This window comes from Sceloporus occidentalis, unplaced genomic scaffold, assembly GCF_023333645.1.
Source record: "Sceloporus occidentalis isolate IW3139 unplaced genomic scaffold, rSceOcc1.0.p SCAF_318, whole genome shotgun sequence".
NCBI classification, from domain to species: domain Eukaryota; kingdom Metazoa; phylum Chordata; class Lepidosauria; order Squamata; family Phrynosomatidae; genus Sceloporus; species Sceloporus occidentalis.
The window spans coordinates 525,488-652,500 of NW_028317298.1; the positions used below are offsets into that span (position 1 = coordinate 525,488).

Sequence of the window (127,013 nt, forward strand, 5' to 3'; positions counted from 1 at the left end):
CTTTACCTGTATAGTTGGAGGGGGTTAATATTTGGCCAAAGAATATTAAAACAATTCTTCTATAAAGACAAAATATTTATATTCGTGTGCATTCTTCGTGCTCGTTCTTTTTCTTTGTTTTTTTTCCTTTCTTGGAAGTGGTTAATACGGGGTTAACGCGGTACGCAGCATCTTTGGTGCCAGGATTTTAAAGGTCCAATACAAGCAACTCTATTGGTCGCTGACAGCTGCCCTTCATTGGGTGAGGCCAGGGGAGCTCCCTGCCGCCGACCAATAGAGTCGCTTGCATCGACCTTTAATTCCTGGCGTCTAAACTTGGCCTGGGGAGGGAACAGGAGTTAAAGGTCTATAAGACCGACTCTATTGGTTGCCGTCAGGGGCCCATAGAGTCGCTCGCACGGAGTTTGACTCCCTGTGTAATCCTATGGATTCCCGCTCCCGTCAACCCCTGCAATGCTGCGTAGACAAGGTAGGCTAGGGGGGTCATTACTGTATACAGCGATGGGGGGTTACTTTATACAGCACTGGGGTATATTACTGTATATGGAACAGCAAGAAAAGCTAATGCGATGTATGTTTCCGCTACTAGATGGCAGCATAAGAAGTTAAGAACATGTAATGCAGCAGGCTGGCCTCGTATGGCGATTGTATTTGAATACAATGCGGAGCGCCTTTGTTTGATCCCGTAGTCTCTGGCGCCACCTCGTGTACACTGCTGGCATCATTTATTTTACTCTTACCCGCTATGCTCGGTTAATATTATCGATGATTTCAAATTCTGGGGTAATTGGTCTAACTGTATACAAGAGCAACATAATTCGGTTAAGTAGTATAGCAATAATGTCTTTGCAATACAAACATATCTATCATATGAGCATCGGCATTCGTGTAACATATTCAGTAGGAACGTATGAGAAAAAGTTTAGATTTTGAACGGTTTAAAATTAAAGGTTTCCGTGAAGCTGTTTCTCTATAAACTGCTTGGTTTTAATAGTTTTGCTGACATTGTGCCTCTTCTTGGTGCGATATTGAGGTGTCACCGCTAGGTGGCAGTATAATACTGCATAATATGCTCTACTGTAATGCTGTGTTAAGGCATCACCACTAGATGGCAGTATAATGCAGTGTAATATGTTCATCTTTGGTGATGGTAATGGTACTAATAAGAAAAAAAAATCCCCAATTGATTAAAAAAAAACTTTAATATGTTTTCTTAAATTTCCTCACCCCCTTAGTAAACATATAGCAACACACAGCCAATCAAATAGTTTCAACGATCACTAAAAGTAATGACGGAGAGGGGACCCTGCAGTGCACTATGGGATATGTGGTTGCTACTGGGGTCCACCTTGTCAACCACATGACACATAAATGGCTAACTCTGAAAGGGTTAAATCTGGATTTATCAGCTATCAGATATAATGCGATTATTATTATTATTTCATTTTATTTATATAGCGCCTGCAATTTCCTATTACAGTAAATGGGGAGTTTAATAATGACATTATAATTAACTATATACAAAATCAACCTAAAATAAAGGTACAGAAGGCGCAGAGGGCCCTGCCCACGGGAGCTTACAATCTATTAGTGGTCTGCAGGTGATGAGACGGAAGATGTTCTATTCAGGAGCTGGAATCATTATTAAATACGGAGCCGCGCATCCTCGCTGCGGGAAGAAAAACATTAAAAGTGTCATAAAAAAAATGTCAGCAACACGGAGTCTATACAGTGACCGGCGGAAAGATCCGGACAGAGCGAGGAAATGTTATATATATATATATACAGAGTAATACGAGGGATCATAGAATGGGCAGATCCACCCCTTATGCCCCATGAATCCACCCATAATTTATAGGGACGGGGTATATGGAGTAATAAGGGGGCTTACAGGCAGCGTTATATGGAGTAATAGGAGGGTTATAGGGAGTAATAGGAGGGTTTAGAAGATGGGTTATATGGAGTAACAGGACAGGCTATAGGAACAATTTAAGTGTGTGTGTTATATGAAGAGAGTGTTATATGAAGAGAGCGTTATATGAAGAGAGCGTTATATGAAGAGAGTGTTCTCTGAAGAGAGTGTTATATGAAGAGAGTGTTATATGAAGAGAGCCTTATATGAAGAGAGTGTTCTCTGAAGAGAGCGTTATATGAAGAGAGTGTTAAATGAAGAGAGTGTTATATGAAGAGAGTGTTCTTGGCGCCAGAGAGCGCTCACCTCTTCTTTCTCTTTCCCAGACTAAAATACCAAACACAGCGACTGTCACAAACAGGACCCCAGTAAGCGATAGAGCTATCACGGTGCCATTCGAGAGACCGCCAGTGACTGCGCCGTAAGAACTCCCCGTCAGGCGAGATTTCACTGAATGGAGACAAAATACGGGGCCGTCATTCACCACTACCGAAAGTCTTATAAAGTGAATTGATTGCAATTACACGTACTGCCACCGGGGGTCCGGTGTTACTAGGACTATAGGAATTATTTACACCCTGACTGGAACTTTTCTTTGATCCACGTGCAGGGTTTCTGTGCAGTTGGTTTTAGTGAAGGAGTGCAGGAAGGTTTCCGAAAGCACCTCCCTGTGATGACCATGTGGGAGCGGTAATGGAGGTCTGCGATGTCCCTGTGATTTTACAGCTCTTTTTATTTGCAAAAGCAGGACAGTGGGGCAGCTCCCGGGACTGTCTGACAAACACTGGGACACTTGGTTGGTATGAGTGCCTCGATCGTTATTATGTGATCTCTGGCTTACTCCATTGCGCTGTCAGTGGGGTTTTCAGGCTGCTGTGGGTCACCTCACAGGTGTAAATGTCTTCTGGCCCTGAGGTCACATCAACCAAAACCCGAGATAAGTACGTCCCATCGGTGAGAGGCAGCGTCAGCCTCGGCAGCTGCCGGTCGGGGACAGCCCGTCCGTTCCTGATCCACGTCATGGCGATGTCCCGAGGATAGTGGCCGTACGCCCTGCAGTCCAGGGCCACAGTGCTGTTGGAGATAATCTCAGACACGATTACCATCGGCTCGGCTGCGTGGAAACAGAGAGATTATGTTCCTTTGCCCCCCGGCAACACATACACTTTTTTGGGGGGGACAACTATGTCACAGACAAGCTGTTTGGGGGCACTGACAACCTGTTTGGTGGCAAAGATGGCAGAGACAGGCTGTTTTAGGGCACTGACAAGCTGATTGGGGAGATAGATGGCACAGACAGGCTGTTTGGGAGCAAAGATGGGACAGGCATGCTGTTTGGGGGCAAAGATGGCAGAAACATGCTTTTTGGGGGCAAAGGTGGCATTCACAACTGTTTGGGGACATATGTGGCACTGCTAGACACATCGGTGTAGTGCCACACTGGGGCCCTGTGGTTTCTTGTTATGCCCCTGATGCACATCCATAATCACACACATTCCTGCTCACACACTTACACATATACATGCATGCTCTTACATACATACAGACAGACAGACATACACACATACTCCCTCTCTTACCCGCTCTCACCATTTTGTGCCAATGGGAAGAGAAGTGCTCGGCCACCCCCGGGTACCGTACACAAGCCTATCGCCCACATAATGTTCTTTCACCTTTGCGATGGACAGAGGCGTTGGCGTAGGTCAGTAAGAAGCGAATGTCCTTCCCGCAGGTAACATCGAGCGCTTCCTTCCTCCTCTGGTTTAACGTTCTGTTTGAGTTCAGAGCCTCCAGCATTTTGCGGACGGCCCCCACCTCTATTTCTGACGAAAAGGTTCCGGATTCCGTGTCAAACCTCAGAATCTCGATCCCCGACAAAGCAATCTGAAAAAACCCTTCCACGGATCCATTGGCGAAGGCCGTGCAGCCGTGTATGTACTGAACGGTGGCATTCCCTGCTGAGATGGAGTGGAAGGGAGTTTTACTTTACTGAGGGTGATAGATAAGTGGAAAAGCCTCCCAGAAGAAGTGGTAGAGGTTAGTACAGTACATGTAATGATAGTATTTGTCGCCCCCTAGTGGCTCTCTTGTGAACTGAAACTATGTCAAATTTTTAACTTTCTATTGGGAGAAATCCGTGTGAAATTTGTCTCTTCCACCCAACTATCACGTGAAAAACGCAGTGATAATGCGGTAGATAAGTGGAACGGCCTCCCAGTGGAAGTGGAAGAGGCTGTCTGTGTGTATGTCACTGATTGTGGGTGCGTTAGTGCGTATGTAGATATCTATTAGTATTATTATTAATTATAATTATTATTATAATTATTATTATATTTTATTTATTATCTAATTATAATAATTATAATATTTATTTATAATTATATTATAACTACATTATAATAATTTATAATATATTACAAATATATTATAATAATTATATTTATAATAATTATAATTAATTATAATAATATTATTATAATTATTATAAATATATATAATTATTATTATTATGAATATTCTGACTGCGTGTGTAAATATGTTTGTATGTTAATGTCGGTTTAACTATGTGTTTGTGTGCATGTCACTGTGTGTTTGGGGGTCCCCCGGCATCTTTGCGCCAGATGCGCCAAATGGGGCTAATCTGAAGTTGTATGTCTCTTTTTAGAGTTATAACATTGCAGTTGACCCCTCTAGCGAATAACAGGTTGTCTCAAATAGGATGCTTTGACCCCCTACATTGGCCGAAATGAATCATCTGTGGCTACCAGCAGTCGGTAAGCACTAGCCAACATGGCCAAGGTCTCCCGAGCGTCGCGTAGATTCTTCTTACCCGGTGAGATGGCCTTCATTTGTTCCTGGTGCTTCTGGAGTTCGGTGTTAAGGTTGTACCAGATCTTGGGAGTTGCCATTTTCCGCCTCCACGGGGCGAGGGGCGACAGCCACCGGCTGCTGCTGTCGTACCAATAAAAGGGGATGTCGTTCAGGTAGGAGTCAGCGAAGAATTCCGGCTTTGAGGCCTCCAGGTACGTGTGATGATAGGTGAGGGTGTAGGATTCTGGGGGCAGCGGAGATACCGAATGACTACATGCTGGCCGGGGGTGCCCACCGCCCTGTGATAAACGCAGATACCAACAAATGTACCCCAAGGTCGGACCCTACATCCCGGGGGGGGGATAGAGAGATTCGGAAGGTCACAGTCTAGAGATGGCTCCATGTTCTACTCTGATAGATCTGAACGTTCCAAGCGACGTTCTTTTATCTGGGGATCTGAGCTCCATGCAGATGACTTCATTAGACGTAGGATATGGAGTCAACCCTAGACTCCGTGACCCTAAGATGCCGAGATTGTCTTGAAAACATCCTTGTTTTATTGATTATGGAAAAGTGTCTTTTTTTCCCCAGATTTCTCCCTCCATATCCAACCAGGCCCCCTCCCCCCAAGCAATATCTCACCCGATAGACACGCGTGGATGATGGCGCTCAGGAGAAGTATAGAGAGCGTCATGGTGTCCGTATCTACCGTTTGAGGTCCTTCTGGAAGCTGGCGAGTCGAGACGGGGTGTGGATGCTGGAAATGTGACGGGAACTTTATTATACGACGTTATGAAATAATCTCGGGGCAGCCGGGGGATTAATTTGTGATTCATTTGTGGTTTGGAATGGATTGGGCATGGAGATGGAGGTTGCGCAAGCGGCGAGGCCGGGACACTCGCGTTACCCAATACGTGGAACAAAAGCGAATAACGATATAAATTTGAAGTAACGGGAAAATATTGAATATCCTACAAACAAAAAAAAAACGAAGGAGCGATGTGGTGATATAGGGCTATATTCACTAAACGGGTGAGATTGAACGTATTGTACAGGGAGGAAGAATATGACGGACAAAAGCGGGACAGTTGGGAGGTATATGAATATCAAACCTGAATCAGTTCTCTGCCTCCCTGACCTATCACAGGGCCCTTCATTGGCCCACACGGCCCACCGCACAGGACCTGCGGGCTTTGGGAGCAGATGGCCCCTTTGGCCTAAATGGGCTAAATGGGCTTCGTCTGGACTTTAGGTCCTGGTGGCCCCTTTCTGGGACCTTCTTGCCTAAATGGCCCTACTGAGAACACGGGGCAGGGGGGCAGGAGGAGCTCGGGGCACGCTGGTAACCGGAGCCTATGGTGGGACCGGGCAGGGGGACCCTATCTTTAGGTGTGTACCGGGCCCTAATATTTCTGATTGTGGCCCCAAATAATGATTGTCTTATAAAACCACATGTGCACTGACAGCAATGAACTCCAGGAACGTGATTTAACACAGGTGTGATCCTCCTATTCATGACGCAGGAAGCTCCTATTACTGGGTCTGTTGTCTGCCGAGACTCCCAGGGATATGAATAACAGACCGCCGAGGCCAAAAGGACTGCATTTTCCGGATTATATTTTTACAATACGGAGCCGGGCGTGTGGATTACAGTTCTGGGGATCAAATAACATTAATCCTACGCTGTAATAGTTAACACTTTAGCTGCGTTATATCACACCATTACTCCGAGCCGCCGTCCGTCCAAAAACTTCCCAGACATCAATTACTCATCTACAAAATTATCAAGTTGATCATTTCTGCTGGGAACACTTAAATGTCACATGATGCAAATGCAGGCCCCTGATTGGCTGTTGTAAAAAAAACTGATAAAAGCCTCTTAAAAAAAAAAGTACCTGTGTTGTTTCATGTGAAGCGGAATAAATAAAATTACAGATATGCTAAAATCTATTTACTTAACCCATTAGGGAACACAACTTATGTTTGTCTTAAGAGGAATAGCACCTTAAAAGGGGTTAATCCTGCGTGGAGTAATGTGACACACCATAAAGGGTTAAAGCGAGCGTCCCATGTAATAATACCTAACTAATTGGAGTTTTGCAACCCAAAAAAATATATATATAATTTTTATATTTGTGTTTTACACATATTGGGGTTTTTTTTTTAATAACTCCTGTAAAAAGAAAAAAAAATACATTACTTTAAAATAAAGTAAAGTTTATTTTATTTATAAGTTTGCAACTTAGAAATGTGTCAAAGAAAATAATATACAGATATAATTGAATAAAAAATGTTTATGGAAACATTATTATTGTTTTTTTTTGCATGGTGTATTAACAGGAAATATCGTTTTTCATATATATATATATATATAAAATCTAAATAAATTAAATTTAAAAAAAACATTGCGCCCAACGTGGGGCTCGAACCCACGACCCTGAGATTAAGAGTCTCATGCTCTACCGACTGAGCTAGCCGGGCTTGCGGACTCCGTAGCAGCACAAGCAGCATCTATGCGCGGCCGTGTGACGTTTTTAGTAGGCTCAATTTAATGTAACTTGTATTATAGGGGTTTTCAGTTTGCCGCTGCCGGTAAACTGAAAACACGGTAATCAGTTAAGTTTTCCCCTATTGTATTGGTTTCGTCCGTAAAAAAACCATCAGTTTAGCGTCCACACCCCCCTAGGCACCGTCTCCGCTATGTGACGTCGCGCCTTATAGGCGTGGCCTCGGGTATCCCTGAGGAGGCCGGATCCCCGTACTCGAGTGAAGTCGCTGCCCGGAGATGTCGGCTGAAGCCCAAACGCCCTCGCTAGGCCCCTCGCTCCTGGCCTGTATCTCTCTAGCAGCGGTGTCTTTGGTGTGCTTCGTGGCTGGATTCGGAACGGGCGCGGAGTTCGTTCGCTTTCTGTCATTCGGGGCGATATTTAAGAACATCAGCGGGGATACAGGTGGGATGAGTAAAGATGGCGGCGGGGTGGGTGCCTGGTAAAGTGGCGGGAAGACAGGTAGCTTGCGGAGAGCAAAATAAACGGAAATAATAATAATAATAAAAACGAGGTGATTTTGTATATCACGAGTAATTCTGGTGCACAATGGTAAATGTGGCACGGTTACCATAGCAACCAACGGAAAGTTCCTGCTGGTTCCTAAGCATTTACCGTTTTGCTGCAGAATTGCGCAATCCCCCAGATTTTACACAGCCCCCCCACACACAATAATGGGGGGTGCCCCCTGTGACAGGTGAAGGGTCCCATAACTAAATGCACCAGGGATCGGCGCCCAGATCTGGCGGGGGGTCTGCATTTAATTTTAATGAGTTACCCCTGTAGGGTTTAGGGTGACCTCGTCGGCCATGTTTTCCAGGACACACAAGTTTTACATATTGCCCAGATAAAGTGCTGCCCTGCAGCATGGAGTATGTATAACTGACTGGTTGCCTTCCATGAGTTTATGCATCCCACATACTGCAGGGCAGCAAGTGGCGATGCCATGTAACACACGTGTATAGCTGTAATGCGGGGCAATGTATCGGGATCTAACTCTCTCTCTCTCTCTCTCTCTCTCTCTCTTTATAGCGGCCGAGCCCCCCTTATCGTGGGGCGATGCGGTGGGGGACGCCACCATCCTGCGCTCTCTCGGGATAGACGCCGCTGTGCTCTTCCTGTTCGTGCTGCAGCACAGCGTTATGGCCTGCTCTGCAGTCAAAGGGACGGTGACGTGGATATTTGGTGTCCTGCAGCGCTCCATCTATATCCTCTGCACCGCCGTCTCCCTCCAGGTACAGCCCCGGCCGTGGGATTTATGGGTGCGCGAATGGGGATTTATGGGTGCGTAAATGAGACCGCTCTCCTCCTCACCATCTCTGGATTAAAGATTGAGGCGTGTGTCCTGGAAGCCTCCTTTGGTGTGGTGGTTCAGATACTGTTCTGTGCTCTAGTGTTTATTGCAGGACGCTTTCCTTACTATGTGCTTATTCCTCCACTTCGCCCAGGTCCTGATAAGGTACTGGCAGCCATGCCCACGTGGCCCGTTCTTGTGGAGCGTGTCTTCTGCTCCATGGACTGCGTGGCTTCCTCTGCTCTGCGTGCTTCTCCACACCATATCCTGGCTCCTTATATTTAGCGTTCTGCTGATCTTTGACTACGCGGAGCTCATGGGCTTAAAACAGGTGAGTGTTTAACCCCAGAGGTGCCAGCCTGGGGGTACGTCGGGCCTTAACGGTTTGGTCGATGTCCTCATACGGCTTGGTGTTGTAGTACGTTCAGGTGCCACAGGGTGTCGCTGTTGCCGCGTTACAGCTCGTATGTCATTGGCGTCCTTTCTTTCTTTCCAGGTTTACTACCACTGCTTTGGGATGGGCGACCCTCTGTCTCACAAGTCCCCCCGCGTGGCCCGCCTGTACGCCCATCTCAGACACCCCATCTACCTGGAGCTGCTCGTCATCCTGTGGGCCGTGCCCTCGCTCCCCCCGGATCGCCTGCTCCTCTCTTCTTTCCTCACGCTTTACGTCTCTCTGGTTCATCGCCTGGACGTGCAGGACTATACCTACCTGCGCTCCCAGCTGGAGAAGAAGTTTATGCTGTTCTCCCGCGAGGAGGCCGGCGGCGACAGGTGGGGAGCGTCCAAAAAGGACTGAAAACCAAATGGAATGAAATGAGAGGGAATAACGAAGTGTGAAGAGAAGACATGGGAGGTTAATGAGCGCGCTGGGAGTAAGAGAATATTGGGTTAAGGAAATGTAGGGATTGGGTGCGAATCTATATGTGGCTTGGCACTTTTATTTCCAAATCTCCCGAATGTTTTTATGGGAAGTTTTTAAGGAGATCCCTGGAAGGTTTTGTCGCTCCCGAGGTTATGTGATTGGTTGCTCCTAACGGGCGGACTCCAAGCCGTGAATGTATTCCGGAGCCTTCGTGTGATGACCCGGCTGCCCGGCGTATTAATCCGGATTGAAATGCATTGCTTGGCACGGTTCCTGTGGCAGTCCCGCTGAGGGTGCTGGGAGTGCCGCCTATTCACTAGTGTAGTGTTAATGGTGTATTCTATAGTCTAATTCATTGAAGGCTCACCCTGGTTCTCAGTTCAAGTAGTCCTATTACGCCAGCTTTCAAGGAGACCCCTGCCTGAGCACAGGTGAATCGTGTCTGGCTGGGACAGCAGATTTCCCCCGCAGGGCGCTCCTCGACTCGGAGCTTGTGAGTCGGGAACCACTGATAAGTGTTACTTAATGTAATGTTCCAATTAACCCTTTATCGCTGGCTTTAATGCGCTGTATGGGAGCCTATAGGTAATGCTATGCATGGCTCGTGTCCCTGGAAAAAGCATGGCCGAAGCATAGAAAGGGTTAAACGCTTTTAATTGTTTTTATTGACCAAAAAAACCCCATTCCATGACCTTTTACTGAGAGAAGCATCTTTTTAACCTTTAGACCTGTTTCTCCTGGTATTTTTCTCTCGCCCCCCCCCCCCCCCCGGGGCAAACACGGATTTATTGGTGAGCAGAGGCTCGGGGCGACGGACGGAGCCGCAGCTCGGGGGGAATCTGGGGATTTTTAATCCGCGTGGATCTTCCGCGTGACTCAAATTCCTCCAAACTTCCAGCGTTTTTTATGCTTATTTTATGTAACATTTTAAAGCGTGTATATTTTAATAAAAAAAATACATAAAAACGTGAGTGTCGGTGTGAGGCGCTAGCGGCGTGTGAAGCGGTTATGACCCCGAGTGCCACATCCGCCTGCAACGCAGGGATTTCCTGTATTGCGTGTGACCCTTTGTATGAATGATGCTCTGCTTGATCTATACATTGTGCTGGCCAAAACTCTATATAGGAAATTATGCCTAAAGGAAGCATATGGTTCCCCTCCCCCCCCAGTGATAGGGCAGCCGTATTATTGGGTTGAATGGCTGAGCAGCGCATGGATAGACCAGAAATCTGCTCCGTGATGCAGCCGTGGTTTGTACACGGACTGTCACGGCACGCTAATGACTTTTACCGCTCTCGAAAATGTTTCCGTTTGATATCCGCATAGTTGGGTGCACTTTAAAAGCTCAGATGCTTAGATAGAATGTAAGGAAGTGTTAGTTGAACTGAAATTGGTGGTAGATAAATGGAGCAGCCCCCCAGCAGAGGTGGTAGAGGGTAATACAGTGAGGGTATTAAACATGCATGGGATAGGCATACGGCTCCTAAATCCAAGACAAGACCAACGACTGATTAAGGTTTGTAAAACTTCCTACAGTTTGTTTCTAAATAGTTTTTTTATGTTTAACAAGATTACGATTAAACGGCTTACTGCGACGCTTCCCCGAGATAATCACTTTATAGTAAATGAAATCAATCCTGGATGCACTCCCCGCCCGTCCGTCTCACACCTGGAACGCTTTTCTATTGTGTTGTAAATTGCCTTAACGTAGTAAAATCTCATACGGCCCCCGTCTAGTCGCCCGTTTCTCCTGCTGTAAAGACTCAAACCTTAATCAGTCGTTGGTCTCGTCTTAGATTCCGGAGCCGTATGCCGATCCCATGCATGTTTAATACCCTCACTGTATTACCCTCTACCACCTCTGCTGGGAGGCTGCGCCACATTCTTGGTTGAGTAACTGGCATCTGATTATTTCAAGTATCGAGATCTTTGCAAACTAAGTATTTTTTTTAAAATGTATATATTAATTTATATATAAAGGAACATAAGGATCGATCCAAAGGGTGGATGGGAGAAATATATGTTATAACACTCGTGCATATAACACCCCATTTATTATTATTTTAAGCATATTAATTGGGATTTATTACCCCAAACATGCATTTCCTAAACACAGCCGCGCTAAGTAAATATATTCTTTGGATTAATCTGCTTTGCTGTCCTCGTCTGTACCCCTGCGGGGTGTCTGCATTGTTTCCAGACACACATTTCTTTATTACAGCCGCCATCGCGCCCTCGGAATCGAATTAAACCGGCGCGTTCGATAAGTAAACGCACTTTAATTACGTTCACGTCCCTGACTTTCCCTGCTCGGGCCTTTTAGGTCCAAATCTTTCAGTGTATTTTTTGTTAGTTTGCTTCCCCTGGTTCTTTAAAAAAAAAAAAAAAAAGAAAAAAAAAAAGTGAAGTTTTATTAGTTATTGAGGGGGTGGTAAATATGTGGAACAGCCTCCCAGCACAAGAGGTAGAGGCTCATACAGCGAGGGGATTTAAACAAGCATGGGATAGGCATACGGCTCCTGAAATGAGACAAAGTCTTTGCAGCAGGGAAAATGGGCACTAGATGGGGGCCGAATGGGGCCGGAATCCCCTGTCACACACAGCGCAGCGCTGGAGTCCTGTGAATTGACTGGGTTTTGGTTGATGTAGGTGTATTTTTTTTTTACCGTCTAGCACTTTTCTGTGTGTAGCAAACCCCCCCCCCCAGCACCGGAATGGTTAATCCCGCCGTAGGTAAGAAGCGATTGTGAAAGAAGTGACTCTGCAGGCCGGGTCTGTTCCTCAAACAGCGGAGCGTCACGTGGCCCTTCCGTGGGCGCTGCAGACCGGCGCGTGATACTAAGAACTGTTATTCCGCGTTTTACATGGTCAGGCAGGGGCACTTTTATCTTAAGGGGGGGCAGGGCCTCGGAATCATAGAATTTGCCAGCAGGTCGGCCCTATTCGGCCCCCGTCTAGTCCACTAGCTTTTCTTGCTGTAAAGACTCAAGTGTTAATCAGTCGTTCGTCTCGTCTTAGATTCAGGAGCCGTATGTCTATCCCATGCATGTTTAATCCCCTCACTGTATTACCCTCTACCACTTCTGCTGGGAAGCTGTTCCACATATCTACCATCTTATGAAATGTTTAAAACGTATTGTTTGCGAGTTACGTAACCGAGAAATGTATTTAGAGGAAGAATAATGGGGGTTTATTTGCCCCGTATAATTTATAAAAGCCCTTCCTTGCTGTTTCTATACAGATTATTGGGGCTTTTTAGGGCGTAGAACCCTGCGATCCCCTCATACCCAGCAAACATTGACCTCCTAGAAAAGAGGGGCGTCGGGAATTGGATATCAAGAAGTCACAATGTCACATAAAAAGCCTTGGTAGAGAAATTCTGAACATCTCCAACTATACCCCTACCTCACCTAAACTGCCACATGGGGCAAGTTCCTGGTGAGACGATGGCCAACGACACTCCACGTTTACCCGATATGCCGCTCCAGCGGTGTGTGGCCAAGTATTTTCATATTGTTAAAGTGCCAGGGGCCCCTAGTCACCCCCAGTCTGACACCGGCCCCTACAACCAACGTTTCGCCTATTAAGCCCTTTAACGCGTCCTGGGAATCATCAGTGGCACATGGACCATACCATTAGGAAGCCGTGTTAGGGGTCAAGCGGTCCTTTTTTATCATAGCCAACTGCTCAACCGACCAAAAGAAGATTTGTTTTTCTTAAATCAGCCAAATTCCAGGCCTCATCCAGAGAACGCGGCGCGCCGATTTACCGCCCCGGAGGAAGATCCGCTTCACAATGAGCAGAATTTCCGGCGATGGAAAAAGCAGACATAAGAATAAAGAGAGAGGAGAGAATGGACTTATTGTCGCAGCCGATGTGCCCTCAGCATCGCGTTATTAGACGGTCTAAAGAGGCGTCTCCACGAAGGGCGCCGTGCGTCATACTTTTGGGAAGAGTAAAAAGGGGACTTTTGTGTCTCGTATTATTATTTCCCGTCGGCTTGCGAGATAATTCTCTGATCCCATTTTTACTGAACTACAGAATTATTTATTTATTAGAAAAGACAGAAAAGAGAGTCTTTTATTCCAGACTACATCAGAACCAGGGGGTCACCATCCATGTTCTTCCTGGGCTGGCAGGTTGGAAGTGTTGCCCCTTTTTCCTCCCCTGATGCCCCTCTTTTCTAGGAGCTCGGAATGTTTGCTGGGTATGAGGGGATCGCGGGGTTCTACAGCCTTAAAAGCCCCGATAATGTGTATAGAAACCGCAGGAAATGGCTTTATAAATTAAACGGGGTGAATCCATTAATTCTGTAAAACGTATAACTCTTTAAATGAGCCGACCCAGATGAGTTGTTAACCCTTTAATAGTCTGAATTACTATGTCTCATTGCCTCTGCTGGGAGGCCATGCTATGACTCCACTGCAGTTGTTTTCTAGTACTTTTTCACACCATAATCCGATATCCTTATATTTTTCTGCTGGAAATTCCTTAAAGTGCTTCTGACTTCTTCTGGCCGGGGGGGCAAGTAGAGCTGAGTGGCCCCCAGGCCCTTGCTGCCCCCCAGTAGCATACACACTCGTATATACACACACATTCACTATAACGCATCCACACACTTGCACTTACTCACACACTCTGACACTAAAACACCCCATCACCCCCCACACGCCTCATACCCCACACATAACACGCTTACCGCGCATGCAACCTTTCAGCCGCACTATTACCACGGGGGTCACGTAACTTGCCCCCTCCTGGCTCTGTGATCGGGCCGGTCCAAGTCGGACCCAGCGGGCCGTAACATTCTTTAATATTACTGTCAAGTTATATATTAATTGTTCATCTTCACTGTCCCCCTATTGTTACAGCGCTACCTCACCTGCAGGCGCTATATAAATAAAAGTCATTGTTTGTGGTCTGACACTTCTGCTTTTTAACTGATTAGCTGTAAATAAATCTATAATGTGTCGGGTTACAGAAAGCACCGGAACATTTCGATACCATGTTTCCAAACCCCGTTCCTCTTGTGTCACTGTAATAATGTAAATAGTGGCTTCCCGTGAGGGCTGCTGCTGACTCACCAGGAGCAGGCATGGACGGCTCACACGGGGAGACGCCAATCAAAGCAGAGCGACGGAGCACAGAGCTTGCAGTCAACCGCAGAGGAAGTATGTCGCAAGCATGACATCACAGCCAGAGCCACACCCACTCCCACAGCTACCTTATACAAGTTTTTTATGGTGACCTCTATTATATTTTATTGATTTATATAGCGCCATCATATTCCGCAGCGCTGTACAACGAGATACCTTTGACTGCACAAAAGCTCCTGGTCACAAGGTGTATATATATATATAATGTTTTATATTGAAGATTTAAATAAAATTGACGTACATTTTCATGTACTATATTGCACTAATATATATATATATATGTTAGTTTAGTAGCAAAGTCATATATATATATATATATATATATATATATATATATATATATATACACACACATTACATTTATCTATATAGCGCCAGCAGATTCTGTAGGGGTATAGTGAGAATATTAAACAGACTATTTAACATATATTATTTATATTTTTTAATAATAATATTAGTACTGAGGGATATATTTATATATATATATATATATATATATATATATATATTATATAATATTCACCATGAATGTGTTTTATTAAGGAAATCCAGTGTCGTCATTATATGGAAAAAAACAAATACATCTAATTTAAAGCAGGACGCGGTTTTTGCCCTTTAAATATTTAGCGGTGAAACATTTTAACGTTTCCGGAGTCCGATAAATAAATAATAGTTTCCTTTGGTGAGGGACGCATTTAGGAAGTATTTCAAGTGCGGCTTTTGGAGTCATTTCTTTTTTTCCAGCTTTGGAATGCGGCTTTGTGATTTTTGGAAGCATTGAGAGCGCCCCCCCTGTGTTCTGGCAGAGATGGGGTTAATAGGGCTGTGATACCCCCTCCCCCTTTCTCAGCATTATGCAGAATAGTGACCTCCCCCCCCCACTGCTCCTGGAGGCTGATTCAATCCCTTCTGCCCACACACCCTTCTCTGTCTTACTCTCTGGAAATCCCTTTATTCACCCCCTGAAGGAAGATCAGCTCCTTTCACTGCAAAAAAAAGGACATTTTGGGTTTCCTTTAACACAAAAACCATAATTTTCAGAGTCTGCGGTGCGTGGAATGCTTTGGAAAGGAAGCTAGATCTAAAGGGTTAATGGGACAGTTTGAAAAGGAAGACATGTCTTAAGGGTTAATGGAAATGGACAAATACTCGTCAGATGCCCCATCTCCTTACACTTGCCCCTGTGGTTTGGCAAGTTGATGCTTGGGGCAGAGCGGATACCAGAAGGAATCCCTGGCTTGATTGGGTTTGGACAGAAGGGTAAGTGGCACTGTGTGCACTGTCGGCGTGTGTTACTGTATCACTATGGGCAGTGTGATAATACAATTATTATTACTATTAATACGGCGCCAACAATTTCCGCAGCGCTTCTTATAGTGCATATATTCTTACGAAACTAGAACCGACACACTGAAGAGGAACTGATACATTGGTATATATACAGTGTGTGTATGCGTTACTGTATCACTATGGGCAGTATGATGAGAGCACTATATACAGTGTGTGTATGCGTTACTGTATCACTATGGGCAGTATGATGAGAGCACTATATACAGTGTGTGTATGTGTTACTGTATCACTATGGGCAGTATGGTGATAGCACTATATACAGTGTGTGTATGTGTTACTGTATCACTATGGGCAGTATGGTGAGAGCACTATATACAGTGTGTGTATGCGTTACTGTATCACTATGGGCAGTATGATGAGAGCACTATATACAGTGTGTGTATGTGTTACTGTATCACTATGGGCAGTATGATGAGAGCACTATATACAGTGTGTGTATGCGTTACTGTATCACTATGGGCAGTATGGTGATAGCACTATATACAGTGTGTGTGTTACTGTATCACTATGGGCAGTATGATGAGAGCACTATATACAGTGTGTGTATGCGTTACTGTATCACTATGGATAGTATGGTAATAGCACTATATACAGTGTGTGTATGTCTTACTGTATCACTATGGGCAGTATGGTGAGAGCACTATATACAGTGTGTGTATGCGTTACTGTATCACTATGGGCAGTATGATGAGAGCACTATATACAGTGTGTGTATGTGTTACTGTATCACTATGGGCAGTATGATGAGAGCACTATATACAGTGTGTGTATGTGTTACTGTATCACTATGGGCAGTATGGTGATAGCACTATATACAGTGTGTGTATGTGTTACTGTATCACTATGGGCAGTATGGTGAGAGCACTATATACAGTGTGTGTATGTGTTACTGTATCACTATGGGCAGTATGGTAATAGCACTATATACAGTGTGTGTATGTGTTACTGTATCACTATGGGCCGTATGGTGAGAGCACTATATACAGTGTGTGTATGCGTTACTGTATCACTATGGATAGTATGGTAATAGTGTGTGTATGCGTTACTGTATCACTATGGATAGTATGGTAATAGCACTATATACAGTGTGTGTATGTCTTACTGTATCACTATGGGCAGTATGGTGAGAGCACTATATACAGTGTGTGTATGCGTTACTGTATCACCATGGGCAGTATGGTGATAGCACTATACACAGTGTGTGTGTTACTGTATCACTATGGATAGTATGGTGATAGCACTATATACAGTGTGTGTATGTGTTACTGTATCACTATGGGCAGTATGATAGCACTATATACAGTGTGTGTATGCGTTACTGTATCACTATGGGCAGTATGGTGATAGCACTATATACAGTGTGTGTGTTACTGTATCACTATGGGCAGTATGGTGAGAGCACTATATACAGTGTGTGTATGCGTTAGTGTATCGCTATGGGCAGTATGGTAATAGCACTATATACAGTGTGTGTATGCGTTAGTGTATCGCTATGGGCAGTATGGTGAGAGCACTATATACAGTGTGTGTATCTCTTACTGTATCACTATGGGCAGTATGGTGAGAGCACTATATACAGTGTGTGTATGCGTTACTGTATCACTATGGGCAGTATGATGAGAGCACTATATACAGTGTGTGTATGTGTTACTGTATCACTATGGGCAGTATGATGAGAGCACTATATACAGTGTGTGTATGTGTTACTGTATCACTATGGGCAGTATGGTGATAGCACTATATACAGTGTGTGTATGTGTTACTGTATCACTATGGGCAGTATGGTGAGAGCACTATATACAGTGTGTGTATGTGTTACTGTATCACTATGGGCAGTATGGTGATAGCACTATATACAGTGTGTGTATGCGTTACTGTATCACTATGGGCCGTATGGTGAGAGCACTATATACAGTGTGTGTATGCGTTACTGTATCACTATGGATAGTATGGTAATAGTGTGTGTATGCGTTACTGTATCACTATGGATAGTATGGTAATAGCACTATATACAGTGTGTGTATGTCTTACTGTATCACTATGGGCAGTATGGTGAGAGCACTATATACAGTGTGTGTATGCGTTACTGTATCACCATGGGCAGTATGGTGATAGCACTATACACAGTGTGTGTGTTACTGTATCACTATGGATAGTATGGTGATAGCACTATATACAGTGTGTGTATGTGTTACTGTATCACTATGGGCAGTATGATAGCACTATATACAGTGTGTGTATGCGTTACTGTATCACTATGGGCAGTATGGTGATAGCACTATATACAGTGTGTGTGTTACTGTATCACTATGGGCAGTATGGTGAGAGCACTATATACAGTGTGTGTATGCGTTAGTGTATCGCTATGGGCAGTATGGTAATAGCACTATATACAGTGTGTGTATGCGTTAGTGTATCGCTATGGGCAGTATGGTGAGAGCACTATATACAGTGTGTGTATCTCTTACTGTATCACTATGGGCAGTATGGTGAGAGCACTATATACAGTGTGTGTATGCGTTACTGTATCACTATGGGCAGTATGATGAGAGCACTATATACAGTGTGTGTATGTGTTACTGTATCACTATGGGCAGTATGATGAGAGCACTATATACAGTGTGTGTATGTGTTACTGTATCACTATGGGCAGTATGGTGATAGCACTATATACAGTGTGTGTATGTGTTACTGTATCACTATGGGCAGTATGGTGAGAGCACTATATACAGTGTGTGTATGTGTTACTGTATCACTATGGGCAGTATGGTGATAGCACTATATACAGTGTGTGTATGCGTTACTGTATCACTATGGGCCGTATGGTGAGAGCACTATATACAGTGTGTGTATGCGTTACTGTATCACTATGGATAGTATGGTAATAGTGTGTGTATGCGTTACTGTATCACTATGGATAGTATGGTAATAGCACTATATACAGTGTGTGTATGTCTTACTGTATCACTATGGGCAGTATGGTGAGAGCACTATATACAGTGTGTGTATGCGTTACTGTATCACCATGGGCAGTATGGTGATAGCACTATACACAGTGTGTGTGTTACTGTATCACTATGGATAGTATGGTGATAGCACTATATACAGTGTGTGTATGTGTTACTGTATCACTATGGGCAGTATGATAGCACTATATACAGTGTGTGTATGCGTTACTGTATCACTATGGGCAGTATGGTGAGAGCACTATATACAGTGTGTGTATGCGTTAGTGTATCGCTATGGGCAGTATGGTAATAGCACTATATACAGTGTGTGTATGCGTTAGTGTATCGCTATGGGCAGTATGGTGAGAGCACTATATACAGTGTGTGTATGTGTTACTGTATCGCTATGGGCAGTATGGTGAGAGCACTATATACAGTGTGTGTAGGTGTTACTGTATCACTATGGATAGTATGGTAATAGCACTATATACAGTGTGTGTATGTGTTACTGTATCACTATGGGCAGTATGGTGATAGCACTATATACAGTGTGTGTATGTGTTACTGTATCGCTATGGGCAGTATGGTGAGAGCACTATATACAGTGTGTGTAGGTGTTACTGTATCACTATGGATAGTATGGTGATAGCACTATATACAGTGTGTGTATGTGTTACTGTATCACTATGGATAGTATGGTAATAGCACTATATACAGTGTGTGTATGCGTTACTGTATCACTATGGGCAGTATGGTGAGAGCACTATACACAGTGTGTGTGTTACTGTATCACTATGGGCAGTATGGTGATAGCACTATATACAGTGTGTGTGTGTGTTACTATATCACTATGGGCAGTATGGTGATAGCACTATATACAGTGTGTGTATGCGTTACTGTATCACTATGGGCAGTATGGTGAGAGCACTATATACAGTGTGTGTATGCGTTACTGTATCACTATGGGCAGTATGGTGAGAGCACTATATACAGTGTGTGTGTGTGTTGCTGTATCACTATGGGCAGTCTGTGCCTGTGAATACGGTGTATACATTAGTATGGAGTATGGTTATTGGCTGATATACTGTATACCCAGCCTGAGTTATCCAATTGATTGTAAGCTCCCAGGAGCAGGACCCTCTTCTCCTACCGAACCGACATGTCTTTACGTGTGCGAATGTGTCATTTTTATTTGTCCTTGTTAAATATTTGCACTGTCCCAAATTGTATCAGCGCCATGGAATCTGCTGGCGCTATATAAACATAATGTGAGTATCTCCAGCCTCGTGGACACCGGTGGGATTATATGGTCGCCGTGGTCCTCTGATGAAGGATCTCAGACAGCCTGTGATACGGTATCCATACTGCATGCTGGGGAATGTGCCTGGGGCTGATAGCCAGACAGCGGCAGGACGTGGCCCTTTGTGTCTCTGCCTGGCTATACGCTGCGTATATATATATATATTATATATATATATATTTATTATCTATATAGTTCTCTTTATACATAAACTGCCCTCGTTCATGAGTCTGCATGGCGGGCTCCGCATGTATCCATAATGCCACGGGGTTTGGTGTGTATGATGAGGCATGGATACAAACCGGTATATTGTTACGATATATCCCATTGTACTGCGCTACGGAATACGATGGCGCTATATAAAGCAATAAATAATAATATATTTAACGGCTGTCTAGTATAAACCCGTATCTACACACACGCATTGTTTTGCCTTAGGTTACTTGTACCCCCCTCCCCTTCTCCCTCCGGGAATTCCCCACCATCTATGTATATATATATATAGCTTCCTGCAGTCTATAGAACGGTCTGTGATCACGACATATAACTGTCTCTATATATAACTCCGCAGTCTGTGTCTCTCTCTGTTTAGACAGCTGCTCCAATCAGCTCCTTTGTCTCGTCTCATTGTCTTTGTCCAGGTCTGATTTTATTCCCCCCCTGTTCCTTGCCGTCTACCTCTCGGCGTGACTGTGTCCATCTGTGCCCGCGCTCTCGCTCTGATTTTTGAGCTGTCTGTCATAGCGTGTCCTGTTCCTCTCGATTGATCTACCTCTCGGTATGTATCCTATCATTTACACCCTTATTCCATCTCTCTCTGCCGCGTCCATCATTCCTTCGCGATCTGTCATTCCTGCACTGTCTTAACCTGTCTCCACACGTCTTCCAGTGACTGTTTGCCGATGAATGAGAAATACCCAAAGAGATTCATTTCACCCTGGGACATTTAAATTTTAAAGGGCGCTCCACACCTTCAGCAGCTATGCATAGCTTCATGTCCGACCAGATTTTTGCTGTTTGACGGGGGCTGCCCCAACTACTCCTCGGAGTCTGTAATCCTTCCCGGAGTTTAGACTTCTACTAATTACCTTTTATTAAGCTTTGGGCTTCACCGAGCAAAATTACATTTAAGCACCGAGCCCGCGTCCGTCCCGTGATGGGGGGATGTGGACAGTAGGCTGTCATTGTCAGAAGATTGCCCTGGAACTCATTATTATTATTATTATTTGTTTTATATAGCATAAGCATAAACTGTCAGCCCGATGCGATGTCTTATAGGTGCACTATTTGTGTATCATTCTAATTACAGAATTTCACAATTAAAGTGAATATGTAAGATGTCGATACCCAAAGCCCCCCCTTTTTTAACCATTTCTTCTTTTTTCCTACCGGCATCCACTTCTCTTTTTTTCCTGTATTGTCGGTTCTATAATTGCCTTTTTTTACTTTAAATGACCAAACTCTCCCCTTCCAGGCACTACTGTTCTCACTTCGTATTTTATTTCCAAATGTCCTCCCCTACCACCTTACACTTTCTCTTATCTCTTACCCATCATACTCATTAAGTTTACTTCCGTCTCCTGAGTTTGGTGGTATCTCCTTTCGCTCACCTCGGTTCTTACTTTTTTGTACTTGGTTGATTATATCAGTCGGTAATGTTTTCTTCATCTCGTTCTTCTACCAGGTGTCCCGAGAAACTGCTAGATTTCATATGAGAACATCCAACATGCCTCCTGGGAAGACCTCAAAGTTCTAAAAAGGATTGGTTTGGTGAGAGTGACCACCACGGCTTTGGCTGAAAAATTCATTTCCAAAGATGATGGAGGTTCCTGACTGGAAGTTTCATCTGTTGGAGAGGAGAAGACGGGATGAAGAAGGGGCAAAGAAAAGAGAGAGGGAAGAAGAGGATCGTCTTGCAAAAATGCCTCAATGGAAAAGAGAGATCATCTTGCGTAGAAAAGCCAAAGCTGAGGCGTCCATGGCGGACAACAGACTTGAGGTGGAAGAAGGAGAGCATGAGGAGAAAGAAAAGGTGGATATTGGTGAAAAGGAAGAAATAGAGCCCAGGGTATTAATGGAGAAGATTGGACCTGTCCAACAGAATCCATTTATCCAGCTGGAGAAGCAGAGGAGAATGCCAGAACTTAACTATACTAGACCAAAGCCATCCCCAGAGCCTACGGGTTTACGCTCCCCCAGAGTGGATGACATGGCCAGGGAGTCACATCCGACAAACATGGAGGAAGAGCAAAGGACGCCGCTTGAGGACCCATCACCTCTGAACGAGGAGAGGAAAGGGAGAGTAAGCAGACTACTGAGTCGATTTGGACGTTCTTGGGTTGAGGGCGACAATTCAGGGCCAGCGGTTTCACTCGTCAACGGGGAGGGAGAAGTGACAACTAAGGCACCATGTCCATTGTTGAAGGCAGCTGAGCATGATATCAAAGCCCCATCATCTTTTGCTGAACCTGCTCCGCCTTCTCCTTCCTGCCTTCGAGCTGTCACGGGAAACCAGACTTTAACTCAGGAAACCACTCTCTCCTCCCTCACCCCCTCATCCTCTTCCCCTTCCTGCGCTGACTCTGAGCCAGCTGTACATTCACCCTCTGTGGCCTTAGCGGCCATGAGCGGGCTCAGCGTAAGGCCTAGCATGGCTGAAGAGACCAGGTCCTTCCCTTTTCAACTCCGACCGGCCTCACCAGCCTCTCAGAGACCTCTGAAACAGTCAGCCCAGACTTCTCCTCCGCTTGCTAGGCCTGAGGTCTCCAAAAATGGCACAGGGCGAACAGAGGAAGATGGAGTAGGAGGGCCAGCCATATCCAAGACCACCAGTCTTTCACAGGGCAATAAAATGGGGATGATGGGAGAAAGTCAGGCCATGCAGAGAAGGAAAGGCAATACCATTACAGTAAACCCACGCAAGATAAATGTCTGCGAGAATGGCGTTGTTGCCACCGAGTCTAAGTCTCTCCCACTTAAGAATGAATCTGGCAAGAAACGCTACCCAACAGTTGACGAGATCAAGGTGATAGGGGGCTACCAAGCGTTGTCCAAGTCTTGCCTCGCAAAGCACAGCCGGGATAGAAAGAAGGTAAGGCCTCCATTTCTTTTTCTCGACATTTGCCTCGAAATAGTGCCTGGGCTTTCTTGATATTTGGCTTGGAAGTCGTTCTTGAGATCTTTAGATGGAAGCGGTGTAAACGCTCTCTCAAATTGTCTCCATTTTTCATCTTTCTGGTCATAGCAGAATTGAACATGTCGTCTCCTTGATATATCTATATACAGTATGAGGGGCAGACTCAGAATGAGCTTCACCTGTAAGAAGGTCCAAGTTGGCCCTGTATAATGCTAATGTAATTTAACTCTGCATTACGTAGGGTCTGCTCAGACTTTCCAGCAGAAGAAACTCTCTGAGGGTGACCCCTTAAAATGCGTAACGAAAGGAGTTGAATTGCTCGACCCTCCTGTAAGCTCTTACTTTAGTAGAGAGCTCCCTCTAATTCTACTCTTCCTTAACCCTTCCTTCCCTTCCAGTGTTCCTCTCTATTATTTTTTTATCACTTTCTTACACCAATACCAACAGAATATTTAGCACTAGTCATTAATGATTAACAGAACTGGCTTCTTCTGGCCTCTCTCTTTATCTTCTAAAGTTTGTGTAGAGGAGGTTCTTTTTTTTTTGGTTCCTTGACTTGTGATTTGACTACAATTCCTATTAAAAAAAAATTCCCCCGACGCTTGTGGCCACCACTAAAGAATTGTCCACCTCAAGGTGTTTTCTCTGTCTACAGTTCCGAAAAGCCCTCAGGTATTTGGAACTTTGGGGACAAACAAAAAACACCCAGCGCTCTGTTTTAAGTTCCTCGTTCCTCGTTCTGTCTCTCTTGCCCCCTCACCCCGTCCACATATCTCTCATACGGAGAATGTCGTTATGTTTCAATGGAATGTGACTGATAAGAGGAGACTGTGGCCCAGGGCTCCGAGGAATGTTCCTGTAATGAGCTTTCTCAACGGGGAAGGACTAATTTTAAGGTTTTTGGAGCAGATCCTACAAGCCAACCTTCATTATGGTCTCCTGCTTTAAAGAGAAGGGCGTTTCTAGAGCCCCCGGGGGGCTATAACGTGAGGGTTAACCAGTAAACCCCAACCGTAGAAGGCTTGAAACAGCTGTTTTTGTACAAAAAAAAAAAAGAGTTATTCCCAGAAAAGCAGCCGGTCCTCTGTGTTCCTCCCAGCTCTATGATCAAAAATACAGGAAGTTTGTGCTGTACACAGGAAGATGAATTTATTACATGACTGTATATGGACAGTAAGTCGCTCCAGAAGGAAGCCGTGACGTCGATCTTTAAAGGGGGCAAATATGTCATTCGCTTCAAACTTGTGTGTTGTCCCCATGGTGGGGAGTCTTCTGCAGAATCCCCCATATATGCATTTTGCCCCCCCCTCCGTTCTTTTCCCATGCTCTCCTCCGGTGGGCTCCAGGGCTGGCTCGGGGAGCCCTGTCTAATGACCCCTGTACGGCGAAACGCGCTGGGGTATCGGTTGTGTATATATTTTTTTAACATTGTGTTATATATGAATTATATTTATCATTTATACATGATATAACGCCTATCACACCAGTTGCCCGAATGACCCCTGTGTGCATGCGCGGAAAGAAGCAGTGCTTCTCCCGGCGTTCTCTGGGCCGGACCCGGAGAGCTCCCAGGTATGGGGCATTCGATTATTCCTCCCCATTGACTCATCTCACCCCTTTTGTTACGTTGCTGACTGCTCATTGGTTCACCGGGACATTTAAAGGGCCCTCAGCTCACATAGGCCTTAACGTGCACATGGCAGCTGGCGTGTCCCTTTAAACGTAAAGCTGCGCCAGCAGCAGTTCCCACCACACCCCCAGAATTCTGCTGGGAGGCAATTCCATGCATCCAACACCCTTTTTCTTAAAATAAATGTCCTAATAGTTCCCTGAAAGCTCTCCACCCCAGCGCCTGGGCGTATCGTCTCCTTCAAGACAACTTACTTTCCAGCTGCAGCTTCTCCTTCACTAAAATATTTCTTCTTTCATGTAGGTTAAATGATGCATATTAAAGTACTTTAATCAGTAAACACTAAGCGTCGACCACTTGACCTTATCTTGTAAGAAGGATTTTTACTTTTTTTTTTTTACTCTACTAAAAGGTGGTAGATAGGTGGAGCAGCCTCCCAGCAGAGGTGGTAGAGGGTAATACAGTGAGGGGATTAAACATGCATGGGACAGACATACGGCTCCTGAATCTAAGGCGAGACCAACGACTGATTAAGGTTTGAGTCTTTACAGCAGGAGAAACGGGCGACTAGACGGGGGCCGAATGGGGGCCGATATGCCGATTTTTTTTTTCCCCATGTTAACTATTCGTTGTCCAGGGCCGGCTAGCAGGTAAATGCACATGCCCAGAGAGGGGTTAGACTGACGGGGTCACCATCGGTGCAGCAAATAGCTAGAATTGGCCGGAGATGCGCGATGGAGACGCCGGGCCGGCAGGCTTCACGCCGAGATCTTTCACTCGCAGGAAACGGATGATATGACTCATAATCTAAGAAAAAAGGAGCCAGCGAGTGGGGAGGAGAGCACACTGCAGGGAGAGAGACTGGCCATGGAGAGGAGAGAGAAGTGGGGAGGATGAGAGCGGGCGAGACTGCCGGAGGAAAGAGACAGCTGAGGGTGGAGATGGTTAAAGCAGATCTGGAGCTTTTCCCAACTTTAACAAAACCTATGCAATGGGATATATAAATATATATAATATAATATAATATTTATATATAGTTCATTGGAACACTATATATATATATATATATATATGTATGTACGCTGCGTAAATTGTTGGCGCTATATAAATAAAAGATAATATATATAAATAACATATAAATTATATATATTTTTGAGGAACGCAACCAAGTAAACCCCAAATCAACTCCGCAAACTGACGATTTAGTTAATATGCGTAAAATCTTAATGTAAAACTTATACTGATGTTATATGTTCGTATTAAATATCGTGGGCCGTCAGGTTTTTTGTTTCCCTTTTTCTTGTTAAAATAGTCCAGCAGTTACCGCGAGAAGTAAAGGATCCAGTTTCATTTATGGCTGTATTGTGATTGTACAGCGCTACGGAATATGATGGCTCTATATATAAAAAAATGAAAAAGCTGGATAAAATGTATCGAGTTCTATAACATTCTATAAACGATTGTATCTTAGAATCCGGAGCTGTCACGGAAGCGTTGCTTGGACGTTGCCGGTGGCTTTATCTCTCCTCCTTTTTAATTTAACTTCCCTCCTGTACTTTGCTAAATCCCCTTAAATGGTGGGAATTTAGGTGACTTTATCATTAGAAATCACTGATCGGGAGAGGGTGGAGGAGACGGCTAAGGAACGGGGTGGGGGAGACATCTTCATAGAGCGAGACAGCCGAGGCTGCTAAGGAACGGGGTGGCGGAGAGACATCTTCATAGAGCGAGACAGCCAAGGCTGCTAAGGAACGGGGCGGGGGGAGAGACATCTTCATAGAGCGAGACAGCCAAGGCTGCTAAGGAACGGGGCGGGGGGAGAGAAATCTTCATAGAGCGAGACAGCCGAGGCTGCTAAGGAACGGGGTGGGGGAGAGACATCTTCATAGAGCGAGACTGTTGGGGCTGCTAAGGAACGGGGTGGGGGAGACATCTTCATAGAGCGAGACAGCCGAGGCTGCTAAGGAACAGGGCGGGGGGAGAGACATCTTCATAGAGCGAGACAGCCGAGGCTGCTAAGGAACGGGGTGGGGGAGAGACATCTTCATAGAGCGAGACAGCCAAGGCTGCTAAGAAACGGGGTGGGGGAGACATCTTCATAGAGCGAGACAGCCAAGGCTGCTAGGGAACGGGGCGGGGGGAGAGACATCTTCATAGAGCGAGACAGCCGAGGCTGCTAAGGAACGGGGTGGGGGAGACATCTTCATAGAGCGAGACAGCCAAGGCTGCTAGGGAACGGGGTGGGGGAGAGACAGCTGGGGCTGGAGACAGACTGGGGTTAAAATATGGACAGCTGAAGGGGAAAGGGATGGATAAGAGGAGTCACTGGAAGGGAAGGGTCGTTAAAGGAGGGCAGGCACTGGGGGGGCATATCTGGGGTCATAAGAAGCAGGGGGCAGCTGGCCAAGACTGTGGGGGATGGGAGGAGAAGGTCAGAGGAGTCCCCGGAGCAGACATTACTAATTAATGGAAAATGCAAAAAAAAAATCAAACTGGGGAGGAAGAGCCGGAGGGCCGAGAGTGGAGGGAACAGCGCAGGTTTAACAGAGTGGGGTGTAATTATTAGCGGGTCTGAGAGTCCAGCGATGGCGGTAATTGGATAGTGAGGAGTGCAGATTGCGCTGCTGGTCGGAGGGTCTCTGCATGCCGCCCCCAGTACCCCCGATTCCCCTCTAATGCGGGGTCTGTCGTTTTTTTTCGGATCTCACGGTAGACGAGCCCTCAAAGTGCTTTGCGGATTAAATGATCGACATCAATAAATCCTGTCCTCGGGCTCTGCGTGTTTATTCCTCCCCATTAAGTTATCTCTCCGCTGTTGCCGAATTGCTGATTGCTGGTGATTGGCTTCCGGCAGCCTTTATAAGAATGGGAGAGATTTAGGAAACAAAATCAAATAATCCCGGATCTCCCAGAGGTAGTCCCGTTACACTAAAACATGTGGCAGGGCTGGCCACGCGGGACTTACCCTCAGGTGTGATGGGTGCGCCGCGCATGCTCACTCCCAACACACTCCTGGTGGTGTCAGATAATTCAGATCCTTTCCTTATTTCCAGCGATTCTCCTTCTGTGTTTTTCCTCCCCCATCACGGGCCACCTTCTCCCCTCGCTTGGGGGGGGGGGCATATGCCTTCGCAGCCTCTCCTTTATAACCCTTAATAGCCACAATCCGGTTACGGGTCCAGCTAATGGCATTAGCAGTGATTACCCCTGTTAACCCCTCACTGTCTGATCTGCTGAGTCCTCTTCCCTCTGATACATTGGCTGCGTATTCTCCGTATGCTTTAATTACATTGAGGCCGGAAGGATTGCCCCTGTAGGGTATTTATGGGTTAATGCATTTACCGGTATATATGCGTCTTGTGGATGAAGCGCCGGTGATTAAACTGTTTCAGTATACGATTAGCGTCTTAACTCTCGGACCTCTTCTGTCCAGCTGAGCATCTCCTTCCCCGAGTGTGAGCTGGAGAGCACGTACGAGTACCCGTCAGAGAGCTCCCTCATGGCTGAGTTTGGACCCCCCGATGAGACGGAGCCCTTGATGCCCCCTCCGCAACCCGAAGAGGATGAAGAAGAAGACAGTATTTTACTCGGGGGCATCATGAGGAGGAAAGCCCTCATCGTCGGTGAGTGTCCATCACTTGGCCATCGTTTGTATCTCTCCATCATCCACTCCACCGACTTTCCATCACCGAGTCCTCTACACCCATCTCCTCCTCCTTCCCTTCTCCATGCTCCTAGTCGGCTTCTTTCCTCGCTTTCCATCACTACCATCCTTCTGACACTCAGACCCACCGGCTTTCCGCCCGGCTCTCTTCTCTCCTGATCCATCACCGATCGTTTACTGGGCTCTCAGTTGACCCATCACTACTATATCGACCCATCACACCTTCTCTCATCCCGTCCTTCCACACCTTTTCTCTACGCGTTCTATTTCCACCACCCTCCTACTCATCCTCCGTCACTCGCTCCCTTCTTCATCTTCCTCTGATGGTGTTTTCTCCTCTACCCCCCCCACCACCACATCTTACCACCATCTTTCTTGGGTTTTTCCCCCAAAAGCCCTTAAATAACTCTTCTTTTTTTCTAATTACAGATGAATCCTGTAAGCGCTGAAGAACAGAAGTCCCGGATCACGTTATGGGTACAGAGCACCGAGCACCTGCGGATCAAGTTACCTTTCCAGACGGAGCGCCTGGTTCAAATAACCAAACATAAGGGCTTGCCGGTGCACCACTGGTTTATTCCAAAGCGGAAGAGTAACCAGCGGGGGCCGAAATCTAACCTATTAACTGCTGAAGCACCTGGACCTAATATCTGGGGGGGGGGGCTTTTCCGTGGAACTTACCGGCAGAAGTACTAAATGCTCGTCGCCGGACCCCCTTATCAATCGGGATAGATTCGGCTTCATACTGGGGCGAGCGCCACCCGCTGGTTAAACCATGGAACTAGTTAACGCTGGCCGCTCCTCTCGTTTAGACACAAGAACTAGTTAGTGGAAAGAAAACTAGTCCTTCGATGCGTTCTCTACGAATTCCCGCAAATACGTTGCCTTTTTTTAATTCACATTTTTAACATTACAGGAGAAATTTTACGCAAATTCCAAGAAATTAGTTGGTTTTAGAACCAAGCTGACAAGTTTCACCCGTCCGTAACGTCCGCCGGCTGACGTGATTACTTTATTATCACCGGTTTGGTGCTTTCTACCACCAAACCCGCCCGTTTTTAGCTCGTTTTATGACGTTTTACTAACTAGTTCCCAAAACCAGTATAACTTACTTAGCCAAACCCGCTAGATATCATGTTTTAAATAGTTTTCCAAAGAGCTAATCCTTCATTATCTCGTCTTGCGTCCTATACTGCCGTTGGTAATATTACTTCTTTTAAATTCTTTAAAAAAAAACCAAAAACATGAAATCTTTCCATTAAAAAATACCACTGATTTTTTTTTTTTTTATATATATATATATATATATATATATAAATTTTTTTATTTTTTTTGTAATTAAAAATAAAAGCCAATGAACAAACGCCAGCCGAAGCTCACACAGCTTAGTCCTCGTTAGTATTACTAACGGTATTCTTCCAAACCGTGTGTTTTTGCTACTTTTAATACTTTTTGTATTTTTTTATAAAGTTGGTTTTATTTGTCGTAAGAAAAAAACAAAAAAAAGTTTTTTTTGTTTGTTTTTTTTTAAAAAAGTGATTATCTTCGGTAGTGAAAAGAATATTCAATTCTTTGATGCCAAATTTTTTATTATTAATATTTTATTATTAATATTACCCTCCCCCCCCCCCGTTATCTGGGGCAGATAAACCTTTTTCGAGCATTTTGCACTTATTTTTGTAATTTTCTTTTTATAATATGTGTTTAATTTGTTTAATGGATGCGTGGCTGAGAAGCGAGATAAATATTCGGGTTGGAATGTACGCTTTTGGAATGTATGTGCTGTAAATATAGCAGTGCCGAGTATGACCGCTCCGCCGTTTAATGGCTGATAGGATTGTGTAGATACTCTGCGTCGCTGTAGACCGCCGCGCGTGTGATGTTGTGTGCGGCTACTGTGTGTTGTCGCACGAAGCATGCTTTACTGGGTGTATAGGTAGCTATTCGTGTTATTGTATGTATAGCAATGCCGAGTATAAAGGCACAGTGCTGTGTATAGTAATGCGCGGTCATACTCTATACTGCTGTGCGGTACCGCATCTCACCCCAGTTGTATATCGTGATCTTTGTGCGTCCTTTCAGTAACGTGGCTGATGGGCGAGCGCCGCTTTCATGGGGGCCAAAAACAGGACCATCGATCTCGACACCAGTATCAGGGATGATGGGAGTCGTAGTCCGCTTTTAGTGCTCTGCATCTAGGGGGTCCTGGCGCCTTAACTGAATGTAAACCGCCAGTGGATTCATCTTTTAACAGATTTCAAGCAGGCTGTCCTAAAGTCGGCTCCTGTACTGTAGGGGTACAAATGTTCTTAAGGCACCTGTTATTAAATCCAAACTCTCCCCTCTCCATCTGAAGAAGAGACCTCTGAGGCCTCGAAAGCTTATGAAACTTTACATCTTTTCCTATGCTGGCCCAATAAAAGTTATCAACTCCGGCTACCACCTGCCTTAATAAAAGTGTCTCTTTCCTGCCCCGACAGCTAAAATGACCTGGCCATTAACCCCTTTAAAGACAACTGGCTGTCCTTAAATGCATTGTGAGCCCGTACATGTACGGGCTTTGGCACGAAGGGGTTAAATCAGTATTCTTGGCTTGCGTGTGATTTGTTCTTCTAGACCAACGCTCTGTAAATGTATATAAAACCCACCCGCGTGTGCGAGACGCCCGGCCCCTCCGTACGTTACCGGCCATCTCTGGTGTTGTTTTTATTTTTTATTTACAATTTAAATTTACAATGGTTTTTTTTTTAATAAAGAAGTAAACTATTTCTTTTTTTGGTTATTTTGTTTCAATGTTCAATGATTTTGTTCATTTCTTAGCTCGGGGTCTTCATCCAGCGCCTTCAGAGGAACCCCTTCCAATCGCAAACACAATTAAAGCTGCCGTTCCACTGAATTGTCTAACAAAAAAAAGCAGCATAAGAAAGACTTCTATTTTATAATAATAATAAATAATAATACAAAATAATTAATAATAATAAGCCTGTCGTACAAGGCAGAGTTTCCTATGTTTGTTGAGCGAATTTTTCACCCAAGGTGTCCAAAAAGTAGCGTTTTTTTTTAAATTATTATTAATAATGATAAATTGGCGTCAATGAAATATTAAGGGGCGCGATGTGATTTATGATAGAAGCCGCTCCGTGGCTACAAGATCACAGATACTGCTCTCCAAACCTCTTCTAACATCTTAACGGACGAGAAGACGCTCCAGAGACCCCCGGCTTTCTCTTTATTTATTATAAACTGTTCTAGTCCTAATTCTCCCAAAAGTGACTCACAGCAGACGCACTGGCTTGGGCCGGCCGCAGACTGGAACATCCTGGAAAGTATGACATCATCGTTATAAACTGTACTTTATAGAACGAAAACGATCACGCCGATTATGGGCTTTTGTCGATGAATACGACTCTTTGGCCTGGAGACCGATGTGACGCGATACGTCATCTGAAGCATTGAAATCCAACACCGGTTAGGAGGGTTCTGATCGTACCTGGGAACCCCCCGGGGGGGGCGCCCCCCCGCCACCATTTAAACTAGAAAGGTCCCAGGCATGGTTATGATGCAAGATGACATCACATAATAAAAATATAATATCATATAATAATATATAATTAATATATTTATAATATATATATATATTTGATGTGCCCCAAATCTGCAAAGTGAGTAAAATACAGCAATATATCGTTATTACAGTAAAACAAACATCTGGTTACAAATAGAAGGAAATAAAAATACTTTGCAGATAAAAGCAGTGTTGGCAGCTGAGCTCTGCGGGTTGTTAATTCTCCAATATAGCCGAGCAGATTAAAGGGACCGTTTATTGTCCCCTCTACAGAACAACGCGGAATAAAGTACTCCGAGTAACCCCAACCCTCCGAGATTACTTTAACAAGTAAAAATATATATATATAAAAAAGAAACAGAGGACCCCATCGCTCTAAGAATGAAGCCGTCCATCAGCGGCAGGAAAGCGCTCTCATTGAGATCAATTGGAGCACTTTCTGCGCACGCCGACGGACTCACGATGTCGGGATGTAAGTACATCAGCAAAGAAAGTGCTCAGCCGAACACATACCCCGCACGACCCTGGGGAGCAGGGCAAATGCACATGGGGGGGATTCTGCAGGACCCTCTGTGCATTTGCAAGGGGGGGCACCATGAAAATGTAAAGGGACCGCGCGGCATTTGATGGCTAGAATGTCCATTTGAACAACTTAACATTAAAATGATATCCCCCCCCCCCCGAGCTGCACTTCAGAACGCGGTGCCGTCCCCGCTGATACCCCGTTATTACAGCGCGCTTCACGTATAAACGCCAGAGGAGCTTTAACGCGACAATTACTCATGAGCTTTGCTTTCTTCTATTAAATAAATCAGCTGCTTTATAGACTGGATCGTCCAGATACATACAGTATATATATATATATACATACATACAGTGTATATATATATACATACATACAGTGTATATATATATACATACATACAGTGTATATATATATACATACATACATACAGTGTATATATATATACATACATACAGTGTATATATATACATACATACAGTGTATATATATACATACATACAGTGTATATATATATACATACATACAGTGTATATATATACATACATACAGTATATATATATACATACATACAGTGTATATATATACATACATACAGTATATATATATACATACATACAGTGTATATATATATATACACATTCTGAACACTTCCCCTTCCCCACGCCTGAACAGCTGCTGTGGCTCTTGTACCCCCCAACCCCTCCTAGATGGTAAGCTCCTTAGAGCAGGGCCCTTGTCCTGTTACGCTAGGCACCACTTGTTACGTTCACCTGTTGTACAGCGCTATGGAATATGATGGCGCTATATAAATCCGTAAATACTAATAGTCACACAGACAAAAGTATACAATTTGTTTGGGTTACATTACAAAAGGTGACCTCTGCCCCATAGAGCTTGCAGTCTTTTTAATTGACAATTTTATATTAAATTTTTTAACATTTATATTTAAAAAAAAAAGCCCCAGGGATATATATATATATATATATAAAGCGTGTCCTACTCTAATAAACTGTATTTTAGCGCCGCGTAACCATGGCAGCCCCCAGCAACCACATGAACCCAGCTAAACCCCACGACACCGCTGGAAAGCGCGCCCGAGTCGTTGCTGGAACGCACAGTGCGTCTCAGAGTCCGGAAGTGGTGCACAAGTACTCCGTGTGATGTCGTCACTGTGCGACTCGATCGTATCGTTCTCATGCTCGGGGGTGAGATTGTGGAGCGAGAATTAAACAGGCGGATCGCGTAGCCGGTAAAGTCCCGTCTTAGCTGTTAGTTATTATTATTGATATTATTATTACTGGCCGCAGGGCACTGGTTTGGAGCCCACCGTATGCTTCATACACGTTTAGAGCCTGTGATTTGGGGTCCTAGACGTGGCTGCACTTTTAACACACAGGGGGATGTGGAGACATATCGCCATGGAGATTTCTGTAATCATAGTTGGTTAGGTGGAGATTGCCTGCCTGTCTGTCTGTCTGCCTGACTGCCTGACTGCCTGTCTGCCTGCCTGCCTGTCTGCCTGCCTGTCTGTCTGTCTGTCTGTCTGTCTGTCTGTCTGTCTGTCTGCCTGTCTGTCTGCCTGTCTGTCTGTCTGCCTGCCTGTCTGCCTGTCTGCCTGCCTGTCTGTCTGCCTGCCTGCCTGTCTGTCTGTCTGCCTGCCTGCCTGCCCGCCCGCCCGCCTGTCTGTCTGCCTGCCTGCCTGCCTGTCTGCCTGTCTGTCTGCTAAGGTAAATCACAGGATCCAGGCAGCCCACACTGCTTCTGGTGCTAGTATGGCCGCTACTGTGCGGATAATATTTGGCTCAAAAAGCCTTATAAATTGTACATTTATGATTTATTTTTATGTTTCACGGGGCTACGCTCCCCATGATCCTCTGCTATTTGAGCTGAAGTGAGCTGAAAGCCTCTTAACGGTCGGGACCCGGCACCTGATTGTGTCACGTATGACGCGGTGCGCAACGTAATCACCTCAATATTTATGCAGAATATGATGTCAGATGTCGTTATGCAACTTTTCCAACTTCAAGTAACTAAAGCCTACTTAGCGCACATTGCTTGGTACCCTACTGTCAGTATAAATATTTATTAAACAAAAGGGTGCGTGTTCCCCTTTAAGGAGTATGTAAGGATCTTATGGATACGGCAGTGTAATGTTCTAATAACCTTATGTAATTGTCTCTCCTTCACCCGTCTGCCTTATCGGCCCCCGGCAGGTGTGTGACCCCAGAAAGCAGGAATTAAGTGAAGTTCACCATCCACGATGGACCCGTTGGAGTCCTGGGTGAAGGACCAGCTCCACGAGGTGCTGGGCATGAGCGATCGCCACGTGGCTCAGTTTCTGGTGGGGATTGCGAAACGGAGCACGAGTTCTTCTGACCTTCTCAGCCGGCTTAGTGACACCGGAGCCATCGACGTGACGGAGAAAGTGAAGAGATTTGTGGATGAACTTTGGGTAAAGGTGAGAGATTTGTGTATCTAAACTGCGTCGTCGTGTAAAGGATTTATCTTGGACCTCGGTGTCCTGAAATTTTGCGTTTACTTTCCTCTTAGCCGTAAAAAAATAAATGAAAAAATATATTGATCTGGAAGATCAAAGAGACTCCGACGGTGCAATATCTCAGCAAAGGGGTAAAAATGAGGGTAAAAATACACTTCTAACAAATTTTGGGACCATTTGGATTTTCGTTTATTGATCAGCTGTGCGTAGCATTCGGTTTTTATTTCCATTTTTTTCCCCCTCTTACTTTATCGCTTTTGCTGCTTTCTTCAGATGCCGCGCAAGATCCTCGTCGAACGCTCGGCCCGAGCTGCGGAAAGAGAGGCGATAGCCATGCAGGAAAAGAATAAATCTTACACGCTGCTGGATGATAGCGAAGAAGAGGTAGAAGCAGGAGGGAAAACGGATGAGAAGAAGAAGAGGAAGAAAAATCTGAGGAAGAGGAGGAAAGAGGAGTCTTCTGACAGCGAGAGTGACAAAGCACAGTGAGTATAACGCATGCACAGTATGAGACCCTCTGGAATATGTACGCGCATGTTCAGAGATCCTACAGATTACACACAGGATGCACTAATGGGAAATGGGAATGGATCCGGTTCTTATTAAATGCTCTGAAGCATGGGTTTGTTCGCCCCGCCGTCCATAAAGAGCGTTGTCACCATCATCGTGTGTGACGGAGACACAGCGGACAGGACATCTTGTTTCCGTCGATCTCATCTGTTTCTGCGTTTCTGTAGGTCGGGGAAGGTGCCGTCCCCTCGCAGCGCGTCAGACGATGACGAAGAAAGAGAGGAGCAGGCCCGCTTGAAGGATCTGGAGGAAAGGGACGCGTTCGCAGAACGAGTAAAGAAGAGAGATAAAGAAAAGACGAGGAATATTGTGGAGAGATCCGACAAAAAGGTTAGCTGGACCTCCCGTGTAAATGGGGGGGGGGGGTGAGATATTAAAGGGGGGGGTGATACCTCTTTTTTTCCTGGGACTTGCTACATTTTCTAGATCTCCTATGTCTGCTATATGAAAACATACAAAGTCCGGCCAAGGGAATTGGCCAGGCGCATTCGGAAAATCGTACAAAGTGCATAGAACCTGGAACGGCACTTAGGGATTTGTAATGACCTCTAACGACAACCCGTTGTCCTTAAGGAGGTTTAAACAGATTAACGACGATGCGTTGTGAGCCTGTTGTCGTGAAGGGGTTAAAAGCAACATGCAGATCTGCCAGGCCAGTGTAAATATGATGGTTGGATTAGCCGGATAGAAAGTTCTGGTTACCTCTCCAGCTGGAACAGACGTTTGCATTGTGTGTGTGTGTGTGTGTGTGTGCGTGCGTGTGCGTGTGTGCGTGTTACACAGGGACTTAACACGCTCCTGATAAATAATGGAGCATGCTGTATAAATAGTTACACGTTATCATATAAATATTTACAGGCGTATGAAGAGGCGCAGAAGAGACTCAAAGTGGCCGAGGATGACCGTAAAAAGATGGTTTGTATATTGTCCTTTTTTCTTCTTTATTTGGTGGTTTTCCTGCTAATACCGCATTGTAGTAAAACGATATAAATATATGAATGAAATCATGAAATAAAGTATACCTCTCACCGAGTGACAACAGCAGTAAACCTTTAACGACCGTAATCGGTTAATTTGGGTTGAAATAAATAGATAGAGAAGCGCGGGACTAACCTGTAAGAAATGTGATGTCCCGGAGGGACTGACCCCAAATGCCGCGTTTATAAAGCAGTTTATACATACTCGTCGCCATTGGCCGCAGCGCGTTCCCGGTTAACCCCTGTCATTCCGTAAGGTACCAGAACTTCGTAAGAAGTCCCGGAGGGAATACCTGGGAAAGCGGCAGAAAGAAAAGCTGGAGGATCTGGAGGCCGAGATAGCGGACGACGAGTATCTGTTCGCCGAGCCCGAACTGACCGAGGCGGAGCGCAAGGAGCTGGCGTACAAGCGCAGCGTCCGGGATCTGGCAAAGGAGTACAAGAAAGCCGGGGAGAAGGAGAAGATGGAAAAGCACGATCGCTACTTTATACCGGAGGAAAACAGGAGCAAGGTACGGGACGTTAACAAATGGGACGCGCCGCCAGATCTCTCTCTGCTGTCTTTTATTTTTATTTTATTTTTTATATATATTTGCAGAGGCTTCAAAAGTAAGTAGAAAAAAAGGCAGAAATATATGAATTAAACTAATATTTGATTAGCGGGACACTCCGGCCACCGAGTCTCTTTGAGTCGTCCTGATGTCCCCTAGAAAATACCCATTTTTTGTCGGTCGGGCCGTAAACGGTCCCTTTAACGACGGCTTTCTCTTTATTTTTGTATTATGGATTGTAAGCTCTCTTGACCAGGGCCCAATGTTATGCGATGGACTACTTGTTATATCATGTAACAGAACATATCCTATAGTTATATCATCTGCAGGGGGGTGCTATATCAATCAATAAATTGCTTGTGTGAATACATTTATTACATCCCGCTGTTATATTAACGTTAATGCTAATGTCAAGCTCACGGCTTAGTTAACGGAGCCCTTTGGGTCTGTTGCATCCCATCGGGGGGGGGGGGGGGGGTTGCCGTACTGGTTCATTTAATAATTTATTGTTTAGGAGCAGATATATAACTGTCATTATCGGTGCGTTGGCTTTACCTAAACGAATATTTTGCGGCTGCGCAGAAAATCCCAGACCGATACGAGGAACCGGTGTCTGAGGAGAAGTTCGCCCCTCGGGAGGAACAGAGGCGCTGGGAAGAGGAACATATCGGAGCGGCTTCTATGAAGTTCGGAGCCAAAGACGCTCACAGACGCGGGCCAAAGGAATACGACTTTGTGATGGAGGAAGAAGAAGTCATACAATTCGTCAGCTCCACTCAAATGAAAGGGACGGTGGACAAGGTGAGCAGCCAAAGTATCTAAAATCGCAAGCCGCCCCGTGAAAGTATTTTATGGAAAGTGGCTACATGAGAATAGGTGGAACGTGAAAGTATTAAGGGGTCGTATGGACCGGCATGTTTAGGGTGCATGACCAGCTCTTTATGGCTTTGAGCATTGACTATAAAAAGGATATGTGGAAAAATATGGTGCATTGGAGACGTGCGAGACGTGATGTACGCTGGAAGATGGCGTCTTGTACGTTGATTACTAGTCTGTGATGCGCCACGTGAGTCCGTATTTAATTTAATACCGGGATTAATATTTCTCTGTAAGGAAGAAGAGGAGGCCAACGCGCTGTCCGAGGCAGAGAGGAAGAAGATGTCCATGCAAGAGGTCCGCCGCAGCCTCCCAGTCTTCCCGTACCGCTCTGATCTCCTCCAAGCCATTTCAGAGCACCAGATTCTCATCATTGAGGGAGAAACGGGATCCGGGAAGACCACCCAGATCCCGCAGTACCTACATGAAGAGGTGGGTATCCTAATAAGCCCCCGACCACCCTTACACGGAGATACTTCCAATGTATTTTATCTCTTGGAGGCATTTTCTGACCGCCACGGATGAATGCGACGTCCGTGTGATCGCAAAATGTGCCTGTATAGTTGTACCTTTAGTCTAATACCTAACTTACCCTGACCCTCCTCTCTCCCCCCCCCCGCGTAGGGTTACACTCGCAATGGAATGAAGATCGGGTGCACTCAGCCTCGTAGAGTGGCTGCAATGAGTGTGGCAGCCCGAGTCTCCCAGGAGATGTCTGTCAAACTGGGCAATGAGGTAATTCAGATCGTCCAAGGCATGCGAGTGCAGCCCCGTATGTAAATGAGCCGTACGAACGGAGAACAAAATGGTTCCTGCATATCCTAAAACGGTGGCCTGTTTGCAGCCCTCGGGGGCCGGATTTGTGCCCCTCTTATATGCACAACTTGTTTCAGTTGCCAATAAGAAGAGTTTAGGGGGTCATTAAAATACATTATTCTGCGACTCGAGGTTCTTAGGTTGTATGTTAAAGGCAGTTAAAATAATAACGTTTCCCTTTTTCTTTATTCCGTCCGTCTCCCCCCCATCCCCCCCATCTCATGTTCACAATTTCTTTTCCTCAGGTCGGATACAGCATTCGCTTTGAGGACTGCACGTCGGAGCGAACCGTATTAAAGTACATGACGGACGGGATGTTACTGAGAGAATTTCTCACCGAGCCCGATCTGGCCGGCTACAGGTATTTATCAATCAATATCGGTTTAAAAAATACTTGAAATGGTTGCCGCCGTTAAAAATGTATCCTTTTCGTCAGCTCGACGTTTATCCGATTCTTTCCGTTTCCGTCCTCCCTTTCTCAGCGTAGTCATAATTGACGAAGCCCACGAAAGGACCCTCCACACCGACGTGCTCTTCGGTCTCATAAAGGACATAGCCCGCTTCCGGCCGGATCTCAAGGTTCTGGTCTCCAGCGCCACCCTCAACACAGAGAAGTTCTCGGCCTTTTTCGACGACGCTCCCATCTTCCGAATCCCCGGCCGCCGGTACCCGGTGGACATCTATTACACCAAGGTACCCTCGTTTCCGGGCTGTTTCGGGGTCCGCGTCTGGTGTGCGAGGCTCCCAAAATAATGTTTGTTGCATTTGAGGGAAAAGGGGAGTTTAGCGGCTCTCACGTAGAGTTGAAAGTTTGAAAAAGTTTTATTATCTACTGAATAAGCTGTACTTTTTATTTCAAGCATTTTATAGACACCGCATATTTAACAAAATTATTATTACATTCATGAAACTGCTCCACTCGGCGTTTTTTTTTTTTTTTGTAAATTTCTTAAAAATGTCGATGCGATGCTTCTCTTCGTATCGGTTAAATGCCGAGCGCGGGGAGGACGTTCAGGATTCGGCCGATTTTAAAGTCCCCCTTTTAATTTTGTGTCCTGTAGGCTCCCGAGGCAGATTACCTGGAGGCCTGCGTTGTCTCCGTGTTGCAGATTCACGTGACGCAGCCCCCGGGAGACATCCTGGTGTTTCTCACCGGACAGGTATGTGATCCCGTTATTATCGCGTGTATCCGCACACGCTATATATATATATATATATATATATATATATATATATATAGCCAGCCGCTATCCCAATGAGCACGGAATAGCTGCTATGCTATGAGAAAAGTGCCATGTGTGGTCTGGATAGTAAACAAATGATGTCATTACAATAAAGAAGATGTCATGTCTGTCGGCGGGGGTTCTTTAATCGCAGATGGCTACAGTGCGGTCTGTCGATGGTATATGTAGCCTGTATATATGTAGGATGTTATTCTCCCCAGGGGGGGGTGTATGTTGAGCGCAACATTTGCTCTCTTTGTGTCCAAGGAGAAATCCGATTGCCTTTTGGAGTCGAGAAGGAATTTTTCCCCCTGATGGCAGAATTCACAGTAGCTTAATTAGGGTTTTTTGCTTTCTTTTGGATGAAGAGTTCGGTAGAAGGGTGGAACCTGATGGACTTAGGTCTTTTTTTTAACCTTATGTACTATGTAACTGTGTGTCTTGCAGGAGGAGATCGAAGCCTGCTGTGAAATGATACAGGAGCGCTGCCGCCGGCTGGGCTCCAAGATTGCCGAGATGTTGGTGTTGCCCATTTATGCCAATTTGCCATCCGACATGCAGGCCAAGATCTTCGACCCTACGCCGCCCGGAGCGAGGAAGGTATATATTGTATATTGACCTATAAGTCTGCCTAGGGTGACCCAGACCTTCACGGGGAGCAGACGTATGTCCAGTTGGAGAGAATCGCTGCCTCCTGTGACAGATCTCCACCGTGGACTCCTCGGTCCCGATACGTTGGCTGCTTTGGCCTTTTCCGTCCTTATGCCGAGAGCCCAACGTTACAAGCCTTGTCCGTCTCCTTCAGGTCGTCATCGCCACTAATATCGCCGAAACCTCGCTGACCATCGACGGCATCATCTACGTGATCGACCCTGGCTTCTGCAAGCAGAAAAGTTACAATGCCCGTTCGGGAATGGAGTCTCTCATTGTGACTCCCTGCTCAAAGGTGATGCGTTTCAATCCGTGCCCCCCCCCCTTCTGCACGTCGGTCTCCGTCTCCCCAGTGTGAAAATAATTGGCATATGTATAAATCCTGAGTATATGTTACAAGGGTTATCTCTTCCTTAGACTATAACCTTGTCGGTTTTCCCAATAATAAGTGGGTCCTTGTATATGTATATATATATATATATTCAATTCTCTCTCTTAAGGCATCGGCGAATCAGAGGACGGGAAGGGCTGGCCGCGTGGCCGCGGGGAAGTGCTTCAGACTGTATACCGCCTGGGCATACAAAAATGAAATGGAGGATACGACGGTGCCGGAGATCCAGAGGACTAACCTCGGCAACGTGGTGCTGCTGCTCAAAAGTTTGGGTAAAGCAGCCAAGCCCTCGTTTCTTGCTCTCCTCGTTCTCTATCCGTTTCCTCTCCTGCCTTCCGCTTCTCCCTTTTTCATCCTCTTCCAATTTGTTCTGCCTCTGATCTGCCTCCCGTGTTCCCCTCGACAGGTATTAACGACCTCATCCATTTTGATTTCATGGACCCCCCGCCACATGAGACGCTGGTTCTCGCTCTGGAGCAGCTCTATGCGCTGGGGGCTCTCAACCACCTGGGAGAACTGACCAAGGTAAGCGAGAAGAAGAAGAAGGAGAATTTCTGAGCGTTTCGGGAACGTAGAAATATCCTCTCTTTCTTTCTCTCTCTCTCTCAGTTGGGCAGAAGGATGGCTGAGCTCCCGGTGGATCCCATGTTATCCAAGATGATTCTGGCATCTGAGAAGTGAGTTTCTTCGTCTGTCTGCTTCTTCTTTTATGTCTCGTCGCGAAGCGAAAAACGTAACTTTGTGTCCTTTCTCCCTCCTCCTCGCCAGGTACGGCTGCTCCGAACAAATCCTCACCATCGCCGCCATGCTGTCCGTAAACAACACCATCTTTTACCGCCCCAAAGACAAGGTGGTCCATGCGGACACGGCCCGGGCCAACTTCACGGTGCCCGGCGGGGATCACATGGTCCTCCTTAATGTATATACACAGGTATGTGTGTTCACGGGGGGGGGGGGGGGGGGGCTGCATGTGTAAGGGATATATGAATCATGAATTTGCGTATTAATCCTGATGAAGAATATTTGCCCATCTTTCTTACCCATTCCTTATCGCCTCCGCTTCCTAAATGTACGCCGCGTTTAATGTTATTCCTCCCAGTGGGTCGAGACGGGTCACTCGCTCCAGTGGTGCTATGAGAATTTCATCCAGGCCCGTTCTCTCCGCCGAGCCAGGGACGTCCGGGAGCAGCTGGAGGGGCTGATGGGGCGGATTGAGATCGAGCTGACGTCGTGCGAGGGGGATAACACGCCGGTCCGCAAGGTACGCTCCGGCATTATCTGTCATTCGATCACCGTGGCTCCTCTTCCTCCCCTGCACCGCTTTACTCTGTCTCATCTCACCTCGTGCCAGGCGATCACGGCCGGATACTTCTATCACACTGCCCGGCTTACCCGCTCCGGGTATAAGACGGTGAAGCAGCAACAAAGCGTCTATATCCACCCCAACAGCAGTCTCCACGAGGAGCAGCCGCGCTGGGTCATCTACCACGAACTGGTGTTCACCACCAAGGAGTTCATGAGACAGGTTAGAACACGTCGGGGCCTGATGGGCAGTAGACTTCCATTAGTCAGCGTGTTCAGTTGGGTGATTAAGACTGAGCCGTTCTATTGTTTACCACAGGCAGTATGATTCGCAGTCGGGTGTTTGTCTAGTAGTTTGGGCTGAAACACACAAATTGCTAATATGTATCTGCCTGCTATTGCGCAACCTGGAGTCTACAACTATAATTCGCTAACCGCGTGAACCCAGTAAAGGAGAAAAGCTCTCCATGTTTTAATGAGCTCATAATGAAAGGGATTTTTCAGATAATAGAGATCGACAGCACGTGGCTGCTGGAAGTGGCTCCGCATTACTACAAATCCCGGGAGCTGGAAGACCCCACCAGCAAGAAGATGCCGAGAAAAGCCGGGAAGACTCGGGAGGAGCTCGGCTGACGGTACGTCGGGTACGGGAGGCACGTTTTTAATAATCTAGTCCCTGTGGCTACAAGTACAAATGTCCTAGGGGCCATGGCTAAAATATCCCTCAATGGGGGAGCAGGGGGGGGGGGGGGCACAAATACCTCATTCTGATCTCTTGGTTGATAAATATTGTTTATTTTGGTGGGTTGTTTTTTTTGCCCCCACAGGTCAGTCCGGATGACCCTGATGAAAGACCTGCCAGGCTGCTTATTAGAAATATAATTTACACGCCTTGTACATCTTTTGTATATAAAGATTTTTTTCAATTTTGTGTATATTTGGTGAACTGCCCCTTATTTCACTGGATCTGGTCGTTTTTAAACGTTAACTGCTTATGATGGGAGTTGTAGTCCCACTGCAGGATTTGGCACTTTAATGGGGTGGGGTGGGCGAGTTATGTTTTTGTATCCCCAGATTTTGCCCCAATCCGTGGATTAGAAACACAGAATTTGCCAGCCCATCAGTCGCCCGTTTCTCCTGCTGTAAAGACCCGGACATTAATCAGTCGTTGGTCTCGTCTTAGATTCAGGAGCCGTATGTTTAATCCCCTCACTATTCTTTTTACTCTCAGTTAAGTTTCGCTGCCCCGGCTCATGTATTTCCCAAAATACAGTGAGAGAACCAAAGCTTTGTCTGTAAATATCAGTTTATTCAGTATCTGGAACAGCATCCACCCCCAGCCGCTTTACTTCTGTCCCACCATCTCTTTAAGGTACGGCTTGTACAGCTTCTTTAACCGAGCCATCTCCCTGGCTGGTGGTTCCTGCCATTCGTACCAGGAGTACCAAGGGCCAGCTGGGGCTGGAGGAGTGGGGGTAACTGCACCATGGGTATTAACGAAGTCTTGATGGCAGATGTCTATGTGGGGTGTGATTACGGGAAGGAAACCTAAAACAATGACAGAATAGCTTGATGAAAACAGAACATTCACACTGACTGCATCCACCGTGTCACAAGTCTCAGCATCTCTTTATTCACTATATTACAAGGTAATTTATACATACGGGTTAAAGAATGTATATTAAATCAGTAGAAGAACTTTAATATCCAAACTTCATTAGAGGGCCTAATGCATTGGACAGTAAAAAAGGCGTATCCACTAAGGTTTATTTCTTCTACACGGGGAAGTACATTTTTATCCAAGTGGAACAGCATCTTTAATAGTATGGACCGTACTGCGAACAGCTTTAAAGCGTACCCTGTTTTCCTGCATAGAAATCCTGTTTGATTAAAGGTTTATCACTACATTAACTATGTATATTTAAGCTGAGTGTTTGGCCCCTGTCTGCTTAATAGTTTGTATAATGGGGGGGGGGGACCCATAGCTCACCTTGATCCTGCGCCTCTGTAACAGCTTTCACAAGCATCTTCTGCTGCTTCCTACACACACCTACAAGGTGACAATCAGAAGAGGGGTGAACCTGGTCTTCGCACAGCGAGAAGCGTGTACCTTACACGGCTGGATGACCGACACGTGGGGGCATTAACCTGCTCCCCGTCATTTTAAACCGCAGAGATCGTTGGGACATCGTAAACAGACGCGTACCTGTTTTTGTGGGATCGTACACTGTTCCACTGTGCGGACATATAAACTGCTGCAGCAACTTCACATTCTGCGGGGAGGAAAAAAAAAATGACATTCAACCAATATGTGCAAATCGGGTCCCTGCTGACATAGTCATAACATATATACAGTAGTTATACTGTATTTGCCATTAGATGTATAGGATCAGAGTTATATATATATATATATATATATATATATATATTATATAAAAACACACACTCACCCTGTAGTCCAGACCAAGCTTCTGGTCCCTACAGATCGGACACGGGTTTCCACAGGCCTTGCCACCTCTCTGTAAGAAAATAAACAGAATTGCGTGTTACGTGTTACTGAACTGATCTTAATCCTCAGATGCAACTCCTATCCACAGAGCTGTCCTACTGTACCCACTACTCCTCCGTCAATAACATCGGCCCCTGGGTGCCGGTAACCAGGAGGCTACCGCGGCTCATTTACTGTTGTTATAACCCTCATTACCCCCACCCCACTCACAATACACATCTTGCGGGTTTTCTGGGGTGGAATGGGCCCTTTGTGGTTGCGCCTGTAATCCGCCCAGACAGGTTTGCTGCCATAACGTTGCAAGTACTCTGAGTGAAGAAGAAAAACAGTATTAAGGAGAGAAAAACTCAATAATAAAAGATCCCGGCATTCATAAACATAAAGAATAATCAACATGATATGGCAGAAGGATCAACATGACATATCGGTGTGTGGGGAGTCGCAGCACATCACTGCAGGACAAGGACCCCCATTAAACAGCCTGCGTATGACTTGGGGTCGGTTTTAAAGATGAGTTTAAGGGAGACTCGGATTTGAGGCACTTTCGAGTTAGTTTGGAAACACCGTAACCGATAATCACAGATCTTCCCTCTGTATGTGGCCTGAACGAGTAGTAAGAGGTGGGAAGACAGGCGGTCCAATGCATCGCTAGAAAGGGGTTAATCCTTACCTTCGCTGCTGAGGTACTCCCACGGCTGATCTTTATACCGGGAGGCAGCATCGAAGGGATCGGGGTCCGTGGTGAGCAGGCGAGCGCCCGCAGGCAGCGGGAACGCAGGGACCTGGGGAAACAAGTTTAAATCCTGGTTCTTATCTCTTAAACTCAAAGCCGTGTTACCCAAAGGATTGCAGGAATTGTCGTCGCTGATTCATTTTGAGATAATGTATAACCTCCTTTTACACTGAAGCTGATCTGCCTCTACATAACATTCAATCAGTAATCCAACCGATAATTATTATTTTATATAGCGCCATCAGATTCCACAGCGCTGTACAAAGGGCAGACAGGGCATCCGTAGTATATAACATAAGATGATTACACAGAAACAACAACAGCTGAAGAGGGCCCGGCGCAGATGAGCTTACAATCGAGAGATCTGACTGCTTTTACAGGGCAAATTCGGTTATTCTATAACAGAAGCTCTTTGGGGTTAACCCTCCATGATGCACAGGGAAGTTATTTTTCTTGGTTACAAGTGAACGATGAAATAATGGAAGCATAGCATTAAATGGCTTGTTGCCCGTCAGGCTACATGTATTCTATATGTAGCATGTAGTACAAATACATACATACATATATAATTTCCTAAAAGTATAAGGTCACGCTGTTCGCCAACATGTATTTGTACGCCGGGGTCTTCTCAAGCTTTATTAACACTGAGCTCCCCCACCGTCTCGCTTTCTGACCCTAAAACTGCCCTCTATATTTCCTTCACATCTATTTACCTTCCCCCATAGAGCTCCCCTTATCCCGGTCACGATCAACCTGCCAAAGGAGGACGCCATGCTGGTAGAAGAATCTGCAGGAAGATGCAAGCTATACGCCTGACGAGAACGCCTCTGCAACCAATCAAAAATTTTCATTTGTTTTTTTTTTATTCATGAAACTTTATGTACACTGACACAAATCACACTTCTCGCCGCCGAAAGTTACACCGCACGACAGGAAGGGGCGCAAATAGTTTGGTAATTGCGAAAAACCTTAAACCCCACACCCAGTTCCGAGAATTCATACACGTAAACGGGGCTCGGTATTACAAAGAACAGCCACGCCCATTTAATGGCTTATGCTACACATTAACAGCCGATTCTGTCATTTCCAATTAAGTGATTGGTGCTTTTTTACAGGCATAGGTACATTGATCTTAACTGTAAGCAGCTACGCCTTACATGTAAACGCCTAAACCACCCTTTTATGACACGCTTAGAGACGCTGTTTGCTTATTTTTTCAATAAAGTTTATTCAAAAACGGATCTTTATTGCTGATGCGGATGTTCATAACGTTTTTTTCCCTATAGCAGAGCAAAAATAGATAAAACACGCCTTTTATCCATTCGCTACTTTACAAGTCAATATTATCTAATAAGAAAAACAGGAAAAAAATAGTTGGGGCGATTAAAAGTTAAGTGTGGGCAGGGCGTGACGCACACTACGTCATTACGCACGCCCCAAATTTTGCTGCGTAACGGTCGAGGAGGTAGGCTGTGGGGTGTTTTTTCTTTCTGTCTTCAAGGCACAGCGAACGTGGATATTTCGGTTGCATATTGGAAATAAACACCTCATCCGGTTGGCCGTTCGTTTTATGTCTTTATAAAGAGGAAAACAAAACTTCACGGATAATTCTTTGCCAAAAAGTACGCCGAAGGGCGGGTGCGAGCCGGACCCTTTAGTCTCATGCTCGACGCCCATTGGCTGCTGGCTTCGACGTCACTGGTTACTAACCGTTTCCTGTTATCTGCTCGCACTTTCGTCCAATCGGCGCCTCCATTTTCGTTCTCGCGCTTCCTCTGCCCCTTTTGTGACGTAAGGGATTCTTTATAAGATTGAGCGCCTCGCGCGTCCGCCATTCCAGGCGTCGTCGTAAGGTATGTAGCCGGAGTTTGTTCGTTTATGCTTGTTGCTTCCCCTCCCCCCTTTCTTTATGCCCCCCGCCATTATGCCCTCGTTGACCGCGTTTCCCCTTTCTGTTGTTCGCCGTGTCCTATTAGTATTTTTATACTTAATGTTCGTAATTTTGTTTTCTCTCCTCAGGTCTCTAACCTCTATGATTTTCTTCGGCTCCAACGTCGCCTCGATTATTGGACAATAGTTAAGATTGTAATAATCTGACGTCCTGAAGCTTTGCGCCTTTTTTTTGGGAGGAAACTGAAGATCAAAATTACACAAAGAAGCCTCTTCCTACACCTTCAATACGTTTTCTCCCTGTAGTATTTTTTTCCCTCCCATTATATATCACACGATTCTCTCTGAAGCAACTTAGAGGGGTTTGATCCTTAAGTCCCATTAACTGGTGGTAACAAACTCCATCTTCCTCATCTTATACCTGACCGTTCCTCAGCCCTGAAGGACTCCTTGCTATAGTCCTCTGAGACGGGGTCCATTGGACGGTTTCCACCATTAACTAACGTTGGCTCTTTTATCATGGTAGCCACAGCCTTTTTTGTGTGGTCGTAGAGCTGTCCATCATTGAGGATCTATATACCCCCCATCTGCCCCTCTTTTGTTTTATTTTTTCTTCCAATTTTTAGCCCATTACCTACGTAAAGACGCGCTGAAGGAGAATTTTGGATAGTAAGTGTTGCCTTTTGAACCGACTTTGGAAAACATATATATTTTTTTTTTTCTCCCTGACAACCCTCTCCCTCTCATTAAAAAACCCTCATTGGGTTCTGCTAAATTCAGACTTCCACGAAAGATTTTTACAGTATTTTTAGTCAATATCCGTCGCCTCGGACTATAGGTATAACAAAATCATTAGTTTTGTGACAATCATAATGAAATCAAGGGCAAGACTAAAAGCTGCAGAGAAATAATTACCTTTTCCCCCCCAAAAAAACATAATTTTGGCATGTGTTCTATACCCACAGATAAGAGACAGATACGTGGCCGGCGTATCCGGTGGTCTGTGAAGGGGATCTGCCGGGATCCGCTTATCAGATCACATTAAACCGACCTGGTGTCGGTGAATTTTGGCTCGCGAGAGATGGCTATAACCTATAGATTTTGGGGATATAGGAAAATGAGCTCCCATACCAGAGATGGCGTTGGAGCTTTTTCGCGATAAAAGCCAATCGGTCAATCTCTGTGTGGGAGACGACAATCCTATTAAAAAAAAAAAAAAGGTAATCTGGTGGATGAACTGAGGCTTTTCCGGGGCTGCAATTTGATTTTTATATACAGGATACGGCCTATAGATGAGAACCATGAGCAATCTGTACATAAAGATTGCAGGGAGAAAAGGTGCAGAATCTACAGCGAGACTATGAATAACCGAGACTGGCAGAAGTATATTCTGGGCGATCAGGAGGAAGTATTCTGTGGTAAGGGCAGCAGAGACGATCAGGGAGGATTCTAGTCTCTGGCAAATTTTATTTTTTTTTATTATAGTTTTTTTTTTAAATATATCTGGCAATTTTTATTTTTTTTTTGAATTCCCTCAGCTGCAATTTCTCTACGTCTCCATTACTGTAGTAATTGTCATTTTTAGTCTCCTCGAGGAATTAATTGTTTACCCAGCAGCAGGCTTTTGTGTATATTCTTTTCATTTCTGGCAGAAAATGCCTCGGAGGATTGCATGCAATCTATCAATAAAGATTGCCTTCTTTGTGGCCGGTATTACCAGCGAAAGAGCTTAAAATCTGTGGCAAAAAGCTTGATCCAGATAGTGTTATAATACATATTTTTTATATATATAGTTTAACTGAATATTGTAACATATGTTTATACATGTTTTCTTTCACAGTAAGTTACATTTTCTATGTGCTTGGCATTTCATAATTCCCATTTTGTCTTTATATTGCCACTACACATTTTATATTTTTTTAATATATTTTCCCCATAAAATAGTTACCTGTAAGTTGATGTGTGTGTGTCTGTATGTTGTGCGAATGGCATTGCTAGTGGTGTTATTTCATACATTTATGTGTTTTTCACCCCAGGATGCGCACTGAAGGAACTGTTTTAATTCCTATTACATTTCCATGCAGTCTCTTCATATAAACGCATGTGTTGATCAGCTCTTCAAAATGGCCGCCTCGCTTGTTGTTTTCCTTTAGCACATTGCAGCACCAAAATGGCTTCTTTTACTCCTCCTTCTTTGTTTTCAGTGAGCGACTGCGTGGGGCGGACGTATTAAAGCGCAGCTCGTGCTGACACCCTCCTCTCTTCCTACGTCTGCCTTTACAGCTCGGCTGTTCTGGGAGAGACGGGGAGGGATTACAGGCGATGCCATGCAAGCAATGGTTTTCTGGAAGCCTTTTCCACCTCCACCCAGTGCTTGATTCATGCGCTAGTCATTCGTGGCCCCTGAACAACTGCAGTTACTGCACGCTCGCCACTAAAGCTGTAGTTCGGGGGGGAGGGGTTATTTTATTTTTTTCCCCCCTAAGCAAATTTTTTTTTTTTTCTAATTTAAGATTTTTTTTTTTGCTTTTTTTTTTCTAAGCAAATATTTTTATTTATTTTTTCCAGAAATTTGTTTCTAAACAAATAATGCGGCTGCTCAGAAAACATAAACGCCATTTTAGGAAGAATATTGAATTTTTAGTCGATCTGTTCTAATAGTATATTTTTACACGTGCGAATATAAAATGTCAATGAGAAACTAGATTTAAACAGCCCCTAATATTCACTATTTTAAAAACACGACTTCTCGTTGACATTATTTTAATATTTATTCCAGATGAAATTCTAATTCAGGTGTTTCTGTTTTGGGGTAAAGTTACTACTTTGTCTCATTTTGTATCTACGTAGATACATTTATTTGTAATATTTACTATTTATATATATTTTTATATATATATAGATATATATTTAGCTATTCTGAGCAAGCTTCTTGTTCTCACTTTAAAATATATGTTTGTGTATACCTATCTATATTATATATATATATATATATATATATATATATATATATATATATAAATAAACTAAATGATGGAAAACAGCCCCGAAAAGGTGGCGTTATATATATCAGCCCTACTTTCTAACTTTTATATTTGGACACGAGCCTTACACTACTTAACTTTATTAACCGTTTCATGCCGTTACATTACTTTGCATTTTAAAGCCCCTTTTGGAATTTGATTTTTTATCGGGCTTTTTATTTATTTATTTTTTTAATATATTTTCAGACATAAAGCATTTTTTGTTTGAGCGCAGCTTATCAAAAGTGATTATTTTTGGAATGTTTTTTTTTTTTTAACCAGATTAAAAGATTTAAATTTTTTTTTTTTAAATGACTTTTAATGTGTTTTATATACTCGATAATATAAGACATGAGGCATTTTCCATTTAAGCGCAGCTTATCAAGTGCTTTTTGTTACAATGATTTCTGATGTATTTTATATACATGATACATATTTTATATACATGATAGTTAGTGTTTGTGAGATGACCCAGTCGTCTAGTCGGGGGCCACCGCTTCGTATTCCTTGTTGACTCTGAAAGTCAATGGTACTCTTAGAACAAGAGTTCTGCTGTCTCCAAGGGCCCGGTTCCTGATAGCACGTGCTTGAGCGTGGTAAGCGATCTCTCACATCTCTATACGAGTAGATCACTATATATATATTTATATATATCTATATGTGTATATGTATATATATCTATATGTGTGTATATATATATAGTAAGGACAGACATCTCATCCCGCTTGTATACTGTAAATACACCTCATTCGGGTTCTGTATCTGTATGCATGTTAATGTTGCTACACGTAACCGCTTAATGCATGCCAGGTCGAGTGTGTTGCGTGTGCGCGAGTGATTCCTGGTACATCTGATCCCCGTGCCGTGTGAGTGTCTACATACATGTGAACATAAAAATGCTCGTTTACCAGTTTGATTGAAATATTGTAACGGGGGGGGGGGGGGGCATCTGAGTTTCTATTTAGAAATTTCTGTAAAATCTTTTTTTTTTTTTCTCATTTTAAAACCAAAGGGATCACATTTTTAGTTGTATTGAATATTTAGCGTAGCTTGCCTTGTGTTTTTTTATTCTTAGGTCTTGGGTGCCTCGAGTTAGTTCAGTATTTATTATTTATTTATTACGTTTCTGGAGCTCAAGCAGTTAATGAATTCACGTGTAAGGAAGCCGGCGTGTAAGTAGCTTGGCGTTATTTGTACGGGTTAGATACATGTAGTCGCTGTAGAGTTAATGTTGCATTAGAAATGTGTGTAATTTATAGAAGTATTCAGTAGTCTGAGACGCTGGCTGCTCGCCTGCGCTCCGGCCGTGTAAGCAGCATTTCCTCCTCAGTGACAGCGGCTGAGGATCCTTCTCCACGCCATACAAACGGCTTCTGGCTGGAGGGGGTGGAGGGGCTTCTGTTCCTTCTGTGTCTCGTCCTCCTGAGTGCTTCCTCTGCTCATCAGGATGACTTTAACACCTTTATGTTCACGATCTGTTGTATGGAAAACTTGCCAAAGTAATGCTGGGGGAATAAGGGCGACGACCTTCCTCTCACGGTTTTTTTTTTTTTTTTTTCCTCAAATCATGATTTCCTTAAAAAAAACACAAAACCTCTGCAGCTTTATGATTCGATTGTCACACAACTCTTGATGGGTTACTGGGTAGAAAAGCAGGCCGCCAAGCGATGAACGGTGTCTTATATATAACCGGAGACCGTCTACTAAACAAAGCTAGTGCCCTCCTAATTCATACTTCGGTTGACCGGGATACACGCAGGACCCTCTGATTAACACTTCGGCTGACCCGGTCCCGTTGGGATAAATGCAGGCTCTTCTGATTAATACTTCGGTTGACCGGTCCCGTTGGGATACACGCAGGACCCTCTGATTAATACTTCGGTTGACCGGTCCCGTTGGGATACACGCAGGACCCTCTGATTAATACTTCGGTTGACCGGTCCCGTTGGGATACACGCAGGACCCTCTGATTAATACTTCGGTTGACCGGTCCCGTTGGGATACACGCAGGACCCTCTGATTACATCAAACAGACCCAAAACTACCGTATATTCCCACGAGCCTACACTGATATCTTATATGCGAATAAATACCCCAAATATTTGATGATTTAATTCATGTGTGGGTAATTCCCGCACCTGCCTTGTGTGTGTGTGTGTGTATTTATATATATATATTGTGACATATATATATATAGATCACATCTACATCATGTTTCTAAGCATTCTCCCCTTTTTCTTCTGTAATTATCCCTTTTTTTAATGTTTCCCCCTCTTTCTGTATCTATTCCTCTTTAATTAACCGATCTTTAATTGCTCTCCCAGGTCCGTGCTATGATGGGGTCGGGACCTATAGATCCCCACGAGCTCCTGAAAGGACTGGATTGTTTTTTGGGACAAGATGGGGAAGTGAAGGCCCCTGAAGGAATGGCAAAGATTTTCACGTAGGTGTCCTGGCTGCGGCCCGTGTTTACCGCCCTGTGAATGTTGTGTATCGTACGCCCCTGATGTGCGGCTAACCTTTATTTTACCTTTTTTAATCCAGTTTAATGAAGGAGTCTCGGAAGATGGTCAGCCGCTGTATTTACTTGAACATTGTGCTGCAAACAAATGCACCCGAAGTTCTTTCCAAGTGAGTTCTAATCAAACAAAGTGGGTTCTAACGAGTCTCTGGGTTTCTGCATTATTTGTATCTTGTTATTACTATTATTATATTATGTGATCACCCCCCAACTCTCATCCCTGTTGTCTAATGTTACCGTTGCTGGGCAGCCCCTGTTACCCGTCTTCTTTGTAGTCATCCTCTGTCTTCTTCATATTACATGCAGTTCCTCCGAGGAAGACATTTAACCCACCGGCGTTTACATTTATTACCATGCACATGTATGACTCTTTACATATATTGGAACCGGCAAAAATCCATTTTTTTACCCCGTTTTCTAGATTTATCCGGGTCGGAGGTTACAAGCTGCTGAACAGTTGGCTGACGTACGCCCGAACAAATAACAACAGCCCTCTGCTGCATCAGATTCTCCTAACGCTCCGGCACCTGCCGCTGACCGTGGACCACCTCAAACAGGTGACTTTCGTGCTCGCATCTCCATTTGGAGGCAACAACTCTATGCGGTTGTGTGTCGTGAATAAAACAATAGCACTTGGTCTAATTTATATCGTTCCTTCCAGAATAACACAGCCAAGCTTGTGAAGCAGCTCAGCAAATCTAGTGAGGATGAAGGTAAGATACATAAAAACAGATATAAAGTTTCTCCGTCCCTCTTCCATGTTTGATATATACTCCTTCCTTCATGATTGTAAGCTTGCGAGCCGAGCCTCTCCGCCTAATGTATCGGTTTGTCTTAGTCTGTCTGTTAGAGAAATGCTTATGTTATCGTGAATATTATTGCTGACGGGAACATTAAAGCAGGAAATTCCGTCTATGCTTTTATTGAAATTGTGCCAAGAGGCGATTGCTGCCTGAAGTAGACCAATCAGAATATATTGCTAAGAATAGATAGATCCTATATGAACCATGTATTCTAAACATGTATTCAGACAACGCTTCGATGTATGTTTGTTGCCTGCCTTGTCTCGATTATGCACATGATCTGAATAAAGAAATCTTTCTGAGGAGAATTCGACCATTAAGTCAACCGACACTGTCAATTCTCGTCTTATCAGACCCCTTAAATATATGGATTGTATTAAGCGCTGCATACATTGTTGGCGCTATGTAAATAAAAGATATTTCTCTTACAGAACTTCGGAAGCTCGCCGGTGTTTTGGTCAGTGAGTGGATGGCGGTGATCAGAACTCAGAGCAACCTGATCCCTCCCGGTAAGGAGATTAACCCTTTAATGACTCCCCGCGTTATGTGCCTCGACGGACGGGAGAACCGATTTATAACCACTCTGGGCCCAGGGGCTGATGGGAAGATTCTTAAACTGTTCTTCAAATATAAAAACTTCCATCTCCTACTTCTGCAGACAAGGACAAGAAAAAGAAGAGAGATGAGCCCAAGGGCCGGTCACCTGTCCCTGACAAGTCCCCTGAGGCCAAAACCGAAGCAAGAGCAGAGGAGCCAGGAGATAAAAAGCGGGAGAAACCGAAGGCTCCTCGCACGACGGCGCCCAGCCACGCCAAGTTCAGGTCCACTGGTGAGTGAAGTAGGACAGACGAAGAAGCGCGGATCATTAATGTCGCCTCTATCTCTTTAATCTTAACTCTAACGTGATTCCTCCCTCCTAGGTCTTGAGGTTGAAGCTCCATCGCTTGCCCCGGCCAAGAAACCCCCGGTCGTTCCTGTTATATCCGACAAGTACTTGAAGCCGGTCCCTGTGAAGAGGCAAGGGTAAGAATCTAGTCCTTTATCTTGAATCCAGTCCGCACCGTCACTTTCTTGTTAATTGGCGATAATTAGAGCTGGTTTAATGCCGGCTCCATACGGGCCCAGAAGTGGAACATATTCCCAGGATTCCTTACAGCGTAAATAACCTTTGCTTACCCCTCTCCGCAGATCTCTTCCAACGCCTTCCGATGCTCCTCCTGCGGAGAAAAAATACAAGCCTCTCAACACCACTCCGAACGCTACCAAAGAGATCAAAGTCAAAATTATTCCCGCCCAGCGTGAGTACCTCTTAGATGTATAGATGTTATAGAGCCCCGTAAGCTTCGTTTGCTTATCTGTAAAGCCCGTATCGCACTAAAGCTCATTTTATCGGCTATAAACGAGCCATTTTCAGTAAATCTACGCCATCGTATTGTGAATGTGCAGTTCTGGGTTATTCACCTTCTTATTCTCTGCCCTTTTCTCTGCAGCTATGGAGAGTTTGGGCTTTTTAGATGCGCTGAATTCTGCCCCTATTGCTGGAATGAAGATTAAGAAGAAGAAGAAAGCGGTTTCTCCAACCAGTAATAAGGTGAGAGATGTGGATTTAAAGTGTATTTTGAGTACCTTCTCGCCTGCACTTTATTTTATTTATTTTATTATTATTATTGTGCACTAAAAGTGTCAATTCTCTCGCTGCAGTCAAGTCCATTCGACAGCAAGTGCCCCGGCGACACCAACAGCATCAACAAACCCTCCTCGCCGGATCCAGAACCCGCGGTGGAATCGATGGATGTGGACCGACCGGGGACGCCGGTACCGGCTGTTGAGCTTCCAGAACCCATGGAAAGTAAGTCATCCGCTCCGTCCATACTGCGTCTGTCTGTCACGTTTTAACGGGTCGCTGCGTTGCTTGAAGGGGGAACTTATCCCTTTATTGCTCTTTTTGTTAAATATATTTTTGTTGTACTTCCTATAACTGTTAACTCTTTCTTCCCTGCAGCCTCCGCCACTCCTCTCGCATCTGCCGATGCCAAACCAGCGGAAGGAGAGGCCTCGCAGCTCACGAAGAAAGGAAAGAAGAAGAAAACGGTCAGCTGGCAAGATGAAAGCCGTCTGAGGGAGTACTTCTACTTCGAGCTGGATGAGACCGAGAGAGGTGAGTGCTGCCGTCGGCCTGTCCCCCCCCCCCCGCGCCATAAGCATCCTCCTACACATTGGGCTATGGGTATTAAAGTCGAAACCAGTTTAATGCTAAGCATCTGCTATGTGTTTCCCTCTCTTTCACAGTCAATGTAAACAAGATTAAGGACTTTGGTGAAGCGGCAAAGCAAGAAATGCTCAAGGATCGTCAGGCCTTCCAGACGGCCCGGCGCCTGAGTCACGATGCTATGGAGGAGACCATCCCCTGGGTCCTGCCGCGACCCATCAGCCTTCCTGGGGCCCTGGTGCAAATCGGCAGCAACAGCACCGAGAAGCACACCCAGGCTGAGAGGGAGATGGGGATTCTGCAGGAGATCTTTCTGTCCAAGGAGAGGTGAGGGGCGCCTGCGCTTCCAGCCCAATGTCTCCCTTTGTAAACAGCGGGTTTTTATTCTTTTTTGTAGTTGGAATATTCTTCTAATGCATTCCTTATTGTTTCAGCGTTCCTGACACTCCCCACGAACCTGATCCTGAACCGTATGAACCATCACCTCCTAAACTTATACCGCTGGATGAGGTACGGGGCAGCCTGGGGGATATGCGTGATTCCTATATGTGAAATCCAATATAAGGAAAATATATATATCCAGATAATGTGTGTGTTATATATGTCTGTGTGTGTGCCTGGTATATGTATACGTGTGTTATATATATATGTATGTGTGTGCGTGGTACATGTGTGTGTGTTATAGGGTCTGAAAGGGTTTCCCAGTAGGCATAGCGTCAGCGTGAGGAGACCCATGGTGTTTTTGGGGTAATATGCCCTGTGCAGGGAGGTTTATTCTGATTTCAAGCAGATAACATCTCTTGGCACAATTTCAAGAAAAGCATAAAAATATCCGACTAGACGTTTCCTGCTTTTCTTGTCAGCAGGAATATTTTTGATAACATAAGCATTTTTCTAACGCTACCGTCATCTTATTCTAGGATTGTTCTATGGATGATGGTGTTTATCCTGAACCTTTGGACCAGAGCGGGGCTTCTCAGTCACCAGACATGGCAGGCGGTGCAAAGCTGCCCCCTGTCCTCGCTAACCTGATGGGTAGTATGGGCAATTCCAAGGCGCAAAACAGCCCTCTGCCAGGCACCATGCAGGAGATCCTGACGTCCATAATGGTGAGTACTCGCTCAGTGAGTACGCACTCACTGGCTGCAGCGTCTGGAGTGTGATGCGTGTTTGTTGAAGTTGTGATCGCTTAATCCTTTAACACAGAACACTTTAGTAAATATTACAATTATTGCGCTGACGACGTAGGAAGGTTTCTCTGGGTTGCTGACCTTTCCACGTTTTGAATTCTCTTTGGGCAGGGAGCGCAGGGAGCCGCCAATCCCGAAGACCTTATGAAGCAGCCGGATTTCTCGGACAAGATCAAACAGTTACTCGGGTCCTTACAGAATCAGAACCAGAACCAAGCCCCTCCAGGACCTGGTAGGTTTCATTGCGTTACACGGTGGGGTGGGAAGAGAGCGCGTCGGGTGCCCTGGGTTTGGTTTTTGATCTGATTTTGCGGTTTCTTTCAGTTCCACAAGGATTATTGGTGCCGATGCCCGTCAACAACGGCTTCCCTCCGCCTGCTCCAAAAAATCCACCGCAGCAGCCACCGCCACAGCATCAGCCACCCCCTCAGCATTACCCACCACCAGGACCTGCTGGGCCCTTTCCAGGTACGAACGCTTTATTAGTGACTATTGAGCTGTGTGTGTTGAAATATCTGGCAACCATGCACAAAAAAAAAAATGGAGATTAAATTTACGTTCCTTTTTTCAGGTCCACATGGTCCCCCGGGGGGTCCGCGCATGATGGGGCCGCCGCCGCCACCACCACAACGCGACGGTTATTGGGAACCCCCACCTAATGAGAACATGAGAGGAGGAGGAGGACCCCATGGTGGAGGCGGAATGAGAGGAGACCGAGGACCTCCACCACCTTTTCACAGGAGAGGAGGGAGAGGAGGAGACCCTGGCTACAGGGGTAGAGGTGGTCGTGGAGGTGACAGAGGACCTCCTGGAGGCGGAAGAAACGGCCCACATGGCATGAGTCATGGTGGCGACCACAGAGGCCACGGAGGAGACCACAGGGGACACGGCGACCACAGAGGTCACGGAGGAGACCACAGGGGACACGGCGACCACAGAGGACACGGAGAGCACAGGGGACACGGTCACGGCGGAGGTGAGCCCAGATTCTTTCGTGTGAGAGCGGTGTGGGGTCTGTTGGTTTCTCTGCCTTCCTGACGCTTTGTGGCCGAGCGTTTGTTTGTCGGGGGGGCTGCTTCGTGGAAGACCTCCGTGCTGAGCATTCATCCCTTTTTGTGTTTGTTTTTTTTCTGTAGACATGTCCGGCCGTCCTTTCTGCCGACACTTCATGATGAAGGGCAACTGCCGCTACGAAAACAACTGTGCCTTCTACCACCCGGGCATCAATGGCCCCCCGCTGCCCTGAGGCACCCCCGCCCGCTGTCTCTCAATGCACGCTGTTTGACGGGAGAACAAACGCGATTAAAGGACAATCTTTTTGGTTTCGTATTTTTTAATGGCTTCCATGAGGCCCTATCTCTATCCTTCGATCAGCCAGCTTTGGGGAGCGCGCTGACGGACTACGACCCCATCTCCTCTTCAACAAAGCCCCGCCTTTGTGTTGGTTCCGTTCAGAAGACCCCAAGACGCGTACGATAGAAATATCTGCATCGGGGAGGTTGGATGGAAAGTATTCCGCTTGACACGAGAAACCCCTCGGTGATTTTGCAACGTGATTGGACTGCCGAGACGCGTGTAATAATGCCTCTGATTTTTACTCCTCTCCCACCTTAACGCCCTCCTCTCCGAAATGTGTTCATGTTTTCTATTTTAAAACAGGCCTTTCTTTCCTCAGTCCCCCCCGATCCTTCCTCTCTTTAACCCTTTCCCCGCAGCCACGCTGTCTGCTGTGTATTGGACCGTAACCACTAACGTTTTATGCGTCATCTCCCCGGAGCACTACACGTTTTCTACTCCCCACTATCCGTTTCCGCTCGCGCCGCCTCATCACGGATTATCGAATGAACAGTCGAGGCGACGGCGCCGAGCACCTGCACAAAAATGAGAGTTTAAAGCTGCGTAATGCGGTAAAGCATCTACACACTGATGACGGATCGATTTGCTGATGACGGACACGCTGCTGAACGTATATATTTCCTATACGGCAGCAACTCGATTGTGGCGTTCCCGCCGACGGGTGAATATTTAATAACCGCCGTATTTGTTTCCTGCGCCTGTCCGGCCGGAATACACTGAGTACAGTATTAACGGGGGGGTCTTGGAGCGGCCGTCCGTGCCGTGGGGGGGTCTGCGATGGCTCCTAATCCAGTGAAATTGTTTTCTGTGAAAACTTTCCAACAATATATTGTATTTTTTTTTAAGCGTTTCTTCCTTTTACGAGTCCTCAGATGGACTTCATTTTTGGTTTTTTTTTTGTTTTGTATATTTTGTAAATGATAAATAAACCTGGTGAGAAGGTGCTATGATGTCATCGCCGGATCCTTATTGGTTGCAAAAGTTTTTGTAGCATCAAATGTAATAATAAATAAAACAATTATTGAAAATGATGCACGATAAACTGGTACAGAAGGAGAGGGGGGGGGCCTTGGTTCCGAGAGCTTACAATCTAGTCGGTGGTTGAGGGGGAAGTGGAGACAACGGGTCAGATGGAGATCAGTAGATGTTAGGAGGGAAGGTTGTGCACTTCCCAAAGGGTGGGTTTTCAGAGATCTTTTGAGAGTTGCGTACGAGGGAGAGAGACGGGGCGAGGGTGGGAGTTCCAGGGGGGGGGGCGAGGGCGGGAATTCCAGAGGGGGGGGCGCAGCAGGGGGCGAGGGAGAGAATTCCAGAGAGAGAGAGGGGGCGCAGCACAGGGCAAATCCTGAATACGGGAGTGTAGGAAGGGGTAATGACAATAGGTGAAGGTTGTTAGAGGAATGGAGAGGGTAGAGAGGTGTGTGGGGGGGGTAAGGGCTCTGCAGATCAGGGTCAGAAGTTTGGAAAGTATGGAGAGCAGATCAGCCCAACTCGTCACCCAGTTCTCCTGCTGTAAAGACTCAATATGTTTATCCCATACATTCCCTCATTGTATTAGCCTCTACCAATTTGACTGGGAGGCTGTTCCACTTATCTACTACATTCCCCTTTAATGTAAAACTTCCTTCCATTCTATTTCGGCCTCTGACCCTCTAGTGATAGATTCCGATCTCCTGTTCCAACGTTTCTCGTCTTTTTAAATAAACTTCCCTCCTGTACAGAAGTCTCAGTCTGCAGCAAATCGGGACATTTGGCCTTCTATAGGACTAATCCTTATCCGGTCTCCATGACAAGACTCCCAGAAGCTTGTGGCCCCTACAGCCATTTCATAAGACAATAAAACAGGCTATTGTTTGCTCCGGCCTCATGGGTTATTTACATTTAACTCAAAATGCCATTTTTATGAGCAAATAAATGAATTCATCAAACTTTGTGCTGTAAAGGGAAATGGTTGTATTTATCACTTTAATTACTTAATTTCTCCATATGGCTCCCAGTAATTTTACCTAAAAGGGTGGAGCTCGCACGTTGCTAAGAGACTATATAGGTTGCTAAGGAAGGCCTATCCTGTAGCTGCAGAGCTCCACAGTCGTATTTACTATATGGGTTGTCTGTTGCTAAGGGCGTATCAACAAAGGGGCGTGACTACGCGTCTACAAGCCGTTGCAGAGATTCGGAAAGGGGCGTGATCTGAAGCGGCATCCCTTCACCGCCTCTTTCTCGATTCCAGCCAATCACCGATAGCGGCTTTCTGTTTCTAGGAGAGCCGTTGCCAAGGGAAGCGACCGCTCCCTCACTGATTGGAGGGAAATGATGTCACAGGGGCGCGCCCACCCTCACAAATCCCTGTGTCGAGCCGGTACCTATTGTCTCGTGAGCGCGCACCGACACACAGAGCAGACACAGAAGGCGGTCGGCAGTGCGGAGGTGGCAGCGGGAGCGCGCACGGTACACTAGGGCACGGAGTATACTAGCATAAAAGCAATGCGGTCACTGTTTACGCACCCAGCGCACGGCTCGGTACACATATAGCAGCTCTATACACATTATATACGTACTGGTATGTAAAGCCCGTATGCATGCACTCTGAATACACATTAACTGCACATCTGGTCAGACCGACTACATACGTGTCATCACAGGACCCCAGCTTGCGCTAAATCTATATGTATGTGATCGCTAAGCGCTATATATATGCCATACAGTAACGTATATACACGGTACCCAGAGCCCCGGATGCGCAACAATAAACACAACACACGCAGGAAGCGCGCAGGTGACCGCTGGTACAACAGACCCGCAAAGTGACAAACAGCAGACACCGTAACACTGCTCGCTTTCCCTCGCACACGCACATTCCCACGCACACGCACATTCCCACGCAGCCGCTCATTCCTGCAGGGTTAACGCTTCACGTTTTCTGCACATCACTGACCCGTTCCAGCCATGGAGTTTGATTTTGACGTCCACAAAATATTCCTGGAGCCCATCACCAAACTGGACTCCTCGCTCACCCCGCAGCGGCGGCCGCTGGTCTCCAGGTACGTAGAGACACCCAGAACCTGCCGGCAGATCGGCCCCCGTCTAGTCGCCCGTTTCTCCTGCTGTAAAGACTCAAACCTTAATCAGTCGTTGGTCTCGTCTTAGATTCGGGAGCCGTATGTCTATCCCGTGCATGTTTAATACCCTCACTGTATTACCCTCTACCACTTCTGCTGGTACCCCCTTCTCAGTAAAGTAAAACTTCCTTAATTAGACCTAAGTCTCTGACCCTCTAGTATTAGACTATGACGTCCAGCATCACGTGCCTTCAGATTTACACTTTTATTAAGAAACCCTGATTCTTACCTTCAGAACCTTAGTGGTTTGGGTAACAGATTTATTCACTAATAACTATTTACAGGAAAATATTATGTATTCAGCCCAACAGCACAGGCGGCAGCGGCGGCCTCTGTTAACACAGAGAGCAGCCTCTAAAGAAATATATGGATTTTAACCCAAAAGGAAGTCGTGTCTAGATTGTCAGCTCACCAGCCAAATCCTCTTTACTTAATGTATCAGTTCTGTCGGTTCTAGTCTCGTCAGACCCTTTGAATGTAGGGACTGTAAGAATCGCTGCGGGAATTGTTAGCGCTATATAAATAAACAATAAAATATGTGAAAATAATAATCATTATGCTTTTATCATATTATTCTAATAAAAATAAATACAATTAAAATAATGAGAGAATATTAATGAAAATAAAAAAATATATAATAAATTATGATAAAATAAAATAATGAATAAAAATAAATACAAATAAAATAATAAGAATGAAAATATAATTATAAATATAATTCTAAAAAATAAATTACTCGAATAATTAATAAAATAAATACAGATATAATAATAATAAAATAATTATAAAACGTAATAATAAAATGGTAATAATGATTTATTAGGCAGCGCTGCAAGCGTTCCACGTGCGCTTATAATAAATTCTACTAGATTGATAGCCTTGATTTTTATTGGATATATTCGAATTTCATTTTTGTAATATATATGTAAAATATATTTGTACTCCCCTCACACCGCTGTACATATCCGGATGTGACGGTGCGCGCAGTGACAGGCGCTCTGACGGTGCGCGCAGTGACGGGCGCTCTGACGGTGCGCGCAGTGACGGGCGCTGTGACGGTGCGCGCAGTGACGGGCGCTGTGACGGTGCGCGCAGTGACGGGCGCTGTGACGGTGCGCGCAGTGACGGGCGCTGTGACGGTGCGCGCAGTGACAGGCGCTGTGACGGTGCGCGCAGTGACAGGCGCAGTGACGGTGCGCGCAGTGACAGGCGCTGTGACGGTGCGCGCAGTGACAGGCGCTGTGACGGTGCGCGCAGTGACAGGCGCTGTGACGGTGCGCGCAGTGACAGGCGCTGTGACATTCTCTCTTTTCTCAGCTCCGAGGCTCAGAAGCAAATTACCGCCGTCATAGACGAGATTGGGAAGCTGTCCGCCAAGGTACGCGAGTTTAACTGTGTGGTCCGCGCGTGCACTAGACCAGTTATACTTTTTGGGGACATATGGCAAAGTGAGGGTAAACTGATAGGACCTAAAGCTTGCGGAGGGACTTTTATATTCTCTTTAATAAATATACAGTATATAGATGGGAGAAAGCTGCCTTATTGTCTTATATTGTATTATATCCTGCAATGCACTTTGTGGCCACAAGGTGTCACCAGGTTTGTTTGTATGTGAATCCAAATGCTTCATGTAGTACCCCAAAGTCACCACTAGAGGAATGCGCCCTTTATACTAGGATTCCATTCATCCTCAATATTCTGATAAATGGTGGTCCTGAGGACCCCCTATTCTGCCTGCACTTCGCCCCTTGGCTCTAATATTTCGTCCTCCCCTCTGCAAAGCTTTCCGTGGACCGATTCTTTTCCTTTTTTTTTTCTCAGGCCCAGAGGTTACCTGCTCCAATAACCAGTGCCTCGCGCATGCAGAGTAACAAGCATCACCTCTATATCCTGAAAGACTGCACCCCAAAAACGTGAGCTCCTGCAAAGATGCCTTTCTCAGCTGAGGTTGTTGTCTTTTTGTCACCCCTCTCCTTGTCACCAATGCACACATACGCGCGTCCCCCTTAATTTGCCGTCGTTCCCCCGTTTTCAGGTACTTTAATCCCCGACGCGTAATCTTTGCCAGATGCTTTAAGATTTATTCTGTCTTTTTTTTTTTTCTCCTCTTATTCTCAGAGCTGGACGAGGAGCTGTGATCGGTTTCCTGAAGGTTGGATACAAAAAGCTCTTTGTATTGGTGAGAAAATGAGTGTGAAAAAGGGACCCCCCCCCCAGAGTCTGGACCCCCCACACAGCTGTACTGGCTCTGATGGCAGCCATTATTGTTTAACGCGAGTCATTCATTTATAACGGATTGCTCCGTATTTACTGACTGGTTGACCTGGAAGCTTTACTGCTCCCTTCACATATATTAATAAGGTTATCCCCTCTTTAGGACCACTCAGGATCCCATATAGAAGCAGAACCCCTGTGTATCCTAGACTTCTATATTCACGAATCCCTTCAACGCCATGGATTTGGGAAAGAGCTCTTCGGCCACATGTTAAGGGTAACCTCCTTGTATATGATATCCGGATCTCTGTGGTCTGTTTTAACCTTCATTGGGACCATCTCGCTCTCTTTATACCTTTTGCTAACATTATCTGTCCTGTTTCTGGATTTCTCTCCTTCCGGCAGGTGGAGCAGGTAGAACCTCAGCATCTTGCCATTGACCGGCCGTCCGAAAAATTCCTGTCCTTCCTGAGGAAGCATTATAACCTCCGCTCCACAATCCCGCAGGTAGATAGAAGTATTCTAGAAGGGCCTACAGGGTAGATGGCCTCTAGGCGTAGGGGGTATAATCAGAGAAATGATTTTAAGGCATCTGTTCTCTTGTTTTCAGGTTAACAATTTTGTGGTGTTTGAAGGTTTCTTCAGAGATCACAGAGGTAACGTTTATCCGACCCTAAAACTGACCGACCGGCGAATCTAGAAAGCAAATCATTTAACGACGTAATGCTAATTTAATAATAAGAGAAGCTTAATGGGTTAAAGTTCTGTATAGCAGGAAAGTGACCTTGTTACAGAGACATGTCAAATGAGTTAAAGGGACAGTCATGTAGAAGAGCAAAGAGACCTAATAAGTGACATGTATGGTAGATAAGAGAGACAGTCCTGTAGAGCAGCTAAGGGACCCATTGACATAATTCAAGGGCCTTGCCCTGGAAAGGTGACCTTGTGACCGTGACATTTTTAATGGGTTAAATGGACAGCCATGTATAGCGGCAAAGTGACATGTCTAATGGGTTAAAGAGACAGCACTGTGTAGCGGTAATAACAGAAAAGATCCAAGAGACTCTCCCGGGAAAAGTGACTGCGTAGGAGGAAAGTGCAGGCTGCCCATAAGCCCAAAATGACCCATTCTTTTTATAACCCTTCCTGCCCCCTCCCGACCCCCAGCAGCTGATGCTTCATGACTCGGAGGTTGAAGATCTCCCGCTAACCGGACAGTAAGAGACCCCCAGACCCCGCACCTTCCTAACTGCCCCCTATAACCTCCTATCCAGCCTTTTTCTCCCGAATGTCCCTATCTTTGCCTTTAGAGCTTTTCTGTTTTGGGGTTTTATTTAGCGGGGGGGGGGCTCTGTATCGCACCCAGACTGGGGAACATATTTGTCGAATGCTTTGTATTTCTGCCCATTTCTTCGAGCTTTTTAATAATTAGTTTTTTATATATATTAATAAGATGACTGCAGGTGTTCAGTGTAAAATATGCAAATTTCTCAGACACAAGTTTGTGGGTTTTTTTTTTTTTTGTTTTTTTTTTTTACTTTATATTTTTAAATGCACAGTCAGATGCAGGGATGGGTGGTGGGCTCTCCATGCCAAGGTTTAACATCATTAAATTGTCCGCGATGAGCAATGTTGCTGCCTACCCCTGGTCAGACGGCCCATACAGCCCCACCAAGGAGGAATACATATTAAGGTGCTTCGTAAGTGCTTTAATATGGATGCAGTACATTCAAGAAAGAAACAACACCGCCCGCTCTCTATACATTAAAAGGTATATGAAGGGTGGAGAAAATGAGTGTGAAAAAAGGGACCCCTGAATGTATAAAAGGGGATTATTTTGCTTCCCGCTCAGCATTATGTTTCGATCTGTAGAGTTCCTTCCTCCACCATGTAATAAGCTGTAGAGTATATGACAGTATAAAACACCTAGGTCTTATTCAGGTGGTCCTCACCCCTACTCACAAGATGCCCCCCCTGCCCCTTTACCCCTCTCCCACCTACCTCTGTTCTCCATGGGTTGGGTCAAAATGATCCTTTTTTCCTAGGTATGGTTTTGTTCTGCCCTTCGTTTAAATGCCCTCACCCTGGATGGATGTTTGTTGTGTGTTTGATGTTGAAAAGGGGGGTCTTTATTGCCTCAATAGTTCTGTAAATTTCAAGATCGGCTAGTAAATCCCGTCATCTCATTCCTTCGCCGTGCTTCTCGCCGTCTCTCGCGTTCCCCATGCAGTCTACCTGAACCGTCTCTATCATCAGTGTTGTCTCCATTGGTAAGGACTGGAGACCTCGCTCTAGCTGGAGTCTAAGTTCTCCCACTCATCATGCCTTGGTACATACTTCCCTGGCATTTATTTAGCTTGGCTGCCGTCGTCACGTATTCATGTAAACCGCGTTAAAGGCTCCTGCAGTCTGTTCTCTCCTCCTTCCTAGTGAGTCCAACATTGTCATCCTTGCCATTTTATTTAGTCTTCATCTTAGTTTTTATCTGCATTTGCATCATGATTTTGAATGACATGAATGGGCGAGTTGGAATGAGTGGAGCTAGTGGAGTGTGAGTGAATGAATGAATGAATGAAGTAGAAACTTACTGGGTTCTAATACCATGATGATCTTTTTGTTTTTACAGCCCCAGTAAGGAAGCTACCATCCAAAAGGACGGAGGGAGATATAAAACCGTACTCGCTGTCGGAGAGAGACTGTAAGAACTATGGGCTTGAAGAGTGGGTTAAAAACTAGGGACGGACACGTCTGGGGCGGACAAAGTGGTGTAAGTGGGGATCTCGCTTTCTCTTTCAGTTCTAAAGCAAGAGGAAGGTCTTCCATGGCCATTCAGCCAAGCACAATCCAGGCTTAATCGCGCCAGCAGCCTCAGTTCCTCTCCTACGCGGGCCTCTGCTCGGCCGCTTCCGGGCGAAGACGACTTTGTGAAGTCCCTTAGAGTCTGTCGCCCTCACTCCCTCCACAGGGCGGCCAACGGTGACCACGAGGACGCTTCCCGCAGGAGGAGAACCAGGTAGGGTTTGAAGGACGGACAGGTGAACAAAAATACAATAGTCCAAGCTCAATCTGATGTCATGTGTAGAGGGCCAGACGTGCTTTATGGGGGCCGGTGGGGTATGATCAGGTAGCACCTGCTTGTGTCTCCTCATAACAGGAGGCTCTTCCTTTTACCTGTCACTTTATCTCCTTTTTTCCTCTTTTCTCTTTATCTGTCTTTCTCCGCCAGTTCCCTGACCCGTCCTCAAAGCATTCACCATTAACACGGACTTTTTTTTTTTTTTTACCGCTCTCTCTTTTTCCATTTCTTCTGAACCCCGAAAGTTTTTAAAATGCCTTCGTTCTTCTAATAAATCCTCCTCTTCCTCGCGCCGCGGGCTATTACTGTGAGCAGAAGACGATGGGCGCCCGCTCGGCAGAATAACCTGACATCAGCACCCCCCCTTCCCCACGCCAACAATTCATGGGGAGGAAAAAATCCTCTCGGTTCTAGAGAGTCGTGCAATACTTTTTTTATGATGACTCTTTATAACTTGCGGCCCCCCTCCTGTTTATTAATGATTTCATTGACTGACCGGGGAATGTTTCTAATAATGTCACTAATAAAGGTGCAGGTTGATCAAACTTTTCTTGTATTGTGGATTTTTTGACCATTAGGGTATTAAGTTATTTTTAAAAAAAATAATTGTTTATTAAATGCAGAGAAGGGGGTAGGGGCAAGAAACCAATACAGAAGGGGGGTATTATACAAGTGCGGGTTAGGTATAGGGGGTTACGGGGAGATCCGGGGCAGGGAAGTGGATTGTGAGGAAAGGTCCGTCGTTACAGGATGGATATGGGGTTAGGGGGCTGATACTCTGCCCGAAAACTGAATATATTAAGTTATTGATTTAGCAGCGTTTGGCCGCCAATGTTTTAGTTATTAAGTAAGTGAGACTCCCTCTACATTAAGAAGGGGGGACAACCCCGGCCTAAGGTCTGAATAATGGAAGCCCCAAAAAATGGCGGCAGGTGAAATGTTACGGAGACCAGGGCGGTTACAGGAGGCGATTAAAGACTCCGTTGGAGTACGTTGGAGGGTCCTGCAGCTGGACCCCAGAAAGCAGACATTAGATAGATAGATATATATATATATAATTATTATACACACATATAGAGGAAGCAGGACTAGGGGAGGATAAATGTTTAGGCCCAGCGAGTACAGATGGATATGGAAGGATTATCTTGATGTCGAGGTTCGTCATGTTGTCGTCTCCATCATTTTGTTTTTTTTCTGACCTCCTTACCGTTTTTGTTTTGCTTCATCTTTCGCTCCCCGCCGCTCTCTCCATCCTGCGATGACATTCCGCATCTTACTGCTCCCATCCCGCTCCATCTCGAACCTCTCTGCCCCTCGGTCTCTCTCTGTCTCTCTCGCGCTCTCAGTGACGGGAACCTGTCTCGCGGGCTGATGGCTCAGAGGAGCAGCTACAGCCGACACTGCAGTCCCCCTCTCATCACCAGGGGGCAGCCTTTGGGTAAGTACAGACCAAAATAAATAATCTGTACCGTACGTTTAATTACGCAGTCCGCTGATTCAGATTCAGGGGTAACCGGCCCATCTGCCGTCAGTTTAACCTCTTCCTTTCTGTGTGTCCTGGAGGCTGAATCCAGGACAACCTCCTCCTCTTTCTCGCCTGTCTGATACTGCACCCCAACATTCATCCTACATAACGCCTCCAAACCTCTCGCCCGCCGTCTATCCTGCCGTCTCCCTCCTCTGTCCTCTCGAACGCCATCTTTTTTATTCCCATCTCTATCCCCGTCCTCCCTGTAAGATGGACGCCGTACCTGTGAATGGTGGTCTTAGCTAATTTTTTTTTTTTTTTCTCATTGCAGCTGAAAAAGAAAAACCCGCAGAAGCAGAAAACAGGTAAGAACATAACACAGAGGGAGAACAGCCCCCCACCTATACGTTTGCAAGCAGTCTATAGATACTATATTGACCATATATTGCGCATTAACCGACCCCAGCCCATACGTTCCTCTACACCGAAACCTATAACCCTTTAAGTGCCTTCTGTATGACCGGTTTATACCCTGAAGATTTGCCCTTCGGCATCTTTCCCGGCTTGATTTGTGTCTACGCGGTGAGAGGGACGGACGCGCCTTTGGTGATGTGTGAACCTGGGTCCTCGCCGTTGCTTATCGTCCTGACTTGCCTTCACAGGGCGCGTGGAGGGGCTCCTCCTGAGAGTTCTGCTCATTCGGTTGGACTTCCCCAAAGCCACCAGCCATCCCAGTCCGTCCACCGGAATTCTGAGCCGCCGCTGAGAGTTCAGCCAGGACTGGAGACGATGGGAGCTTCGGGGAGTCCTGTTAGGGAGCGGAGCGTCTCGGACGTTAAATCTCCTTGGGACCGGCATTCCTGGACCGTGTTGGGGACAGTGATGGACGCCCAGTGGGTGAGAAGGAAGCAGGAACTTCGGGGAACGCGCCCTTGGTGAGAGAACGGCCACCAAGAAACCAAGAGGGAGACTTCGTGATTTACGAGACGACCATGACGCCTGCCTGGCACTACCGCACTTTTTATATTCTACCACTTATTTTTAATGAAAAATAAACTTTTATTCTTTTGCACTCCGAGTTCTTTTGATTATTTTTTGAAGTCCAGCGCCTTGTGTCGCGGGATTGAAAATATCCGCGCGAGTTGAAAGCCTTCAAGATCTGAGGATTACTCGTCCCATTCGATGACCGGCTTTCCTGCAGCTCTTCGACCGGAAAGATGCGGCGAACGGGACGGGGCAAAGCTGGTCTTGTGCTTTTTGTTTTGTGTCAATCGAGTCTTTGCTGGAGGAGATGAATCAAAATATTGAGGAGGGACGGCACGGGAGGCGGATGCGGTTACTTAGTATCAATGAAACGCACAAAGCGGGACAGTGTCCGCTTCCACCGAGTCTATAATACGTTTCCGCAAGAGGCTAGCGGCACCGAGCAAAGGATGCCGAACGGTCCCGCCGTAGCTTTCCGCCATCATGCATTATGGGAGGTCATACGTGGGCTTATTGTGGCTGAATTGTGTGTTTTTAGTGTGTGTGGGGGGGGTATCATTTTTAGTTGCTATCCCACCATAGAGGACCCAAAAGCAGGACCCGCTCCGCACCAGCGCTAAAGCCGCCTATACATGGTAAAAAAGATGAAATCATTAAAAAAAAAACATATTTACGTGTTCTAGATGCTTACATTGCATCCGTTAAACGCGATAGGCTGTGCATTCAATGCACGGCAGTCGTATTATACGTATTATACATTTCATAAAGGATGTCGTTTTTTGGGGGGGGGGTTTAACACCGTTTGGCGTATTCCATAAAAGAAGGATTATCGAATAGGGGATTGCTGCCTACATTCTATATACGAGATACTTACCGAGTAACACAACATTTAACAAACAACATTTATTTTACTTATTTCATTTCATCTCGTTTTTCTACCATCAAGAAAATGATCGATTTAGCAAAATTTACAGAGCTGTCTCTGAACAAAAACAGAATGTTTTAAGGTGAAAATGTAACTTTCTCTTAAGATGGAAAGAGTCTGAAATGGTCACATGACACGTACCCTTTTATTCATGATCAGTAGTAATACACACAGTTTTCATACATTCCCCTTTATTTTAATCCAGACTAAATAAATAGCTTTTTTCCATAAAAAAAAAAAAAAATCGCATAAAAAGAGCTATGAGAAAAAGTAACCGAACTACGGAATCCTGCAGGAAAAATATTTGGATTCCTTTCATGTGATTTGTTCTAATCTTACTGAATTTTACAGTCCGAGAGCCAAAACAAAAATGATTCTATAAAATAATTATCTTGGAAAGTTTTTAATTTTTTTTAGCAAGTCGACTATTTAAAACAGACAGAAGCGAATGATGTGCTCCTAACGACTAATGGGTTAGCAAGAGAATGAATGAATTGAGAATGAATGAATGAATGAATGGAAGCACGCCTGGGAACTCTCAGGATTTTGCCCCAAACTCAAGAGTCTCAGGGGTAGATTCTCAGGACCGCACAGTCTGGAGCTGCCTTCTTCCTATACTCCCCCTCTGTGATCATATATATGACTTCCAATCGGTGCTTTTGCTCCCAGTATGTTATGGTTGATATCCCTGCTTGAACACAGGTGACTCAATTAACTGTATCTTTAAATAATGACAAGTCCGGGTTTTCATGAGGGCTACTAAAGGGTTAATATTTTAGGAGTCTCAGGCAGATCATTTAGAAAGTCCCCAGATATGTTTATAATTCAAAGTAAGACGCAGAAAAGGTTTAGAGAAATTAGAGGATCTTTAACCCTGGCTGCCTTTAGGATGATAAATTATTCCATATATACCAACTTTACTGTTTTATTCACCAAATAAACAATACAATGGTGTTTACAGATAAAAAAATAAGCAATATACATATCGGAAAGCTGCCATATACCATGAGGCAGAAATCTTAACTGTCTGTCCTGTTAAGAGAATTTCAGGACTGGAAATAAATTATATGCACTAATACCCCCGTTTTACGGCGCAGATCTCAGCCTATTATATATTATATACTATCCGGCCTTATAACCCGTTATATCCCTGTATATTCCTCATATTATATACTCTCCGGCCGTATAACTAATCCTGTCCTTATAACCCGTTATATCCTGTATATTCCTCATATTATATACTCTCCGGCCGTATAACTAATCCCATCCTTATAACCCGTTATATCCTGTATATTCCTCATATTATATACTCTACCCCGTATAACTAATCCCGTCCTTATAACCCGTTATATCCCTGTATATTACTCATATTATATATTATATACTCTCCGGCCGTATAACTAATCCCATCCTTATAACCCGTTATATCCTGTATATTCCTCATATTATATACTCTACCCCGTATAACTAATCCCGTCCTTATAACCCGTTATATCCCTGTATATTCCTCATATTATATATTCTCTGGCCCGTATAACTAATCCCGTCCTTATAACCTGTTATATCCCTGTATATTCCTCATATTATATATTATATACTCTCCGGCCGTATAACTAATCCCGTCCTAATAACCCGTTATATCCTGTATATTCCTCATATTATATACTCTACCCCGTATAACTAATCCCGTCCTTATAACCCGTTATATCCCTGTATATTCCTCATATTATATATTCTCTGGCCCGTATAACTAATCCCGTCCTTATAACCTGTTATATCCCTGTATATTCCTCATATTATATATTATATACTCTCCGGCCGTATAACTAATCCCGTCCTAATAACCCGTTATATCCTGTATATTCCTCATATTATATATTATATACTCTCCGGCCGTATAACTAATCCCGTCCTTATAACCCGTTATATCCCTGTATATTCCTGATATTATATATTATATACTCTCCCCCCGTATAACTAATCCCGTCCTTATAACCCGTTATATCCCTGTATATTCCTCATATTATATATTATATACTCTCCAGCCGTATAACTAATCCCGTCCTAATAACCCGTTATATCCCTGTATATTCCTCATATACTCTCCAGCCGTATAACTAATCCCGTCCTTATAACCTGTTATATCCCTGTATATTCCTCATATTATATATTATATACTCTCCGGCCGTATAACTAATCCCGTCCTAATAACCCGTTATATCCTGTATATTCCTCATATTATATACTCTACCCCGTATAACTAATCCCGTCCTTATAACCCGTTATATCCTGTATATTCCTCATATTATATATCATATATTCTCTGGCCTGTATAACTAATCCCGTCCTTATAACCCGTTATATCCCTGTATATTCCTCATATTATATATTCTCTGGCCCGTATAACTAATCCCGTCCTTATAACCTGTTATATCCCTGTATATTCCTCATATTATATATTATATACTCTCCGGCCGTATAACTAACCCCGTCCTAATAACCCGTTATATCCTGTATATTCCTCATATTATATATTATATACCCTCCGGCCGTATAACTAATCCCGTCCTTATAACCCGTTATATCCCTGTATATTCCTCATATTATATATTATATACTCTCCAGCCGTATAACTAATCACATCCTTATAACCCGTTATATCCTGTATATTCCTCATATTATATATTCTCTGGCACGTATAACTAATCCCGTCCTAATAACCCGTTATATCCCTGTATATTCCTCATATACTCTCCAGCCGTATAACTAATCCCGTCCTTATAACCTGTTATATCCCTGTATATTCCTCATATTATATATTATATACTCTCCGGCCGTATAACTAATCCCGTCCTAATAACCCGTTATATCCTGTATATTCCTCATATTATATATTATATACTCTCCGGCCGTATAACTAATCCCGTCCTTATAACCCGTTATATCCCTGTATATTCCTCATATTATACATTATATACTCTCCAGCCGTATAACTAATCCCATCCTTATAACCCGTTATATCCTGTATATTCCTCATATTATATATTCTCTGGCACGTATAACTAATCCTGTCCTAATAACCCGTTATATCCTGTATATTCCTCATATACTCTCCAGCCGTATAACTAATCCCGTCCTTATAACCCGTTATATCCTGTATATTCCTCATATTATATATTCTCTGGCACGTATAACTAATCCCGTCCTAATAACCCGTTATATCCTGTATATTCCTCATATTATATATTATATACTCTCCCCCGTATAGCTCATGCCGTCCTAATAACCCGTTATATCCTGTATATTCCTCATATTATATACTCTCCAACCCACACATAAAGGCATCTATCTATTGGATCTGATAGCACAGCCCTTGTGGGTAGTAGATTCCACAGTTTTGCCCTTTGAGCAGCCCTATTACTGAATAGGTCATCAGAGAGCGGCCGGTATTGTCCCCTATGTACTTGTATAATGACATCATATCCCCTCTAGAAATCATGTTTTGTTTCTCAAAAATGACAACTACAGCAGTCAAATAATGTGATAAACATGTTCCAACCTATTAGAAATGGTGCTGTGTTTATTACTCATACAATAAATCACATTCCCGGGGATAACCGGGGAAGGCCTGCGTCCTATCACTCTACCGGTCCACGGCAGGTAAAAGAGTGAAACGTTTAATTCTCCGGATCTAATAGTGACAGAGCGTCCCTGCTTCTAGCAGACAGAGTCGGCAGGCCGTTGTCTTGACTCCATCTAAAGTCATTCCACCCCAGTCTGAACGTCGGGGTACTTCCTGATGTATCAATGTGATATTATAATACATGGAGACCCAGTGACCCCGCCAGCTGCTGCCCCTCCACAGGGCAATGTGTGAGGTAGAGCCCTCTTCCTCTAAAAACCACCACTATGGTGCATCTGCCCCTATTGCCCTCCACAGGATGTAAAGGCGCCCATCCCGCGTCCGTCCTCTCCCTGTCCTTCCCTCCGCATGTCATTGAAGGACATGTGCGCTTTTCCTTATTCAGGAACCTCACCCATACCTCACTTCCGGCTGCCTGCAAAGCTCAGCCAATAGAAAGCTGGCCTCTGTTCATGGTGTGGTGGAACGCAAATCTAGGAAGTGGGGATGTCACTCCCTCCCTATTGGTCTCGTCCGTTTTAAGGCGGGCCTTATTAATACACACTAATCATTGGATAGCCGGGTCGGGCCTTTGATTTTTGGTTGGTCGCTTGGCCTATTCAGGACGTGGTTTCGGCGTTCACGCGCAGGGAAGGCGTGGTCGGTCGCTCCGCTAATGTTCTTCTATTGGTTCACAGATTTGCCTGATTAACTTTCCTATTGGCTTCAATCTGTGCCTCCTATTGGGGGGCGTGCCTTTCCGTGCAGTCCGGCAGCCGTTACCGGCTCTTTCCGTTGCGTGACGTAACTGGAGAGTGGATGGCGCTGTGTGTGCGGAGGCTCCGAGGGGCACCAGGACTGGGAAGCCGATGGAGGAACGGGGTCCGTGGTGCAGGGGGAGCGGCCGGGAGAGCCCGTGAGGGTAGCAGGGCGAGTGAGGGATGGAAGAAGGTATGTAGGTATTTCAATTTCCTTATTGAGACAGGGTGCGAGGTGCCGGCAGTCCCCTATAGAGACAGGGTGCGAGGTGCCGGCAGTCCCCTATAGAGAGGGAGAGTTTATATATACTATTATATATAGGGAGAGTATATACTCTGGTAGAAATAGGGGTTGGTGAAGAGGGTATTATAGATGCCCATAGGGACTGGGTGTCTACTGTCTGAGGTGTAAGTTGAGCTGGGTATATACTATCCGCACCTATAGGTGCAGTGCATACAGATCCTATAGAGAAAGGGTAGCATGTGCAGCAATAGATAGGGATGGAGTTTCTGATGTCATTAGTAATCTCATGTATGATGTCAGAGGGTGTAAATGGTATAAAGCTATAGGCTACCACCAACAATATGTCTCCTTAACCCTTCTTAGCATGTTATGTATTGCTCTGTAATGTCCTGCTAGGCGTTAACGTGTACATGTGTGCATACGTGTCTCGCCAGCTCCGTGATGTCACCTGGTCCCCGGAACTGAGCGTCTGTCAGCGGATCCCTGTACCTCAGAGGCGTCCATTCCCTCCAAAAGCCTCCAGCGCCCTCCCCCCTGGCAAGCCGAGGATACCGTACCCGCTGGGTGCCGGATCTAAAGCCCTGCGCGGCCTCCACGACGTTTTAGAACAGAATAAGGGGCACCTGCTGCCCCCCGAGGAGCCGTCTCCCCCTCGACCCTTCCCCCATCCCGCGTACCCGCTGGGGGGAGAGTACCGGCATCTGAGCAGTGCCCAACTAGACTGTTTCCGGAGTCTCTTTGAACCGGGGATTTGCCGGACACCGTACCACCAGGCTGCGGCGCCCCCTGCTCCCGGGAGACCGGATGGAGTGTTAGCTTTTCAGCTCAGTAAGAAAGTGCGAGCGAGTCCATCGCCAGGAGGGAGCTCACCGGACATGGAGCAGCACCTGGTGCTGATGCACGCCAAGCTTCGGGAAGATGTGAGTCGCGCATCCTCGTCACTTACCCTACAGGAAGTCGACCCGTTAAAGGGACGCGCCGGCCGTCCTACGCATTCTAGTGTCCCCTGTGAATTAACCCTTTCTTCCTTGGAGGTTGAAAGGAAGCTCTTTGGCCAATAAATCTCATGTGCGGTAAATGTCTCCAGCCGCTCCATGTAAGGTTTCCTGGGGGTGGGGGGGTCTAAAGAGACCCCCGCGTGATCTCCCCCTGGGGGAAGCTGTGGGGGTCGGCTGCTGTCTCTTGAGTCCCCGACATCCCCAACGCGTTTTACTTCTCGTTTGTCTTCTAGCTGCCGAAGTTCCTGCTGCGGAATCTGGATTATTCCGTGTACCGGAAGGACGTGGAGTTTGTTAGCAGCGTGCTGCACATACGCACCCGGTGAGGAGCGCTCTCTCTCTCTCTCTCTTCTACGATCTCCTGTCACTTTGGGGCCGGGGTCTCATTATGTACCATTGATGTCTCGCAGGGGTCTCGTTCTCTACCAGCTGCTGCTGTCTCTTTCCCGGTTGCTGTTTTTGTCTTATTTCTCCAACACGAGGGTCTCTGTGCTAAAGCTGACGACTCACCCCGAGACGTGCAGCATCCAGGCCCGCTGGTCCGTCTCCGGCCTCCCCATGCACTCGCTCTTCTTCTATGTCTTCCGGTCTGACAAGTCTGAGTTGTACAGGTGAGCTGACGCTCTGTGGAGGGCACTCCTTGGCATAAAGTCGCTTTGTGATTGGTTAACGTGGTCATGTGCTCTTCCAGGACGTATGATGCTCACTCCACCTTTTACCTGGCTTCTGATGGTCTGATATGTCTACATAAACTGGAGCGGGTGAGTGACCGGCGCGGCCCTCTTACATAGTATTGTAGCCGCATAGAGACACTAGAGGGCTGTTAATGCTGCTGCCCACGGCAGGGATAACTAGCAGACACGAGTCCAGCTGTCGGGAAGCTGCTGATGATGATGATGATGCTGCTGCTGCTCGGGTGACCATAAAGCCTTTAGAAAGCCTACATGGCATCATGGGAAAGTAACAGCTCCATGTACAAGCTGTCCCTGCCCCATGTGGGCACAGCGAGGCCGGGAGGCTGCCGCGGAGGGATAGAGCGAGGCCGGGAGGCTGCCGCGGAGGGATAGAGCGAGGCCGGGAGGCTGCCGCGGAGGGATAGAGCGAGGCCGGGAGGCTGCCGCGGAGGGATAGAGCGAGGCAGGCCTGACTCTTTGCTTCTTTCCTCACGTGTGTCTCTTTCTTTCTGTCTCGTGCGCAGGTGATGCCATCTGAGCCGCTCGCCGTTCCCAAGAAGACCATTCTCGCTGCTGCCCTCATAGCTCTGGGTCTAGGAGAGGACCGGCCTGCCCTGAATCTCCTGTTTTCCCGTAAAATACCCCACAAACTCTGATATCCGTCACGTCTGTCCGCTCCCCTCGCATGCTGCTGCCCCCCGGAAAAATATACGACAAGGAGAGACGGACTGGCGGGGGAAGCGCGGTTCACATTAAAACTAAACGTTTTTAGTTTAGGGCCCCGTTCTCCATATTAATAGCCGTCTTATCACCCTGCCTCTTCCGAGCTGGCGTACAACTCCCACAACCCTCTGCCAGCCATCTGGGTATTTTAATCGGCTGGAGCTCTGAAATTCCCCCGCATTGTGGCTTTTTTTGGGGGGGGGGTTGCTTACCCCAGACGCCTCATCACTGGCCCCCAGCCTCATTGGTCACCTGCGTGTATGCTCTGCGGGAGGCTGGTTACCCCGCGCGCTTCTGTGTCTCCCGTCGATGATCCGCACTGCGTCATCTGCCTGCGCGACTGTTCGGAATGGCCTGTGGATGTGTAACATATGCTGTACATAATTAAATTATAAGAAAGTGATCCGACCCCGCGCCTCGTCTGTTCAGCCGCAGCCGGGAACAAATATAAACGCTAGTCTAGCCAATCCGTCTCGTTACATTTCCCACTGGAGGGGAGCCCGATGTGGTTTCTGTCCCGCCAACATTCCAACTAAAATATTACATGCGTGTATACGAGCAGGATCTATATTCACAAACGGGAAATCTGTCATATAAAACTAAAAAATATTCTTCCGTTAAAGGATACACCAAGCAGCAAGTCTGTGGTTGTGAAACGCACCCGAGAGAAGAGATTGTTATAATTATACTACGGATTATTTAATATATTTATCGTTCTGCTTCTCCATGTTTGAGTCCCCTATTAATGTAAGGATCCGTCTTTTCCACATTATATATTCCTTTATATACGCATTGCGCTAGTTTTGTTATTGCGAGGCGGATTTCCGCCGTTTGTGAATATACGTCCCGCTCGTATACACACATGTAATATTTTAGTTATTGTGTTACTGTTTGGATCCCTTTACACTACTTTATCGGAAGGCTCTCGTTACTCGGCCTATCCCGGCTCCACGAGTTACTATAATAAAAAGCGCAGCTCCTTTTGGTAAGGAAACCCCTTTAGTTTATGTAGAACGTGAAAGCAGTGAAACCAAGTGTCAAAAAGTAAGAATCAAATGTAATGAAAAGAATTCTTTCCTTTCTTTTGATCGGGTTTATAGCCATAAACGCTCTCCACGGAACGCTGATGTTTATGTAGACGTACCAGACCATCAGAAGCCAGGTAACGCAACGGCTTCCCGGGGACCCCAAGAACCTTGGAGAGAAATTCTCAAGGATTAGGAAAGTGAGGCACTTAATTCCCCCTGCCGGGGCGGAGACCCAAATAAGCCGCATCCGAGGGAAATGTATAAAAACGAACTTAATATACAAACGCAGGACTCGGCGCACAAAGCCAATATATAAATATTTATTTGTATCATTTGCATGAACAAGGCAGCAAAATGGGAATAAAAATAAGGGTAATTCCATCCCCACGGTGCACCCTGCGGGACTCCCGTCCGGGGGTGAAACTGCCCTCTGTTAGTCGTGGCAACCGCTCCACTCTCTCGCCCTCCGTCACCGAACCCCTCATTCCCGGGGCTTTCCGACGATGACCTCGCCGAGGCTCTCCAAGACCTCCCTCTTATAATCGTCAAAGTCGCCCTCGATCTGATTCACGCTCTGGTCTTCCACAACCCACAGCTGGCAGTTTGTCTCCGTGATGAGCCGAGCGTCATGGCTGACCGTGATCACCGCTGGGGAGGAGGGAGAGAAACGCGTTAGGGGGACAGCGAGCGGAATGGGGCACAAAGGCGGGAGAGTACAAAAGCAGCAGTGCGGGCAGCAATCACCACAAGCTGCGGCTAAAGGAACCACACACCCCATGGATCGGGACGTTACCAATAAGTGAGGGCAGGTGCAAATGACTAACGGGACAAGCTGAAGCATTCTAGGTGTTGTAACAGGACAAGCTTGTGCAGCAGATTGCTCAGAAAGGTATATCCCAGCAGCAAGAAGACATGCGCGCTCTCTATATCCATCCTCAAGTGAGATATTAGGTTTCCTGTGACCCACAGAAACGGAGAACGCCGGAGAGCATGAAACATGACTTCAAGGCTTGGGTGAGAGAATGAACTCACCTCCTTTATATTCATTCACAGCCTCTGCCAGAGCATCAATGGACTCAATGTCCAGGTTATTCGTAGGTTCATCCTGCAGAGAAAGAAGACTCAGTGAAACCAGGGTGATAGGCGAGTTGTCACTGGTGTATAATGGCCACTGCCGGCTGAAAGACTACAAAGCTCCCCATAAGCAGCAAATATCTGGGAGGAAGCTGATCCTCAACATCTGGAGAGCCGCTTACCGGCAGGTTAAACCCGTCTATTACTGGAGTCCGTCACAGGAGGGAAGCCGGAGAGATGTCACGAAAAGTGGGCAACACGCATTGAGAACTCACCAGAATTAGGACATCCGGTTCCCGACAGCACAACTCGGCAAACACCACCCTGGCTTTCTGCCCTCCTGCAAACCAGAACAGAGTGTGAGTAACCCCCGCCGGTCACGGGATAATTATAGGAAGCACTCGGATGAGAGAATTCCCTTCGCTTCCTACTACATTTTATGCAAAAACCTCCCACCGATCTGAAAACAAACTCCAAATAATACATTCATTCATTCGCGAGACTTCACGGGGAATCCAGACGATATTCCACTCGTTATATCCGGTTTGCTCACTGTATGGCGCTGCGAATATAATATATAATATTCCTATGGGTGGAGCAGAGCGCCCCTGGTGGCCAAATTGCATATTACATGAGAAGCATTAAAGTGACGCGACACCCGCACTGAGAACGTTGGTCACGGAGCACGCCGCGGGAGGGATAACCGCACCTGACAGTTTGCAGATCTGGATGGTGTGGGCATGGCTCTCCAGACCGAATCTTCCCAGACACTTGCGGGCATCCTGATAGGGCAGATTGAAGTTGCGCTGTAAATATTCCGTCGCCGTTTCCTCCATGTTCAGCTGATCTGCGTACTGCTGGTTAAAGAAGCCTATTTTCTGTTGGAGGTAAAAAAGAAATATTAGTCCAGAGTGATGCAGACAGGATACCACCCCCGCTGTGCTCCCGCGCACTCACCAGTCTGTGGTTCTTGCGCATTTCACCTTTCGTCTGTTTAGAAAGAGAAATAATTAATTGTTACACTAGCGGAGAAACGCAGCACAGGCAGCAGTCGCACCGTCTACACACGCTGAGTACTTACCGGCGTTAATCTCCCCGTCAGCAGCAGCAGCAGAGTACTTTTCCCAACTCCGTTAGGGCCGACGATACAGACTGCAGGAAAAAAAAAAAAAAAAAAAAGTACAAAACCCTGGCATATCCCTGAATCCAAGCCAGGATCCCCACTAGCCAGCCCTTATAACGCTCCCAGCGGTAATCCCCCCCCCTTATCTCACCTCTGGAGTCCATGTCTATGCCAAAATCCAAGTTCTTGAACAGTAACTTCTGCCCCGAGTAACCAAAGTCAACCCCTGAGGACAAAAACGAGAAACGAGCCATTCAGTTCTCTGTAGGAATTCGCTGCGCGACAGAAGCTGAACGGCAGAGAGAAAGAACCTTTTATATAAAAGTATATGCCGGGTCTCCTCACCGTGTAAGCCAAGAATAGGGGGGCTGAGAGGAGGAGGGTTGGGGAAGGTGAACTTCACGGTGTATTCCTTCGGCCTCCTTAATAACTCTGCCTGCTCGTTGGACTCTTCATCCGCGTTCTTCTTCCGACACTTCTGCTGTTTTCGGGTTAAAGCTTCTTTAGTCTGTTTCTCCTGCGAGACGGAGAAATCCGACGGTTAGCCGGGAAGGACCATGATACAAGACACCGGGTCTCCGCCAGAGAATGAAGAGTCTCTTCACACAGGGGGATCGACCGTATATTTTAAAAAGGTCCTCACCGCTTGCTTGGCCGACTTCCCACCAGCTTTCAATTCCTTGAGCTTCTTCTCCTGCTTGTCGTACTGCTTCTGCAGCTCCTTCTGTTTCTGCTGGTACATCTTCTTAAATGTCACTGCCGGGAAGATACAAGAAACAAGGTTATTTCAGCTTAAACGTCACATCTAAATGAAAACTACCCTCCCAACCAACCAGGAGACACTTATGGAGGGCACCTTCTTCATTCCTTATGTTCGCCTACCCTAAGACGGAAACCGGGTTAAGGTAATTGTAACCCAAAGCCAATACTAAAAGATATCACCCAGTGTGCATCACATAACACACAGGACCCCCGCGTACTCACTGTAATTGCCTCTGTAATAAAACAGCTTCTGTATATCAAGGTGCATGATGTCCGTACAGACTTCGTCTAGAAAGCCCTGGTCGTGGGATACTATGAGGAGCGTCTTCTTCCAGCCCTGGAGGTAACTGAAAGAAGGAATAAAGTGAGTGTTTATAGACAGAGGGCCTGTAGAGACCAGGTCTCACTAACCAAGCTCCTCCGTCCCAGACACGTACTTGTTGAGCCAGATGACAGCGTTGAGGTCCAAGTGGTTGGTCGGTTCATCCAACATTAGAAGAGTTGGCTCCATGAACAGAGCCCTGCAGGAGAGTACGGAGACACCAAGCATTAGTACACGGGGCAGAGCCATTAAAATACACAAAAACATTTCAAAAATCGCAGGAATAAATACAATTTATAAAAAGTTTGACATGAAATTTCCAATTCTGCTGGAGAAGTGATTTTTACGATCAGGTACCTTGCCAGAGAGACTCTCATCCTCCAGCCTCCGCTGAACCGCCGCGTTTCTCTGTCTTGCATCTCTGGGTTAAAACCAAGACCGGCCAAGATCCTACGAGCCTTTGCTTCTGCCGAGGCAGCTCCGGTGGCTCGCAGTTCTTCATACACCTGACAGACGGAAGGGGAGAGAACGGGTGAGACCTCGGTCCTCTGCCGACATTCCTTATTCTCTGCGTGCATTCCCTCCCTCACCTTCTCCAGCCTTTCCGCTGCGCTGTCGTCTCCTTTCTCCAGCCGGGCCTGCAGTTTCTTCTCTTGCTCCAGAAGCTTCAAACGCTTGGTGTCGGCCTTGAGGACAGCCTGGACTGCTGGGGTGTCATCAGCAACCACCTCTGGGTGAAAACAAGAGAGAAAATCAATAGCCATAAAGGCCTCTGCGGGCCGTGGAGACTCATACACTCGAGCCAGGGAACTAAACACTAAAGGTAGGATGGAACGTCTTAGAACGTCGTCTGGTGGTGCAGGAATGCTACGGCTGGAATGTTCTCCGTGCTTAGAATTCAGTGGATAAATACAATAAATAACATCAAGTGGAACTTTATCAAAGTGTAATTCATGTCTAAATATCTTAGAACATCTATGAAGACAAGGAGATTGTTCTGGATTCACGTTACGTTATTCCTCTTTCTACTCCCCCTCTGTACAATCACAACAACTAATTAAAAGAGCATTTTCCGCACCTTGCTCACACAGCAGGACATCGATGTTTGGGGGGATATTTAGAGCCTTGTTAGCGATGTGTTTTAGGAGGGTGGTCTTCCCTTTACTGGAAGGAGAAGAGAGAGGTGAACGGAGGCGTTTAGCAGAGGGCATCATTATCACTGCAAGAAAAGCCCAAGTTTAGAGACTCACCCGTTAGGACCAACCAAACCGTAGCGGCGCCCAGCCACGACATACAGATCGGCGTTAACAAACAGCTCCTTCCCGTGGGCAGAAATGCTGAACTTTTCAAGCTGGGGAGGAAAGAGGGGTGATGGGGAAAGCAGATTTAACAAACATCACAACTTCGCACCCCTCCATAACCCAAACCAGCCGCACGTAACTGAAGCATACATTACAGCAGAGCAAGCGCACCCCCTAACCGGGCTTGGCTCGCAGCCTGTCCTGCTTGGCTGAAAAAAAAGAGTTACCTTGATATCCGAAGCATTCTCCAGCATGGCCTGACGGGAGGACAGCTCTGCTTGCGACACCGAGAAGTCGTTCTCTGCGGCCGTGGCTTTCTTCATCGAGGCCACCTGCTTCTCGTAATCCATCTAACAGACAGACGTAAGACGGCTTTAGGATGCGACGATCCCACCAGAGACGGATACGGCGACGCGTTTATCAGACACATCCCCCCCTCACCTGCTTCTTCATTTTCTTCTTCTCTTTTTTGCTCAGATTGGCAAACGGATCCTCGGCCTCCTCCGTTTTATCATTTCCTGCATTCTCTTCATCGCCGGACTGTCAGAGAGGGCAAGAGTCAGACGGTCTTCTGCACCCAGATCCCCCATTGCCTCCCATATACCCCCTTGTACTTACCCCCTCCTCTCCAGATCCACCACTGCCAGAATCTTCAGCCACATCCAGGGCAACAAAGCGGTTCTTTTTGGGGAAAAGAATTAAAGCTGTAAGTAGGGGGTTATCACTTCTTATCTTTAGTATAACCAATATGCCTATCCCAGGCACCTCTACCACTTCTGCTGGTTTCCAGCCATGAATGAAGTCTACGCTGCAAATGAAGTTTAGAGGAAACTAGTCCCATATACAATATTCATTAACATATAGCTAAGATAATAATTCTGTAACAAAACTCATGGTTTTCAGGAATTCTTTGAAGTTCGCGTCTCCTGGCAATATTTCCCTGAATAAAACCTTCTGGAGAAATGCCCTGCAGATTTTGGGGCAGGTACCTGCGCAGGTTTGCCCTTCTTTTTCCCCTTTTGAGGTTTTTTCTTCTCTTCTTCTTCTTCCTCTGAGTCAGCAGTAGCTGCCTTGGGGACAGGTTTCTAAAATTAAAGCAAAAAAGTAAGAAAACCGCAGTGTCTGGGCTACACAGAGAAACATCAACCGACTGCTTTAATCCATTCACAGCGAGGAGCCAAGCGCGACAATCCTCTCAATACAGCGAGAACAGCCTCTATCGCAGTGTAACTCCTAGTAGGGAGAAAATACCCCAGTGTCAGATAGCGATATACCCCCTACTGTCTGAAGGGGTATAGAGGCAGAGCGGTGGGGTTTGGCATTGGCTCCCTCACTTCTTCCCTGAGGGAGGACACGGCTACTACTCCCAAATCAGCTCCAGGAATTACAAGGGAACATGAAGCACTCACTTTGCTCTTGTTCTTCTCTTTTGGAGCCTCTTCTTCAGCGGCTTTATTATCACCGGGAGGCTAAAGAAAAACACAGAGAGGTCAGACAACAAAATCAAATGGAAGCGCTCATACGCCTCGAACCCTCGTAAGCCGGTTCATTTCACACTTTAAGCGATGTCTCTCCCAGCCTGCCCTTCTCTCCTTCAGGCCATAGATATCGGGGGGGGGGGGGGGTGTCTGTGGTTTAACCTGCGTAGTTGACTCTCAAAGTCTGGTCGCTCTGCTCCCTTCCTTCCATTCCATCTAAGCCTCCGACCCTCTAGCGTCAGATTGTGTCTTCTTGTTGTAGATGTCTCTCCTGTACTTAATAAATCTCTTTAAGTATTTAGATGTCTCTCCCCGATCTCCCCTCTCTCTCTCTTCTCCCGCTAGCCGGACATATTGAGATCGTGGTCCTACCATAAGGTAGGATGAAGGTGACTTCACTCAGTAAATGAGAGCGTGTGGGGGGGGGGGGGGTCCGTACATGACCTGGGTTATCATGCTAGACTATCTTCAGAATTTCAGACCCACATACAAGATTCCGGGAAGGAACTCACTTTGCTTTTGTTTTTTTCCTTTGGGGTCTCTTCTTCACTAGGGAGCTGAAAGAAAGAAAAAGGAGTGTAAGCGCTATCAAGACAGAGAAACAGAAAAAGACAAAGAGCTGGGGGGGGGGGGGGGGCAGCTTACTTTTTCCTTGACTTTCTCATTTTTCTTCCCTTTTTTGTTTTGCTTTGTGTCCGGTTCCTCCTGTAAAACAAACAATATATGTGAGCGCAAAAGAACCCTGTTCTTATAGGAATATTTTACAATAACATTTAATTTAAGTCAAAACGCGTGTCACAGATAAGGCCCGACGTCTGTAAATTGGAATATCTGCTTCCAGCGCAGTCCCTGTTTTCATTTTACCTTCAATTTCTTCCCTTTCTGTTTCTTTGATTTCTGCTCTTCTTCCTCCTCATCCTCCTCCTCTTCCTCCTCACTCTGGTCATCGCCAAGTGCAGCAAAGATATTTCTTGCCTAAGAGAACATTGAATATATGACATGAATACTGTAGGACTGTAAAACAGTTAATAAAACAGAATGTGTAAATATATTATATACACACACACACTTTATACAATGATCACATCAGTTATACAGGCAGCCTTATGTACAAAGACGTTACAGACTACACCAATGGCACACGTACCTCATTTTTACCACCTCTGCGGGCTGGCTGAGACACTGGAAGGAAAGAAAAAGAGGAATTATAACACAAGCCCAGCTGATCGAAGGATCCCTGGGGTGAACCGGCACATGCTACCGTGCGGATAAGTTATAGCCACCGAGAGGGGCGAGCATTGCACTCGCACACAGCGACCTAAACCTGTAAGGCGCAGAGAGAAGCCGTTGCTTATTGGCTGCAGCGACACCAAGGGAATATGTAACCGATTGGAAATGGCCAGTCTATTCACTAATAACGAAGACCTGCAGCTACTGAGATCTCTCTCTGTACACCTATGACCGATAACATTACGCCTTTCATATTGAAGTTCTTTTCCCGTGTGCGCTACCTAGCTCCTCCTCGTCCTCATCATCGCTCGCTTGCACGGACAGCTTCTTCAGTTTTTCCGAGATCTCCTTGTCTTCGTCGTCGTCGTCTCCGCCTCTGTGCTTCCGACGATCCTTTTTCTTTTTCTCTTTCTCCTTCTTCTTTTGCTGCCAAAGTGAGGTTCAGGTTGTTGTTTAGATTACTAGGTACAAATATTGCGCATTAAGTATCTTCGAACCGCAAGGAATCAAAATAGGACAAAAATAAATAAAGTGCGCCCATTAGAACAGCCCAAGACTAACTCACAAGTTAAAACTATTACAAAAAAATATTTATAATACCCAATCCAAGTAGCCATTAACGAGATGAATGAGCCCGTTCTGCACGCTGCTAGCCGTCCACTCACCTGCTGCTGTTGCTGCTCCTTCTCTCGCTCCTTGGCGGCCTCCTCCTCCTGCGCCTGCTTGCTATCGGCAGAGATTTCCTCGAAAAACTGGCGTGACAGAAGCAGACGTTAGCGAAGGGCCACACTGTAGGCTTTGGGGTTCAGCCAAAAGCCGCATGGCGTCAGCGGCCCGGCCAAGGGGCAGCAAATCAATGATATGATGGCCTGCGGCTGGGATTAAGCGATGGGGCAGTTTAACGTTTCAGGATAAAGACAGATGTAGTTATACATTAACCCAGTTACAGGGAAATCAGAAGGGGCGAGCTGCCAGGTTCATAAACTTCCCAGCGTCAGCATCTGCAGGAAGACATGACCACATAATCACGATACAATCATGACATAGCAGTGACCTCCTCCGCCGCCGTCTGACCAGCAATCCCAGCAGCCCCTCCTGAGACCAAAGGATAGCGAAGGGGTTCCGTGTGCACGGTTAAAGGGTTAAAAGATCAGCAAACTTAGGCCTGTAGTCGTGGCTCCCTCAAAATCACCAAGCAGACGGATTCGATGACACAGGAAGTGGCCAAATTGTGCCTATCCTTGTGTTTATGTCATTTTGGGAAGAGCCTTTTGAGGTTCTGAAAGCTTATGACATCTTTTTGCATGCTGGCCCAAAAAGTAGGCACCACCTTCCGCTTATGACTCCTCTCAGAGCAATACAGCGACATCCATTTATTATGGTGACATCATTACTGGTCTGGCTTATAGGGCAATAAGTTCAGAACTGTGACGTCATCGAAACCTTCCCAGCATCGACACATTTTATATTGTCTTGTTTTTTATTGAAAATAAAAATATATGTGTATATGCGATATATGTGTGTGTGTGTGTGTGTGTGTGTGTATGCAGATGTATTTATGATCTCACTGCGCATGTGAACAGCCTTATAGGAACAATAAAGTTTTCTCTGCATTACCGATTTCTTTCCTTTCTTGTCTTTTTTGCCCTTCTTCACCACTTTATCTGATGGGAAAAAAGAAAAATGCCAAGTTAGCACCACGAGGAACACGGACCGGGGTGGAGCTGAGCCAGCGGCGGTGGGGAGGGCAGGCGTTGCATAGAGAGAGAGGCAAAAAAAGTAATAGAGAGAAGCGGCGGTGATCTTTTCTGCCTCCTCACCCTCTGTAACCTCCATTCAATCACCTACCCGTTGTACAGCGCTGCGGAATATGATGGTGCTATATAAGATAATAAATAACCACCAGGAAGAAGTTCTATCATGTCTGCTTTGGGGGCCTGGCCTTTTGGGAGGAACAGGAAGCAGCTCGTCCTCCGCCGCTCGGATCACGGGTTAGGCACAGGTCCCCCATCTCTCCCGCGTTACGTTACTTTTATTATTATATCGCCAGCAGATTCCGTAGCGATGTCATGAGAGGGGATAATGAAAAGACAGACTGGGACAGACGGAGAAGCGGCCCTGCCCCAAGAGCTTACAATCTATCGCCAAATACCTCTCCTCAGACTTTTCCCGTTCCCTACCCATCCTCCACTCAATAAGGCAGCTAGTACGGGAGGCAACCGGGCATTATAAAGGAGGCAGATGCTTACTGCCCCCACAGAGCTTTCACCCCCCATCCCATGAAATGCCCTGGAATCTGCCTGACCACAATTCTTTACCCATCTCCACCTTGCGTTTATCCCCTGCCCTCTCACCTGTCTCCTTCACTTTCTCCTCCTCATCCTCTATATCTTGCTTTCGCGGCATATTGCTGACAGACTAGTTGTTAATTACGTCACGGTGGTCCAGTGATGTCAAGGCCCTTTGGTTCCCCTCACGTGGCGCGGGGAAGATACAGACCGGCGAACAGAGCCTCTTGGTAAACCAGCCCCCTCCCAGACCAGGCACTTAATTACACTTTGCGTAACATGCTGACTGGAGCAGCGAAATGAAAGAATCACTCTCATTGGCTAGTATCTGAGTGACGCCGTAATGCAGAGCCAAATACTGCGCCGCAATTGGCCAGCTGTCTGTCGGGATAGCGGCCTGAATCAAACACTTCCGTTTCAGCAGCCAACACTGAGGCGTGAAACGCACGATTGCGACTCAATTGGCTGCGTTCCAAATCTAACGCGAGGGGCGGAACAAATGCTCACTTTTTATTGGCTGATGAAACACGTCAACGCTAATTTGTCGAAATGGAGTCTTGGAACGCATAGTAACAACCAAAGCAACAGTTTATTGGCTTAATGTGAAATCCAGAATGAGACTTGACACGCATATTGCTTTCTGATTGGCCACTTGAGTTGGACCGCAGACCGGGGCCCTCCTCAGCTCCCAGGGCTGACAGAGGCACGTTGTGTTTCTTTTCTACTTTTTATCCTATAGTTTATTAGCATTAAGGCGCCTTCTAGGGCTCCGCGTGTTCTGTGAAAGAGGTTGGGTTGAACGGAGGGGCAGTTTCTGCTTTTTTGGGGGGCATTAAGGGGTTCGTGTGCAGGGGGGAAAGGTGCCTTGCGTGGGCAGTAGTAGGGAACGGTGGAAAGCCATCTAAATCCCCCCCCCCCGTGACAGGACTGGCAGGTGAATGACATGGGGGGGCGACGGGTTTGGAGACAGGAAGCCGGGGGCTTTGGTTTTAGGGTGTAAAGCAGTAGCGTGTGTTTTGCAGGGTGCCTTATAAGCGACATCTCAGCACAGGACTGTAATCTCCTCGGTTGCTATCGGCAACTGCGGTGGGAGAACTGGATCGCCGACGTCTCTGAACGTATCCGTGGGTCGCCGGGCGGAAAAATGCCTCGCAAGAAGCCGTTTAGTAATAAACAGAAGAAGAGACAGCTGCAGGACAAGAGAGAGAGGAAGAGGGGTGAGTAACAAGTTGAAACCACAGCTCGCCTACAAACGCTCCATTTAGCGAATAGACCCCGTTGAGTATGTCTTACTGTAAGGCGCTTGCCTTCAATGCCTGTGGTTCATTATACTTGAATTTAAAGTTTACTCCAGCAAACCTTTGCCCGTTAAGTATAAATCTCGCTGCTGAATATTAATCCCGATCCATCCCCGGTTTTTGCTTCTTTTTAATTTTCAGGGCCGAATGAGGCTGGACGGTCCGAGTCAAACAGTCGGAGTCAGAGCAGAGAGCGCGGCGAGGAGAATACGGATACGTCAGACAGTGAAAACATCAGACCTCAAGTCAGACGCATCAATCAACAACCCCACGTCCTCAGGCCTGGAGAGAAAGGATATGACCCAAACAGGTGCGTGGGTACATTTTGAGGGGAATACCCCTGTATTTAACGACAATGGTATAGTCCTATACATTTGATCTATGTACGGCTGACTTGTAAATATATATATCTAGGAATGGTCTGCATGCTGTAAGATTTGGATACTTTAAGTCTAGATTGTATGAGATTTATCCCCAGGATCATCTGTCATTAGGTAAACAGTTACAGTTACACATGACGTGTACAAGACATGGCGGGCAAATAGTGACAGCCTCAAGCCCACTTCGTTATTGTCTGGATATCAGAGTTGCTTCCATCGGGTGACGCCTGCTTATTGTGTCTGCTTCAGGTACAGACTTCAGTTTGAGAGAGAGAGCAAAGATGAAATTGAGCGAAGAAAGAAAATCGCTCAAGAAAAGATTCTGCAGTCTGTCCCAGAGACTGAGCTAGAAATAGACATTGATGAAATCTACAGACCGGGGTCTGGTAAGTTTTTTTTTTTTTTTGTTTTTTTTTTTGAACTTGGGGGTCTTTAGCTGGGTTCCCTGGCTATCGTTTTAATGTCCCTCGGGAGAGGCAGATTGTTGCACACCCCTGGGTCAGGGGTAATGCCTCCCCTCTCCTGGGAGGAAGACCGATAGGAGAAGTGCCTACATTCTCCATGTTAACTTATGATGAAGGGAGACCAATCAGAGAAGTGTCTGCCTTCTCATGTTATTCAGCGGACGTTGGCACGCGCAGCCCTGCTCCACCCAATGCTGAGTTGGATCAAAGCTGATACTTAGACATAGGGAGCACCATCAGATTGGTTTTTTTTAACATACATTTTTTCCCCTTTTTCTCTAAACCAGTGCTGGATTTTCCCAAGAGACCGGCCTGGAGCTATCAGATGAGCAAGGAACAGGTACAAACGCAAGAAGAAAAGGCTTTCAAGGACTACCTGCTGAAGATCTATGAGAAACACAGCCCCCAGGAGCTGAGCTACTTCGACCACAACCTGGAGGTGAGACTCCAACCCATCAAAACCTGCCTAAAACATCCTTTCTGTATTATTCACAATCGTTCTTCTCTCCCCCGCCCTCACTTTCAGCCATATTATTATTATTATTATTATTATTATTATTTATTGTTTTATCTATCGCCATCAAATTCTGTAGCGCTCTATCAAGGCTGCTCCGGTTTCTTGATCTGCGTTACATGATTTCCCATCTCTCTGCTCCTGACCGTCCCTACCTATAATTCTCTCTCTTTCAGACATGGCGCCAGCTCTGGAGGGTCCTAGAGATGTCAGACATTGTGCTGCTGATAACAGACATCCGCCACCCGGTAACTATACTGATTCCGTGTCTGCTGTACTACACCACCCCGCATGTCTCTGCTATACGGTCACGTAACGCGTGATGTAATACTGAATATCGCTGTCAGGTGCTGCACTTCTCCCCGGCACTCTATGACTACGTGACTCAGGATTTGGGAAGGTCCCTGATTCTTGTCCTCAATAAGACTGATCTGTGTCCTCCGCCACTGGTCGCTGCCTGGAAGCATTATTTTCAGACCAAATTCCCACAAGTTCACGTCGTGTGCTTCACCTCTTACCCCCGGCACCCCGAGGATGAGCAGGACCCGTCTGCAGGTGAGTGAAGTCCGGTGCTTCCGATTACCTTCTCCCCGTGCCGTCTTCTGGGACTCCGTGTTTAACTTACATGCTTTGTCTTTTGTTTGAATTTTAAACTTCCGTGGTGCCTTTTTTTTCTGTCCCCGACAGTTTTCAAGAAGCGCAGGAAGAGACGCCGTTTGTGGAGCAGCGCCCTTGGCCCCAAACAGCTCCTGAGAGCCTGCGAGGTTATCACGGCCGGGAAAGGTAATGATAAGCTAATAATGTTAGGTGGCCGGTTATTTTATTTTATACTGGCCCACTTTAATATATCCCTGATGCCTATTTCTCCATTTATTTCTTCTCTCTTCAGTTGACCTCACAAGCTGGAGAGAGAAAATCGAGAGAGACTCGTCGGCACTGTGTAACCCGGCAAGCGAAGACGGGGAGAACGTGGACAAGGACCACGATATCGGGGATGCTGTTATCTGTCAGCAGATCTCGGATGCAGAGCTGGGGACGCCCAGCCGAGAGCTGTACAAAGATGGGGTCCTGAGCATCGGCTGTGTGGGTGAGTGGGGAGCCTGGGGGCTAGACTTCTGTACACTACATCCTCAAAAATCAGATGGCTGAGGGTGCTGGTATTTGCAGTGCATAAATGGAGGGACTCCTAAAACTCACGGTTTACTAAATAAACGGAATACAATTGTATCAACATCCCATCATATTTTACAATCCAAGGCGATGTGGCGCCCCATCTCCGACATGCGTAGAACTGATGTGATATTTTCTGCAGGGTTCCCCAATGTGGGAAAATCATCTCTCATTAACGGGCTCGTCGGCAGGAAGATTGTCAGCGTTTCACGGACCCCGGGCCACACCAAGTACTTCCAAACGTATTTCCTGACGCCCACCGTGCGTCTCTGCGACTGCCCGGGACTCATCTTCCCGTCTCTCGTGGACAGGCAGCACCAGGTTGGTTTATGTTCGAAAGAAAATCGCGAGTCCCCCCCACCCCACAATATATAAATATATTTAGATTTAAAATATATTTATATGCCCCAGCTTCAATATTTTTATCTAATGGACTTACTATCCTGAAGTTCACTCCCCGCCCCCCTGCTTCCTGAACCAATCAGAATCAATCAGCAATTCAATAGGGGAGAGATAATTTGATGGAAGGAGAATAATGAGAACAGCGGGTTAAGATTTCTGCTTCCGTGTTATGCACATAGGGTGCGTTTTACAGCATATGTATAATTTTTACCCGTTACACGTGTTTATTGTGTAGGATTTATACAATTTGACAGATCCCATTTCAGTTTAAAGAACGTAAAAACACCAAAAACAGACAAAGTTAAAAGCAATTGCCAACCGTGCATCTAAAAAGGTAATAGGCTAAAGTTTTTATAAAATATTTGGCCGGTGTGAAATCACGCTCCGTGAACCCCCCCCTTCTCTTTTCACAGCTTCTGGCCGGCATCTACCCCATTGCTCAGATTCAAGAGCCGTATACGTCCGTGGGGTACCTTGCGTGCCGAATACCCGTCCCCCAGCTTCTAAAGCTTTCCCACCCTGATGCGACAAAGAGTGGCTGGACTGCCTGGATCATATGTGAAGGTGAGTGACTCCCCCCCCCCAGCAGCGATTTCCCCTTCGACCTGGTCTCTGTGGCTCACATTTTAATTGAGGGGTCTCCCACTTTCTTGCTCTCTTTCCCTCTCAGCCTGGGCAGATAAGCGAGGCTATAAGACGGCAAAGGCATCTCGCAGCGACACATACCGGGCTGCCAACAGCCTCCTGCGCCTTGCTGTGGATGGACGGCTCTGCTTGTGTATGAGACCCCCGGGCTACGCGCAGCAGAAGGGTAACTCCAGCTTCTGTGTTTATTCAACTGGATCTGTTTCCCATGCTTTATTATAGGGTCTCTCGCTCATTCTCTTCTTCTGCTTCCCTCAGAGGCCTGGGAGCAGCATCCAGACACTCAGGAGATGGTAGCCCATTCTCAGGCTCAAGGCCACCCCAACAGTGACTCCGACTCAGGTGGGGAGGAAGACGAGGAGGAGGAGGATGAGGAAATCTCCAGTTCTGGAGAGGAGACAGAAGAGAGGGACCGTGATGCTGACGAGGAAGAAGATGAAGAAGAGGTCCCAACGCAGTCTACCGTCAAGAAGGTGGTCAAAACCAAGATGGCGGACACAAATCCATATGCCCTCTTGGGGGAAGATGAGTGTTAGGTTTGGCACGGACGAGGAATAATCCTATGGGGTCTGTATTGTGTGCCCATTGTTATGGACCCCTTTGCTTATTCTGTTTATTGAATTCATTAGTAAAGCTAAGCTCAGTTCAAAATGGCTGACATTCCAAACGCGGTGCCTAAATGGGCAGTTATATGAAGGAAATTTCTCTTTCTGTATTCAGGGCAGCCGAAATGTCAGACATGGAAGTTACGCAAGCAAAAGATTCAATGGATGATTTCATCCTTGAGAGCAAGGTTTAGGTCAAGAGTGAGTGAAGGTTGTGGTGGTCTAAAGAAGACTTTGATGTTGCTGCTTCTGCTTGGGTGAGAGGTTGATGTTTGAGGATCAACAACTGTTGTGGTTGGATGGTTTATGAAGCCTGCATAGGCCATAATGTTCTGGTTGGATGGTTTATGAAGCCTGCATAGGCCATAATGTTCTGGTTGGATGGTTTATGAAGCCTACATAGGCCATAACGTTGTGGTTGGATGGTTTATGAAGCCTACATAGGCCATAATGTTCTGGTTGGATGGTTTATGAAGCCTACATAGGCCATAACGTTGTGGTTGGATGGTTTATGAAGCCTACATAGGCCATAACGTTGTGGTTGGATGCTAATCTCATTTATCTAGTTGGGCTTGGAGTGAATGTATGCCGTGTTGGGAGAAAGTGTGTCTTCTGCCCTTTCCCCAGAACCTTTCTTGGCGACGTCCCGCGGTTGTTCTTGCTCTCTAAATGGCCTACATTAATTAGTTTGATCCAATGTGGCGTGTGAGCGATCCGGTTGCTGTGGCTTTGGAGTGATTGTATGATCCAGGGCGAGTATAGGCTCTGTGGGCTATTAAGACCGGGCTCGTGAAACCAGTCCTATTATTCATGGCGTGATGGGGATCGCTGGAGATGGAGCACCTTCCCCAACGACCTTGCCACTTGTTGCCAAACAATGTCAGCAAGCGATTCTTAATCGTTCCACCCTGCGCTCCCAACTGCCCCGATGTCTTCTCTGCAGTAACAAAACAGGCTTCATGACTCTTGGACATGGGGGTTAAAGGTTTTGGGGACCATGTTACTGACTAGGCTTGTATTTATACACCATTCAGACCAAATATCCTCCTCATTCCAAGTAAGGTTTACAGAACAATGGCGATGTTTGGTAAAATTCCATACAAAGACTCGCATTCCCACCCAATGCCAACCATGTCAGGGGCAGCATTATAACTACGTGGGCATAAAAAGAAATCACCCGTGGTGTTATAACCAGCCAAGTCATAGGCGTCACGGTTTGTGAAAGCAGATTACCGGCTTCTCGGTGGAGCGGGGGTCGGCCGTGCTGCACATTTGCCCCCCCCCTGCGTGGTACTGTCCTGCATCTACCCAACGCTTGTCGGGCTCAACGCTCTCGTCCTTTTTTTTTCTTTGCTTCAGATGTCTATTTTGCTGTATACAAAATAAATATAAATCTATTTAACGAATCCAGGTTTATTTGTGTATATATTAGAATATATGATGCATACGGTATGGATGATGTCATTTTATGCATGTTACAAGTTATTTAAATTTGGATTGTAATGTATTATGTCATCAAAATGTATGATGTCGTAATACACTCAATTTTAGAGCCATTGCCCATTACATTTTTGGGTATGTTAGCGTGTGTTTATGGGTGTGCGTGCGTGTGTTAACCCCGTATTAATATGCATTAAACAGGGTTAAAAGCCCGTATTTCCGCCGAATGTAAAATGAGTGCAGTGCACATGCATTCCTGATTAAGTGGCCCCCTGCAGAGAAACCTTGGACACCCCCGGGACCAGAGCCACTTTCAACCGGTGTGATAAACATTTTTTAAAATTCTGAAATAAATAAAAAAAAGACGCCCGGTACCTTAATTTCTAAAAGAATCTACAAAAAAAAGCAATCTTTATTTTTGGAAATTAGTGAAATATTGAGCAAATCTATATATATTATCATATAAAAAATTTGTAGCCATCTCATTCATAACTTTAAATTAACAGAGCTATATATACACATCCGGCAGCAGATTATTATAACGGGAACTCAGAATACCCTCCAAAATCTGCTCCGATCTACCCAAAAATCCCACTTTACGGGGAAAAATCACCTTTCTACCATCGTAAAAAAATTCTAGATACTTTTGTCCAATTTCTATGCTTTTTTTTCACAATTTCCGCTTCCTGCGTTACTGCGATTCATCCGTCTCGACTGCAACGACTTGGATTTTTCCGGTTTTCCACGATGAGATATTCCGGACGCTTCAAATTCTGACCCAAATTACATACCACATTCATTGATGATTATTTGTACATAATTTGTTTAATTTCATTAATTTTTATCTCTAGAGGTTATTTTAAAAGCGGTAAAAAAAAAAAAAAAAAAAATGCATGTCCATTAAAGTTCCATTAAAAAAAAAATAACCAAAAATTAAAATTTTACCACCCATACTGCATTTCACTCAAAAACTGCAATTTAGATATAATGAGTTAAAGAACCCAACCGGAGATTTTCTCTCCATTTTACAGAAGTGGTAAACACGTCAAAGATGGTGAAAACCCCCAAAAGAGGGTTGTTGAGGGGCTTAATTCTGCCCCCCTCTTTTCAGACCAGAAACAGCACATTGGCCTGATGGCGAAGGGAACCCCGTGCAGCAGGGGGCGCCGCCGAGCCATTGTTTTCTCTCTTCATCAAGGTAGCCCACGACTCCAGGGCCGGTAAAAGTGCATTGAGGCTCCGAAGTATCATTTACAGTGAAATTAGACGCTGTACCTTTAAATCCCATCGCACCCAATGAAAGAATCATTCATTGGTTCGTTGATACGGTTGCCGTATCTCGGAAAAAAAACATCACCGGATTAACGTCCGGCGCCTGCTTTTAAAGAGAGGTATAATTCAGGAACGGAGTGTTTGGCTTCGAAGGTTCCAACCCCATGTGCTGGCGAGAAACGTCCGAGGGGGGTCAGAACCGTAGAGGTTTTTGGGAAGGAAGGCGATCCTTTTCACATTATCGTCCAAAGGAGAATCCAGTGTTTTGTTATTAAGAGGGGGCAGGTGGGCATCGGCTGGCTACGGGGGCTGCGGAGTCCGTGTTGAGGCTACAGCCGTCATCGGATATATCGGTTGGGGGGGGGGGGGATAAGGTGCAAATATATTGATTTTTCAGACTGGGCCGTTGCCCCTTCGGCCTGATGGCTCCCAGCCGGGGGAAGTGGCCGTTTAGAAGACCCGGGCCGTCTTCTCTTGCTTTCTATTGGATGATGAGCTGTAGTGGGGTGAATGGCGGTGTTTGATCTCTTTAAATGGATTGCGTGTGGAATGTCAGAGGGTTCAGCAGGTCACAGAGCTGTTAAGTGTTTTTGGGGTAATAAAGGGTCTTCTATAGGTGGGGGCGATTTAGTGTACAAGACCCAAGTCGATGGATAGGAGGTAACGGTCAGGCGCCTGTAGGCCAGGAGTGTTATGAGCGGGGAATCTTTTATGAGGACTCACGGTTGTCAGTGATGTGGTTGGGGCATCCAGTGTTAGTGACTAAGGTATGGCGGAGTGGTCCAGCCCTGTCGGATCGGATGATGGGAGAAGGTTGGTTTTGTGTGCATCCTACAGCCCGACCGACACCTACGACGCTGTAGCTTAGAGGAGTATAAAGGGTTAAGATGTTCTCCTCCGACCCCCCCCCCAGTTCCATGACGCACGGACGTACAGAGAAGGCTTTGACCCGCGGCTATTCCTTCGGGGCCGGGTGGGACGCGCTGAGCGCGTGCGCGGAGAGCGAGTGGTAGATGTCTTGGAAGGAGGGTCTCTCCCTGCAGTCTCGAGCCCAGCACTGCGCCATGAGCTCGTAGAGAGACGGGAGACACAGAGGCGGACAGGACAGGTAGATCTGGAGAAAGAGAGAGGGGAAGGTTTAATAGCGGATAAACATTGTTTCCATGGCAACAGCCCATCAGCGGCTGTTTTTGCTTCACATGACAATTAAGAATTCCTGAAAAAGACAGAATTAAGCCCAACACTGCATGACGAGACGGACACTGCAGCTTTCTCTTCTATTCCTACACTGATACAAACAGCTGACGCTTCAACCCCTAAACCAAGTCTGGAACCCTATAGAAAATCCTTAAATCCTCCATACGCCTCCCGGAATCTCCTGCCCGCGATTTCCCCCCCTCGTTTTCCGCACGCCCCGGACTCACCTGCTTCCCGCTGTCTCTGAAGACTTCTCCGGCGTTCTCGATGACGTCCTCGTCGCTCAGCTCCCCGTACGGCTGCTCCTTGCACAGCATTAAGATCTCCCACAGGGTCACCCCGAAAGCCCAGACGTCGCTGGCCGTGGTGAACTTGCCCTGCGAGGGGGACGAGGTTTCAGAGGTTTAATACCTTTCTGGGTACTGCCAGGGTAATAAGACAATCTACCGGGATCGCCAAGAAAGCTCGAAGAACCGCGAGGAGAGCTGGCCAACAGTTCTGATGTCACCAAACTTGACCGACTTCCTGAGACATTGAGGTCACTTGAGGCGGGGAAGTGTCATGTTCTGCCATTTTTTTGGTGTTTAAGGAATAATACCCCAGGGGCACTCACCATAAGTATGCACTCCCACGCCATCCACCGGATGGGCAGCACGGCCCTGCCCTGGATCCGATAGTAATCTCCGGCGTAGAGGTTCCGGCTCATCCCGAAATCGGCGATCTTGATCGTCAGGTTCTCTCCCACCAGGCAGTTTCGGGAGGCCAGGTCACGGTGCACAAAATTCAGAGAGGAGAGATACTTCATCCCGGAGCAAATCTGAAGAGCCACGTGGAGGAGGCTGGGGTAACTGCGACAGAGAAAGGGGTAGAATATGACAGAGCAAGGGAAATAAAGAAGAGATGGGGCACAGCCTCCATGAACTATAACTCCCACCATGCTTAGAGGCACTATAGTCCACCTCAGATGATATGCCAAAGACTGCAAGAACCAAAATGGAAGAAATGGCTAAAAAGGTCATGTTGATAAAAAAAACACTTATTGCTCCGTCTAGTTGGGCAAATAAACCTTAGAGGACCCCTCAAGGTATTCTTTCCTCTGAAGGTTTAATAACAGATCAACATTGTTTCTATGGCAACAGCCTATGGGCGGGTGATTTTGCTTCACATGACAACTAAGAATTCCCTGAAAAACTAGGAAAAAGACAGAGTTTGACACAATGAAAGAATTATTTCCAGGAAGGGTTTTGGAATCCATCAGAACGTTGTGTTTCAGCATTCATTTAATAACCTTAACTCAATCTATAGGATCATTTGAAGGCCTGCTGACCTGATACACGGTGGGCTCGGCCCACCCTCTGGACTCTCGTCCTCCTCGCCCAGCTGATGAGCGCTCAGAAACTGGTTGAGGTCCCCGTTCTCCATGTACTCGGTGATCATACACAGGGGGTCTTCGTCAAGACAGGCCCCCAGGAGACGGATAATGTGCGGGTCGCTCAAACGGGAGAGGACTTTCAGTTCCTTCAAGAAGTCGTTCCTAGGGGTCAGAGCGGGAGAAGAACGAGAGCATGAGGGGGACGTTCTTCACACGCGCGCTACAGACAGTACGGTAGAGCAGACACCATCGATGAAAGAAGATGGACAGGGAAGAGAGACAGATCTGATACGACTAGAAAAGACAAAGTTCTGGGCGAAGGAACCGAGAGAGGAGCAGGTCTGGGCCATGCAGAACTTTACCTGGCGTTCTTGTTTGCGTCGGACCTCAGTAACTTGACGGCCACAAGTAGACTCCTTCCCTTGCGCATGTTGAATGGGAACTGCAGAGTCGGCAGTTCTTGGGGGTTCAGGACCTCACACAGGTGCACCTAGAACATAAAAGCGGGGTATTGGGTGGGCAGGATCAGGTCTACAGGTCAGAGCTGCATAGAAACCGCGGGGAATCTCCTCCATGCGCAGGCACAGCGGGGGGACGCGTGAGGTAGGCAGAGGAGAGTGAGTGGAGTGTTAGCACCAGAACAAAGTCCAGGATAAACCTGAATATATTAATAAAGGAATAACCGAGATGGACGCCGGGAGCCGCAGAGGAGCTCTGGGGATGTCGGCCAACGAGACGGACACTGAAATGGAGTCTGGGGTAACTACGGGGCGAGGAGGCAAAAAGGAAAGGAGAAAAGGTTCCAGACCAGTGGAAGAATCGGAGAAAGTGCCACGTTACCTCTCCAAACTGCCCTTCACCCAGCTTCTCTCTGAAGAGGAGATGCCCCCGGGGGAACTTGCTGAGAGGCAGGTCTTTGGAGGCAAGCGTGTCGGCCGTCAGCGCAGGTACTGCATACGTGTTGCCCCCTGTGACTCCCTGCAGGGTAATAATGTCCGCTTCTGCGTAGTGCGGCACACTTGGGGGGCAAACTACAGCCAGCTTGGGGGATTCTAGCTCCCTGTATCCCCCGTCTTGTTGGGGAGAAAGAGAGGCAGGAGAAGTAGGTTGGGGTAGAAGGGTATCCGGAGGAATCCGGGGTAGAAACATTTGGAGGAGAAAGGAAAAAAAAAAACCGAAGACAAAAGTTAAAGGAACGTCGTCCATATCCGAGTCACATACACAGTGGGGGTATTTACTTACGTCTGCACTACATGCACCACTTGGGGTACAAAGTAAGTTTTTGCCCCCGCTCGCACAGCCCGCGCCGCTTACAGCAGAACGTTGCCCCATTTTTTAAAAAATCACGATATTTGTTACGTTACTATGGATACAGAAAGGAACGCGTCTCTAATTCACGATGAAGACAGCACGAGACAGAGACAGCAGGCGTATGTCTCTTTAGTCTGAGAGACCCCAGAAAGAGCGACAGAGAAAAAAAAAAGCTGAGATCGATGGAAGAGAGATACAGCCTGGAAATGACCATTTATTTATATGGTCGGCTTCAACATGGCCGCCCCTTACCCTGGCTGTTGATTGGCTTAGCCTGCAGGCTATCTGGCTCTGTGATTGGCCGGCTGTAGGTGGAGAGTAGGAGCTCATAGACTGGGTTGTTTAGCAGCAAGGCTGGAGAAACACATGCAGAGTATATAGTGTACACTTTATATACATGCACACACAGTGTACACCTATATATACACACGCTTACTACTGTACATACACACACGCATCAGAAATTAAATGCCCTTGCTTGCCCCCGGGCCCACAAAGCGCCCCTTTACAACAGAGACATTACCCCGTTGTACAGCGCTGCTGAATATGATGACGATATATAAAACAATAAAGAATAAGTACTATTACGGGGGAAAGGTTCCATGATTTAAGGTTCAATAAACAAGGAACAGACGATACCTACGGGCCCTGCGGTCTTGGGGCAGAAGGGCATATTCTAAGAACAGGCCTCCTTTACATCTCAAACCGGGTTAGCAGCTGCTAGTTATTTAACGAGACCCCCCTCCCCCCCGAGACACCAAAATCCAAAATCAAGGATCCACCTTTGATGTGCGGCCCTTATCGCGCGGGACCCATAGGATAACGCGCCATATGGGTAACTCATAATATTCCAGAGGCCCAGGGGCAGCAGAATTTTACAGTTCCCAGAAACGGCTGCATTTTATTCTTCCCATCTGCGCATCTCCGCGGCACATGTTGGCGATTACGGGCCGGTAACAGAACATATACATCCGATCTCAAGGCGAAGTTACAGAAGGGATACTTTAAGAAGCGGCTCACCCGTTGGGTTAGAGATACATCGAGTCGGTTTTCTCTCATATCATGTTGTAAATATATATACACATGCAAAAAGCATGCTTATCGCGCACCTGGGCATACATGCACATATGTAATTCATGCACACTGTACACACACACATGCACAAATCCCGGATATTCATTCATGCGCATACTCAATTAGCCCACCCAGCCTCTCACCTGCACTGTCCAGGGTAGGAGGGAGGGTAGCCATCTTGGCACGGGGATTGGGCTCTTGGTATTCACCATCCGAAGTTAGGATGCGCTCATAGCGGTTGGCATGACGAGGAGGTCCTGGGGGATTCTGGGTATTGTTGATGACCACGGTGTCCGAGGGGAGGGAGAGACGAGCCGTTAGGTCGCTGTCCGAGGGGTGGCGCTGAGCCTGGGTGTAAAGAGAGAGAAAAATGTAAAATGGTGGACAAAAAAAGAATGGAAGGTCAACGTAGAAGAAGAGCGACCATATTATTGTCTGTTACTTCACCTTCCCCAGCAACCTTTTCCAGCGCTGGCGCCAAAGAATGAGGATGATGACAACCAGTAAGAGGAGGATAATGACCACCAGGCAGCCAATCAAAATGGAAGTGTCACCACTATCATCCTTGGCAACCGGCTGGTTTATTCTAATGTCGCTGCCGGCCTCGAACACCGGAGCTGAAAAGGGAGGGAGAAATGGTTAAAAGATGGACTAAGAGGAGACCGGACAAGAAAAATCACAAGGAAAGAGTTTTTAGGAGAAGAAAGGAGGACGTAGTTTGAGTCAAGGAGACGGGGAGAAAATGGAGCGATGGAGAAACATAAAGGATAAGGGAGGAATTCAGGGAAGGTGATAGAAGCCTTGGTCTCATTACCTTGCCCGTTGGTGCTTTCCATGCCCACGCTTGTGGTAGTCACTTTCTGGCTGGTGCGTTGCGGTTGAACGGTGACAGTGGGCAGTGGTGGTGCCTCTTGCGGTGGCGGCAAAGGGCTCGGTTCCTCGGGTTCTGCCGGGTCTATGATATCTGCGACCCACAAAAGTACGTCAGATGTTACCTTTCAGACATTTTTACAGAGGAAGACCCGGTGACGGCTGCCACCAGACCAGGAACGAGACCTCCGTCACTCAGTTATAATGTGGTCTACCAAAAAATGGCGATGGGAAGGGGGTTTGTCCCAAACCTTTAACTTCATGCCCTAGATAACCTACCCACTGATTACCCCTCTAAATAGACATATAAGAGGTTACACCACCGGCGCTTAGTCCTAGTATGGTGCCCACCTGCCACCTCCTCCTGCTTCTCACCCTTCTGCTCGTGGAAGAACGTATATATATCTATAGATTATTTTAACCCGTCAAAACTGTCACATGGGTTTATTTAGTATTTAGAATTGTCAGATTAAGGTTTTGGTAAGATTTTTGACTGCAGTTCAGTACTGGTTCTTCTGAGATGTTTTGTTTATGGAAATTGTGCACATGTCATGTATTTAGGGTAATTTGCATGGGTTAGAGAGTCGGGAGGTTAGAACGGAGGCTACGTAGTTACTAAGTCATTAGGTAGGTTGGATACGGAGGTGTAGATGCTGACCGGAGAGGAAGGAGATCTCGCTGAACAGCAGCCATTGTCCCGAGAAGTAGTAATGACAGCGCAGGATGCGGGCGGCTCGGCCACTCAGGGGAAGGGTGACCGTGCGAGCGCTGGGGTCGCGGACATCCACGGCTAGGGACAGGGTGACAGGCTTAGGGTCCCACGGGGTGTGCAGGGAGCGTTTGAAGTAGCAGTCCACCTGCCGGAATATCTGCACTCCGTGGGAGTGAAGGTTGTTGGAGTGCACCTGTCAGGGACAAAGAAGATTGGACCGTGTGTCGGACAAGAGAATACAAGGATGGACCCCAATCCCAAGATACAGTCCTTCTCCAGGCTCCCTAAACTTTACCCCAAATCTTCAGTTATTCACATATGCCCACTTACACCTCTTCTAAAAACTCCTATCATGCTTAGCCAACATCCTAAAAGAAAAAGTCAACCTGCGCTTTGTTTAAGCATCAAAGGAGTTCGACGACCACTAAAGTGCAAGCTGTTCGCTCTACAGAATTCCATTCCTTACACCAGATTATGAATCTAGAACAGGGGTGGGTTCCGACATGCGGTTGGACCGTATCTCTCATGATCCTCAGCCAGCCCGACCATTTAGACAAACATTCTTACCCTCATGTAGGTAAATGCTCTCAGCGCGTCGAACTCGAACTCCATCTCTAGGTATCCGGACGGGAAGCTGTCTCGGTTCCAACCCACGTAGTCATAACCCGGCCAGACTCCCTGCTCCTTGTGATGGGTGAAGTCATCTGCCCCCACGACGCCATCAGTCAACTGACCCAGGCCACCATACTGCAGCCTGCAGGGGCAACAAAAAGGCAAATGTGGCCTCCATACGGTGAGCAGCATGATAATACGGAGACATTGTGTGTATTACTGAGACGTAATGTGTGGGAAAGGGCTGGTGCCGGCTGTCCTGGGGACATCTGGCGGTTTGATGCACACCCTTACCCTCCAACTGTGAATCCATCATACGTAGAGTCGTTAAGGTTAACGATCATGGCGGGGAGAGTCATCAGGGCCCCGGGAGGCGAGGTGTAGGAGCGAAGTCCATCTGCGGGGAATGTCATAGAGAGACAATGAGAATGAAGTGAGATAATGAGGTGGGAAAGGAAAAAAAGGAGAAGGAAAGGGGAGAAAGGAGAAGACAAACTGACAGGGAGAAAAGCATTACGGGCTGGAGAAAGATAGCCAGAGAGTTTCAGGCAAACATCACGCAGAAGGGTTTATTCACTAAACATTGAGTTGTAAAGAAGGCCCAGTGTGTTGGGCTGAGTTGCCTCAATATAATGAACAGTCTGTCAGATATTTTTCATCACATCACAATTCGACTCGGTGAACGAGCCCCCAGGGTGAGCAGGTGGTGACAGGGAGAAGCCACCGCATGGTGGCCATACGTGAGGGCGTAAAGGACAGGGTGTCACAGTCCAGCTGGCATTCAAACCCATTTAATAGTGAAACCCATTCAATTATTCATAGTATGTCCTCATCATCCCCTAAAAATCCAGATCCCGGATGGAGAAGGACCAACAGCGGGAATTTAGGAGGTCCCTGGAAAAGCCAAGGAGGTGGCATTGGTCAGAGAATAAAAAAGCATCAGATTCATACCCTGCCACAGGCATCCGTACAGCTCTACCCGCAGACAGACACTCATCACGCGGTCCGCCATGGGGTAAAAACGCACATAGCGGGCGATAAGTGGGGGCCCTAAATCCTTCAGTACCAAATCTTGAGTGTTTTCATTGCCCGCAATGACCTGTTGGATGAGGAGACACATTAGGACTTAAGTATTACACGCAATGCTATCCACTATCTCCACGGCCCAGTCTTCTTACCTCATTGCCCCAGCGGTCCCTCCAATGCGCCCACTTATAACCATCACGGCTATATCGCAGTTGGTAATGTCGGGCAAATTCTTTGCCCAGTCCTCCACCATCCCGGCCTTGAGTGCCCACCAGAGTCAAGAAACAAAGCTTCCTCAGGTCTATTTGCAAATACTCTTCGTTATTCGGATACACCGAGCCCGCCGGGCACCATGCCCCGTCTCCATCATGGCTCTCCAGCCTGCCAAGTCAACAGAGAAAAAAGAAGATGACGAAGGGTTTGGCCGGAACGAAGCCTCCGAGAGACCATAATGGAAGACAACAGAGAGGGTGGGTTGACTACAGTCTACGATGGAAATTCCTGGTGAAGACCAAGTTCTACTCTGTGCGCAGCCCACCCTAGGTGGTCGGAGGATACCAGAAGTGATGGCATATCTCCCAAGCATCTTTGTTTAGTTTGGTCAGTCCCTCTATGGGACCCAGATCCATCTTGCCTCCTCTTATTTGTAGCATAGGGAAGTATGTGAAGGACGCATGTGCAAAACATATCAACATGTCTGAAAACAAAGGTCACGGTGAGTCACGCTCAGCGCCTTCCAGTGTCAATTTACCGAAAACATTAATATAGATCACTCATGCCCCGGGGCCACTACATTTGTTAAAAGAACACACACACCGTAGCCACCGAGCGTTGCTGCGAAAATATAAACAATGGGAAGTTGTTATGAGCTCCTCGGGCCTGCCCGGACACGATGGCTTCTCTGCGAAGGAGCCGAGACCGTGCCGGGGTAAGAGCCCCGCTGCCTTAGTCAGCATCTCCAACAAAGAAAGCTCGCTCTATAAGAATATTCCCACGAGTCGCAGCCTCTTCCCCGCTCATAATCCCCAAGCGTATAAATTAACTGCCCCCCCAACGATATACGTCAGCCCCCCCTGTTTCATGTCGGCTCTTGAGACGAATACGTCAGAGACGCTCGGAGGGGATGGCGGCTTTTAGCAAATAATTTACTTTTATCGAAACTTGCAAAAGCTTGTGCTTTCAGTTGAATGGGTTACAACAAGCTGAACGGTAGCGTCAGAGACAACTTAATGGGGAGGAATAATCATGCAGATCCTAAGAGCAGAACGTTAAGAAGGCTGTATACACAGATAAGGGGGGTTTCTAATCCATCGTATGATCCACCCCGGGCGTATTCCCTGTTTAACCCATGGATGCCACAGACGCAAAGCATAAATATCCATTAGCTTACAGCTCAGACCTGCAGACGTCGACAGCAAGAACCTCCGTGGTCTTCATCATTTAGACTAAAGATCTAGAGCAGCATCGTTACCATGCTGGTTCGGCTTAGGCGCCGTAAAAACCCAAGAAGCCCCCCTGAGAGCAGTGACCCACCTTCTAAGAGACATCTTTTCCGTCCCATTGTACAGCGCTCTGGAATATGATGGCGCTATACAATAAATAATAATAACGCTTTTGTTCTCAATTATCTGCAGGACATTCTACGGACGAAGCTCAAAACGTCACGGGTGTTCTAAAGCTAAAAAGTGGGGTTTTTCCTATTTATTTATATTTTTGGGGGGGAGAAAATATCAAAACAGCTTGAAGGTCGTCCTCGGAATTTGGCGTTTACTCCGCAAGTATTGTGTCTATAAAACCGACACGCACTCGGAAATATGGTCCGTGTCTCATGTGGACACCATCTGAGAGGTAACGTCAAGGGAAATTATTTGAAGACATAACCTGCACTCGATTACTACGCATTCTCCTGGCAAAAATAAAAAACGCTTTGAAGTTCAAGGTTCTAATCAACGGAATCACCAACGCGAGCCCTTCTCTCCGAGCTCGGCCCTTCTTCTCTGTCCACTAAATAAAAGCATATTTAGCTTATTTTTCTGGGTGATTTTGCCTCTAAATGGTTTTTCCCATCAAAGAGAAGACGGCATCGCTTCTCGATCCGAAAGCTTGCAAAAGAACTAAAAAGAATTCGACCAAAACTCATTTTTTTCTATCTTTTTTAAGGTTATTTTCCAAATAATCATTGTGGACGTCCCGGTGAGTCTTTGGGCCAAACCAATACGTTTCAGACATTCCCAGTTTTCTCCAAGTTGTACTAATTACAAAAATTACTTTTAGAGGGTTTTTTTCGGTGTTGGTGGTGACCAAAGTCAGCATGAGGTCTACTGCGGCCCTCATCGTTAAGCTACACAGAAACAAACTATGACAAAGCCACATTCTTACTCATTTATGCTTTGATACTTTTGTTGCCCGTTAACCCCGGCTGAGCGGTCCGCGGACTGAAGGGTCTCACCTGCTGTGTTTGGCTTCGGTGGAGTCGGACCAAGCGCTGGACGCTGTGATGTCTTCATCTGGAATGGTTCTGTCCTGCATCCCCAACGCATAGCGGCAAGAAGCTGAAGAAGATAAGAGAGAAACCTCAACCCCGGACCACGACATTCTAACGCCTTGGGTCCATTTGTCGGCCATTAAGGGACGGAAGAACATGGCGGCTCTACAGATCCCAAACCAAGGTGGCCAGACCTTCTTTACAGGAGCTGGGCAGTCATGGTAGATCCATTAAAACCAATGCTACCCGCATTAGGGGTCACCAGCCTTTTTACCCCAGGGGTATAAAGATGCTGCACGTTACTTACATGGGTCAAAGTGAGCATCTGGTTCAGCGAAGCAAACCGTAAGGAGCACGCAGAGGGAGAGGACTCGAGGCGCCATCTTTATCTCTCCAGTCAATGGCGCTACACGCAGGAGACTTTCATGTTCTCAACTACATGAGATAAATAAAAAGACAATGATCCGCGTTATAAAGTAGTGCTGAGTATCCATGGTTGCTAATGATGCTGATCACGTTATAGAATGGTGGGAAGCATCTAGAGATGGCATACGTTGGCACATATAGCCTGAAAGTGATGACATAGAGCCTAACGGGGAAAAGATTGGCACGTTAGCAATGGCGGAGAGCCTGGCGCAGGTCAGTGGCAGAGGAGCTGGAAATGCCACAATGTAACGATGAAGGAACCAAGATGGCACCATGTTGGGTACAGAGGTTGGCACAGCTCGGACTGGCACAGTTCAATTACACAGCCAGACAAAGCCCACGGCTTGAGCGTCCTGGAAATTCCTGGGCGCCGGCAATGAATGCGCAGCCACTCGATACGCTGGCAGAGAACCCCAGGGCTGGCACCGGCATGCAGTACAGTGCCAAGTATCTGAGCACATCATATGCCCCAGATCTTTGCACGAACGTCCAGAGGCAGCGATGGGATTGTTTCGGATGGTGGCAAGAAGCTGGCACCAGCGGGCATGAAGGGCACGGCCAGCGGGGCAGGAAATCAGCACGACGGCCGGAGTGGGGCAATAAACAGGCAGGTAGCTGTCGGTTTGGCGCAGCAGGTAATCCACTTCTGGAGGTGGCAGGACCCGCCTGGTACGCTGGATCCCGCATAACTCGCATGCAGGGACATGTTACCAGGGAAAGAAGCAACGCGGCTTTTTATAAACGACTTTCTCTCTTTTTCCTCCCCCTCCGCAAACACCTGTCCGACACATTCACAAACTGACCGTTCCTGTCCTCTCCTGCCTTTCTTTACCCCAGACCCTTTCCCTCTTTTCCCTTTCTACCTCCCCCTTTTGCCTCCCCAGTTGTCTACCCCCCTTTCTTCTTTTTCCAATGTCTCTATCTGGCCCTCTATACCGCCACCCCCTCCCTTTCCTTGTCCTTTAAGCTTGCACTCGCCAGCCTTCTCACCTGTGTGCTGGGCCCAGGTTAGTCCGGAGAGCTGACATGTCCTGCTCTCTCTCCCTAGGGACAGACAGGAACTAAACTTTATCTTTCTCTCTCCCTCTCTCTCCCCTCCTACTCCTTGTAATTCCTCCTCCCCCCCCACCATACAATTCACTTGTCTCTCTGACGCCCTCCTCCCTCTCCACTCCATTCCAGTTAACTCTTTCTGTCTTTCTTCAGTTTTTGTTTTTTTTATTATTATTATTATTATTATTATTTTTATTTTATTATTATTAATATTTTTATTTTAAGGTCTTTTAACTTTGATATTTAATTATAATTTATTTAAAAATGTAAAAAAAAAAAAAGGGAAAATCAGAAAATATTAAAATCCGTCACACACCAAAGGACAAGCAGGACAAAGCAGCGCTATGGTAACAATACATGTTTAATCATCACTTGACAATAGGCAATATTAATTAATTAAAAAATAAATAATAATGAATTAATAATAACACCAACGAACCAGAAGACATACTGCTACAGATGAATGGACCCTGGGTTTGGGAGCTTACAATCTACGAGGAAGTTGATAAAATAACTTTTATTAAATATTACATGTATTTTTTCCCACCTTCAAAAACTAAAATAAATGATTATTAATCCAGAACGATGGACTCTGGGATGTATTGAAATGCGGAACTCGGGAGAGATTGGGGGGAATTGGCAACCCAGAAGTGCAACAGAGTCGGAATGATCTTCCATATTGGAACTGGGAGGAGATCATGGGGCAGAATGAGTAGTAAATACAGAGGCAGAATTCAGGGCAGTTCTAGATCTGGGGAGTAGTTAAAAATGGCCGAGAGACTTCAGGGACCATGTGCTCCCCCCCCCCAAAAAAAAGAACTAGAAATCCAGAACAATAGCCCAGACTGCAAATCCCAAGCTAAAACTCTAGCGGGCAAAAGCAAGAGCGAAACCAGGAGAACGAATGCCTCGCAAATCCAGAAAACAGAGAGCGACTGGGGACAAGACCAGGGGGCAAAACCTTTCCAAATGCGGAACAAAACAGACACTAGAAGCCAGAATGTGCAAATCACTTAATAAAAGAAGGTTCATGGATTCCAGCATACAATGGGTTACTGAAATAAACACAAAGATCAATATATGGGTGCTGCAGAAACTGGAACAATAGAGGGGTGAGGAGGGTGGGGGGCAAATCTATCCTGGGGCATGTTTTTTTTAAGGTTGCAATGCCACAGGCGGCCACTTGGGGCGCAATAAACTACTAGATTCGAAGGCAGTTTTGCTTTGGAATTCTGGATTATTTTATTGTTGGTTTTAAGAATTCTTTAGCAATGCTAGAACGTGTTCTGGAGGAGCGGACAGAATACTCATCTGCTACATCTATAAAGAAAAGCGTGTTTTGGGGCTCTTTTGTTACTTATTGTTATTTATGATGATTATTATTATTATTGCAGTTCTGGATAATAAGGCTAGATGGGTCAACACGGACTTTCAGGACCACAGACAGGTCAAGACTCTTCAGTCTAGAGTACGATGCACATTGCAACCCAGAAACAAAACATTTTCCATTTTTCCAAATCTAGAACCTCCAGAGGTAAAATCCTGAATGCTGATTTCTAGTTGGAATCCCGAACGTGAGAAGAGGGTGTCCAGAATCCAGAATCAGACGGTAAGAAGCACCATCGGAATGGGGATTTCCAAATCCCGACCTCACAACATGACTTACAGGTCCAGATGCTTGATATATCCAGAATGGGGAAGAGATTCGTGTGAATGGAGCTCGGAGGAATAAAATATCCAGAAAGAGAGGAAGATTATGAGTTCCGAGTCCAAAATACATGGGTTATCTAGAAATATAAATAAAGAGCCTAGAATTAAAGGGCCACGGAGATGGAATCAAGACAACCGTGATTAACGTAGCATCTTTACGTTGGTCTCGTCTTTGATTCAGGAGCCGTATGTCTGTCCCATGCACGTTTAATACCCTCACTGTATTACCCTCTACCACTTCTGCTGGGAGGCTGTTCCACTTATCTACCACCATCTCAGTAAATAAAAACTTCCTTACATTCAATGTAAGTCTCCGACCCTATACTTTAGATATTATTATTATTTAGTGATTATTATTATTATTATGACGATTACTATTTTCCCATTTTAGTGATATTATTATTATTATTATTGTTATTGTCACACTTAGTGAGATGTATTATTATTATTACATTTAGTAATTATTCTTATTATTACATTTAGTAATTATTATTATTATGATGACGATTATTATTTTCCCGTTTTAGTGATATTTTTCAGCAGGCTGTGGCCCCCTCCGTGTCGTTTTATAGGTTTATAGATCTCTTCGCTCCCTTACGGGGTTTAATTATAATTTCCTTCTGAATATTATATGAGGAACCATTTGTGATCACCGTGTGGAATCTAGAATTCATTATAGATCCAGAGCCCGGGGGGACGGGGGGGGCGCCGGAGGCTTCAATGTAAATGTGGGATTTTATGTGCCGGCTGCTAAAAAGTGTCTGTTACTTGTGAAATATCACAGATTAGGGCGAGATGGAGAGAACGCGAACGAGGTGAGATCAGAGGAGAGAAGATTCCAAGAAAACCAGGAAGTGCGAGCGGGGGGCAGGGATCCGGTTCAGGTGGTTTTAGTAAGAAAAGTTAAAAGGCTCTGGGGCTGTGACTTTTTAGTCCCCCGCTGGGCTGTGAGGACTCTTTGGGGAGAAACATAGTAATTGTTCTCATCTTAGATTCTGGAGCCATATGTTTATCCCACGCATGTTGAAATTCCCTTACTAGATTATCCTCTACCGCTTCTGCTGGGAGGCCGTTCCACTCATCTACCACCCTCTCAGTAAAGTAACACTGATTTTATTTTCCTGCAGCAAATCATACATTTTAACTCCCTCGCTAACCCTTTACATTCACGCAGTAGGTCTTTAACCTCATTAACCCCTTATTATGTCAATACTGTCAGCAGTATGCCACAGCAGTGGCTATGCATTGTGACTCCCGTCACACTCAGCCACCCTACAAAGATGGACTGAATTAAGCAATTTCTGGCATTCCAGCTGCCATGTAATACAACTCCTAGCACTCTCAGCATTTATACAAACAACTTCATAGAAAGTAAGCTATTATTTCTATAGCGCCAAATATTCCCGCAGAGCTTCTTATAGTCCTTACATTTGAGGGTTCTGACACAACTAGAACTGACAGGCGAAGACCAACCGATACATTAGGTAAAGAGGACTCGGCTAGTGAGCTGACAATCTAGAATGAATGCTAGTGGTTGCGATGGCTGTATCTGCATAGCATTATACGACCACGCGGTGCATTTCGCGCATGCACAAGGCATTATGCACACTGGCAGGGCACGTCTCCGCGCATGGCAGAGATTCCTGGCCGATGCCGTCACTCCCGGAATAAGCCGATCTGTGGCTCCCAGCTGTTTGTGAGAGCCGTGACGGGCCGCGGGATGTTTGTGTGTCCGGAGGCACGCTGACATGCTTATTACATCTGTGTAGCACAGTGCATACCGAGAGCACGACATACATACAGACTCTAACCTCTCAATTTTTTGTCCTAGAGGTGCCAGGCTTTCAATCCCCTATTTTTTTCCTAGAGGTGCCAGGATCTGTATCCCCATTTCTTGTCCCATTGCCATGTATTAGATCCGTGATATCTCCCTACATCTCCTAACCCTCCTCTACCTGTCCTAGAGGTATCAGACTCTCAATAACCTCCATGTGTTTTAGAGATACCTGTCTTAGAAGTACCAGACTCTGCATTTCTCCGTGGATATTTGTCCTAGTGGTGCCAGTCTCTGTATCTCCCAAGGTGTCGTAGGGATACCTGTCCTAGAGGTACCAGGCTGTGCATTCCTCAATGTGCCTAGGGATACCTGTCCTAGAGGTGCCAGGCTGTGCATTCCTCAATTTACCTAGGGATACCTGTCCTAGAGGGGCCGGGTGTGCATTCTCCCACATGTCCTAGAGGTACAGGCTCCGAATACTACTTGGCAAGACTACTGTCAGCACCTGTCCTAGAGGTACCAGGTCCCTTACCTCCTCCCAGCTTTAAAGGGCCAACACTCTGAGTAATGGGGGGTCACGGGCGCTTAGTGAGGGGGTTGGGAGGGTCAGCTGCTCGGTGTGGTGAGAGAGGGTGGGTTGGGAGGACAGCTGCCAGGAAGAAAAGACAGAGGAGAACAATGGAGTGATTGTGAGACAGCGAGAGGACAGCGAGAGGACAGCATGGCCGAGAGAGAGAGAGAGGGACCAGGGCTGGGGACAGGAGGGGAGATACGGGCAAGTGATGGAGGGAATAAGGGTTCATTGCAGGGCTACCGGGTGTATGTGGGCAGGTGAGAGAGATTGCCCCCAGGTTGTGCCAAGCCCGGGTATATAACACGGCACTCCTCTTTACAAAAATGTCCCCGAGAGAACAATGGAGTTAATTCAGCGTTGGGTGGACATGCGCAGCCCAGTCCGGGGGGACATCAGGTTAGAGGAGGAACGAGGCAGACAGGAAAAACATGGAAGAAAGTATTAAATCAGGATAATGGAGAATGAAACGTATAAAGCTGGTTGGGATAGAAGTTCCAGCACCCTCAGCCGGCAAAAACAGCCACAGGACACCATCTCTGGTGAACAGGAGTGAATAAAACAAGCTGAAAAACCCCAAAACGTAATCCTCCCCAAACCACCCCCCACTTCTGTGCTAAACCCCACACAATTGCCCTTTGTCTTTGCCCCTCTCCCCCATCACTGAGCATTTAAAAGAGGCCACCTCTAATTCATGTCTATAGCCATGGTGACTGGGAGCTCCAGGGCTGGAAAGTGTCACATTGGGCTAATGGCTAAAGCCAAGTCGGGGCAACAGCTAAACATTGGGCCGGTAGCGTTGGCTCAGTAATAATCCCGAGGAGGCGGTAACCAGGCCCCATTTTATCCTGTCAAGTTCTCACCCATCGTGGTCACCAAGCTGGCATTTTACAAGAGGACCAATTCCCCTTTCTCCCTGGGGCCACAATTACCCCTCAGTAACAACATCCGGCCAATGATTTATTCCAGAAGTTGGAAAAAAGGTGTAAATCCTGGATTTATCTCTTTATGACCTGGGAAAGCCGGGCCGGCCGCCATGTTAGTCTGCGTTCCATGAGGGAAGATGAGCAGGGCAGCCCTTGGACAAGTGGAGGGACAACATTCACAACAACATGTGGGTGGAAAGCGGAGCTACAGTATCGAGAGGAATGACACTCTCTTTCCTCTCCTCTCCTTTTTCCTCTCCTTCGTTAGGCCTTCACTCTATCTCTCCCCTAATTTCTCTCCTTTTCTCTCCCATCCCTCTTCTCTCTATTACCGCTTTTTTACTGCCCTTGTTCTCTTCTTCTGTTTACTTCTCACCTCTCTATATCCTTTCCTGTTATTTCCCTTTTCTAAATTACCTCCTTTCTCTCCTATCTTACTCTTCCTTCTTTCCTTCCTTCCCTCCTTCTCTCTTTCATCTCATTTCTCTATCATCTTTCCCCTCTTTTTCTTCCATCCTTGCTCTTTTCTCTCCTCTCTCTTCTCATTCTCTTATCAATCTCCTCCATCTGTTTCCTCTCCTCTTTTTTCTCACTTTTCTTTCTTCTTTATCCACATTCCCGCCATTCTAACCACGATGTCACAAAGAAGACGAGCTCATCAAAAGGTGGCAAACCTTGTTCCCGCAGCCAATGACATCATAACGCGCCCATAGCATTTCAGGAAGAACTATATTATTTGTGTAAATCATGACGTCAGCAAGCGTCAAAGCATATAATAATATCAAACACTGGCGGGTTCCTCTAACTGGCCCTGACGGGGCTTTACGGAGGAGGACAACGGGGTCTTAGAGGACCACGAAGGCTTCTTGGTGCATAAGAGGTCCTTTAAAACTGATTTTATGTTTCCATAATGTAACCGAGATCAGGCGGCGATGATCCGAGATCCAACCACTTAGATCAAAAACATAGAGGGGCCCCTCAGCACAAGCTGTTGGGTGGGGGGTCCGGCATCGTGTTTTAGATCAATGGAAGCCCTAAGCAGCTGCTCCCAATGTAGGCAACCACTGGCACAGCAGCTGCTGCCGCCCCTGCCCTGCCTTCATCCTTCGGAGCCAGCTGAGGTTGATGGGAGTTCTTAGCCGGGCAGCAGCTGGACAGACAATTGGTGAGAAGCGGCGTGACAACTGCTACGGCGAGTGAAAAGCGATCTTACGGCGGCCGCGCTTGGCGAATAAAATGCGGCTACAATCAATCTGCGAAAAGCCACATTTTTGAGATCCGCGGAATTTCTGGCGCTGCGGAGTTCTATCCCCCCCTCAAAAACAATTGTTTTTAACATTTATGAAAAGGTTAGAATTTCAGGCTCGGAATTCTTCATAGAAACGTGGAGGAACGCAGCGTCAATCGCAGCACCTCAAACAATAAAAATACTCATCGTATTTATTTAGACTGTTATCTACGCCTGCCCTTTAACCATTCTGCTAAGAATTTGCAGGCTTGCCCTTCCGTGATTGGCTGACGGAGGGATATACTCCTTTCTGATTGGCTGCTCTTACTGTTAACAGGGGAACATGGCTTAAATTGAAAGGCCTGAGAGTGCGGAAAGTTGCCCTGTGCGGGGCAGATACCTCACGGCGGGAACTTACTTCCAGTCATACTCGTGTATGAGTTCTCGCTGTGTGCTCAACCCCAAACACCCTGACTCCTTATAACACCGACTCCATATAACACTGACTGTGGGGAACAATAGAATGGCTCTTTATCACCCAGATTAATCAGAGGGGGTTATTACTGTATACACCACTGGGGGGGTTATATTACTGTATACAGCGCTGGGGGGGTTATTACTGTATACAGCGCTGGGGGTTATATTACTGTATACACCGCTGGGGGTTATATTACTGTATACAGTGCTGGGGGGCTTATTACTGTATACACCGCTGGGGGGGTATATTACTGTATACAGCGCTGGGGTTATATTACTGTATACAGCGCTGGGGGTTATATTACTGTATACAGCGCTGGGGGGTTATATTACTGTATACAGCGCTGGGGGTTATATTGCTGTATACAGAGATGGGGGTTATATTACTGTATACAGCGCTGGGGGTTATATTACTGTATACAGCGCTGGGGGTTATATTACTGTATACAGCGCGGGGGTTATATCACTGTATACAGCGCTGGGGGTTATATTACTGTATACAGTGCTGGGGGTATATTACTGTATACAGTGCTGGGGGTATATTACTGTATACAGCGCTGGGGGTTATATTACTGTATACAGCGCGGGGGTTATATCACTGTATACAGCGCTGGGGGTTATATTACTGTATACAGTGCTGGGGGTATATTACTGTATACAGCGCTGGGGGGTTATATTACTGTATACACCGCTGGGGGGTTTATTACTGTATACAGGGCTGGGGGGGTTATATTACTGTATACAGCGCTGGGGGGTTTATTACTGTATACAGCGCTGGGGGGGTTATTACTGTATACAGCGCTGGGGGTTATATTACTGTATACAGCGCTAGGGGGTTATATTACTGTATACACCGCTGGGGGGGTTATTACTGTATACAGCGCTGGGGGTTATATTACTGTATACAGCGCTGCGGGGTTATATTACTGTATACAGCGCTGGGGGTTATATAACTGTATACAGCGCTGGGGGTTATATTACTGTATACAGTGCTGGGGGGTTATATTACTGTATACAGCGCTGGGGGTTATATTACTATATACAGCGCTGGGGGGGGTTATATTACTGTATACAGCACTGGGGTGTTATCACTGTATACAGTGCTGGGAGGGTTATTACTGTATACAGCTCTGAGGGGGGTTATTACTCTATACTATATATCTGGTTTTATTCACGTAATTCATATGAATGGAGCGTTATGTGTCACAGGGCCTGTGGCGGTAGACAATACTAATTTTCCCGGTACAAAGTCATTTCGAAATTGAGGTCTGAACGCATCATTTGGTCATACAAAGGGCCTTGTTATATTATAAATGTGACATGACTTCATTTTGATTTTTTTATGGGGCTTTATTCTATAATAGAAAACACCGTATAGATGGGAGTGGGGGGACAGAAAAAGAGCCACCTCTAGACTGACGAAGCGTCAATCTTTAGCACACTGGAGAGAAAACCCCCATTTTCAAGAGGAAACCTCTTGAAGAACTGCCCTTCTTATTGGGGTCCTAAACCCACTTCTGGTTCTTGATTGTCAGATTACTTTATTTACATAAATACATTTAATTACGTGGTCTGTGTATTAGGCCCACGATGGGTCACCTCTTCTTTAAACCTCAGGTCCACTAGGTGAGGTCCCTGCTATGGTCAGCAGGGTCTTAATTGTCTTCACCCCAGCTGACCATAGCAGATGGGGAGCTTTTACAGCCAACTTCATCCTTAAAAGAGTTCATACCTAAAAACAAATGGTTTCAAGAATAAGAGGAAAGTTTACTCACATGAAATCTTGACCAGGGAATCCACGTTTGTCGCCCAGTTCTTGGCCAACTTTGTTGACTCCAAGCCTATAAAATCCTATAGAAGTTCTTCTGAGGGTCTTCTTCTGGATCAGCCTGAGGTTCTAGAGTGAGTTCTTGAATCCAAAGCCTTGTGATAAGTAGGAGTCCTACAGTGCAAGCCAGCTGCTGCCCACATGGGGACCAGTCCTATAAGAGGAATGTCATTGCCAAATCTTACACTAACCTGATAAATCCACACATATATCCCATGAAAGTTCTCATGTACCCTTTCGCTGCCTGTCTATCCCTCTGATGATCCTCTCTATAATGTCTTCTTTTGCCCTCTGTCTCACACCCTTAATTTGCCCCTCTACTCCTACCGCTGTAAATTTTCTCTCTCTAGCTCTTCGCCCTTGTTGACACTTTAACTGTCCCTGTCTGTCACACTATGGCCGTATCCTTTCTCCTCCCTCTCCTATCTCCTTTCTCTCTGTTGTTTCTTCTCTCTCTCTCTCTCTCTCTCCCCTTCTCTTTGGTCACCCTCCAGCCTTCCCTTTCTCCCCCCACCCTCGGCCAATTCCCCAAGTCTTTCCGACTTCCCGAATGTTATCCCAGTCTCTGTGTCTCTGCCCTCCTTTTCCACCCCAGCACCTGCTGCTGTAACTCACAGGGGCAGAGTGCGGCTGTGATGGACAGGAACACGTACTCAGGAGGACAGGGAGCGGGAGACACAATGACTCAATCATTAGCTGACGGCCGCAGATCAGGAGCTAAAGAATGTCAAAAATTGTAAATAATTGTAAATCATTAGGACAAGTGGTCATAATCCAAAACTAGAGGCTTAGACGGAAAGTCAGGAGGTTTTACTTTACTGAGAGGGTGGTAGTTAAGTGGAACAGCCTCCCAGCAGAAGTGGTAGACGCTAATACAGCGGGGGGAATTTAAACATAACACGGGATCCTTCTAAATTCCATGACCCAGAGATTCCTCCAAATATTAACAATATAAAAAAAGATCAAGTTTCTGTGACTCATTTTGGTGACGACCAAATTGTCCTAATAACGCTCCTGATGAAAACCATGACTTGTCAGGAGGTGAAGATATTCTGTATGAAGCCACCTGTATTCAAGCAGGGATTTCAGCTGTTATGTAGCAGGGAGAAAAGAAAATCAATTGGGATGCTATAATATTATTATGAAATATATTATTAATTTATTATTATAATATAATCATCATAATTATAATTATTAAATTATTAATTAAAGATATTGTTAAATCAGAGGAGAACATGAATGCGTCGACTCCAGACTGTGTGACCCTGAGAATCTGCCCACCTACCCAGAGATTTGGGTAAAGAACGGAGAGAGAAAGAGGAAAAAAGTGAGAGCGAGAAAGAGAAAAAGAGAGAGAGAGAGAGAAGGAGAAAGAGTGTGATCATAGTGTTGAATAGATTCGGGTAAAGCCTGAAGCCATGGCTGTGCCACCGATGCCATGTGTGCCAGGCGCTGCTGCCCGGTGTCCTCACGGGACCGTCTACAGAGAATAAAATATCAGTTTATTCCTCGGCCGGGTAAAAGCCTAAAAATATTCTGGCACCAAGACGCCGTCCACGGTCTATCATTCCACCTATGCCAGAAATGCCGCCGGATGTTGTACCTCTGTCTGCTGATGGCTTAGGCTACACTATGCGATGTATGATGTCACTCCTTGCCAAGCTCTGAAATTCCAGCCGCTGAAGACTTCCACTCCCATCATCCTCAGAAACCCACCGGACAGCTGAGCACAAAGGTCAACGACGCAAAAAATGCCAGAGGGTATCCCTACTAGCTGCCTTGTGATATAGCTGTCATACCAATAGGTGGCTGAGAGAAGTGGGAGTTGGAGATCCCAGAAAAAGGTACGCCAGAGGTGTTCTCTACCTATTAGAGCGATTGTACGTTTTGGCTGTGGCAGTCCGATCCCATATATATATATATATATATATATATAAAGGAATCAGCTATACCCCTCATATACTTTAGGGGGCAGCACTGTGCCAATTAGGCAGGGGGGCAAAATATCAGCCCCGCGGATGCGCATGTTCTTGTCTAATATTCAGCGTAGCCGCATGCCTACACTCGTTTAGTTAGCCAGGGCCACGGGGAGAGGGTAAATAATATTGTTGTTTTCTCTCTTTGTTTTCGTTCCTCCAAATCCTAAACTTACCTGAAGAGTAATCACAAAACAATTTCCAATTGGAATGACAGATTCTCCATGAAGACGGCGAAGGGGATGATGTCATACCCGGCCCCACACGTCTCTAGGATCTGCAGAGGAAGAACAACGTGTGAGAAGGAAGCGTTTAATTGGCGGTTAGATCATCGTAATTAGGTTTTATTGACAGGGTAATTACAGACAGATTAGATCTCTTGGTAAACAAAGTGTTATAAGGTTCCAGGATATTACATCATTATGCAATTAATTTCGCCAATGAAATTGCGCGGGGCAGGATCTTCTAACTGGTGGGACTAGGAAGGCAACCGCTAGACGTAGAAAGATATAAAAGATGTGCAGGTTTAGATAATCGTTCATCTGCCATCGATGACGGGAGAACCCCAGCCTAGAACCCTGTTACCCTCAAACTGGAGCGCAGGGATCTAACGCTGGTGGACGAAATGACAACTTGGGATGCAAATCATTATTTATTGTTTTATATAGCACCATCATATTCCGTAGCGCTGTACAATGGGTAGACATAACAAGTAGTATATAACATACCAATTTCTTGGAAATTATCTCAAGTAAGGGGTCAATGGCAGAACATTCAGTCTAAAATATTACAGGCACTGTTTCAAAGTTTCCACTTTGGCTCCAAAGGAGAGTTGAGGGGCCCCCAAGACCTGTCCCCCCTAAAACTACAAGGGCTATAGCGGCATGTAGTAAGCCCCTGAAAGGAGTAGAATCCTTTTTTATATTTAAAATGTAATTTATTTAATTTTTGAAATGCACCATGGATTGTATTTTTTAATTTTAATTTATTTATTTTTTTTTATTTAATTTTATGAGATGCATCATGGATTTTATTTTTTAATTTTATTTTTTTTTTATTATTTAATTTTATGAAATGCATAATGGATTTTTTTGTTTTTTATTATTTTATTTAATTTTATGAGATGCATCATGGATTTTATTTTTTAATTTTTATTTATTTATTTTTTTATTTAATTTTATGAAATGCATAATGGATTTATTTTTTTTTAAATTATTATTTTATTTAATTTTATGAAATGCATCATGACAAAACATGTAAAATGGAGGAGGTTCTGAAATTATGATCTCTTCTGCTGATGCTCCAGCTGGTCCATCAAACACACCTAATACCTTAATATGAGGTCTGCGGAGAAAGCCGAACCTGAGCGCCGAAATACGTTTCTCCATTACTCTCAGTGTGTCTGTGATCAACCCATAGACTGAGACACCAATATTATTATTATTTATGGTTTTATATAGCGCCGTCATATTCCGTAGCGCTGTACAACGGGGCCCGGTTTTATGCTATGTCATTTAGGATCCGTTTACCTATATACATGTAGCTATATTTTTATTCAAATATTAACAAGGTCATGTCCTAACTGGTCACATTTTTTCCAGCATTTTATTGCCTTTTTAGTTTGAATTTATTTAATGGCATTTGTCCTCATCCTTATAAATACCTGTATATTTTAGTATATTTTTTTAGAATAGTTTATATATATATTGACAGCGTGACTCATATAGATATTGGATTTTATATAGCTTTTGACTCATTATCCAACAGCATAATATACTACGGGTATCTTGGTCTGTTAATTTACAGACCTTAAGGAATAATGCTTGGTTTCTTAAAAACAAAAAAAAATTACAATATATCTATATTTTTTAACAGTGGCCATAAATCTTTCAAATTCCAGAAGTGAAGGCAGCACATGGCTCATCCTGTGGAATTTAAAGGGTTAATAGTGATGAAGTCCTTATCGCAGCCCATCATGACTCCCAATGAATCTCTCATTAGCTTGTGGCTATATTTAGCCTATTATTAACCCTTTGCACACATCGTTCGGGAAATGTCGCGGTAGATATTAGGGTTCATCCCATGATTGTTCACCTACGGAAACCTGTCAGACCGCATGACTCCACACCCAGCAGCCCGAGGTATTTCTGACTAGTAAACAGGAGGTGTAACATGTATGTATGTATGTGTGTATAAATATGTACTTATAGCTGCACGTTACTTTCGGAATCGGATGATTCGGAGGCGAGTGACTGATCTGCCGGGATGTCTGCCGTGGGGTCCATGAGAGAGCTGCAGGAGGGCGCCGTCTGCCCACTGTGCGGCGGCTACTTTGAGGACCCGGTGACCACTGAATGTCGGCATTCCTATTGTCGAGGTTGCCTGGTGGCCCACGCGGGCGGAAAAGATGCTGTCGGTGGGCAGCTCATTTGCCCCAGATGCGGACGAGCCATGGGGTGGAAGGGGGTGACGACAGATGTCCAACTTGGAGTGACCACCCGCATCGCCCGGCGACTTAATTTCCAACCTCTGCCATCCAGAAGAAAGAAAGACGGGGAAAAAGGTGAGATAAGGGGGTCTTAGTTATTGGGGGGAAATTCAGATTTTTTTAATCAATTACAAAAAAATACAGAGAGAGGGGTCCATTCCATGAAGGCCAGAGATGATGGTCGCATCTTGGGTTATCCACCATCAATTTAAAGGATCAAATCCTCAGAGCCTGGAAAGATCAATTAAAATCCATTTTATTTCCCCGATTATTATTATTATTATTATAGTAAGCGTGATGGGGCATCTGACAGTACAGAGAATTCTGTAACAATGGTACACTGAATCCCGTGTGTATTCCGGAATCAGAATGATACGGTGTATATAACAGTGCAGAGTATCCCTTTGACGCTGTAGGTGAGATATTTTGGACCAGGTCCACTAAGTGCAGAGTTCTCTCTTGTAACCGGTCCATTTGCGATATAGAGGTCTGTGCCTAGCTGCCCTCCATCCCTGACACTCGTCGTTCTCACCTGGACCCCCAAAATATGATGTCACGTCCATGCGGGATGCAGGTAGGAGGTCTTTCTGTCATCGGTGGGCAGTCTGTATAGAGTCTGTATATCAGTACGGAGTATGTTTAGGGATTTATTCACTAAACAGTGAGTTGCGGGGAAGCAGAACATTAATTTCCACGAACTCAACGTCTTAAAACAGTGTTGCCCCACGTCACACACTATGTGAATGATTAAATTATCCCGAGGGGCAGCTGGCTCCACCTTGTGGTGGGGTTTCTGAGTATCCCAGAGCAAAAAAAAATGAAAGATACCCCGCCCCCCCGATTTCACCGAATAATTGAGTTATTAATATTATTATTTTTTTGGTTCTAAAAGCTTCATAAAGGGTTTCTACGTAACTGAAGAAATTCAGAGGACTTGGTACTTGAGGCTAATGCACATAATTTTGATTGATGACCAAACTAAGTTGTGACTTGCTGGAGATAACGCTGGAGATCTGGTATTTGCTGAATTATACAGATTCTGACCGGTTCTCATCTCTTATGATCAACGAGGACTCTGGTTTACAGCTGGATCTTGTTGGAACGCACCAAAAACTCATCTGTTGCGTGTTTATCTAGGGGTAGCCGAGAGCTGCTGCCAGGAGAACATCTTATAGAGTGAAATAGCAGCATGTGAGGGTCCTACATGGTCCAGAGAGCTTACAATCTAGACTTTGGTGATACAGGATACCGTATTGGCTCGAATATAGCCGCACTTTTTTCCCCCACTTTAAGTCTTTAAAGTGGGGGTGCGGCCTATATTCGGGGTCTAGCGCCCGACGCCCGGGACAGGCAGCGGGGTTAGGATACAGATCCCCCGCAGCGGTGCAGGGGACCCGTATCCTACTCTCCGATACGCTCAGACAGCCTCCCCTGCCAGCACTTTCCACGGGGGGAGTCCCGGCAAGGGATATTTTTAAAGCAGACTTGCAGACGTGCCGGCAGCGGAGGTTGTTTCTGCTCGCATCGCCGCTGCCGGTGAACGTCTGCGCGAACAATCTTCTTTGCCGGTACTTCCCACGGCGGAAGTGGCGGCACAGGAAGTTGAGTAGGTGTTATGTGTAGATGTCCCCCCGCAGGCCCTGCAAGACCCCGTGGAGTCTGCACCGGTAAGTCTGGTGGTGGGGGGACATCTTGGGGACAGAGTGGCAGCATATCTCGGAGGGGGGTAGAGTGGCAGCATATCTCGGGGGGGTAGAGTGGCAGCATATCTCGGGGGGGTAGAGTGGCAGCATATCTCGGGGGGGTAGAGTGGCAGCATATCTCGGGGGGGGTAGAGTGGCAGCATATCTCGGGGGGGTACATCTTCGTGGCAGCATATCTCGGGGGGGGCAGAAACTTTTTTCATTAAAAAAACACCTAACTTTTAGGGTGCGGCCTATAGCCGAGCCAATACGGTAATTACGGGAGGTGAACGTGGATTCAAGTGCAGTTTGACGATATTTAAACCCAAGGTGGTGAAATAACCTTCTTTCGTAGATAGATTAAGTCGAAATTTTTTTAAACAACTTTGCCCAAAGTTGAATGTTTCAGCATAAGTCCGAACAGCCTAGTTGTAGAAACAAAGCGTCATGATAACCCAAGGTTGAGTTATTTGAGTCCTCCTGAGTCTAAGCTACAACTTTCAGCTCCTCGGCACCATCAGAAAACCAACCAGAGTCCCTATGAGTGATTGAGTTGGTTTGATCTTGGTTCTAAATCCACCAATGAGAGCCAAAGTTGGAGCTGAAAGCGCTAGAATTTTCGGACGTTCCACCAAGTTGAAATTCCTAAATTAAATGAGTTTCTCCTTTCCAATTAATTTGTCAGAGACCGAAAGTACAACTAAGGTCTCATCTCACCCTCATCTCTCAATGGTGGGTCTCCATGATCTAAAGCCAACTAAGAGGCCCAAGAGGAAGATAGAAGATGGTTCTAGAGATGGGGAAAGAACAACTAGAAGGCAAGATATCTGTCGAGAGTCAGCGGAAATGTAGTCCGGGTCGGCTATAAGGTCTGGAATGGTAGGGGTTTTACAGAAGAGATTGGAGCTGGGATCTAGGTAGGCATACCTGGGAACATCCAGGCTCCAGCTTCCTCTCTTTTTGGGATCAGGGTAGCCGGTCCCGCTGACATCGGCGGACAGCCCACTGACGTCGATGGAAGGAAAATTGGTGTGGCTGGAGGGGGAAACCGGGTGGAGAGTGGGGAGTGTTGCAACCCAGACCTTCTCGGTGAAGACCAGGAGACCCGAAGAAGGGAGTTCACTCTGAGTCTCCGGGCGAATCCCGAGAGTTCCCAGGTATGATAGTTGGTTTCAGGACATGATTACCGTAGCGAGGAGAAGGGGATATACATGAACGCGATACAGTTCTGATAGAGCCGTGTGATAAAAGATCGGATTCTAAGAAGGCGGCAGGTTTTAGAACGAGGTCAATGTGGAGGTTCATTGTAAGACATGTCGAGACAAAATAATTGTGTAATTTGCCGAGAGGAACCATTCTGGAAAGAGTCCTTCCAAAACTCTAGAAAAGTGATGAAGACATCAACATTCAGCGGGGTCATTCAGGCAGGGGATCAGTGGGCTTTATACCCCCATATGAAGTAGAATTAGAATAACCCCCATATGAAGTAGAATTAGAAAATTGTGATAATTTACCCGTTTATTCAATGGTCACAAATGGGGCATTTTTGTATACATTATGATAGGAGATAAGTTTATTTCAAAGAAGGAGAAATGTTAGAACAAGAGACCATAATCTAAAACTAGAGGGTCAGAGGCTAAGATGGAAGAAAGTTTTACTTTACTGAGAGGGTGGTAGATGCACATACGGCTCCTGAATCTAAGATGAGACCAACGACTGATTAAGGTTTGAATCTTTAAAAAAGGGCGGCCAGATGGGAGGAATGGGGCCGATCTGCCGGCAAATTCTATATTTCTATGTAAATTGCATTTTTCAATCAGTTCGATTCTGTGGTATCTGCTGCTGCTATAGAAATAACCAATAATATCAATAATAATTTTTAATCTCCTTAAATAAAATACGTAAAAAATTACCATCATACACAATCACAAACACTAGATTAACCCCTTAATTACAAAGGCCGTACATGTACGGCTCAAAATGCATTGTTTTCAAAGGGTTTTGGGACCGCCCATTGTCCTTAAGGGGTTAAAAAATATATATATTGCCAAAACATGATATATATATATATATATATTTATTTTTTATTTTTTTTGTGGTATTTATGCATTTTTTTTTCTCCAGGGCATTCAATGACCTGATTATTACCCTCCTTGAGGAAGCCCGCAGACCGAATGTCCAATCGAGTTCTGGAACATGGATCAACGCCCGTGCTCCGATTGGCAGATCTTCACCCGATATTTATCTCCGTGTGTATATATAGACCTCAAGAACTTTCATTGTGTGTTCTAGATAATAGAACGACATTTTTTATATTTATGTATAATAAGCGTATTGTATACAGATACTGAGTATCTGTTCTTTGATATTAAATAATATTAATACGTTTTATAGTGGGTTTTTTTTATTAAGTATATTTAAAGGGACCGTTTAATGTCACCAACAATGAATGCAACCTCAACTATTTGGGTTCCTTGGAGTAGCCACTGGTGCTGGAGTTGGCTGGTGATGGGTATCCTGCGCATGCACATGGCCTAACAGGAGATGCATTTGCTGGGGGGTTATTATGTATACAGCACTTGGCTTTATGGTCATACCCATTTACCCCCCTCCCCCTTGCCTTCCCAACAGCTGCCTCTCCCTCCTACTCTCAAAAGCTTCTTCCTCCTTCTCAACAGCTGTCATCGCTTCCTCAACAGGACACTCCGGGCAAAACGAATCCACCGTAAAAGCTTTGTAAATTCTCTTTTTTGTTCCAAAGGACATTAATTCTCTCCTGGAAATGAATGGGAGTCGGATCATTGGAAGCCTCTTAGTCTCACTCTGGGAAACTCTCGCTGTTTGTCCGATGAGCCGCGGAAGGCTTCGCTCCTCTCGGGTTGGGCAGGAACGGTCCAGTAATCGAGTTGTCTCAACAATTTCAAGCTTTTCTTTCCCCATTTCCTACAGCTGTCCTGATCATTTTGAGCGGTCAAAGCCTGGAAAGGTTCACTCACTGAGCAGAGGTCAGGGGTCAAGCAGAGATAGGTAGAGTTTCTTCAAAGACCTGTGTAAGACAATCAGGTCAAGCAGAGGTGTCTCATGTCCAGTCTGTGCGATACGTGAAATGTTAATGTGGATCGCTGATAACACCTGGAGTTCCACATAAACCAAATCACTGGAGATTTCCAAAAGGACAAGCATTAGCTGGACTTTCTGTTGAATGGGCATCTGCTCCCCTCCAATACGTCTTAGAAAGATGGAGATGTCCTTCAAACATTTCATCTTCTATCTGTCCTTATGAGTCGGGTCAACAGCCCCATGTGACCCGACTGAACATCAGCTCAGGTTCTCCATGTTATAACAACACCTCGCAGTCTACCTTAGAATCAGGTCCCCCATAATAGACCGAAGACCAGGGTGAGATGATCAGATTGAGCAGGACTTTGACGTGCCCGGTCTGTGTGACAGATGGAACCTTAATCTAATTTTGGGGGTCATCAGATGATCTTTTAGAGTTTATCTCAACCCTGGCGAATCACTGATAACACTTAGGTTCCTATTTTTGTTTTCAAAAACTTATTCACTGGTGGTTTCTAAAAGAACAGGTAGAAGGTGGGCACTCGTTAGTACGGGCATTTGTTCTCCTCAGATGTTTCTTAGAAAGATGAAGATGTCCACGAAAGGTTTCACTGCCGACTTAATGGCTCTAATACCGTCATACTTGGGAACCTGTAGGCTCTAGCTACCCGGAGGCCAGGACTACCCGCTGACGTTGAGGGACACATGACCATTGAAAGGGGAAATGGGCGGGGCTGGGGGCGTGTCAGGACCTAGGGGA

At 46.0% G+C, this 127,013-nt stretch overlaps 10 protein-coding genes and 1 non-coding gene across 11 annotated transcripts in view; 6 read left to right on the forward strand and 5 right to left on the reverse strand.

The window, feature by feature from the left end:
• The window catches only part of LOC149274833 (class I histocompatibility antigen, F10 alpha chain-like), an 8,573-nt gene extending 3,156 nt beyond the window's left edge, over positions 1–5,417 (reverse strand). Inside the window, exons 1-4 of the mRNA XM_089505219.1 lie at positions 5,366–5,417; positions 4,743–4,967; positions 3,586–3,867; positions 2,797–3,026 (exon numbers count right to left, since the gene is read on the reverse strand). Coding sequence (XP_089361345.1) covers positions 2,797–3,026; positions 3,586–3,867; positions 4,743–4,967; positions 5,366–5,417 — 789 coding nt within the window. The remainder of the gene's footprint in view (positions 1–2,796; positions 3,027–3,585; positions 3,868–4,742; positions 4,968–5,365) is intronic.
• Positions 5,418–7,131: 1,714 nt separating this feature from the next.
• Positions 7,132–7,204, reverse strand: TRNAK-CUU (transfer RNA lysine (anticodon CUU)). The gene has a single exon. It is a non-coding gene; the product is annotated as a tRNA-Lys (tRNA).
• Positions 7,205–7,508: 304 nt separating this feature from the next.
• On the forward strand, positions 7,509–9,362 carry LOC149274835 (nurim-like). The gene is made up of 4 exons (XM_089505220.1): positions 7,509–7,674; positions 8,302–8,504; positions 8,718–8,894; positions 9,060–9,362. The coding sequence occupies exons 1-4, from the start codon at positions 7,509–7,511 to the stop codon at positions 9,360–9,362; spliced, it is 849 nt and encodes a 282-aa protein (XP_089361346.1).
• Positions 9,363–34,963: 25,601 nt separating this feature from the next.
• LOC149274836 (pre-mRNA-splicing factor ATP-dependent RNA helicase DHX16-like) lies at positions 34,964–43,190 on the forward strand. Its single transcript, XM_089505205.1, has 20 exons — positions 34,964–35,161; positions 35,474–35,685; positions 35,938–36,100; positions 36,629–36,685; positions 37,005–37,259; positions 37,881–38,099; positions 38,412–38,606; positions 38,799–38,909; positions 39,236–39,351; positions 39,473–39,683; positions 40,052–40,150; positions 40,661–40,813; positions 41,019–41,159; positions 41,365–41,527; positions 41,662–41,780; positions 41,865–41,932; positions 42,024–42,186; positions 42,355–42,516; positions 42,607–42,780; positions 43,062–43,190. The coding sequence occupies exons 1-20, from the start codon at positions 34,964–34,966 to the stop codon at positions 43,188–43,190; spliced, it is 3,108 nt and encodes a 1,035-aa protein (XP_089361331.1).
• Positions 43,191–43,902: 712 nt separating this feature from the next.
• On the reverse strand, positions 43,903–46,572 carry LOC149274837 (small ribosomal subunit protein mS40-like). The gene is made up of 7 exons (XM_089505221.1): positions 46,513–46,572; positions 45,737–45,848; positions 45,277–45,374; positions 45,008–45,076; positions 44,764–44,830; positions 44,548–44,607; positions 43,903–44,105 (listed from the first exon to the last, which is right to left on the reverse strand). The coding sequence occupies exons 1-7, from the start codon at positions 46,570–46,572 to the stop codon at positions 43,903–43,905; spliced, it is 669 nt and encodes a 222-aa protein (XP_089361347.1).
• A 6,476-nt stretch (positions 46,573–53,048) lies between these two features.
• Positions 53,049–58,681, forward strand: LOC149274838 (serine/threonine-protein phosphatase 1 regulatory subunit 10-like). The gene is made up of 18 exons (XM_089505227.1): positions 53,049–53,155; positions 53,257–53,343; positions 53,655–53,790; positions 53,895–53,946; positions 54,468–54,545; positions 54,695–54,865; positions 54,957–55,059; positions 55,225–55,334; positions 55,527–55,627; positions 55,738–55,885; positions 56,039–56,194; positions 56,326–56,572; positions 56,680–56,755; positions 57,166–57,354; positions 57,547–57,667; positions 57,760–57,903; positions 58,007–58,411; positions 58,572–58,681. The coding sequence occupies exons 1-18, from the start codon at positions 53,049–53,051 to the stop codon at positions 58,679–58,681; spliced, it is 2,541 nt and encodes an 846-aa protein (XP_089361353.1).
• Positions 58,682–61,737: 3,056 nt separating this feature from the next.
• On the forward strand, positions 61,738–69,607 carry LOC149274839 (alpha-tubulin N-acetyltransferase 1-like). The gene is made up of 12 exons (XM_089505222.1): positions 61,738–61,832; positions 63,228–63,288; positions 63,732–63,823; positions 64,029–64,089; positions 64,288–64,401; positions 64,530–64,631; positions 64,735–64,780; positions 66,751–66,822; positions 66,921–67,137; positions 68,547–68,638; positions 69,000–69,033; positions 69,175–69,607. Exons 1-12 carry the CDS (start codon positions 61,738–61,740, stop codon positions 69,605–69,607), a joined length of 1,419 nt encoding a protein of 472 aa, XP_089361348.1.
• Positions 69,608–75,611: 6,004 nt separating this feature from the next.
• On the forward strand, positions 75,612–77,529 carry LOC149274840 (uncharacterized protein C6orf136 homolog). The gene is made up of 5 exons (XM_089505224.1): positions 75,612–76,121; positions 76,433–76,521; positions 76,610–76,810; positions 76,891–76,960; positions 77,398–77,529. Exons 1-5 carry the CDS (start codon positions 75,612–75,614, stop codon positions 77,527–77,529), a joined length of 1,002 nt encoding a protein of 333 aa, XP_089361350.1.
• A 1,576-nt stretch (positions 77,530–79,105) lies between these two features.
• LOC149274841 (ATP-binding cassette sub-family F member 1-like) lies at positions 79,106–88,320 on the reverse strand. The gene is made up of 28 exons (XM_089505225.1): positions 88,269–88,320; positions 87,532–87,578; positions 86,580–86,666; positions 86,196–86,340; positions 85,832–85,854; positions 85,549–85,659; positions 85,333–85,389; positions 85,197–85,241; positions 84,616–84,675; positions 84,196–84,291; positions 83,825–83,887; positions 83,648–83,746; positions 83,434–83,556; positions 83,156–83,256; positions 82,984–83,069; positions 82,496–82,635; positions 82,263–82,411; positions 82,021–82,104; positions 81,806–81,930; positions 81,465–81,577; positions 81,167–81,338; positions 80,973–81,047; positions 80,780–80,850; positions 80,656–80,688; positions 80,408–80,576; positions 79,974–80,038; positions 79,657–79,729; positions 79,106–79,272 (listed from the first exon to the last, which is right to left on the reverse strand). Exons 1-28 carry the CDS (start codon positions 88,318–88,320, stop codon positions 79,106–79,108), a joined length of 2,631 nt encoding a protein of 876 aa, XP_089361351.1.
• Positions 88,321–89,346: 1,026 nt separating this feature from the next.
• On the forward strand, positions 89,347–93,611 carry LOC149274842 (guanine nucleotide-binding protein-like 1). Its single transcript, XM_089505228.1, has 12 exons — positions 89,347–89,419; positions 89,642–89,810; positions 90,130–90,266; positions 90,632–90,783; positions 91,035–91,106; positions 91,206–91,413; positions 91,546–91,641; positions 91,748–91,945; positions 92,171–92,349; positions 92,844–92,994; positions 93,101–93,241; positions 93,334–93,611. Exons 1-12 carry the CDS (start codon positions 89,347–89,349, stop codon positions 93,609–93,611), a joined length of 1,854 nt encoding a protein of 617 aa, XP_089361354.1.
• Positions 93,612–97,347: 3,736 nt separating this feature from the next.
• Positions 97,348–107,434, reverse strand: LOC149274843 (epithelial discoidin domain-containing receptor 1-like). Its single transcript, XM_089505226.1, has 17 exons — positions 107,359–107,434; positions 107,016–107,118; positions 104,719–104,947; positions 104,492–104,639; positions 103,835–103,937; positions 103,496–103,682; positions 102,875–103,121; positions 102,161–102,310; positions 101,794–101,963; positions 101,490–101,694; positions 100,525–100,626; positions 99,802–100,034; positions 99,324–99,451; positions 98,917–99,123; positions 98,203–98,437; positions 97,817–97,966; positions 97,348–97,506 (listed from the first exon to the last, which is right to left on the reverse strand). The coding sequence occupies exons 1-17, from the start codon at positions 107,432–107,434 to the stop codon at positions 97,348–97,350; spliced, it is 2,832 nt and encodes a 943-aa protein (XP_089361352.1).
• Between the last annotated feature and the right edge of the window lie 19,579 nt (positions 107,435–127,013).

Bases quoted from the DNA above. Each gene is read 5' to 3' on its own strand.
- LOC149274837 (XM_089505221.1), bottom strand. From the start codon at position 46,572: ATGGCGTCCTCCTTTGGCAGGTTGATCGTGACCGGGATAAGGGGAGCT. The intron at 44,831-45,007 runs GTGAGTGTGTGT...TCCTCCCCGCAG, and splicing joins AGCTTGGTCTGGACTACAGG to AATGTGAAGTTGCTGCAGCA. The intron at 44,106-44,547 runs GTGAGCTATGGG...TCATTGTTTTAG, and splicing joins TACAGAGGCGCAGGATCAAG to GTTTCCTTCCCGTAATCACA.
- LOC149274839 (XM_089505222.1), top strand. From the start codon at position 61,738: ATGGAGTTTGATTTTGACGTCCACAAAATATTCCTGGAGCCCATCACC. The intron at 63,824-64,028 runs GTGAGCTCCTGC...TCTTATTCTCAG, and splicing joins AAAGACTGCACCCCAAAAAC to AGCTGGACGAGGAGCTGTGA. The intron at 64,781-66,750 runs GTAACGTTTATC...TTGTTTTTACAG, and splicing joins TTTCTTCAGAGATCACAGAG to CCCCAGTAAGGAAGCTACCA.
- LOC149274836 (XM_089505205.1), top strand. From the start codon at position 34,964: ATGGACCCGTTGGAGTCCTGGGTGAAGGACCAGCTCCACGAGGTGCTG. The intron at 35,162-35,473 runs GTGAGAGATTTG...TGCTTTCTTCAG, and splicing joins TGGATGAACTTTGGGTAAAG to ATGCCGCGCAAGATCCTCGT. The intron at 40,151-40,660 runs GTATGTGATCCC...TGTGTCTTGCAG, and splicing joins TGGTGTTTCTCACCGGACAG to GAGGAGATCGAAGCCTGCTG.
- LOC149274840 (XM_089505224.1), top strand. From the start codon at position 75,612: ATGTGTGCATACGTGTCTCGCCAGCTCCGTGATGTCACCTGGTCCCCG. The intron at 76,122-76,432 runs GTGAGTCGCGCA...TTTGTCTTCTAG, and splicing joins ACGCCAAGCTTCGGGAAGAT to CTGCCGAAGTTCCTGCTGCG. The intron at 76,522-76,609 runs GTGAGGAGCGCT...GATGTCTCGCAG, and splicing joins GTGCTGCACATACGCACCCG to GGGTCTCGTTCTCTACCAGC.
- LOC149274843 (XM_089505226.1), bottom strand. From the start codon at position 107,434: ATGGCGCCTCGAGTCCTCTCCCTCTGCGTGCTCCTTACGGTTTGCTTC. The intron at 104,640-104,718 runs GTAAGAAGACTG...CTCATCCAACAG, and splicing joins GGGACCGCTGGGGCAATGAG to GTCATTGCGGGCAATGAAAA. The intron at 100,627-101,489 runs GTGAGAGGCTGG...GTGTTTCTCCAG, and splicing joins TCCTACCCTGGACAGTGCAG to CCTTGCTGCTAAACAACCCA.
- LOC149274841 (XM_089505225.1), bottom strand. From the start codon at position 88,320: ATGCCGCGAAAGCAAGATATAGAGGATGAGGAGGAGAAAGTGAAGGAG. The intron at 86,667-87,531 runs GTAATGCAGAGA...CTGTCACGCCAG, and splicing joins ACAAGAAAGGAAAGAAATCG to TTTTTCGAGGAAATCTCTGC. The intron at 83,747-83,824 runs GTAAGTACAAGG...CCTCTCTGACAG, and splicing joins GTGGATCTGGAGAGGAGGGG to TCCGGCGATGAAGAGAATGC.
- LOC149274842 (XM_089505228.1), top strand. From the start codon at position 89,347: ATGCCTCGCAAGAAGCCGTTTAGTAATAAACAGAAGAAGAGACAGCTG. The intron at 91,107-91,205 runs GTAACTATACTG...TATCGCTGTCAG, and splicing joins TAACAGACATCCGCCACCCG to GTGCTGCACTTCTCCCCGGC. The intron at 93,242-93,333 runs GTAACTCCAGCT...TGCTTCCCTCAG, and splicing joins GGGCTACGCGCAGCAGAAGG to AGGCCTGGGAGCAGCATCCA.
- LOC149274838 (XM_089505227.1), top strand. From the start codon at position 53,049: ATGGGGTCGGGACCTATAGATCCCCACGAGCTCCTGAAAGGACTGGAT. The intron at 53,156-53,256 runs GTAGGTGTCCTG...TTTTTAATCCAG, and splicing joins GGAATGGCAAAGATTTTCAC to TTTAATGAAGGAGTCTCGGA. The intron at 53,791-53,894 runs GTGACTTTCGTG...CGTTCCTTCCAG, and splicing joins CCGTGGACCACCTCAAACAG to AATAACACAGCCAAGCTTGT.
- LOC149274835 (XM_089505220.1), top strand. From the start codon at position 7,509: ATGTCGGCTGAAGCCCAAACGCCCTCGCTAGGCCCCTCGCTCCTGGCC. The intron at 7,675-8,301 runs GTGGGATGAGTA...CTCTCTTTATAG, and splicing joins GAACATCAGCGGGGATACAG to CGGCCGAGCCCCCCTTATCG. The intron at 8,505-8,717 runs GTACAGCCCCGG...CACTTCGCCCAG, and splicing joins GCACCGCCGTCTCCCTCCAG to GTCCTGATAAGGTACTGGCA.